Consider the following 128,315-nt stretch of genomic DNA (forward strand, 5'->3'; position numbering starts at 1 on the left):
CTGGCTGCACATTTGATAGGCGGTCTACTAGTGGATATTGTGTATTTCTTGGTTCTAATCTCATCAGTTGGAGTGCAAAGAAACAAAGCACTGTTGCTCGTTCCTCTACCGAAGCTGAGTATCGTTCCTTAGCACATACTGCTGCAGAACTAACTTGGGTCTGCAAAATCCTCAAAGATCTTAAGTTCTCTCTACCTAAACTGCCTCATCTATGGTGTGATAATATTTCAGCAATCTCTTTGGCATCTAATCCTATTTTTCATGCTCGAACTAAGCATGTTGAGATTGATTACCACTACATCAGGGAGTTGGTTCTTGCCAAGCTTATCAAAGTCAGCTATGTTCGCAGTGATGACCAAGTGGCTGATCTTCACACCAAATCCTTGTCTAAAAGCAGATTCTCTTATTTGTGTTCCAAGCTTCCAATCGGAATCCTATCTGATTCCTCCTTTAGCTTGAGGGGTGTATTAGGGAGAATGATAAATCATCCAATATAGTTACTGTTAAATAGTTGTTAAAGATAAATGTAATTGTTTTTGTTAGTAACTGTGATTAGTTTAGGTAGTTGAGGGTACTTTTGTAATTAGCCTAAGGCAGCTAAGGCTATATATATTGACACCTGTGTAACTGAATTATTCATTCAATACAATCAGGAAAACTTACTGTTGAAGTTTTCTGTTTCTATAGACCCTTCCTTTACAAGTAGTTTAAGACGTAACTGGGGTTGACCTTTTATAGATTAACGAGAGTGTACCCGAAATACGGAGTAACACCACTTGTTATTATATAAGTAGTGAGATATTTGTGTCAAAAAATTAACAACTTAAAAATTAAAACATCTTCCATTAATATAATGACATACATTGTACCACCCGTATTCCAAACATAATGAAAAATTTCTCATGGATTAACATGTTAATTGCATATCTTAGGGTGGTTTGAGAGCTTTAAACAGGTAGTGTGGATGCAAATTTCTTCCTCCTCGATCTTGGACGATTTTGCACCTACAAAACAATTAACACCTTAGGTTAAGGCAAAGAGCCTCACGCGCCCACGATGAATGGGGGGGCTTTGGCCGAAGAACCTCCGATGTCAAAGTTAGAATTTAGAGAGAAAGAGTGTTTAGAGAATTTTGGGATTTTTGCCAAAGTGTTGGAATTAGCTTTTTGGTGAGAATGGGAGTATATTTATAGGGATAGGAGGTGGCTAGGGTTTTTAGGTTTAATTTAGGTTTAATTAGCCAATTTATTTGGCTATTAAACATAAGATGAATGTTTTGGTGATTTTTAAATTTATTGGGTAATAAAATTAAAAAGGAAGAAATGGTGAAAAAGGTAGAAAAAAGTGATGGATTAGGTTTTGAAATAGGGATAGCCGGCCATGTGGTGTTTTAGGGTTGAATTGGATGTATTTTGTAGTTATTTGGATATAATGGATGGTTTAATTGACAATTAATGGGTTAATTAGGCAATAAACCCATTAATTAGCCAATTAACATAATTTAAAAGGAATGTGTTTGGGAATTACCTTGTAGAAAGGATTTGATGAGATGGACTTTGAATTGTTACCTATTTTGGGCACTTTTGTCTTGGTTGAAAGAGGGTTGCCCGCTGCTTGCGCGTAGGAACCTCGTTGTACTGCAAGGGTATTTTTGTCATTTTTGTCCAAAAATCCACGTGTCGCCCTGTGAATATTTTTGGCTCCACAGGTAGCACCATGCTTTATCGGGTTAGGTTACTTGGCTGTTACACCGAAGTTTGTATGGTCTGTTTTTGGAGAGATTTTTTTCAAGTTCTGGGTACTAAGCAGTATTACATAGTGGTGGGCACGAGTCGCAAGAAAGCGTTGAAGAAGGTCAGGAAGAAATTGAAGAAGTGACAGAAGCTGATAACAAAGATGGGGGAGGAGTTTCAAAAGAAAATGACTGCAGTATAGATTACAGTTGAGAAATGAAGCGTCTCTTCTTACTTCTCCAGTTACTTGTTCATAGGTTCTTACGTTTCGGGTCCGATAACACGGTTGTTTTGTGCACACAGGAAGTGCTACAAGTAGTGGATATATATTTGTCCGTCGTAGGAATCACTGATGACTTGTAACTAGTTTTGCAGCACTGACATTGGCATCGTGTTCTTCTGAGTTTTATATATATATATATATATATATATATATATTATTATATATAGTTGCAGTGGTTGGAGTTTATGATGTTATGCAAAATTTCAAATTCATTATCCTTTTGATTGACTGTCGTTTGATTCTCTTTTAGTTCATAGGATACTGAAAAACCATAATATTTCGATTTATCTTATAGGAGAGAAACTTTAGAAAAGAGATTCCGCTCTACTGTTTATGTTGAAGTGGGAGACTTGATAGGTTGTAGTATGTCATCCATACAACTGCTACAGTATCGTTGTGTGCGGATATGAGATATTGATATCAATGTCAAATTGTCAATAATGCTTCAATATGGATGTCAACATGTTATTGATATGTAAAAAAATGTATTAATATATTGTTGATAGACTTGCAGCGGTTTATTGTAACATCCCACATCGTCTAGGAGAGTGGATTATGTAAACCTTATATGTATATTCCTATATTTACCTAGTACGAGGTCTTTTGGGAATTCACTGACTTCGGATTCCATCGGAATTCCAAAGTTAAGCGAGTTCGCGCGAGAGCATTCCCATGATTGGTGAACCACTAGGAAATTCTTGTTTGAGTTCCCAGAAACAAAGCTGTGAGGGCGTGGTCGGGGTCCAAAGCGGACAATATCGTACTACGGTGGAGTTGAGCCTGGGATGCGGTGGGGGTCCGGGCCGGAATGTGACAATTTGGTATCAAAGCCAATCCCTGGCTGGAAGTGTGCCGACGAGGACGTCTGGCCCCTAAGGGGGTGGATTGTAACATCCCACATCGCCTAATATAGTAGATCATGTAAGTCTTATATATATATATATATATATATATATATATATATATATATATATATATATATATATATTATCATCTCTACCCAACACGAGGCATTTTGGGAACTCACTAGCTTTAGATTCCATCGAAACTTCGAAGTTAAGCGAGTTCGCACGAGAGCATTCCCATGATTGGTACATCGCCCAGGGGAGTGGAGCCTTATATGTATATTCTCATCTCTACCTAGCACGAGACCTTTTAGGAACTCACTGGTTTCAGATTCTATCGGAACTTCGAAGTTAAGCGAGTTCACGCGAGAGCATTTCCATGATTTGTGACCCACTGGGAAGTTCTCGTGTGAGTTCCTAGAAATAAAACTGTGAAAGCTTGGTCGGGGTCCAAAACGGACAATATCGTACTATGGTAGAGTCGAGCCCGGAATGTGATGGATGTCTGGGCCGGGATGTGACATTTATGATGTACCGCAACTTATGTGTAATAAGTCAAACAACGTTTTTGTTTTTTTGTTTTTCAAAATTGTTCTCCACATCAACATAATATGTCGTCCAACACCCTTGCCTAAAGTATGGAGTTCAATATATCCTTTGATTTTTGAAAAAAAAAAAAAAATACATCCCTTGATTTACTGTCTTCCAACATCACTAAAAATAAATTTTCAATTATTTAAATTAGTGAATAAAAACTAATTTTCGCTCCAACTAACTGAATTAAGATCAATACTCGTTACTAAAATTTATTTTGATTGACATTTTTTTTTAAATCACAAAATGTTGATTATATTAATATTAATATGAAATTTTTTTTGTGACTTCAAATAAATTAAATTTCGATAGCATTGACATGAAAAGGATTTTATATTTTGAATTAATGTTTTTCTTTTTCAAAATTGCTTCTACTATGTCTTCTTGAGAATAAACAACTGTGAAAAGAGCAGTTAAATATTTAGTAAACTATAGTACTAAAAGTGTTTTTATCAAAAAAAAAAAATTATCAATATAAAAATTTCATTACTTGGTATTATTTGCCTGCCCTGGATGAAAAAAATACGTTTTTTTTAGAAACATGTGAAGAATTGTTTTTGCTTTCTGTCGTTTTTGTTTTGGACCTATTAAAAAAAATCTATTTTGCAACACAATTAAGGTCTCAACTTTTCTAACAAACTGCTTTTAAAAAAATTTAAACAACCCTAAACCAGCCTATAAACAATTAAAAAAGCTATAGAATTCCACTTTATTCGTAAGTGATCAAGTTACGGCCCTTGGATCATATGGGCCCAACTATACCGGTGGATCCAATTTGATCCAACGGTCCTCGATTCCGCCGCGGAGAATAAGGCCCAACTTTATAACTCAGAAAATCACAGAGACAGTGGCAGTTGGAGAGAGAGGGAGTGACTCGGTGAGCGAGAGCCACCGGCGAGAACACTGAGTCAACTCGGAAGATGTTCCAACCCAGCAACCAGGTGAGAACCCTGTAAATTTTCATTCTCCGCCCTCTGTTTGGAAGCCGAGAAAATGCAAGAAAACAACTGGGTACCTCTCTTAGGTTGTAAAGTTTCCAAATTTACTAGCTTGTCAAACGCCCAGCACAGAATTAACTGTGTTAATTCAAATGCATGTCGTTATTCTCTTCGCCATTGATTTTTCCTGCTTCGAATGCCAAAAAATAAAACCTCAATTCGGTGCTCAATGCAATTCTTTGATTTTTAAGAGCTTTTTGGTAACTGAGTTTAGTTAATTTTCTCAAATTTTTAGCTTTAGAATTAAATTTTCCGGTACTGTAAGTTTCCACGAGGAAGAAGAAAGAAGGGAAGATCAGCATGCATCTTTTCATTTTCGGCATTGGCAGTTTTATGGGGAATGTGGTGCTTGTAATTGCTTGAATCAAGTTTTCGAATTGACCCTTTTGGAGGCGTTTGCGATTTGTAGTCCGAAACTGCGGTCTTGAATTGTGTGAATTCTTTCGTGGCGTGAGGTGGTAGTGTTCTAAAACGATTTTCGGGTTGATTTAGTTTTTTCTGTAGACACTGCCGTTAATTTAAGAACTTGAGGCATAGAAATGTGTATGTGCCTTGCTGCAGTGGGGAGTGGTGACCGGATATTGTATGCAGGCTTTTCTTGTTGGTAAAGAAACATATTGAGCATTTAGAAAACCCTGTGCTAGTAGATGCTAGTTTGTACTTCCACGAACTTATTAGCGAGCGGAGATCACTTCTAGGTTGTGCTCATTTTTTTCGTGCCCAACGTCAAACTTAATGAACAGTCTGCATAGTCTGTGTACATGCATTTTGGTTTCTGTCTGTACTATTGATGCTATTTAATCATTCTTTTGCAGGTTCCAGGTCAGCCGACGCCATTGTCTGTTCAAGATCCTGCAGCTTTGATGCAAGTAGATAAAAAAGAAACTAGTGTAGTTGTGCAGGATGAAGTCAAAACTGGAGGCTTCTCGCAAGCAGAATCCATCATCTATTACACTAAGGTTGTACAAGAACCTGTTCTCAAGACCCTTTATATTATGATTTTCCATGCATTTTGGTAATATATAGTTGATATTTCACCTTGCATTTCCGTTCAAGGTAATTAATTAATCATGACAAAATTGTAGCATTTCGATGTTTTTGTTATTCATGATTAATGAAATTATCGTGGAGGATCCTTTTTGGAGCAAGGATGGATCAAACTAACTGACTTTCAAAGAGCTAATCTACGCAGAAACTTCAAGACGATTTACAAATGATGGGAATGAAAATTAAACAACATGAGGACAACATAAAACTGCTGAAGTCTCAGAAGCACAAACTAGATGACTCTATTCTCGATTTGCAAGGTATAATATCTTCTTTTTCTTCTTCCTCCACTATCTACATTTCATTGGTGATGTAATAAATCTAGTTCAAACAAGTGAACTAAAATTGTTAATAAATATGTAAGTACACAGTTCGCAATACTTTGTTGGGCACTTTTTCTTTGTTTCCATAGTTTCTCTACTGAAGCATTTCCTTTCAGTTATTCTAGGCAAGTATCACACCTCAACCACTCCTAAAATCGAAGATGATGGCCATTCCTGCCGTAAAAGTGAGGAGGAAACTACTGAAAAGATTCTTCAGCATGAGAATTCTGCCGCAGGCATTTTATGGCAGTTGAAAACTCGTCATGGTACTCAGGCTGCCCTTCTTTCCCCGATCAAGGATGTCGTGGGTATCGTTGGTATGCTTGGCAAAGTAGAGGATGATAATCTTAGCAGGTCAAAGTTCCCATATTGTTTGTTGTTACTTATTTCTCAAGTTGTGAAATTGTGCTTTAGTCATATGACCACATTAGTAGTTGTGTCTGTGCTTTTCCGTGCATTTCACTACTAGTCCTTTGATTTTGGATAGTGAGGGGTGAGTTTAGGCACCATAGTACTGCAATAGATATGTTTGTTGTAATAGAGATGGAATTTTACTGACCAGGTGTAAACGGACCCATTAGTTTAGGGGCAGTGTAGAATGAGCACATTGATAACACCTGGCCATGAAAATGTTTCTAATTGACCCCCTCTCCAGCTCTCCCCTTCCCACCCTATCTATCTAGGCCTATAACTATACCGGACCTAGTTTTCATTCGGCTTATTTGGAATGTGCAGGATTTTTTCAGAGTACTTAGGGATCGAGACTATGTTGGCAATTGTCTGTAAAACTTATGAGGGTGTTAAAGCTCTAGAAGTGTATGAGAATGAAGGCTGCATAAAGAAATCTGCTGGTCTTCATGGACTTGGTTCATCCATTGGTAGGACATTGGACGGCCGATTTCAGGTCATTTGTCTTGAAAATTTAAGGTATGTGTCCTATATACTGTCACACCTCAAGCAATATGAACAAATATTGATTTGTAAACTTCACTATATCGACTATGAAATCAAATTTTTTTTTTCTTCTTCTTCTGCAGACCATATGCTGGTGCATCTGTGCCCAATGACCCACAGATGAGGCTTGATATTATAAAGCCTAGGTTAGCCAATGGGGAGTGTCCACCTGGATTTCTTGGTTATGCTGTAAATATGATTAATGTGGATAGCGCTAACTTATATTGTCTCACAGCCACTGGGCATGGCCTAAGAGCGACTTTATTTTATAGCCTCTTTGGTCACTTGCAAGTATATAAAACAAGGGCAGATATGGTTCCTGCTCTTCCTTGTATTAGTGATGGAGCCATTTCTTTAGATGGCGGGATGATTAGGTCAACTGGTGTGTTTTCTCTTGGCAACCGGTAAGAAGCTCTGCCAATAAATGAAATCAAAAACTAATTTTAACCCCATATTATGTTGAAGTAGTTCTGTCTTTTGAAACCATCTTTTGTAAATCTTAACGTGCAAACAATTTAAGATATATATAACTTTTGAATTGTTTAGATATTGTTGTCATTTGTTAATGCTAACATGGATTTTGTTTGCTGCTAACGTCTTAGTTTTTAAACATATCTGATGTCAGGGAAGATGTAGATGTGAGATTCCCCATACTGTCAGCAACATCAGGCCTACCCGAAAACTATTTCGAGTCTGAAAGACAAATCAATGAGTTGAAGTGGAAAAAAGACAAACTGCAGGAAGATATGAAGAGTGAACAATCATTATTGGACAACGCAAAGTTCAATTTTGACAGAAAGAAGCAAGATTTTCTCAAGTTCCTGGCGGATAGCTCATCATATGTAACTCAGGTAACACCCGTAACATATCTTAACTAACAATAAGGTGCAGTATAGGCGTAAAAGTAACCTGCCATGTGCCTTCAGTTGCAGGCACCAACCCGATAAAACGAAATTATTAGACTAGTGCTGGATTCTAGGACCCTTTTTCATTCCGTCCTTGGGCAGTGTTAAATACGTGTTCATCACATTGTTGTGGGACATTAGGGAATGTGAATAGTTATATAAATCGTGGATACTGAATAAATCATTTCAAACTTGCTATTGCACCAGACGGTAGCCCGTGTTGAGTAGTTTATCATCTGTGTAGTTTTGCTTTATTTTCCTTCCTTCGTCATTGAGTTTTAATTGCGGCCTTTATCGTTGCAGCATCAACTTTATGCACCGCAAGGCAGAATGACCCCGAGGTGACAACTGACGAGTACATTGAAGGAACGAGGCACCTTCGAACCAAACAGAAGGGAGAGCCTTCAGAGCTTTGTCTGGTTGAGAGTCCGGCAGAGGATCACGTTTTCATCTATGTTTTAGAAAGCCACGAAAGCGTAGTGGGAAAATGCATATTCTTTGAGTCTAGTGAGGGGGCTCGTTTGTTGAAGTTTAGGGCCTCGTAGAACCAGAATTAGGTTGAGGAATTTTTCTGTTTGTTCGTCCTCTCAAATGCTTGTGACTTTGTGATAAAAGTGTATGCACCATTTTTCCATACGAAGACGACCTATCTACTAGGATAGAAACTTAACACCCTGTCTGCTAGAATATCGGGATAGAAACTTAACACCCTATCTGCTAGAATATCGAGCTAAAGTTCGAAGGGAAGTTCTCCTTGCAGGAGAGGACTGGCCATATGACCCGGCGAGGAAAGAAATGAAAACCAAGAGGAAAGGGCACACGGTTGACCGGATGGCCAAGGAGAAACGGGAGAACACTGAGAGGCTAATGGCGAAGATGCCGCAAATACTGACATCTCATTCTGTTGGCTATTGTTTTTCTTTAAGGACCTCATTGATCAAAAGTGTGCATTGCAAAGCAAGAGTAAGGCTGCGTACGCTAGACGTTGCCCGACCTTCCAAAAGCGAGAAACCTTGTTGGCTTGGTGTCGCCCTTTTTATTAATAAGAAGAAAGTGTAACATTTGTTTTGAAACTTTTTTTCCCAAATTTAGTTGAAGCTTATAAATCACCAGTTGGATCAAGCCTGTGTTAGAACTGAGGTACAATTTTGAGGTACGTAAATCCGATCTCCAACCAAAGGGAGGAATCCGTTTTCTTCCACTGTTGCAATGGTCACGATCGGGTTTATCCTTTTTGGATGTTTTGTGTTTATGTTAACTCACAAGTTGATCGACACTAAAAAAGTTAAAGAGTGTTAATCATGTACGCATGGCGTTACGGGTCGTGTTCAAAATATGGCGAGACCGGATCCATTGGTTGCCAAATCTAAAAAATGAAAAAAAAAACAAAACAAAAAAAGGGTTGCGTGAAAGGATCTACCAAGACTTGAACCCGGGTTATGGGATCCGGGGTCCAGTGTCCTGACCAATAGACCAATAAACCTTGCTGTTAAAATCGCCTGGTAGTTTGATATTTAACTGTTTCAATTCAAGGGACTGCTGAATGGTAACGACAGGTCGTATGAAGTCAAAGATTCCAGTCCGAGGAAATCACGACGAATAAAAATCTGGCTTGTCAGACCCAAAAAAATAATAAAAAAATGAAACTCTTATCAGATGTGGCCGCCCCAGTGGAATGAGGGAAATAATCATCTTCATTTTCCTTCCTCATAATTCATCAAATTCGGGGATTCATGTCATTAAAATTTGATTTAATAGCTATAAACAGTAACTTTAGCAGTTGAATCAAATTTCAATGGCCAATATCCCCGAACTTGATGGATTAGGTGGAAGGGATCCAGAGAGGATCCTTTCCTGGAATGAGGATCCTCTTTATGAGGATGTGGATCTTCAAATCATGTCCGTTCATCTTATATCGTGTGATTAAAAATTACTTTAAATACTTTTATTTTAAATTAAATATGAATAGCATCTGACGAAAACTAATCATATTATATAAAATGAACAAACACGATTTAATGATCCTCGATTCTAATCAATAGAATCGGAAGGGTATCCTCCTGGACCCTAGTGTAACATGAGATCACATAGATTTTAGTTGTGTCAGCTCACTTCCGGTTATGCCACTATTGTCTTGTCAAAATAGTCACGTTTTATTTGAAAAAATAAAAAATATAAATGACGTTTTAATTTTTTTTCACGCCCGTAATTGTGTAAGTGTTCCAAATTTTAAATATTTTAACTTATTCATATTGATTTCTGTAGAACAATCAAAGAGACGGGCCATACGGCCCACTTCCAACAACATTGATATTGTCCCCAACTTGGTAATTATCACCTGCACAATCCGTCAGGTGTGGGGTTTTATCACAAAAGGCCTCAGTATTAGTTAGAGTGGAGTTAGGATATTTAAACTCTTCTTTTATCATTGATACGGTCGATGTGGGACATTTCAACATGCCCCCTCACGTGGGACCCAAATAGTAGGTCACACGTGGGAGATCCACACATCGACAACCACGTGGAGCCAAGGGGGCTCACCCTACACGCGGGGCCAAGGGACCCACCATCATCGCGCGGGGCCAAGGGGACCCACCCATCACGTGGCAGTACGGTACGGGCCCGCTCACTGGCTCTGATACCATGTAGAATTATCAGAGAAACGGGCCATACGGCCCACTTCCAACAACACCGATATTGTCCCCAACTTGGTAATTACCACCTGCACAATCCGTCAGGTGTGGGGTTTTATCACAAAAGGCCTCGGTATTAGTTAGAGTGGAGTTAGGATATTTAAACTCTTCTTTTGTCATTGATACGGTCGATGTGAGACATTTCAACAATTTCAACGTTAATTCATTTCTATTTAATTTTAAGTAAGAGTTTTATCGATCCTTAAAATAAAAAATTAGAAATCAAATTATTACTTACATCATTTTCCCAAGTCATTTTCCTCCACCTTTTGCCAACAAAATAAGATCACATGGACGGTTCAACGGAGAAATTTTTTTTAATACGTCGAGAACATGATATGGTATTTAAGTGTCATAAATTTCGGTGTAACAAAATGTGTTAGCGGCACACTAAAAAATCTCTGGTCCACCACCCATCCATGAAAATGACGTCGCCCAAAGTCACACATGGGTGTTGTCTGTCCCTTCCAACTGAAAAAAAAAAGCCAGAAACGATGGTTCGAAAGCCGATGGACTTCTCGGTGTCTGTTCGGCCCAACAACATTTAATGTCCCAAAACAATAGTAATTACGAGTGACAGAAACACAAACAGTAGGCAGTTTCGTTTCTTTTTCCAAGGTGGTTTTTTGGATGTTTGATCATTTTCCTGTTGTAAGAACTTGGAATTCTGTGAGCTGAAGCGGTATGTCTGGTTGCAGCTGAGGAGTGAGCGGTCAAAGGAGGATGGAGAAGGTGGTGGAAGAAGGGGAGAGGAAGAGGAAAGCTCAGGAGGAGGTTGGGAATGGTGGAAATGGCGGGGGAGCTGAAGGGGGTGAACAGAGGCAGAAGAGAATTAGGCAGGAAAGTGGTGAAATTTTGGGAAATGGGGATCTGGGAATTGCTGGGGAGGTGGCTGAAGGGTGGTTTGGCGGTGGAAACGGCGGAGGGCTGAGTGTTGGGGATGAAATTGCGCGCCTTTTTGGTGAAGTGAGTGGCGGCGGCCTTGGGATTGATGGTGAAGGTGTGAGCTTTTGGGGTGGTGGTGGTGGAGATGTATGTAAATTTGGCGGTCAAGGTTTTGGAATTGAAGAATTTCGAGGTGGCTTCGGCGGAGCTGGTTCTGGAAATGGAGGTAAAATTTTGGGTTGCGAGAATTTTGGATTTGGGTTTGTTGGAAATAAGGACCCCGTTGGCGGTTTGGGTCTTGACGGCGGCGGTGGAGGCATTGGGTTTTGGGGTGGTGAGCATTCTTGTGGCGGTCTTGGCGGTGGTGTGGGAAATCAAGTTGTTGGGTGTGATCTATATGCTTGTGAAAATGCCGGTGAGGGAATTCAAGGCCTGTTTGGTGGTGGAGTCAGAGGCGGAGCCGCCGGGCTTTTAGGCGCTGAGAGTGGTTCGATATGGGGTGGTGAAAGAGATCAGGGCTGTTTGAGTGGAAATGCGTCTGGAAATGGAGGTGGAATGGTGGAGAGACGAGGTGAATGTGGCGAAGATAAACTTGGAAAAAATGCTAAAGAAGAGGGGGTTGGGTCAAAAGGGAGGCGTGGGAGGCCGAAAGGATCAAAGAACAAGAAGAAAGTTGTTGGTGCTGAAGAGGGTGTTGTGCAATCGAGTGGAATTGCTGGAGAAAATGTGGGTGAAGGTGAGATTGTGAGGCCAAAGAGCAGGCAAGGTCGACCGAAGGGGTCCAAGAACAAGAAAAAGAATAACCTTGCAGATGATGAAAATGAGGGTATGCCTGGTGAAAATGTGGGTGGAGAAGGGACTGTGAAGCCACAGAGTAAGCAAGCTCGACGAAAGGGTTTCAAAATTAGAAAGAAGGCTATTGTGAATGATAAAATTGAGGCCTTGGCGCCAGTTGTGGGTGACGAAACTAAGGAATTGATTGCCATAGCCACCACCAGCAATGGAGTTGGGAATGAGATCGTTCAGCCAAAGAAAAAGGTTCGTCTACCAAGGGGTTCAAAGACCAAGAAAAATCTTATAGGAGAGGAAAATCATGGCATGTCAATATTAGGGGCCGAGGGCATTGACATATCTGCTCCGCCTATCGGTTTGAAGAAAGAAATGCTTGATCTCATGGGTGAACAAAGCGAGAAAATGGAAGTTAAAGTGTGCAGTGGTTATGAAGTTGGAGATGGGATTGTGCGGTTGAAGGCAAAGCGTGGTCGGCCTAAGGGTTCAAAGAATAAGAAGAAAAATGTTGGTAATGATAGTAAGATTGAGGTTGTCTGTTCGGCAGGGCTGGAGGATGAGATCATTATTGGAGAAGAAATGGGGAGATTGCCAAGTGGAGCCACTTCTGAGGATGTTCAGATGAAGAAGAAGCGTGGTCGGCCAAAGGGTTCAAAGACTAGGAAGAAAAATATTGTAGGTGAGCCAATTCAGGAAATGCCTGGTGATATAGTAGTTGGCAATCACGGTAATGGTGAAGATGCTTCCGTGAAGGGTTTGGAGAATGAGATGCCTATTCTTTTGGGTGAGAAAGATAAGCGAATGCCTGTGGAAGCCTCTGGTAATAATGGAGGAGGAAATGTGGACTCCCAACAAAAAGATAGGCATGGTCGATCGAAGGGTACAAAAACCAAGAGACTAAATGCTGCTGTTAGAAAACACCGAAGGCAGGAAGGGGAAAACGTTGAAAAAGTTGATGGTGGAGATGAGAGATCAGAGAAAAAGCGTGGCCGACCTAAGGGTTCAAAGAAAAAGAGACAAATTCTTATTGCTGAAGCTTGGAGTAAGATTGCAGCACTGCAGCATCAAAGTTCAACATCAGTATTGGAGGTAGAACATCAGAAAGAAAAGGATTTGAAGGAGGACTTTGGTTTTCCGATGGAGCAATTGAAAAACTCTCATATGGAAAAACATTATCATAAGAGGCCTAGAGGGAGACCCCGGAAGAACTTTGGTTTCCCTGTGGAGCAATTGAAAAACTCTGATGATATAGAAAACAATTGCCATAAGAGGCCTAGAGGGAGACCCCGGAAGTTCAACAACCAGCATCCGATTACCAGTGAGTTTAACAGGGGAAAATCTACTGATATGTCGGTGAGTTGTCCTACATTCAATATTTCCTAACTTGATTAACTATCTGAACAAGCTTATCAGCATGTTTACTCATTTGAACAAGCCACTTCTCTTTGCACAAACATCCTATGTGTCTTTTCCCTGCATATAGAATATATATCTCTACAAGTAATAATTCAAATAGTCTATTGCAATGCATTCTAACAGTTTTTTTTTTCATTTAGGATGATAAAAAGGAGAGTTTAATGTGCCACCAGTGCTTGAAGAATGGCAGAAAAGGTGTCGTCGTTTGTTTAAACTGCAGAAGGAAACGCTATTGCTACGCATGCCTTGCAAAGTGGTAATTCCAATTCAATGATCATTTGGTTGTCACAACGTAAACTTTTCTGTTAATTGTCGATTAATATGAATGTTTTTATAGCGCTGATATGAATGAGTCTCATCAAATGTTTATGATGGTGTGCTCATTTAAATGAATAGGTACCCAGACAAGACAAAACAGGACATAGAGATTGCATGTCCATATTGTCGTGGTAACTGCAACTGCCGAATATGCCTCAAGGAGGATTTAGTTGTGGTGGTGTGAGCCTTACCTTGATTTTCTTCTTCTTTTCGTTTCTTCCTGCCCTAGGAAAGTAATTTTTCCTTTTTATACCAAACAAAGTACTTGTTTTACAGGCTGGGAATGAAGAAACAAATGCAAATGTTAAGTTGCAAAAGTTGCTTTACTTGCTATGCAAGACACTTCCTCTCCTTCGGCATATCCAACAGGAGCAGAAGTCTGAATTAGATGTGGAATGCTGTTTGCAGGGTATTGTAATATGAATTTTTTTTTTCTTTCTTTAAATCTCATTTTATACGCTGGGTTGATGGTTCAGAAATCTTTTAAGGATGGGTTTTCCCTACTTGTTTTTATAGGTGTCCAGATGACAGAGGAGGACCTCACGAGATCCATACTAGAGGATGATGATCGAGTGTATTGGTATCATCTCATTCGCCCTTATGATTGAAGTTGAAATACTGGTTATCTATGAAGTTACTTTTTCAGCAATTTCATAAATGTGTATATTAATATAATCGGTTATGTTGATAAATAAAATGGTTACTCTGTTACCATCTTACTAGGTAGGTTTGGACTTGACTGATCACATAGTTTTCTGGGGGGTTACTTACCAATAAGTACTGGTGTTCATGAATATCCTACGATTTGAGTCAAATGTGTTTTAGTTTCATTCATATGGTACAAGTTTGTGACCGTGAACAAATTCTACAGTGACAATTGCAACACATCCATTGTCAATTTCCACAGAAGCTGCCCCAATCCTGATTGTTCTTACGACCTCTGTCTCACTTGTTGCTCGGAACTAAGGGAAGGATGCCAGCCTGGAGGTGGTGAAGCAGAATCATCTTGTCGGCAGTCTTTTCAAAGAGTATATGGTAAAGGCACAGTCACAAATGGCCAGATTCCTGCTAATGGGAATGTATCGCAGAGCGAAATGGCTGTACCATTAAATGGGTGCACAAGTGATATGTCATCTGATTTTCCTGATTGGATAGCGGAGGCTGATGGTAGGATTCCTTGTCCTCCGAAAGCACGGGGAGGTTGTGGTGCCCAGTTACTTGAACTGAGACGTATCTTTGAAGCTAATTGGGTTGAAAAACTAATTTTGAGTTCCGAGTACCTCACTATCAATTATCAGGCACCAGATATTGATTTTTCTCGAGGATGTTCTTTGTGCCATTCTATCAGTTCTGCTGGAGATGGAGTAAAAGCTTCTGACGTAAGGCAGGCGGCTTATAGGGAGCACTCCCATGATAACTTTCTCTACTGCCCAAATTCTGTTCATCTGGGGGACAATGATATTGAGCATTTCCAGTTACACTGGACGAGAGGCGAACCTGTTGTAGTTAGGAATGTACTAAAAAAGGCTGCTGGCCTGAGCTGGGAACCAATGGTTATGTGGAGGGCTTTTATTGGGGCGAAAAAAGTATTGAAAGAGGAGGCTGTCAGGGTCAAAGCCATTGATTGCCTTGATTGGTGTGAGGTACGCGGTGAACTTTCAACATGTTGAATGCGGATTTCATCTCCCCTATATTTGTTTAACTGTCTTTCAATTTGGCACTGCAGGTTGAGATTAATATTTTTCAGTTCTTTAAGGGCTATATAGAGGGCCGTAAGTATAGTACTGGGTGGCCAGAGATGTTGAAGCTGAAGGATTGGCCCGCATCAAATTCCTTTGACGAGTGTTTACCAAGGCATTTTGCTGAATGTATTGCCATGCTTCCATTTTGTGACTATACCCATCCCAAATCGGGTGTTCTAAATCTTGCGACTAAGCTTCCTGTTGCCTTAAAGCCAGACTTGGGACCAAAAACGTACATCGCTTATGGAACAATGGAGGAGCTTGGTAGAGGTGATTCAGTAACAAAACTGCACTGTGACATTTCTGATGCGGTACACAATTAATCAATTTTGGATTTATTCTTTATTAGCTATTGTTGCGTACCGTTCTCATTTTTCTATGCAATTCCACTGCTACATCAACCGTTTTCACAATTTCTGTTTAGGTTAATGTGCTGACACACACAACGGAAGTAAAGATTCCTCCACGACAGCGGAAAATCATCAACCAATTACAGAAGCAATATGAAGCTGAAAATGAAATAATTGAAAGGAATTCATGTAACGAATATCTTGAGCCTTCTAATTTGACAGAAGACATGAAGTTTGTCAATGCCCTGGAGTCCAGTTCAATTCCAACTAGAAATGCTCGAAGTAATGATACTTCAGAGGTTGTATATGGAGGTGCTGTGTGGGACATTTTCCGTCGCCAAGATGTACCCAAGTTAAAAGAGTACCTACAGAAGCATCACAAAGAATTCTACCACATCAGTAATTCCCCCGTGAATTCTGTACGTATCATGGCTTATCCCATTTGCAAATATTACTTTGAATTAAGTCGTTTCTAAGTTGATGTGCTGCACTTGAATTTGCTTCAGGTTATTCATCCAATTCACGACCAGACTCTTTATCTTAATGAGAAGCATAAAAAGAAGTTGAAGGAAGAGTTTGGTAAGGAGTTGCGTGCATTTAGGTAGTCATTCTTGTTAACCGAGTAATTCTTGCTTGACGAGTTATTAACCATGAATGTGAATTACTTTCAGATGTTGAGCCTTGGACATTTGAGCAACACCTCGGCGAGGCTGTTTTCATTCCTGCTGGATGCCCACATCAAGTGAGAAATAGGAAGGTGAGATTTCCTCCCATTGATATGCCAATTTATCACGACTTACTTTCTTTAGCAGCGCTAGATTATCAGTATTCGTGTAATGTATCAAGTTTGACACAGTCTTCATTTTCTCTTCTCTCAGTCATGCATTAAAGTGGCCCTCGATTTTGTTTCCCCCGAAAATATTCAAGAATGCATCCGACTAACAGAGGAGTTTCGCTTGCTTCCGGAAAAACATAGATCCAAGGAAGATAAATTGGAGGTAGTGTTAATTTGGATTGGTCCTGGAGCTCATCGTTAGTTGGTTTTGCATCCCGAATAATCTGATCATAATAGGTTGAACTATTAGTTTTGCATGCAGGCAGCACTACGATTATATGATTTTCGTATCTATATTTCTATACGTTAGCAAAGAATTATACCTGCACAGTGAAAATGCTACAGGCTTAATCTTATATTGTCTCCGTAGAATGTATACGATACAATGCCAGAATGCGGCATGCCTGGAGTTGTCTCTTGCGCTTAACGATTTTGCTGTTTTCAGGTGAAGAAGATGGCGCTATTCGCGGCGAGCGATGCTATAAATGAAGCCAAAAATCTGATGTCGAAAAATGAGTGAGTGATCTTTCTCCGAATCTCATCATCCAATGCCGAAAAATAACAATCTCATGATGAAAGTTCTTGTTTTCTGTTCACGGATTCTGATTGTTTTCGGGGACCCTGCAGTTCATTAAACGGAGCGTGGGAGCTTAGGAGGAGCAGCCATTCCGATTGAAAGTGCCGGTCGGAGATATCAGTTTAACCCTGCGGTTCATTAAACGGAGCGTGGGAGCTTAGGAGGAGCAGCCATTCCGATTGAAAGTGCCGGTCGGAGATGTCGGTTTAACGTTGTAGAGTTGAGGATTATGAAAGCCTTGCTCGTAGAGAAGTGATCTTTCGCCTTCATAGCTTGCATTGTGACTATTTCATGTAAAGATGTAAATGATAATGTTTAGATTTCTTCGTAAATAAGCCCCTTTTTTCAAAAAAGGGGAGTAGCTCGCGTCACGGCAGTCCACCCTTCTTTCGCAAATAAGCCTCTATTTTGATGTGTTCATTTGTCACTTTCTTGATAATTCACAAGTTTAGGCAATCTTGAAGAGGGTCAAAGGTCTAAAAGCTAAAAAATCGTCTGCGTTATCCAAAAATTCCTCTCTAATTGGTGGCTGGTTAAAAGCCTATAATTATTATTTGTCTAAAGGGCGTCCGTTTGGTCAAATGTAGCCTCTCCTTTGGCCTTTTTGGAGTCCAGTTGAATGATTAGGTTTGAAAACGTCCAATGGTACATTAATTAAATTAGTTAATAAATTTAAAGTTAAAATTAATAAATTGTTGTTGGAGCTACATTCAACCCTTCGGTTGAAGATAGTATATGAGGATGAGTTGACGTTGTTCATTTCTAAATAGTTTCTTGGAAAATGAGTAAATGAGTTGTTCTATGATTTTTTATGGCAGTGACATAAAGTAATCATGTTAATGCATTACAGTAGAAATTCGATTTTTATTGATTTTCTTTCCCCTAACAATTAACTATTTAATCCAGTCAAAAAAAAAAAAAGATGAGTACTGAGTTGCTCTAAGTCCGGACTCATCTCAAAACACATAAGATTAAATAGCGATATAATTTTGATCAAGTTAAATGACATTTTTATCCTTGCAGATGGCTACAAACGAGACGTGGTGAAATAGAAAATCGATCAAACCTCAAGCCCTGTTATGTAAATTCATATATTTCCATTGTCTTTCTTGCAAGTTATTGCAACAATCGAGCTCAAATATCTCTGCTTTCCTTTGTACTCTTCTTCCGAATTTCAATTTTCAACTCCACCATCAAAATTCCAGCACCATACACACATTTCCCAAAATCTTAGATAAACCCAGTTGAATTCAACCCCAAATTTCCCAAACCCCTCACCAAGTTTTCGTTTTTCACCCAAAAATCCATGTTTCGATCCTAATTTTCCCTCGTTTTCCTTCATTTTCCCGGAAAATTCCTCACGCCCCCAATGGCCGCGGCGCTCAGATCCAAGTCCTCCAGAGACACGGCGTCGTCCGCCGTCTCACAATTCAGGTACTTTGTCTTCAACTACATGCACGCCGGCAGGGTGGCCAGCTCTCAGCATGCACACCGCACCAAAAGCGACGACTTGTTCATGAACACTCCCTACCACTTCACTTCCTTCAAGCCGGTGTTGCCCGGCGGCAACTTTGTTGAAAAGGGTTCGCAGATTTTCAATCACCCGCGAGCTTCCCAGAGAGTTAGTAAGAATAGTGATAAGAATTGGGGACGGAAATTGAGCAGCAGCAGGTGTAACACTGTTGTGTCGTCTCAGGGGGACCCGCCGGAGGTGTGGTCCGGTGATGGAATTGTGGTTCGGACTGCTCCCGGCTCGAACTTGGTTCGTGGAGGAGGCGGTGGAGGCGGTCCGAGCCCTGGTTCCGGAGGTGGTTTCGATTCGAATTCGAAGGATGAGAATTGGGGTGGTTCCAATTTGGGGAATAATTTTCCTACTCCGAAGGAAATTTGTCAGGGGCTTGACAAGTTTGTAATTGGGCAAGAGAAGGCCAAGAAGGTGAGTTTTTGCTTTGGTTTTTTTGTTTGCCTTTTGGAGTTCCATATAGGAGAAGTTTATGTTTCTGCAATTCTTATAAAATTTATATATATTTTATGCAGGTGCTATCTGTTGCTGTTTACAATCACTATAAGAGGATATATCAGGAGTCCCTGCAGAAGTGGTCAGCTCCATATCCATATACATATCTTGTTTGAGTCTATGTTTTATGTGAAGAAGAATCATTTCGAGGCTCGCATCGTAGATTGAAGGCATTTGTACTAATTATATCTCATAGCTTTAACTATAAGTTATGAAAAGTGAAATTCAGTTTAGTTTTGGTGTCTACTCAAAACCCGACTGGATTGACTGAAGCTAACTCCTACCTTCTAAAATGCTGCTTCTTTGGAAATTAGGTCCACAGGAGATTCAAGTAACGGGAAAGTAGATGCAATGGATGACGATAGAGTGGAGCTTGAAAAAAGTAACATTCTTTTAATGGGGCCAACAGGCTCAGGTAATTTAGAATTATCCTTGAAAACTTCGAAGTACATTTTCATTATGTGTTAAACTGTTCAATTGCTGCTTGGATTTGACGGGCGTCTTAGTGTCATGGATGTTGCATGTATTTGCATTATAGCTGGAAATTTGTGTCTTTAATGCTTTCTTGTTTGGATGTCTTTTAATGGTTTGCTATTGAAGTCTTCATTAGTATGTTGCTTTGGTTACTGGTCTCATTTGTTCTCTTTGATGCTCTTTCAAGGACAGGGAAGACACTACTCGCCAAAACCTTGGCACGGTTTGTGAATGTTCCATTTGTTATTGCAGATGCGACAACATTAACTCAGGTAAGTTTTGTTATTCTTCGTTGTTGTTTTGTAATTGGAGTCCATTTGTAATAGAAAGTGGTTTTTCCTTTACCATTAAATTTGGAGTCACTATGCTCTAGGCAAGGATCAACCTTGGATGTTTTTTTAAAACACTGGCCATCATGGCCCCCAGAATATTCATCGTACATGCATGGTTTATTATTTAGGTTCTTTTCCAAATTTCTATTGCTATGTAATGAGAACTGTAAGAGATTAATATGGATTGCAATGGCATTGTTCTTGTCATTGTGGTAGTCATGACACAATGTTGTTACTTGCAGGCAGGATATGTAGGGGAAGATGTGGAATCAATTTTATACAAACTCCTTACGGTAAATTTTCTTGAACATATTTTATTTTTGTCCGTCTGAATTCGTGTGTTGATAGTCAATGCTCAATAGCAAGGGCTCCCTTTGGTGCTACATGTGCATCGCATTGTTAATTGTTTTCTGCTTCTTGTGATTAATTTTGGAATTGGCAACAAGAATCCTTTTATTGAAACATCTTTTATGCTTATGGTTTCATTCTTATCTTATATTTAAGTCTATAAGAAGAGCAAACCTGTTTTAATTGCTTTATGCCATAATTCTGCGGGGAAATTTGAAAGTTGTATTTTTGCCATAAACCTTTGTTATCATTACTTACCGAGTTCCCACTTATCGTGAAAATTTTCTTGAAACGTGCACTTATATGCTTATAGTGCTTAGTAATCCCAAGTTCATCTATGTGCTTCTGTATTCAATGCCAGGTTGCCGATTATAATGTAACAGCTGCACAGCAGGGAATTGTTTATATTGATGAAGTTGACAAGATTACCAAAAAGGTGTGTTTTTATGTTCATCTTTCTCTCTTTGTGGAAGAAGCTTTCAACTCTTTTATGTGTACCGACCTCTGCTCCTATTTTGCAGGCTGAGAGCCTAAATATTAGTAGGGATGTATCTGGAGAGGGTGTTCAACAGGCTTTACTTAAGATGCTGGAAGGGACCGTAAGTGCACATTTTACATACTTTGTTAGTACTAATGCTAGCGGGCATTGTGGAGATGGCATGTTGGTTAAGGCTGTGTCAAGGGCCTCAAGGCCCATCTCAGGATATTCTTGTACGCTGTCATAGATGTCTCATTTATGACTTGGATTCATATCAACGATTTTAACCTATATGGGTTTAATTCGTTGTATTCTGATCTGTGGATTTCTTATGATCTAGGTTGTCAATGTTCCTGAGAAGGGAGCTCGAAAGCACCCTAGAGGTGAAAACATTCAGGTATATCGGTAGCTGAAGATATATGTCGAGTTATCTACACATTATATTAAACTGGATTATCTTATGGATACAATTACATATTGATCATAATCATAAAATAAGCCTATTCTTCTATTCTTTATGATTTAACTAGTGCTTAGCCTAGAAAATATCTTGGTGTATTATGGTTGACTGATTTTCGGTTGGGTAGATCATTGAAAATCAGTTTGTAATTTTACTCTTTTTCCCCCATGTTTCTTCACAGATTGACACAAAGGATATTCTCTTCATATGTGGGGGTGCCTTTATTGACTTAGAGAAGACAATCTCAGAAAGGTACTTCTATACCCCAACACTGAAATTATATAATCTTCTGGTTTTGTCCCTCTCTCTCTCTCTCTCTCTCTCTCTAATGTACTTCTTCGGCTTTTTCTGGTCCTACAGACGCCAAGATTCCTCTATTGGGTTTGGTGCCCCTGTTAGGGCAAATATGAGGACCGGCGGGGTTACAGATGCTGCTGTTACATCATCCTTATTGGAGATTGTAAGTTCCCATCAGTTTTGAATCAACAAGTAGCAGTTTATATAACCTTCCTTCTATTTTTATCTCTTCCTTAGAAATTTATAAATATGTGAGAACTGTTTTTGTTGTCAGGTTGAAAGTAGTGATCTTATACGATATGGGTTGATACCAGAATTTGTTGGCCGGTTTCCCATCCTTGTCAGCTTGTCAGCACTAACCGAAAATCAATTGGTTGAGGTAATACATTGCATTCTTTTTGTTTCTGTAGAAACAGCTCAGGCATCTATGTCATTTACTCGACCATTTTTAATATCAGAAAGTCTTTATGGATTGATGGCTAATTATTCATTACTAAGCTTTTGAATAAGTCCTTACTGATCCGTCCAGCAATTTGAAATTTTTTTTCCCCTTTGAGAGGAAATATGTTAATTTTAATCGACATGGTGGTCTACTTATTCTTGTCGTGCTCAAAGCTTTTACAAGTATAGTTTTTCTTGTTTGGGTTTTTTTTTTAACGTTATTTGTTAAATGTACTGTCCCATGCGTTTCTTACCAGCAAATATGTTTTGTAGGTCTTGACAGAACCAAAAAATGCCCTCGGGAAGCAATACAAGAAGATGTTCCGAATGAATGGAGTAAGTAATTCTTATCCATCAACGTGCTGGTTTTGTGCACTTCTATTGAAATCTTTGCTTGTTATGTCTGACTTACATAGTCCGTTGTTGCAATTCTCTCACTTCCATGGTTCGAGACACAATTGGTTCTTAGCTAAATCGTTTATGCTTCACTTCTCTCAGGTCAAACTGCATTTCACAGAAAGTGCCTTGAGATTAATTGCTAGAAAGGCAATATCAAAAAACACCGGGGCTCGTGGCCTACGAGCAATTTTAGAAAATATATTGATGGACGCCATGTATGAGGTACTCCCACTTCTCCTTGAATCTTTTGCATCTTTGCGAGTCATCTGATATGTCAGAGATGATTTAATTCTCTAGGTATCTTTTGCAGATTCCTGAAGTTAGAACAGGCGATGACATAATAGACGCAGTTGTAATTGATGAAGAAGCCGTTGGATTGGACGGCAAGGGTTGTGGAGCTAAAATCCTTTATGGCAAGGGTGCATTGGATCGCTATCATTCGCAGAATAAGGCGAAGGATGCAGAGGTGCGTATTTCTCGTATTCGTCAATAAAATCCTGCTTTCAGTTTACCACCCTCATGTTTTTATCTGCTAACGCCGTATTCTCGTCTAGCAGATTGCAACCACGGAGGGTTCCGATGGAGAGCCGGAGGCGGAAACAGAGCTTTCTTCCGTTGTTGCTAGCATGTAAACTTGGCTTTTGTTGGACCTTATTTGTGTCCCCAAATCCCAATCTTGTACATAATAAACATTAATTTAATAAATCAGATAAGCGTAATGTATAATTTTTTTTAATGATACAAAGCATTATGTAGCCGATCCCACTTAGCGGGATAAGGCTTGGTTGTTGTTGTTGTTTTGATACAACACGTTGTATATTTCTCACAAGGGTTTTGGTTCAGCCCTGTTCCGCAGCAGGATGCTTTGCTTCTCGGTAGAAATTTGTGAGCTTGACTTTCTGCTTTACCCAGAACCTTGGAAATATGCAAATAACTTTTAATCAGAAATAGAACTTGAGGATGCTAAACAGACAATGATAAAAAATTTATGTTATTTTCGGATTTAAATTAGAGGAGTGATATGAATCTTTTCGTTCTATATTTAGATTATTTTTCACATAATTGGTTTTGAAAGATCAATATCGAGAGACTCATCCATCCACCGAAGACTTTATCGCACCTTTATATCTCCATCTCTTGAGTCGAGCTCAATCTTTGGTGCGTATTGTTTTTTTTTTTTTTGGGTAAGTGGGATCCAAAAGGATCGCCAACGAGGAACTTTTATTATAACAAACACACACTTACAAACCAAACAAAGGTCCAAATTATTCCTAGAAACAAACAAAGAACGGGCTTAAAAACAAAGAAAACAAAGAAAACACAGAAAAAGAGCCCAACAATAGTGAAGCCCAAACAAAAATGAACTGCCAAGAACCACCCGCTGTGTTCTCCACCGCTGATCCGAGAATTAGCCAACCGTCTGATCTGCCTTCCACCACAGATCATCACCTCCACAGGCACCACTTGCACATAGCCATCAACAAGAGATAGTTGGCGAGAGAGAAGCCAACCATCGGAAAAAAGCTCTGGGAAATTCCCGAGCAACATTGCCGGAAACGATGGACAACAAGGAGACCCTGGTGGTGTGGGAGACACCCGAATCGGATACAACACCGGAACTCTACACACGAACTCAACATAAAACATGGAAAAACGAAGCAAGGAAGCAGGGCCGCCTCAGGCTTAGTGAGGGCAGGGCGACTGTCCGAGGCCTAAAAAAGTTGGGGGCACCAAAATTATTAGGGTGATATATTTATATATGTTTTTATAAGAGTATAAAATTATAAAATTTGGTTTAGCGACTAAGAAATTTAACCAAAATGGGTGGTTTTGTTGTTTAAAATTAATGAAATGAGAAGGTATTAGGTTCAAAACACCATGGGTGCTTATTTACATTCCAATTTTTACAAATTTCTTTTCATAATTGTATAAATTTATAAAATTTGGCTAAATGATCAAGAAGTTTAATTAAAAGCAATGATTTTTATTGTTTAAAATTAACGAGAGGTCATAAGTTCGAAATGCTATGTGCATGTCTATTTTTTTCAATTTTTACAAATTTTTGTTTGGTTGTTAATTTATTTACTAGCTCGTAGTTATATGAGTTGCTATTTTTAAACATCTGTTCCAATTCAAGTCTAATCTTCAACAAAGAATAACGTGTAGACTAAATTTTTTGACCAAATTTGCAAATAATATTACATGTCATCAAAAGGTTTAACTTAGTGGTCATTCATTACTTATACATATCCTTAGGGACTCGAAAACATTATTATTTTTTTAGTCTTATATTGACGAGATTAGTAAATAAGAAAAAATACCTCAAGATTTATATAAACACTTTAAAAGTTCAGATAGAAAACGAAACTCATAATCTATCTACTTGTAGGCTCGAAGTTTCTTGGTTTCCCTCTCTCGATACAAAATAAATTAGTTATTATGTGTTTCTAAATTATTGAGTTTGAAGTGTTTTTTCTAAATATAATTTTATCGATGTCTTACGTGTGAAAACAAATAATTTTTTTATATGAAGAGGGCCATGAAAATAATAATCTCTGGACCGGCCTTGCAAGGAAGGGCCATGAAAAGGGATACCCACCGGGGTTGAGGAATTGGAAAGGCCAGAGAGGAAAATTAGAAGAACCATAAGCAAATGGAAGGGGAGAAGAAAGAAAAAACAAAAACAAAAAACCACCCACCGATCCCAACTGCAGCTAGGATCGGCGGCACCAAACAAAAACACGATCGGGAAATCACTCACACCAGATGGTGAGAAGCACCCTCAAACAAAGGGAATGACTCTCACAAGGAGAGAAAAGAGGAAAGTATTCTTACTTCACTTTCCTTTGGCTGGTATTGTTTGGTCTGGAGTGCGGTGCATCTTTTTGGATGATGAATCCATGTTTGAAGATAAGTGGAACGATAATCTAGTCTAGAAAAGAAAACGTCTAGAAAAGAAAACGCCTAGAACTAGAAAATAAGCGATTTGGATCGTTATACAACATCAATAAGAATAAGAAAAAAATGGAAAAGAAAAAAAATTCCACGTTTTACGTGTGTGGTATAAAGCGTAGAACCAAACCGGTAATGACGTATGTGCGGCACTACGACGTTCTCTAATCAAATCGTAAACGAATTGTCCTGAAACTTTTTGGCTTAGGACAATAAACCGGATTAAATAATTAACTCAATCCACAATAGCCGTCCGATTTCAATCCCACTCTCAATTACTTTTCGAATCAACGGCCACCCTTGTCCCTCTCTTTTTCTCTTTCCTCACTCACAGACGAAGAGAGAGAGAGAGAGAGGGAGCGGAGAAGGAAAGAAAGAACCTTTTTTTCACAGAAGAGGGGGTTGGAATCCCATCAATCCATCTTCCCCTCCTTCGCTCCCTCCTTTTTCTTCCACTCTCTGAAAATTTCCCGGAAAATAATAGGGAAGAAGGAAGGTCCGAGAGAAACCCAGCAGCTTCGAGCAATCGGTTCTTCGATTTATGGGTTCGCTTCGGGATTTTGATTAGTGGGTTTTGGATAAGTTTCCATTTTTTCAATTGGGTTTGGTGAAAAATTCGATCTTTTGGGGGTGTTCGAGGGGAAGAGCGATGGACTTGGAAAGCATCGAGTGTGTGTCGTCCTCAGATGGACTCGATGAGGACGAGATCCATCCCCACCACAACACTCTGCACCCGCATCCTCATCCTCATCAGCACCACCATGAATTTTCCAAGCCCAGAAGCAATGTCACCACCAACGCCACCATCAACGGGCCCACCGCCATTGCTCCCGCCACCAGCGTCCACGAGCTGCTCGAATGCCCCGTCTGCACCAATTCCATGTACCCGCCAATCCATCAGGTCATTTTTCTCTCTATTTTTCCTGCATTTGGTTTTAATTTTATTGAATTGGGGTTTTGTTTGGGTATTGGTAATTTTGTTGCTTGCATTTCTGTTTATTGAGTGCAAATGGAAACTTGGGCTTTTGAATGAATTGATTAATTTGATGTATTTGTGGTTTTCTTCTGTTGGAAATTGGTCTTTTTGATTCGATTTGTGGAACTAGGCTTTGGGTAGAGTTTGGCTTTAGGATTTTGGATAGATGATATATGGTTCTACTGAAAGCCGACTGGGGTTTGATTGTATGAACTAGCGATGATAACTAGATTACGGATCTTTCGGGTCCGCGGATGATTCAGATAGATGATCCAGGTAGATGATCCAGGTGCTGCTGATTTAGTATTTGGAGTCATGGAATGTTCTTACTAAGAATGTAAAAGTTAGTCAACTTTGTCAAATACAAGCTCATGACTCTGCAAGAAGGGCGTGTTCCGGGCACCATTGAAACTTTCAATCACTTCTGGTTGTAGTTTCAATCACTTCTGGTTGTTCTTGTGAAAACTATAGTACATTAACTGTTGTTGCGGTCCAATGAAACACGGGTTCCTTACTGAGGATGCACAATTTACCATTTTAAGTAGCTGGAACTTTTTTTTCCCAAGACCTCCTTGGCATGCATATGCTTATTTCCGTTGGTCTGAACCGTAGTTTAGCATTGACGTGAGTTTGGTGCGTCGTGCAGAAAGTTTTCTTGTTATTGAAAGATGGATACTGTATTGATTTCTCTAATATCATGATGGTTATTGTAATTCTTATGAACTAATCTCCTTTTCTGTAATAAAATTTGCTTATCTGCAGTGCCACAATGGCCACACACTCTGTTCCACTTGTAAATCGAGGGTACACAATCGCTGCCCCACTTGTAGACAGGAGCTTGGAGATATTAGGTGTTTAGCGCTGGAGAAGGTGGCCGAGTCACTTGAGTTACCCTGCAAGTATTACGCCTTGGGATGCCCAGAGATATTCCCGTACTACAGCAAACTAAAGCATGAATCGGTGTGCAACTTCAGACCGTACAATTGCCCTTATGCTGGATCGGAGTGCTCTGTTGTTGGAGACATCCCTTTCCTGGTTGCCCATCTAAGGGATGATCACAAGGTGGACATGCACACAGGATGCACATTCAACCATCGTTATGTGAAGTCAAATCCGCGGGAAGTAGAGAACGCCACATGGATGCTAACAGTAAGTGGCATGGAATTTAACCATAATGCAAATTTCTGTGGTTTGTCTATTGTTTGTCCCTCTAACGCCTATGGCGATGATTACTGCTCTATCGCGAATGGGTCGGAAGATTGTTATCGTATATTCTGTCCAAATTTGTTATTTTGGTTGAAGAACAATCAAGTTAAATTTGCTCCTAATGTTAAGGGTTGCATGCAGTTGATCGCGTTTTCTGTTTTCTGTAAGTAGCATGTTAGAGGACGTGGTTAAATCAACCGTGTTCCATCCCGCCAATCGGGACTGCCTGCAAGCTAGGCTTCATTCTCAATGTGCTTATACCTGAATTGTCTGCTTTTCCTGTCAGGTCTTCCATTGTTTTGGTCAATACTTCTGCCTACATTTTGAAGCCTTCCAGCTCGGCATGGCTCCTGTTTATATGGCATTCCTACGTTTTATGGGCGACGAGAATGAGGCCCGGAATTACAGCTACAGCTTAGAGGTTGGAGCGAATGGCCGGAAACTCATATGGGAGGGGACACCACGAAGTGTCCGTGATAGCCACCGGAAGGTCAGGGATAGCCACGATGGTCTCATTATCCAACGAAACATGGCTCTGTTCTTCTCCGGAGGCGACAGGAAGGAGCTGAAGCTGAGAGTTACCGGGAGGATATGGAAGGAACAGCAAAATCAAGATTCTGGGGTGTGCATACCAAACCTGTGTAGCTAAGACAAATGATTTTGAAAGCTTTAATGTTTGTTACTTGAGACACTGTCGTGTGTTGTTGTACCTGTGCCAGCTTCTTCCTGGTACGTTGTAACGAACCCGGTTTCTTGAGTTTGGGAAGTTTTCAGCTTTAATAAAATTGTATAATAAGCAGGCGTTTTCTTCATTTTCAATTTGCTTGGTAACAATACAACTAGCATGCTTTTGAATCAAGACAATTCCAATAAGCCTCAATGCCATAAACCCACTAATTCCAACTGAGAAAAGCGATCTATCACAAATTTTCACCAGTTACCCAAATTCAAACCGATACCTGCTCAGTTGCGCCGTCACTTTTGGACTCTATCTCAGCTGAGCCTTGGCCTTCTTCTCCGCTACGTTCCTCCTGACCAGTCTGTGCAGCTTCACTCGCTGAGGCAGCTTCACTCGCATTTTCAGTGCCCTCTGTAGAGCCTGCCTCGGGTTCTTTATTCCCGAACAACTTGGATGGAAGTAAGGAGGAGACAGCCGCTCTTGCACTTCTCTTTGCCGCTTCTGCTGCCTCGAGCTCCTTAGCCTTAGCTTCAGCCTTCTGCCTTTCTTTCTCCTCCATAAGCTTCCCCACTTCGTCCTCTCTCCCATCCATTCTCAGCAACCCTTTAACAAACTCCTGCACCTCCTCATCGAATTCAACCCCATCGTCATCCAGCATTGTATCTACCACATTAAGCACCTCATCGAGTTTACCAGCATCACTCAACGTCTTCATTATAAACTGATAGCTTGGAATGTCCATCTTGAGCTTCTTCACCATCAAATCGAAAAACGATTTAGCCTCGTCAATTTTTCCTACCTTAACCAATCCATCAGCCAACTTATTATAAACCGCCAAATTTGGCCTCAGCTTGGCATCAACCATTTTTCTGAAGTACTCAGCTGCATCAGCGGGCCTATTCTCCTCGAAACAAGTATCCATCAACAAAACGTATGTAAACTCATCTGGATTCACTCCCTTGTCGGGCATTTCTCCATAAAGCTCCTCAGCTTCACTCAGCATCCCATTCTTACACAATTGCTCAATCAAATTATTGAATGACAATGCGTCCGGACTACACCTATAGTCTCCCATCTTCCTGAAAACCTCAATGGCATCCTTAAACCTCCCCTCTGCACAATACCCGTTCGCCATCACATTGAAGCTTCCCAAATTCACAGCCAAACGCTTCGGCGGGTTATGCTCCTGGATCATCCTATCAAACAATCTCAATGCCTCGTCAAACTTGCCATTCTTGCTCAAGGCATCCAAAACCGAATTATAAGCCACGGCGCTCATCTTCACCTTAGAACTCTCTCCCACAGCCTCCTCATAACAATCCATGGCCTCCTTCTCCATCTCCCTCATGAAATACCCCTTCATCAAGTTCCCATACACAACCCCATCTTCCACAGCCCGTCCCAGCTTCTCCTTCAACTCCTCATAAAGCTTGAAAACCCCATCCGAATCCGAATTCTTCACACATCCCTGCATCAAGTAATGGTAAACAACCGGGTCCGGCGCGAAACCCTTGACATCAATTTCATCCTTGAGCTCCATAGCCCTGTCCAATTTGTTGTTATCCACCAACCCTTTGATCAAAACCCGATAAGTAGTGGGGGAAGGGTTGAAGGGGGCGTCATTGATCAGCTGCTTGTAGTGTTCCATGGCGGTATCGGGCTTGCGACAATCCATATAAGTCTGGAAGATGAGATTGTGAGTGATGATATTAGGGGCAACGCCGGCCTGAGTGATGAAACGGTGGAGGGTGAGGAGGTCGGAGTACTTGGACTGACGGAGCTGAGCGGTGAGCACGGCGTTGACGGTGAAAATGGTGGGTCGGCAGTTGGAGTAGATGGAGTGGCGGGTGTAGAGAGCGGCCTCCTCGAGATCATTCTGGCGGACGAGGGTGAGAATGCGGTTGTGGAGGTTGAGGCGGTTGCCGGAGAGGGCCGAAACGGGTTCGGGGAGCTTGGGGGCGTTAGGGTTTACTTGGGGTTTTGGGGACTGTTGCTGTTGTTGCTGCTGGTTGCGGTGGAGGGAGGAGAGAGGGGGTTCGAGGCGGAGGCGGCGCTTGCGCTGGCGTCGTTCGGCGGCGGCTTCTTCAGGGGTGGCGAAGGAGAGAAAACGGAGGGAGATGAAAGAGGGTGGCGCTAAACGGCGGCGAATTGGGGGCTTTGCTAGGGCTTTGAGGTGGGTAAGGAAGGTGGGTTTGGAGAGAGCCATTGATTTGGTTCAGAGTTTCAGAGATTTGGGGTTCTGAGGGGGTTTAGAAAACCTGAAATGGAACAAAGGGATTTCACTGAATTTTGATCAACTCGATTTTGTGGTAAAAATTGGGCCTTCAACTTTGAGTTTGTCATAGGCCCATTATGCTCTATGCTCTCATTTTTTATTAGCAGGCCCATTCATTTAACCTCCACCGCTAAGAGAAGAGATCCAATGTCATCGGATCAAGTGATCCGGGCCTTTGAAATTTCATCCAACGGCAAAAAATTATTATAGCTTTTAAGAGGTTAAAATAGGTGGGCCGTTGGATGAAATTTCAAAGGCCCGGATCATTTGATCCGATGACCTTGGTGGAAGAGATCCTCCTCCGGATCTTTTCTCCACCGCTAACTAGTTAGTAAGTTTTTTGTCAAATCAAATAGTATGTCAATACGACCTTAATTATTATTATTTTTTTAATTTCTCCAATAATTTGACCTAATTTTAGGTCAGAACTGAAAGATGATAATTGTAACAGGATGATTGGAAGTGGAGGATTAATTATAGATTGGCATGGTAACTAGATCATTGGTTTATTGTTAAAAAAGAAGTTGGAGAAGTTTTCATGCTGAGATTTGGGTTTTGTTTTATGGGTTGAGATAGCTAAAGCTAGAAATTTCTCTCATCTTATTATGGAGTTTGATTCTGCTTTGGTGATCTTTCTCATTCATAGTTCTCCTAGCTGTAATCATCCTCTCTATGGTCTTGTCTCAGAGTGCAGAAGTTTGATCAAAGAGAACTAGAGTTGCAATTTGCAGCATATGTTCATAGAAAACGTAATTTTGTAGCTAACGGGTTAGTCAAGTTGGCTTTAAATAACGACATGGATTCGTACTTTTTGTTTTGTGACTCACTAATGAAAATTTAAGTAAGGTACACATTAAGATTAGCTATATCAAGTCTAATTTCAATATCGTTATTAAGAGAACAACTTAAATAAGCTTTTACTTTTTAGATGGGTTTCGATCCGGACTTGGATTGTCTGCCCTCTCCATCTCATACCCTTTCCATGCGCTCCTAATTCTGTAGTCACGGTTAAGTTACATCAATATTTTATATTCCCATTACTTTTTGTCTTATTATTTCTATAAAAAAATCAATATAAAATGTTGACGTAGCTTAACCGTGATCACAGAATATAGGAGGGCATGGAAAGAGCATGGAATAGGGAGGACAAACAATCCAAGTCCTTTGGATCCCCCACCCCCGGGCTGTATAAATTATTACTTTCTAACCAACTTCTATGGAAATGGAATGCCTAGCCAGCTAACGTGCACTCAATTGTAACATATATTTTATTGGTCACATCTCCTTAAACAAGATTTTGACTGCGTTGCAATATTGTTAATGGAGGTCACTTGATCAATGAATGGCTTCACAATAAAACTATCGGACACGCAATATTAGCTAACACACTTTCTAATAGAGTTGAGCTGTATTATTATGCGCGAGTTGATAGGCTAAGCCCGCCAAATCAAATTTCAAATAGTTCACTCATCACATCCAGTCCACTATCACTTGATGCTTCCACTCAGTTTGAATCATTCAAAGACCTTAGGGGTTTGAATTTTTGAATCTATGAGTTATTTTTTAGAAGAGTTTGATCTTATTTCAAACTCACTCTTGTAAAACTATATATAAGTGACGTGAGATATGCAGAAAGCTAAATTATCTAGCCAAACTACAATCAAAGTTTCTTATACAAGTATCAAAAGTCAAAAATGTATTAACAAATGCATATACTATTAGTTTTTGTGTGTCCAAATAACATACCCATAACTTAAAGCAACTATTGCAAATACGGTAAGCGAAAGAGATTTTGCATTTATCAAATGGAAATTTCATTAACAATTTAAGCCGAAATGGTTTAGGGCAGTGCTATCCACAAACTCATTTACTATCCACAAACTTCTCTTAATTTCCGTCCGTTAAATCGAATGAATTGAAGAACATAAAATGACATAAGGTATATAGGAGGTAAAAAGAAGTATGTGGATAGCACCATCCAAAATTAATACATACTTCAAGAAGGGACTTGATGAATGAAATAAATTAAACGTATGGTTGTTGACAAGTATGTGGCGGACGTGTGTTTATGCTAATAGGGATTAGTAAGTTTGATTATATGTTAAGGGATGTTAATCCCATTGATGTTGTTCCTCATTGAAGGGTGCGTGTGTGTGAATTGTTAACCGTGAATTAGGCATCTTTTTGTACTCATATTAGGACAAGGATTGTTTGCCCTCCCACTTCCCGTGCCTTCCTCTTTGTGTGGTTACTGTTAAGTCATGTCAACATTTTATATTACTATTCATTTTTGTTTTATTATCTCTATAAAAAAATAATATAAAATGTTGACGTGGCTTAATCATGACCACATAAAACAGGAGGGCACGGGAAGTGGGAGGGCAGACAATCCTTGTCCCTCATATTATTATATCAATATGTGTTGATATTTTTCTCTGTCTATTTCTTTTGGTTGGAAAACGATCCTCGCCAGATCCTTTTTCTGGGGATTTTGTAATCGTGATTGTTCAATATATATCATGCGATCAGAAATTATTTTCCGTTTAAAATTTAAAATTAAATATAAATAGTACCTAATGAAAACTGACCGCACGATATACAATGAACAGTCACGATTACGGGATCCCCAGGAAAAGAATCCGATGAGGATCCTTTTCCTTATTAGTTTGTTGATCTTCCCAAGTGCTCTCGCACGTGAGAGACATTTTTTTTCATTCACGCATTTATCTACTGTGGACAATTTATGTTATACCATTTCCCATTCGTAATGTATTTTAACGATTCAAATCGTCTATCTTTTGGAACATCATTCATAGATAATCCTTGCAAAAAATTAGACAAGTCCAAAACCATTAAGACATTCATATGTAAAGAAAATAAACAAATACGGTTCTGCAAAGAAGCCAGAATCCTTTAATCCAACAGTCATATGGTTTCAGAATGGGGTGATTTTTAGTAAATATAATCTTTAAAGGAAGACCTAAAAGATAGAAAGTTATGATCATTAAAATATATTATGAAGTTAGTTCTACCAAAAAAAAACAAAAAACGTGTCAAAAGTTATGTAATAACCAACAACATCATCTCCAGATCCTTTTGGTGAGGATCCTAAGGATCCGTAAATCGTGTTCGTTCATCGTACATCGTGCGATTAGTTTTTGTCAAGTATTGTTTGTATTTAATTTTAAATAAAAATATTTAAAATGATTTCTGACTGCATGATATACGATGAACGGATATAATTCATGAATCTCCGGATCCTCACAAAAAGGATCCGGCAAGAATCCAAATTCGTGTTATAATGTTGATAGCTAAATGAATGTGACCCCTATCTACAACACCAATGTTTTTTGTTTTTCTTATTTGGATTTTGGAGCAATCTAGCTTAATGAATGTGACTCGTATCTACACACTAGTACCAAAAACACTTTGCATGACATAGGTCATTCATCGCGGAAAAATTTGCGCGACGAACCTTCGTCACGTGCCAAGCCTGTGAAAGCAGGGTTTGCGCGACAAAGAAATGATGTACGTCGCGCAAAGTGTCTTTGCGTGACGCACAATCCTACGTCGCGCAAACCCACTTTGCGTGACGTAGGATTTTGCGTGACTTATGCAATTCTTCGTCACGCAAACTTTTTTTTTTGGGCAAAAAAATTGCGCGACGTAGGATTGTGCGTCACGCAAAGTGACTTTGCATGACCTATGCAACTTCTTCGTCACACAAACTTGCTTTTTTGGGACAAAAAAATTGCACGACGTAGGATTGTGCATCACGCAAAGACACTTTGTGTGACCTATGCAACTTCTTTGTCACGCAAACAATTTTTTTCTTTTGGGACAAAAAAAAATTTGATTTAATTTTTAATAAATATTGTAATTCAATTCTAAAAAATAAATAATAAACCAATAAAAAGTATTTTATTATAAACTATATGAAAATTTACATACAAGATGTCCGAACAAAAAAAAAAATACAATAAGTAGTCTTCTAGATTTGATACATCAAACTACTAGGTATCAACTGGACGAAGTGACTGGGAGGTCGAAAGTGGAGCAAGATCAGGTGATGGCAGCTAGATTTGAAGACCGGACATAGCTAAGGCCTGTAGAATCATACTCATCTGGTCGCCCTGGGTCCCAACCTGGACCCTTATCTGCTCATTCTGGAGTGACATTGCTATTTAGACAATTACAAATAAAAGAGAGTATATACAGACAAGAGAGGGAATGAGATAAGGAAATGAATAAAGTGAAGACATAAGGATTTAGTAACTATTTTCTATCGAAATTGGATCCCATCCGGATCCCCCACATCTTAGCCATTCATCGTATATCATGCGATCAGAAATCTTTTGACTTTTTTATTTAAAATTAACACAAATAGTATCCGATGAAAACTGGCTGCATGATGTACAATGAACGGTTAGGATGTCGGGATCAGTTAGGATGTGGGATCCCTAGGATCCCCACAAAATGGATCTAGAGACGATCATTTTTCATTTTCTATCTAGCTTAAACTCATATGGCATGCTCCATTAACCTATGTTGATGCACAAAATCCAGAGGATCTTGGACCAACGTAAATCCGGCCATGAATCACACAAACGCACAAGAACACAAAGATATATTGTGGTTCACCCCAATGTTTGGGTTACGTCCACACTGATGCTGATTCCATTTCACTGTATGTATGTATGGATTACAATAGATCGGCAATGAAGCTCTCTATGGATGCAGCATTTGCCATTTTACTCTCTGTTTGGCTGAGAGGGTATTGCCCTCTGTTGTTGTGAGGGATGTGAGACTCTCTGGTTCCTCTCCCTTAGTGAAGGTGAGACCCTGTTTATGAGGGTGAGGGAAAGTCCCTTTTATAGAATAAGGGCTCCATCCCCTTTTACATAAATCATGGGCTTAAGGATGAGGCCCAAAGACGAGACCCAATATATGGTACCAACATGAGTCCCCAAAGTTTTCAGTCAAGAGAGTTTTTTGGCACTGTCAGAGAATCCTTAACAGCCAACTCATCAGACAGTTTGGAAAGTAGTCTGTTATCTTTAAGAGTGAGAAGGTTCCTGGCCACCACCGCAGCGGTCATATCATTTTTCATCACAGAGTCCCCAACGGTAAGAGGACCAGTAGGGGATAAGAATGATGGACGCCATATGTTGTCTTGAGGAAGCATGGCTGCCTCTTCACCAAAGTTCAAGTCAAAACGACGGTCGGATGGGCCATACATTTTCAGAAATGATGAAGGAGAAATGAGGTCCAATAAATCTCTGAAGTACGAAAATAAAGGGAAAATTCCTACAAGCAATAACTCTCTGAACGTACTTTTTGCACACAGTTGGTGCCTTTATAAAAGAAAGGGCAGCATGGTTGTTTGTTCAAAAATCGAAGAAGCACCGCTCTCCGAATCTCGAAAGCCAGACTCCCAACAGGATTGATTTCTCAAAAATCAAAGAGGCACCGTTATCCGAATCTTGAGAGCCAGATCATCGACATGATTGCTTGTTTGAAAACCGAAGAGGCATCGCTTTCCGAATTTCGAGAGCCATATTTCATTGGATAAAGCTTATCTGCAATCTTCACACGCAACATCAGTTTTCCAGATACCACATACCACTTTTTCAAAATGCTCTGGCAAAGTTAAAACATGTGAATCTTGAAGCTCCCATTACATTGCTATGACCAAGAAGGGTAAAGGAACAACGTTACTACTCGTTGTTGGGACAGTTCCTATATATGTTTACCTTCATCCTCCACAGCCATGCAAACCTGCAAATAAAAAAAAATGCTCAACTTTTCTCCACATCCGAGAGGGCACTTTCAGCAGAGTCTCTCGAAATACTCAGCTTATTTCCCCCCCCCCCGATAATATCTCTGCAAACAAGCCACACCAGAGTAAGAGTATCTCATATCATCAGGTTAAAAACAAGAGTATCCCGTATCATGCTTTTTTCCCGTCTTTTCCTTTGGCCTTGTTCTTACCTGCAAGATAAGGAGAAAGAGAGCAATTAGTCAGCACCTGGAATCAAGCTTCCAGTCAGGAAATGGCTACCTGGAACTCCTTGCCTGATTACTTACCTGACATTGCTTTCGAGTACTCTTCTTCAATATCTTATGCTTCCAGAAAAGATACCAAATCTGCCTGATGAACATATACCAAATCTGCCTGAGCAGGATACCAAATCTGCCTGAGCAGGATACAAGGAAACATGTGGAGACAAGCGCAACAGAACACGTGTCGATTAATCTATTACTTTGTCAACAACAAAAGTATCCCATATCATCAAGGTCGAACGCACTCTTGATTTGATGGACTTGTTTTGACCCTCAAATTCTTAAGTCGACCTTATACTCTGAAGGAAACCAGAAAACCCTCCAGCCCAGTTCAAGAATAAGTATGTGGAAAGTTACTTCTTCAAAAGCAAAAGTATCTCATATAATATCTTCTCATTTTTCTTCTATTTATCCTTCCTGCTACCTGTAAGATAGGGAGAATGAGAACAATCAGCCGGAACTCGAAATCAAACTTCTGATCTGGGACTGATTGCTGGGAGCTCTGATTGCTTACCTTGTCTGTCACCTCTTTCGGCGCATCTCCTAGCTCGGTGACTTGGGGGACTCCTACTACATGGTTTGTATCGCGTTTGACCAAGCCTGAAACTACAAGTAAGCTTCAAGTGAAATTGATACATTACCTTGTGCATCTCCACCGGTTAAGGATGCCACCCCTGGATGAAGGAAAGGTAATTCCAGAGAAGATGCCACATCTACCTTTGAGACAAATAAGGCAAGTGAAAACGATACCACACTTCGGTACTTAGAAGTTTTGTGATTACTTAGCGGCTTGGATCTTGCAAGTCCCCAACTGAGGAGCTTCCTTCACTCGGGAACTTAGGGGAGCATTGTTTGTACCATACTTGACCAATCCCGAAACTACTGAGTACTGATCAACGTTATACCGTCAAGGACCCAAAAGAGTTTCTCTTCAACCAGGAGGCCAATCACAGTGCGACACGTGTCGACATCATAAGCCAATCACAACGCAACACGTGTCAACATCAAAAGCCAATCACAACACGACACGTGTCAATGTCAGAACAAAGCTAGAAACTCTTCTATAAAAGGAGATCATTATCCCACAATATTTCCTAATGTCATTTGTACTAAATCATTCACTAGTACTCACTAAAGGAGAGCTTGAACCTATGTACTTGTGTAAAACCTTCACAGTTAATGAGAACTCCTCTACTTCGTGGACGTAGCCAATCTGGGTGAACCACGTACATCTTGTGTTTGCTTCCCTGTCTCTATCCATTTGCATACGTATCCACACTAGTGACCGGAGCAATCTAGCGAATGTCACAAACTTAACACTTTCTGTTGTACCAAAGTCCTCATTGATTTTATGCATCAACAATATATATATATATTTTTTTTTCAGAAATTCAAAAATTCGAAAAGAAAAAAAAATATCGAGAAAAAAAAAATTGCCTAGACCTCATCTTCTTTGGGCCTAACAACTTTCATAACAAATATATATGACGGATGAGTTTTGGGCTACCACTTAGAAAGGAAATGCCTCATTCGTCAACTCCCTCGACCGGAGACTTGGGGGACTCCTACCATATGCTACTGCACCATGATACTCGGAAGTCTCACGACCACTCAGTGACTTGGATTTTTCAAGTCTCCAACCGAGAAGTTTTCCTCACTCGGGAAATTAAGGGAGTACTACCTCAACATACATGCTTCCAAGGTTCTAAAAAACGCTAGACGCTAGTCGGGCGGTGGCCTAGCGCCTAGCGCCTAGGTGGCTAGGCGGGGTCTAGGCGAATATAGGTAAATTTCTTGTATATCTTGTAAATAAGTGCATATTGACACTTACAAAAAATTATACTTATATGAAATAGATAAATAAGATAATAAAATAATGATAAAATTCAAACAAAATATCTAGCAAGTCCAGAATTTAAAAACATATTAACCATGTATACCATATAATTTAAAATATTTTAAATGACTATATCTAATTTTTAAAGATTAACAGTAAAAATAGGGTTAGGTGGTTCATAATAAAAAGAATTTTGAAAAGGTGCATGTGCATCCTTTCCCATTCCACGTGTGTGGTGTGTGTGACCCTTCCCTCTAACCCTAGTTCCCATGCAGCGCCTCACATCAACCAAGACGGTTAGAGACTTCAAACCAAGGAGCCCATTTTGATGCCTTGAAAACAGGAATCTTCTATTTTTTTATTCTATCCATTTCCTCATCCTATTCGTCTTCTTTTAGTTCCCTCTTCTTCTTATTTTTTCCATTTTCCCTCCGTAAAATCTCCATTTTTTCTTCAATTGCTCCGCCCGATTCCCTATCTTCTCCACCTAATTAAGTTTCTCGTTTCCTCTCCCTTCATTCTTCTTCGATTGCTCCGCCTGATTCCCCATCTCTCCGCCTTATTTCCATCTTCTTGCTCTGTATAATTTTCTAAAATCTAATCATGAGTCCAGTCAATTTCCTCAAGCACAGCGAAGAAGTCTTCTTTGGCGAAGAAATCTGGGCTTCCAGGTCAAAGTTCTTTTTTTTTTCTTGCAAATGCACTGTTATTCTGATTCCTTCTACATATCTCTCTCACGTTTACTCTTCCCTCACGCTCTCTCGATTTCTCTTTCGTCACCATTGCGGTGTAGTGAGACGAAAAATTTTAACAGAACCACCGTGGAGGCCGCTTAGCCCGGCGTCTAGGCCTCCTAGCCCGCCTAGGCACCGCCTAATACCCATGCTGATTTCCTGAACATTTTTGAAATAATCGCGGCCGCGGCCCGAGGCCTAGTGCTTAGGCGTCCGCCCAGACCGCGTTTTAGAACACTGCATGCTTCACTCACAAAGCTTCAACATACAAGCTTCAACAAAAGAAAAAATTCAAAGAACTTAGTGAAGAAGGCTTTGATGTATTTAACACAATACGTTGAAATGAAGCAAAGCTTATTTATTGATATCTCCGATAAGTTATAAATATGTACATATACATGAATCAAAATAAACAAACAAGAGGGAGCCTTCACAAAGGTTGCTCAGGAGAAGTCTCAACAGTCGGCAAAACCCCAGAAAGAGAAGGCACTGGAGAGTGATCATTCGTAGCCTCAGTACTGGACAAAACCCCAGAAGGAGGAGGCATCGGAGGTTGATCATTTGGAGCTTTATTACGCGGTACAGCCCCAGAAGACGAAGGCAATAAATGCCTTTGGAACAAACCCACAAACCTCTGATGATCAAGTAAAATTTGACCATCAGATTCCTGTATCTGGTCAAGCTTCCTCTTTATGTTTGTAGCATAGTCATGTGCGAGCCTGTGCAACTGTTTATTCTCATGCTTGAGCCCTCTAATCTCTTGTTTGAGACTTATCACTTCAGTAGCCAATGATTCAACTTGGCAGGTTTGAGCAAATAGGCGTTGGGCCATATTAGACATAGAACCTGCACACTGAACACTAAAAGCCAGAGAATCCTTAACAGTCAACTCATCAGACTGTTTGGAAAGTAGTTTGTTAACTTTGGGAGTGAAAAGGTTCCTGGCCACCACCACAGCGGTCATATCATTCTTCATCACAGAGTCCCCAACGGTAAGAGGACCAGTAGGGGATAAGAAAGATGGGTGTCATATGTTGTCTTAAGGAGCCATAGCTGCCTTTTCACCAAAGTTCAAGTCAAAATGACGGTCGGATGAGCCAGACATTTTCAGAAATGATGAAGGAGAAATGAGGTCCAATAAATCTCTGAAGTACAAAAATAAGGGGAAAATTCCTACAAACAATAACTCTCTGAATGTACTTCTTGCACACAATTGGTGCCCCTATAAAAGAAAGGGCAACATGGTTGTTGGTTCAAAATTTGAAGAGGCACCACTCTCTGGATTTTGAGAAACGGATTTTCCTGAGTAAAATATGTCGACAATCTCCACACGCAACATCAGCTCATCAGGTATCACATATAACTTTGCCAAAGATCTCTGACAAAGTTTAGACACATAAATTTTGAAGGTCCAGCTACCCTACTATTACCCACAAGGGTAAATGAACAACACCACTGCTTGATAACTAGAAAGTCCTTATGTGTGTCAACCTCCATGCTCCGTGGTAAGGCAGACTGGCAAAAATGCCCAACCTTTACTCACATTCAAGAAAACACTTCCAACAAGATTGCTTGCTCAAAAATCGAAGAGGCACCGCTCTCCGAATCTTGAGAGCTAGACTCCCAACATAATTACTTGTTTAAAAATCGAAGAGGCATCGCCCTCCGAATCTCGAGAGCCAGACTTCTAAAAGGATTACTTTCTCAAAAATCAAAGAGGCACTCCTCTTCGAATCTCAAGAGCCAGACTCCCAACAAGATTGTTTTCTCAAAAATCGAAGAGGCACCGTTCTCCGAATCTCGAGAGCCAGATCCCCGACAGGATTGCTTGTTCGAAAACTGAAGAGGCGCCACTCTCTGAACTTCGAGAGTCAGATTTCCTTGGATAAAGCTTGTCTGCAATCTTCACACGCAACATCAACTTTCTAGGTACCACATACCACTTTTTCAAAGTGCTCTCACAAAGTTAAAACACGTGAATTTTGCAGCTCCCACTACATTGCTATGACCGAGAAGGGTAAAGGAACAACGTTACCACTCGCTGTTGGGACAATTCCTATATATGTCGACCTTCATCCTCCACAGCCAGACAGACTTGCAAATAAAAAAAATGCTCAACTTTTCTTCACATCTGAGAGGGCACTCTCATCAGAGTTTCTCGAAATACTCAGCTTCTTTTCCCCCGATAATACCTCTGCAAACAAGCCGCACCAGAGCAAGAGTATCTTATATCATCAGGGGTTAAAAGTAAGAGTATCCCATATCATGATTTTTCCCTGTCTTTTCCTTGGCTTTGATCTTACCTGCAAGACAAGGAGAAAGAGAGCAATCAGTCAGCACTTGAAATCAAGCTTCCAGTCAGGAACTGACTGCTTGGAACTCCTTGCCTGATTACTTACATGGCATTGCTCTCGAGTGCTCATCTTCAACATCTTATGTTTCCAGAAAAGATACTACATCTGCCTGAGGAACAGATATGGCAAGTGAGAAGGATACAAGGAAGTATGTGGAGACAAGCGCAACAGAACACGTGCCGATTCATCTATTACTTTGTCAGCAGCAAACGTATCCCATATCATCAAGGTCGAACGCACTCTTGATTTAATGGACTTGTTTTGACCCTCAAATTCTTGAGTCGGCCTTATACTCTGGAGGAAACCAGAAAACCCTCCAGCTCAGTTTAAGAATAAGTATGTGGAAAGTTACTTTTTCAAAAGCATAAGTATCTCATATCATCTATTCTCCTTTTTCTTCTCTTTATCCTTCCTATTGCCTGCAAGATATGGAGAATGAGAACAATCAGCCGGAACTCGAAATCAAACTTCTGATCTGGGGCTGATTGCTTGGAGCTCTGATTGCTTACCTTGTCTGTCACCTCTTTCGGCAGATCTCCTAGCTCGGCGACTTGGGGGACTCCTACTACATGGTTTTTATCGCGCTTGACCAAGGCTGAAACTACAAGTAAGTTTCAAGTGAAATTGATATATTACCTTGTGCATATCCACTGGTTAAAGATACCACCCCTAGATGAAGGAATAGTACTTCTAGAGAAGATGCCACATTTACCTATGAGACAGGTAAGGCAAGTGAAAACGATACCACACTTTGGTACTTAGAAGTTTCATGATTACTCAACGGCTTGGATCTTGCAAGTCCCCAACCGAGGAGCGTCCTTCACTGGGGAACTTAGGGGAGCACTATTTGTACCATACTTAACCAATCCCGAAACTACCGAGCACCGGTCAACGTTATACCATCAAAGACCCAAAAGAGTTTCTCTCTAACCATGAGGCTAATCACATCGCGACACGTGTCGACATCAGAAGTCAATCATAGCGCGACACATGTCAACATCAGAAGCCAATCACAACACGACACATGTCAATGTCAGAACAAAGCTAGAAACTCTCTTCTATAAAAGGAGATCATTCTCCCACAATATTTCCTAATGTCATTTGTACTAAATCATTCACTTGTACTCACTAAAGGAGAGCTTGAACCTATGTACTTGTGTAAACCCTTCACAATTAATGAGAACTCCTCTACTTCGTGGACGTAGCCAATCTGGGTGAACCACATACATCTTGTGTTTGCTTCCCTGTCTCTATCCATTTACATACTTATTCACACTAGTGACCGGAGCAATCTAGCGAAGGTCACAAACTTGAACACTTTCTGTTGTACCAAAGTCTTCACTGATTTTGTGCATCAACACATATAATCTCTACTAATTAATGAAACCCTATTTGTGAACCAAAAAAAGGTGAAAAGATAACTTAGTCTTCTATCACACAAAAAAAAAAATGATGGATAATAATGTAATTTCATAGGTCCAAAATTTATTGTTTTTTTATTGAAACCTCACCTATATGTGATGTTAAAATATCTCCAACATTAAAATAAATAAATAAACAAAAACAAAACCTCCCACTCCCCCACGTTCTCTCTCTCCCTCTCTCCTTCTCATTTTCTAAAAAAATATGTTCATATACACAAAGTGTGTAGGCAAATGCTAGTAAGTATTATAGAAAATTAGATTTTAAACCTTAAATAAGATGAAGTTTAGAAAAATGTCTTATACAAGATTAAAATTGATTTTAGTCCCTAAACTCTATTTAATGCCAACATATGTATGCAATTTCTCTCTTTTTATTTATAATTTTATGGTGTTCATATATTAAATTTTATGAAAATATTATAAATTTTAATTCTCATTATGGTAAGTATCTTATATAAGAAAATATTTTCGTAGAGATTTTTTGGTACACTTATGTTTGTGCATATTTTCTTATGTGCCACTAAATTATTACAATATATTTAGGTACAAACATTTTGGTACACCACATTAGTATAATATGTTTAGGTACGGACATTTCGGTACACTAGTTTAGTACAACATATTTAGGTACCGACATTTCAGTACACTAGTTTAATATCATATATTTAGGTACGGAATTTTTTGTACACTTATGTTTTTACATATTTTCTTATGTGCCACTAATTTACTACAATATATTTAGGTATGGGCATTTCGGTACACTAATTTAGTAAAATATATTATGATAGGTATGTTTAGGTACACTAATTGAGGAAGTTAAATAAAATTAATGAATTAAAATGTGTATAATAATAAATTTTAAATTTAATGTAATGACATTAAATAAAATATCTATTTTTATTTTATAATATGAATTTGAATTAAGCACACATTAAATGACTAAAATCAATATTCAATCTAACACATAATATGAATTTGAATTAAACACACATTTTTTATTTTTATTAAATTTTAATCTTCTTCAAGGTTAAAGTTGAAAACCCCCTATATATTACCACTTAGCACACACCATCTCTTCCACCCTCAGTCCTCCTCCTCCTTCTCTCTCTCCCCCTTCCCCCCCATCTCTCTCCCCCTTCCCCCCCCCCCCCACCCCCACCCACACACCAACACCAACACCATCAGCAACACCAAATCCAAAAAATGGGTTCGACCCCAGAGACTCAGATGACTCCAACCCAAGTCTCCGACGAAGAAGCCAACCTCTTCGCCATGCAGCTAGCCACCGGCTCCATCCTCCACACACCCACACACCAACACCAACACCATCAGCAACACCAAATCCAAAAAATGGGTTCGACCCCAGAGACTCAGATGACTCCAACCCAAGTCTCCGACGAAGAAGCCAACCTCTTCGCCATGCAGCTAGCCACCGGCTCCATCCTCCACATGGTGCTCAAGGCAGCCATCGAGCTCGACCTCCTCGAGATCATGACAAAAGCCGGGCCTGGCGCTTTTATTTCTCCGGCTGACTTATCTTCGCAGCTGCCGACCAAGAACCCTGACTCCCCCGTCATGCTGGACCGCATGCTGCGCCTCCTGGCCAGCTACTCCATCCTCACTTACTCCCTCCGCACACTTCCCGACGGCAAAGTCGAGCGGCTGTACGGCCTCGGCCCCGTCTGCAAGTTCTTGACAAAGAACGAGGATGGTGCTTCCATTGGTTCTCTCTGCCTCCTGAATCAGGACAAGGTCCTTATGGAGAGCTGGTAATTACCATTCTTCTTCTTTATTTATCATCTTAATTTGATCGTTAACAAACATTAATTAATGGGGTTCAAATAGGTTGATCATAATACAATATTCATAAAATGTTACGTACTAACTGTGAGTAATGGCTTTAATGTGTGTTTGTTCTCTATTTTTTCCTAGCGTGTTCTTCGTTGTTCATATTACTTTTGGCCCATTAGGCGGTTGGGGACGGACATGATTCCAAATTGACTTCTTGTCAGAGTTATAAACAAAGCAAAACTAATGAAAAATGTTGGAAATTTTGAATTTTAACGATAAGGACAAAATAAAAGGTAAAGTGAATAGTACAAGAATTGATTTTTTAGTGTAAAAATGTGATTTTTCGTTAAAGTGAACAATACCAGGAGTTTTTCGTTAAAGTTTCCTATAAAGAAACCAAATTTTTAAACAAAATTTACAAACTAAATTATATATCACCAATAAAAATAGGGAAAACTAATGAAAAAGGTTTGAAAACTTTGAGTTTTAACGAAAATGGCAAAATAAAGGGTAAAGTGAATAGTACCAAAATTTACTTTTTAGTGTAAAAATGTGGTTTTTCCGTTAAAGTGAACTGTATGAGGAGTTTTTTGTTTTTATCAACGTCTAAGTAATAATTCAATCATCAACTTTTATATCAATTATTTTGTAAATTTTAATTATAAATTTAATTTTCCTAGTATTACGCTACATGATGATTGGTCACTTGTTTAACAATTACCACTTAATCAAATTAGGAGTGGAAAGTTGGTACCATCACTTCGCCAACCACACCATAGTGTTTCGATGTTACACATTTATTTCTTATCAATCTTTTTCCTTAGGACAACGGTATGTTTTAACTATTTTATTCTTAGCGTAAGTTCCGTCAATTAGCTAGAGGTGAAATTTAAACTAACTTCCTCCTTCATTTTTAGCAAAACGACAGAAATGATAATTTGTACTTGAAGCTAAGAGGATACTATTTTACTAACTGACGTAATCCATGTCAATAAAAGACCAACAGGATCCCTTTCGGATTATATTTGTGAGGATTCTAAGAATCCGTAAATCGTGTCCATTCATCATGTATCGTGCGGTCAGATTTCGTCAAGTACTGTTTGTGTTTAATTTTAAATAAAAAAATTAAAATAATTTATGACCGCACGATGTACAATGAACGAACACAATTTACGAATCTTTATGATTTTCACAAAAAAGATCCGGATTCAATAAAAGAACTGGGAGTTGTTTTTACAAACCCATAAATTATTTGATTATTGTGAGTTATGCGGGCCTTGAAACACGTGGTAATTGGGTTGGCCTAGTTTACAAGATTGCTTGTACTTTGGTATTGTAGATTAAGCTTTAAACACAAATGAGTCATGCATGCTTGTTTTGGGTTTGTGCAGGTACCACTTGAAAGATGCAGTCCCTGAAGGAGGTATCCCATTCAACAAGGCCTATGGAATGACTGCTTTTGAGTACCATGGCACTGACCCCAGATTCAACAAGGTATTCAACAAGGGAATGGCTGACCACTCTACCATTACCATGAAGAAACTTCTTGAGAACTACAATGGCTTTGAGGGCCTCACATCCATCGTTGATGTTGGTGGTGGCACCGGCGCTGTCCTTAACATGATCGTCTCTAAATACCCTTCGATTAAGGGCATTAACTTCGACTTGCCTCATGTCATCGAAGATGCTCCCCAATATCTTGGTATGTTATTCATTTCTGATAATGTTCATAGTTCAATTACTTAAAAGCATTCATCTTTACATTCGATCTCTCAAGTTCAATTTCTCTTCCCCAAATATTATTGCATATAAAAATAATATTTGTACTATTTATCATTTTTCCTAATGAATATGAGGTCAATGGATGTTGAATATAGGTGTGGAGCATGTTGGAGGAGACATGTTTGTAAGTGTTCCAAAGGGAGATGCAATTTTCATGAAGGTGAGTTATTATTTATCAAAAAAGAACTGATGATTATTTTGTAATGCTAATATTCATTTCTCATAGGAGCTTAGTTGCTCAATATATTTGGAACTAATATCAAATCCTGTATGCAATCTTACAGTGGATATGCCACGACTGGAGTGACGAGCATTGCTTGAAAATTTTGAAGAACTGCTATGCTGCGCTCCCAGACAATGGGAAGGTAATTGTTGTTGAGTACATTCTTCCGATAGCTCCGGACAGTAGCCTTGCCACCAAGGGAGTTTTCCATAGCGACGCGATCATGTTAGCTCACAACCCCGGCGGAAAAGAGAGGACGGAGAATGAGTTCGAGGCCTTGGCTAAGGGATCTGGATTCCAAGGCTTTCGAGTCGTGTGCTCTGCTTTCAACACCTATGCCATTGAATTTCTTAAGAAGAATTGAGTATAATTTGCCCTTGGTATGCTGCCATCTGCATTTATATTGCTTTGGTTTTTTATATGGTGATCGTGTATCCGTACGTGGACCTTACACATAAGTAGGTTTTCATATGTTAGAAAAAAATAATAAGAAAGTGATTTTGTTGCTTTGATAACATGTAGAATTATGACTCTTTGTATTGTTATGTGAAAAATATTACAATATACATACAAGGTTACATTAGTCCCTATTGAAATAGGAATGTTACACTAATTACAATTAAATATTACATTCCTATAATACATGTGACAACTACGACGGACAAATTACATGTCTATATTGCCACAAACACAAAATCAAAACCTCATGGATTTTCTTATCACCCGAACTTACCCGTCAATTGATTTCGACATACGACCTGTTTGGTGCCTAAATCCGCCATAGGCCTTACGGGCAAGCCGGGGATTTACTTCACATACGAGATTGGTGGGTGCGGGCGTGCCACTACTAGATGCCACTAGTAGACGGGATTTGAATGATTGAGGTTGCGCCTTTTGACTTCAAATCAAGAGATTATGCCATTTGAGTGGGAGTTGCTCAAATCAAGGTTCTTTCTTTGCCTTAAAAATAAGAACTTTACTTATATGGAGAGATAGAACAATATGTAAATGATAAGGTTGCTCGGAAATGTAAATGACAGAGGAAAGTGATTAATATTGCAGATTGCTTGTAATTTAAATGACTGAAATGAGTTGTACATGAAAACTATAAAGGAGATCGATACTACAAGTGAGCAGCAGAGCTAATAATCTAGACAAAAGATGGCTTTTGTGAGGGCTGATCCTAAAAAGGATGAAGGTTTGGGGGCTGACTACAGCTTCGTGAAGGCAAATCTGGTTTGAGCAGAGTTTATGCTTGTATTTGTTTGTTTGATTGAGTGTCCATAATCCTTCTCCATCTGCTTCTTTATATAGAGGTCTGGAAGAGCCCCCTTGTTGAGATCTTTGTACTTGCCCGAAAGAAGCTTGGGCAGTTTGCATTTCATTGCTTGGGCATCTTGCATTGCATTTGCCAACTTGCATGTAGAAACAATATTAAAAGGGAAACTTGCATCTCCACCACATGTTTTTAGCACATGTCTCCCCACTTGAAATAAACTAACAATTAAAACAAAAGCAAGTTGCATCTCCACCACATGCCTTTTCCCACTCGCAATAAAATAATTAAAAGAAGCAAACTAGCTTCCTTCACTACACATTCTTGCCCGAAAGCATGCATGGTATCTTTCCATCCACATGCATGAAAAAGCATGCACTTATCTTGATTAAACAACTCTCTTGACAAACCTCCACCACCCAAACAAATGGGAAAAACAATATTATAGTGTCAAATCCATCCACTTGCAGCCAAATATCTTTCCAAGTTAGCTTTTTTGCATATTAATCCTTCAAATACCATATTTTACTCCAATGGCCCAAATAAGTAAAAATGGGCACATTTTGGGTGCAAACACGACCGCTCATACACAAGAACTCTCCTAAAACAGAAAAAATGGCAAGAAGGGAATAATAAAATGACATTCATATTATTTTCATGACGTACCTATCAAATTATTATCCATGATGTTCATTCAAACTGGTATTATGTTATAGGCTTTCCCGTTATTCATGTTGTCATTATATTTGTTCAGTTTAGAACACAATAAGAAACAAAATTAAAAGCCAGTAAAATCATAAAAAAATAACCCATTGATTAATTGAGTATAACACTAGCAAAAACGCCCGCGCTCCGTTGCAGGGAATGACACAAATATAATCTTATACGATCTAATTGTTTTTGTTATTCCTAGTTCTTTTTGGCATTGTGTGCAAAAAAACGTAGACTCCAAGCAACAAATTGATAGCTGAGAAGAAACGAATGACCACAAACATTTTCATTAAACATTTCTATTCCATTTGCAATGTCAGAAGTATGATCTTCTTGTATCCCCTGATTTCTTTTGCTATTTCTAGTTCTTTTCCTCTCTGACTACGGTCCAAGAGACCCAGAAAACTGCAGCGATGCAAATTGCTACCGGAATCATGAAAATTAAAATTAATAAGACTCGTTCGAATCATATTACAATGCATGCCAAACCACAACATCTGATAATCCATAAATTAAACGAAATTGAAAATGAAGTTCAGCAGCTGGGACAAAAATAAAAACACAAAATACTAACTCAAGCGCCTGCACATATAAACACCACATAAAAATCACACAAAAAAACGAAAACAACAGCTGAGACACACTTATGTAAAAATCCAACATGCATAGTTCTTTTAATTCCAACACAGAAACAACAAAAATTTCTGAAAAAATACCCATACGAATTCAACTTAAATCCCAAAATCCAATCCCCCAAAAAAACCATAATTTCAAATACCACAAACATGCAAAGGCCAAATCAAAGCTGCAAGTCGTTTTAGATTTTTTCGAATAATAGGAACAATTTAATTCCCTAATTATGAGGGAATAATCCGAAAATCTGGAAGAATAAAGAGGTCTAAAACCCTGGGCCGAGATCGACCTGGAAGAACACACAAGTCAGATTGGGTCTCCACAACAGATAAAAACAGACAGAGAATCTTCGTTTCTTGAATTTCTGAGAGAAAATTTATGATTTTTGATAGGATTTATACCACCTACAAAAGTAGGGATAAAAACACTTAAAAATAATTGCAAGAGTACAAGTGACACGTCCCAACCGAGGCTAAGGCATGCTGACCATCACGTGAGAGTGACGTAGTCATGTGCACAGTACGGAAGCGATAAAGATAGCAAACATACGAATAATTAAAAACCATATTAATAGAGTGCACTACTAGCAGGGAGTGATAGGAGTTAGTTACAACCGTAAACTTTCCTAATCAGAGCATAATAAGTCTAGGTGCAGTCCAGTAGGACAAGTACTAGTTACACAGTACCAGGAATGTCCTACTATAATATAGAATAGTCAGAACAGCCAACGTCCTCGAGCCACCAACAACGACTTACTTAAAACCTAGAGGGGCGCAAAACAGAAAACGTGAGTGGGTAAAAACAAATGTTTTACAAAATCGTTTCTTTATCAACATATCTAACCCCTCGCTATAAAACATGTATAATTTTTCCCAGAATCAGAATATAAGCATATGCATAATATATAAATATATATGAAATCATAACAATTCAATTCATGCTTCACATAATCATATTCAAATATATGCCATGTTAATATATAACAAAGTAAGCAATTCAGGTAAGAATAAATTCATAGAATATGATATGTTAGCTGGAACCCATATGATAGTCTGTACGGCTGAATTCATAGCTCAAACTCAATCTAGCCGGAGTCGCTACTATGACCTATACGGCAATATACTGCACATAAGTCAGAACCACTGAAAAGGGTCTATACGACAAAGTTGGGTGAAATATAATTATGCTCAATGCTACGCCCTCATGCTAGCTGTGCGATAAATAGTTAGTCACCTACGAGTCAGAACTACTTATAGTTGTATGTACGACAAGACTGTGTACCTAAATTGGATCCAATGTGAGCATATGGTGAGGGAGGTGACATAATATACAGGCATGTGCCAACTCTCTCTGGCAAAATCGCAATCACCCGGGGTGTAGGTTTATGAGCTCATCGTTTTCAATCATAACTCATATAGAAAATCAACATGTTCATCTCATTTATTGAATAGCTACATCTAACCTCTCGTTAGACTGCCTACGTACCCTAAACAGGGATCAAGCTGTTCGTAGTTCACCTAATCAAACATAACTTACCTGAACTTACATGTGCCTCCACGGCACCACATTTATATATATATATACAACCATGAAATGCATATTCAGAATATAAAGGCATTTGACATATTATTTCAAAGCATATTTTCATTTAAAACACATTTATGGGAAATATATCAAGTATATAATTATATACTGAAAGCAAAAGCCCACTCACTGATATGTTGAAGGGTCGTAACCCCCGAGTCGCCCATGGATACGTTCGTCCTCGGGATAAGCCTCACCTATATGCGAATTAACTATAAAAACGTTATTTTAAAGCACATATACAAAACTAGCTAATAACTTCTCATACATTGCTCAAAATGGGCATATGAATATACCATAGTGATCTACACAACCTCATGAACATCATGATATTTTTAGATAAATTTTTAGGTGGCTCACGCGCCCCCCAATATTCTCCTTCATTTCTCAACCATTTTCTACGAAATTTTCACCCAAATGTCACAAATTTCAAGAGGAAAAAGGTTATACCTCTTTGGAGCCTCAAATCCTTCGGAAACACGTCGGAAAAATCTCGTCAAAATCGACCACTTTCGAACCTTGTAATCCCGATGTCCAAAACCTTCAAACGAAGCACTCCGAGCTTCCTTGTGACCTCACTAAGCTCGCTATAAGCTTGGATTGTCCTAAAACACAACCATTTAAAAGTTCATGAATAGTGCTCAACTCGGAGCTTGAATTTTCAACGTGATATTGAACGAGTTCTTACCTGAAATGGGTACCCTTGAATTCGTATGATCCTCACGAACACAATGGTGCCATTTTCTTCCTCGATCAATGAAGATTTGGCTTGGTTTGACCTTGTCCGTACGGAGGAGAGGGAAAAGAGAGTGAGTCAAAGAGAGAGAGAGTGCACGGGAATGAGAGAGAGAATGGAGGTGATGTGGATGTGTGTGTGTGGTCCAACCTACACACCAATCAAAACTAACTAAGGTTAAGTTCTCATTGGCCCCAAAAACTTAGGAAAATAACCACATTGGTCCATTTCTAAAACTATCACATACGACTCACAATGCCACAAACGCTCAAGGGCATTTTAGTCTTTTCACATCCACGATAACAAAATAATGTACATTTTCGGGACGGGTTGTGACAACAAGATTGTCGTAGAATAGCAGCTCAAGCAATATCATTTTCCCCAGGAATTGAATGAATAATTTGTATTTAAACTAATTCTTAGCTAATTATTTAGAACAAAGTTTTGAAAAGGTTGATTTTGGAATTTAAAATAATAAAAATAATTAAATATTTGACAAAGTAAAGAAAGCAAAAGAAAAACGTTTTGAAAATCAAACTGTAAAAGCCTAGGATTCCGCCATCCCCTTAATAATCCTGTGCAATTTTACCAATTACTTATGAATTTCTACATACATGCTTTGAAGGTTAGGTTTTCCTAATGCATATTTTCCTCGTGATGTTCAAGCGAAAACGTATATCTAACATGCAACTCGTCTATGATATTCATATCAAATATAAACATGCAAGACTCATTAAGCTTTGTGAAAACCCTTTGAAAAATCATGCAACCCTTAAAAACGTGATGTTTGCCTTAAGTGAACTTACAATTACTAATCACAAGAAGCCCTCCTCAATTTCAAGGTGATGTTCCAATAGAAATTGCATCAAATTATTTGTCTAAAAACCCTGTGATTAATAATTCCAAGCAAGCATGCATTCATTCATAAGCTAATTAATAAAATCACATATTCATGCTAGGGCTTGTGGCTTCGCCTTTAGCAAAAGAAACTACCTACTAACAATCATAAAACAAAATATTATTAAGAATAAGGATAGAAAACACCTAAAAAATAAACTTGAAAAACTCTCTAAAGTATGCGTGCGTTTCCTCCTCTCCTTCCCTTCTAACCCTAACGGCTAAAAAGTCTTATTTATACTACTACAAAATAAAACCCTAAAAAGTCTTAGAATAAAACTAGGAAACATAATAAAATAATAAAACTGAAAATAAAAGGTTTCTATTTAAACTTAAATTCAGACTTATCAAAAAATCAGACTTTTGACCGACCAAATCAACTTCGATTTGGTCCTAAAATGTCTCTTTTGAAAGCTAGAGACGTCCCCCACAAATCCTTGGAAGGAATCTTCCTCAAAATATGTCATATGTACTAATTAAGTTTACATAATCTAATTTTTCAACCAATTCTTTTTCAATAGCCTATGATATTATTTTTTGATATTTTTATTGAATTTTAATTGTAAAATTTATATTTATATATTTTTGAAAAATCTGGGGCCCCTCCGAAGTGGAAGCCTTAGGCGGGCACCTACTTCGGCTACCCTCAAGGCCGGCCTTGAGATTCCTACAAAGAGGATCCGGATTCAATAAAAGAAGGGGGATTTGTTTTAACAAACCCATAAATTATCTTATTATTGTGAGTTACGCGGCCCTTGAAACACGCGGTAGGTGGGTTGGCCTAGTTTACAAGATTGCTTGTACTTTGGTATTGTAGATTGGAAATGGATTATATCCGGATCCCTTCTACCAAGTCTACTAAGTCCACCTATCTGGACTATTGAAATTTGATTCAATGATTAAAGTTATTATAATTTTTGAAGGGGCTCTCTTATTTGTAGCCGTTGGATCAAATTTCAAGGGTCCGGATGGATGAACTTGGTGGAAGGGATCTGGAGAGGATCCCTTTCCTTCTAGATTAAGCTTTAAACACAAATGAGTCATGCATGCTTGTTTTGGGTTTGTGCAAGTACAACTTGAAAGATGCAGTCCTTGAAGGAGGTATCACATTCAACAAGGCCTACGGAATGACTGCTTTTGAGTACCATGGCATTGACCCCAGATTCAACAAGGTCTTCAACAAGGGAATGGCTAACCACTCTACCATTACCATGAATAAACTTCTTGAGAACTACAATGGCTTTGAAGGCCTCACATCCATTGTTGATGTTCGTGGTGGCACCGGCTCTGTCTTTAACATGATCGTCTCTACCCTTCGATTAAGGGCATTAACCTCGACCTGCCTCATGTCATCGAAGATGCTCCCCAATATCCTGGTATGTTCTTCATTTCTAATAATGTCCGTAGTTCAATTACTTAAAAGCATTCACTTTTACATTCGATCTCTCAAGTTCAATTTCTCTTCCCCTAACATTATTGCATATAAAAATAATATTGGTACTATTTATCATTTTTCCTAATGAATATGAGGTCAATGGATGTTGAATATAGGTGTGGAGCATGTTGGAGGAGACATGTTTGTGAGTGTTCCAAAGGGAGATGCAATTTTCATGAAGGTGAGTTATTATTTATCAAAACCCCGGGAAGGTAATTGTTCCAAAGGGAGACATGTTTCTGCGCTCCCAGACAAGACAATGGGAAGGTAATTGTTGCTGAGTGCATCCTTCCGGTAGCTCCAGACAGTAGCCTTGCCACCAAGGGAGTTGTCCATATCGACGCGATCATGTTAGCTCACAACCCCGGCGGAAAAGAGAGGACGGAGAAGGAGTTCGAGGCCTTGGCTAAGGGATCTGGATTCCAAGGCTTTCGAGTTGTGTGCTCTGCTTTCAACACCTATGCCATTGAATTTCTTAAGAAGAATTGAGTATAATTACCTTTGGTATGCTGCCATCTGCATTTATATTGCCTTGGTTTTTTATATGGTGATTGTGTATCCATACGTGGATGTTACACGATAAGTAGGTTTTCGTATGTTAGAAAAAAATAATAAGAAAGTGATTTTGTTGCTTTGATAACATGTAGAATTATGACTCTTTGTATTGTTGTGTGAAAAATATTACAATATATATACAAGGTTACATTAGTCCCTATTGAAATAGGATCCTACGCTAATTACAATTAAATATTACATTCCTATAATACATGTGACAACTACGAATAAAATTCTGGATTAATTAATTCTATTCTAACATGCTTGTGTGTTATAAATTTGGAATCATACCCATGCAATAGGGTCTAAAAAAATATGAGAGCATCTAGTGTACAACGGACAAATTACATGTCTGTATTGCCACAAACACAAAATCGGACCTCATGGATTTTCTTATCACTCGAACTTACCCGTCAATAGATTTCGACACATGACCGCTCATACACAAGAACTCTCCTAAAACAGAGAAATGGCAAGAAGGGAATAATAAAATGACATTCATATTATTTTCATGACGTAGCTATCAAATTATTATCCATGATGTTTATTCAAACTGGTATTATGATCAAGAAATTAAATCAACCAAATTACAGAAGCATTCCTACCTGCCATGAGAAGCCATAATCAGATAGGCAATAAATAAATAACAAGTTATACTATTTAGACTCCCAAAATTAATCGCATTGTTATAGATTCTTTAGCACATGTATGTTTTGCGTGTATTTGTGGAGTCCACCGCTATTTTAGAGTGTCTCAGAAATGGGATTAGTTTTGTACCTTTAAATAGCATTATTGATTAAACAAACGCATATATATGAGCATATGATGATCGATCCTGTCTAATATAAACTAAACTATGAGTATATATATGAGTATAGAAAGTGATATGGAAGAAAATGAAGAAATAGAAAATGAAAAAAAAATATAAACTCAAATGTTGACTATTTTGTATATATTGGTGGAAATGCAGAGATCGGTGCTCTTTGCTGTTGTCCTTGTGGTGAGGAATTCGAAGAATATGCGCTTTCGAGCAATCCATTATAGGCATTGCTTATTCCTGAGATACTTCTTCTAGCAGCTATTCATTGGGGTAGGTATAAAAGCCATCATCAACTCAATACTTTGTCTGTTCTTCCGTTTAAGAGATCTCTTAGGAAATTTACGTAGCTTTCTATTATTGGATGCATTTGGTTAAATGTTGATGCACAAAATTAGTGAGGATTTTGGTACAACAGAAAATATTAAGTTTGTGACCTTCGCTAGATTGCTTCGGTCACTAGTGTGGATAAGTATGTAAATGGATAGAGACAGGGAAGCATAGCCAACTAACGTGCACTCAATTGTAACATATATTTTATTGGTCACATCTCCTTCAACAAGATTTTGTCTGCGTTCCAATATTGTTAATGGAGGTGACTTGATCAATGAATGGCTTCACAATAAAACTATCGGACACGCAACATTAGCTAACACACTTTCTAATAGAGCTGAGCTGTATTATTATGCGCGAGTTGATAGGCTAAGCCCGCCAAATCAAATTTCAAATAGTTCTCTCATCACATCCAGTCCATTATCACTTGATGCTTCTACTCAGTTTGAATCATTCAAAGACCTTAGGGGTTTGAATTTTTGAATTTATGAGTTATTTTTTAGAAGAGTTTGATCTTATTTCAAACTCACTCTTGTAAACCATATATAAGCCACGTGAGATATGCAGAAAGCTAAATTATCTAGCCAAACTACAATCAAAGTTTCTTATACAAGTATCAAAAGTCAAAAATGTATTAACAAATGCATATGCTATTAGTTTTTGTGTGTCCAAATAACATACCCATAACTTAACGCAACTATCGCAAATACGGTAAGCGAAAGAGATTTTGCATTTATCAAATGAAAATTTCATTAACAATTTAAGCCGAAATGGTTTAGAGTAGTGATATCCACAAACTCATTTACTATCCACATACTTCTCTCAATTTCCGTCAGTCAGATCGAATGAATTGAAGAACATAAAATAACATAAAGTATATAGGAAGTAAAAAGAAGTACGTGGATAACATCATCCAAAATTAATACATACTTCAAGAAGGGACTTGATGAATGGAATAAATTAAACGTATGGTTGTTGACAAGTATGTGGCGGACATGTGTTTATGCTAATAGGGATTAGTAAGTTTAATTATATGTTAATCCCATTGACGTTGTTCCTCATTGAAGGGTGCGTGTGTGTGAATTGTCAACCGTGAATTAGGCATCTTTTTGTACTCATATTATTATATCAATATGTGTTGATCTTTTTCTCTGTCTATTTCTATTGGTTGGAAAACGATCCTCGCCAGATACTTTTTTTGGAGATTCCGTAATCATGATCGTTCATTGTATATCATGCGATCAGAAATCATTTTCTGTTTAAAATTTAAAATTAAATATAAATAGTACTTAACGAAAACTGACCGCACGATATACAATGAACAGTCACGATCACGGGATCCCCAGAAAAAAGAATCCGGTGAGGATCCTTTTCCCTATTAGTTTGTTGCTCTTCACAAGTGCTCTCGCACGAGAGACATTTTTTTTTCATTCACGCATTTATCTACGGAAGACAATTTATGTTATACCATTTTGTGCATCCCCTTCGTAATGTATTTTAACGATTCGAATCCATCTATCTTTTAGAACATCATTCGTAGATCATTCTTGCAAAAAAATAGACAATTCTAAAACCACTAAGACATTCATCTGTAAAGAAAATAGACAAATACGGTTCTGCAAAGAAGCCATAATCATTTAATCCAACAGTCATATGGTTTCAAATTGGGGTGATTTTTAGTAAACATAATCTTTAAAGGAAGACCTAAAAGATAGAAAGTTATGATCATTAAAATATATTATGAAGTGAGTTCTACAAAAAAAAAAAAAAAAAAGTGTCAAAAGTTATGTAATAACCAACCAGATCCTTTTGACGAGGATCCTAGGGATCCGTAAATCGTGTTCGTTTATCGTACATCGTGTAATCAGTTTTTGTCAGGTACTGTTTGTATTTAATTTTAAATAAAAATATTTAAAATGATTTATGACTGCACGATATCTACGATGAACAGATATAATTCACGGATCTCCGGATCCTCACAAAGAGGATCCGGCAAGAATCCAAATTCGTGTTATAATGTTGATAGCTAAATGAATGTGAGCCGTATCTGCAACACCAATGTTTTTTGTTTTTCTTATTTGGATTCTGGAGCAATCTAGCTTAATGAATGTGACTCGTATCTACAAGACGAGTGGTTTTATTTTTTTATAAGCTAGACGATAGTTGTTTTATTGATATTTAAGCGTGACAATCTTTATTAATACATCACAAATAATATCCGGAGGACGATTAAGGAAAAGAAAACTCTCAGCATGTTTTCAAGTAGATTAGCTATTAATCAATCTTTATCACTCCTTTTTTTTTTTCAATAGTCAAAGATCACAATGTTGGTAGATTTTCCCTCTCAACACAATCTTGTCTTGAAAATCCAGTAAAAATTATAAACAGTTGACTAATTATTATTATAAACACAGATTGTGGCCTTGAAATAAAAAAACATACAATTTCAATAGTACATATACATATACATATACACATACATATTTTGACGGTAGCATATTGACTAAAGTCATGGGAAGGGGAGGCTACTCCATTCCAAGTTCAAGGCATATCACAAGTCTCTTTGAGAACTTTAATTTTGTTTTTTTTTTATTTTTACAGATCGCCTACTAAAAAAATTATAAACAGTGAGATTCAAATCTATGCCTTGTCTAGCAAAAAGAACGATTATTATTAAATCAACCGATCATCGTTGTCTCACAACCATCAGGTTTCGATTAGATCATTTGATACCATTTACACTCCAATGTAGTCGCTCTCTTCCTAATTTTTTTTTAAATTACTTATTAATCGATAGGAATGTAAAAACTACAGTTCAAATTACCAAAAAGATGGAGAATATTATAGAGCTCAGACAGTGGGCCAAGAAAATATTTTTCTTTTTCTTTCTTCTGAAAAATTGTCAATAAATAATTGTGCGACAGGCTGTTTTGTCCACAAATTGCAACCTTTTCTTTTGGTCGGCAAATTGCCATCACGAACACCATTTCTGCATGGTGTTCTTTCACGTGTACTGTCGCCATTGCCTAGTCCATATCCATAAAGTTCTGTGTAACTTTAGGGTACTTTCTTGATTTTCAAATGTCATTCAAGCTCACTGTTGGATATTACTGGAATATTTTATGGATCTTTTTTCTTCTTCAACGGCGGATAAGGTATTACGTCTTCCTCTGCTGTTGGCTGTGAAGGATGACAAGCTAATTTAGGAGCCCTCGTCTCATGGCAGTTTTCCTTTCCTTCTAGCTATGAGCTTCTTCACACTAAACATAACGTTTGTGATTGGACAAAGGTTATGAAGGTCGTTGCCATCATATGAGAAAAGACAAATAATGTTTTTTAAGAATCTACTTAGATAGTTTTAAAAACATTTTCATAAAAAAAAAATTCAGCCATTTTAAAAAATACTTCTTAACGTGCCCTATATTTTTTTCCAATACAGCTTGCAAGTTGCAAACATAATAGAATGTATTTTAGCAGAAATTAAAACATGTCCTTATCATAAAATGTTAAAATAAAAAATAAAAAGTATTGTGTCACATTGAAGGGAATGACTTACATGAAATAGATTCACCGTCATCGTCACACTTTATTTAAATAAAACATAACATGTGTAAGTGTAAGTTTTTAATATATATAATTGATTAATTATACAATATCACATGATGGTAAACATATTTCATATAAATTGGTCTCATGAGAAGAATAAAGATTATAGATAATGATGCAATGTCATGATAACATGCAAAAATAAAAGGTAGTGATACAAAAAGTACCATCAAATAATTGGTAGGATGCACAAATTGACCCACATTATTACAATTATTAGTAGGTGTGATTTGTTTAAAGTCGTGTTACTGAATGAGGATCCTCTCTTTTTTATGAGGATTCTGAAGATTCTCAAATCGTGTTTGTTCATCGTACATCGTATATCGTGAGACTAGTTTTCGTCAGATATTATTCATGTTTAATTATAATAATTTTTTGTCACAAGATGTACGATGACAGATATGATTCGAGAATCTCTAGGATCCTCACAATGAGGCCGAAGAGAATCCTCATTCACCAAGCATCTCCCATCAAATAGTTTTCTACCATAATTAAATAGAGCCCACTTCTTTTCTTTTTAAGCAAAGAGTGGTACTTGTTTAGGGAGTATGAGAACTCAGGCTAGGCCTGGCAATTCCTGACACGACTCGATAACCCGACACGACACGACACGAAATTAACCGGTGTTCGGGTCGACACGATAACGAAACGGGTCGTTATCGGGTAACTCAATAAGCACCTGTTAAGATAACGGGTTGGTTCGGGTATACACGTGGGTAACACGATACACGATACACGATAAGCAGAATATTAATTTAATAATTTTATAACCCTAAAAAAAATACTATAATAATGATATATATATTAATTTAACAATTTTATACCCCTAAAAACTATAATAATTATATATATATATATATTAAATTAACTATAATAATTATAATAATTATATATACTATAATAATTATACCCCCAAAATATTAACTATAATAGTTATATATATATATATATATATTATATTTTAAATTGAATTTTATACCCCTAAAAACTATAATAATTATACATACAAAATAAATAGATTTAAATCTACTTAATAAATAAATAAATATATATATACACACACACACACACACCATTGAACTTCATGGGATACGAATTATACGAAACTAATTTCAACGATCCAACCGTCAAACTTGTTTGTATATGCTTCGAGATCGCATCAGCAAAAAATTACAAAAAAAAAACATTCACAGATCAAGTAACGAGACAAAACTTTGCGATGGTTATAAACGAAAAATCACGATTTAACAGTTATTTTAACTCCGATTTTGATGATTTTTTACAACTACACTCATTGACCCTATATGAATACAATGAATGAATTCGATCTTTAATTTAAAATATTTACACTAGGGGATACTACAAAATCTTATGTTATACTTGATGAAAGTATGAATAAACTCTCAAGTATTAGTGAATCTATTGTTTTGATGGGATACGCATTCTACGAAACTAGTTTCAACGATCCAACCGTCAAACATGTTTGTATATACTTCGAGATCGCATACGCCAAAAATTGCAAAAAACAAACATTCAGAGATCAAGTAACGGGACAAAACTTTTCGACGGTTATAGACGAAAAATCACGATTTAACGGTTATTTTAACTCCGATTTTGATGATTTTTTACATCTACACTCCTTGACCCTATATGAATACAATGAATGAATTCGATCTTTAATTTAAAATATTTACACTAGTGGATACCACAAAATCTTATGTTATACTTGATGAAAGTATGAATAAACTCTTAAGTATTAGTGAATCTATTGTTTTGATGGGATACGCATTATACAAAAATAGTTTCAACGATCCAACCGTCAAACATGGTTGTATATACTTCGAGATCGCATATGCCAAAAATTGCAGAAAACAAACATTCAGAGATCAAGTAACAGGACAAAACTTTTCGACAGTTATAAACGAAAAATCATGATTTAACGATTATTTTAACTCCGATTTTGATAATTTTTTACAGCTACACTCCTTGACCTTATATGAATACAATGAATGAATTCGATCTTCAATTTAAAATATTTACACTAGTGGATACCACAAAATCTTATGTTATACTTAATGAAAATATTAATAAACTCTTGAGTGTTAGTGAATATATTGTTTTGATGAGATACACATTTTTCGAAACTAGTTTCAACGATCCAACCGTCAAACTTGTTTGTATATGCTTCGAGATCGCATATGCCAAAAATTGCAAAAAACAAACATTCAGAGATCAAGTAACGGGACAAAACTTTTCGACTGTTATAAACGAAAAATCACGATTTAACGGTTATTTTAACTTCGATTTTGATGATTTTTTACAGTTACACTCCTTGACCCTATATAAATACAATGAATGAATTCAATCTTCAATTTAAAATATTTACACTAGTGGATACCACAAAATCTTATGTTATACTTGATGAAAGTATGAATAAACTCTGAGTGAATCTATTGTTTTGATGGGATACGCATTCTACAAAACTAGTTTCAACGATCCAACCGTCAAACTTGTTTGTATATACTTCGAGATTGCATATGCCAAAAATTGAAAAAAATAAACATTCAGAAATCAAGTAACGAGACAAAACTTTTCGACGGTTATAAACGAAAAATCACGATTTAACGGTTATTTTAACTCCGATTTTGATGATTTTTTACAACTACACTCCTTGACCCTATATGAATACAATGAATGAATTCGATCTTCAATTTAAAATATTTACACTAGTGGATACCACAAAATCTTATGTTATACTTAATGAAAGTAAGAATAAACTCTTAAGTGTTAGTGAATCTATTGTTTTGATGGGATACGCATTCTACGAAACTAGTTTTAATGATCCAACCGTCAAACTTGTTTGTATATGCTTCGAGATCGCATACGCCATAAATTGAAAAAAACAAACATTTAAAGATTAAGTAATGGGACAAAACTTTTCGACGGTTATAAACGAAAAATCACAATTTAATGGTTATTTTAACTCCGATTTTGATGATTTCTTACAACTACACTCCTTGATCCTATATGAATACAATGAATGAATTCGATCTTCAATTTAAAATATTTACACTAGTGGATACCACAAAATCTTATGTTATACTTAATGAAAGTACGAATAAACACACTAGTGGGTCACTTTCATTAAGCTTTGAGTTCCATTGGCAAGGTTTAAACTTTTGAGAAAGGCTTCACAACCTTGAAAACAAAAACGCTTTCATTTTGCATATCCTTGCACATTTAATATTTGTAATAGATTAGTAGTGTATGGATGTATTTTTTTATGAGGCTCTTATTTTCGAGTGTAGATGTAGTACTTAAACGACAAATGTGTTTTAATGTTTTGAAGTAATATTTATGTGACAATGTGTGGTATGTGCAAATTTAAGAAAAAAAAAATATTTTTCTTAACGGGTCATAACGGGTCGGGTCACTTTACCCGTTAGGTAAAGTGACCCAACCTGTTAATGACCTGTTAAGATAACAGGTGTGACACGACACGACCCATTAAGATAACAGGTGTTACACGAAAACGACACAAACACGACTGACACGACCCGTTTGCCAGGCCTAACTCAGGCCATCTCCAACCGAATGAGGGCCAGATGGCTAGCCCTATAACCCTCCAAGAAATTATATTGTAATGAACAGTGTCATGTCATATTTCATACCATCTCCAACCGAAAGGGTCAAAGGGTCATAGGCCAAATATAGCCCTATGACAAAAAATCATCTCTAACCGAGGGGGCCAAAGGGTAATAGACCAAACATAATTTATTATTTTAATTCAATTAATATAGTTAATTAAATTAAATTACCATATTAAAATAAGATTTTTGGACATAGCAAGATTATTAAAAATGAGGTAAGATAATATGGAATAGTGAAAAGTATATGAGAAATAATGTAGGAAAAAAATTAGGAATTTTTAAAAAATAACAAAAAAAAGTGGGCTGGCTAGCTGGAGATGGCCGGCCAGCTAGTCTGATTTGGTGCTTTTGGCCCGATGGGGCCCATAAGCCCTTTAGTCTAGCCCTCGGTTGGAGACAATTTTAGTGTCATTTCGGGCTATTTTCGGCCCTATAGCTTTCTGGCCGAATCAGTTGGAGATGACCTCATATACAAAGAGTGCTACTTTTTTAAAGCAATGACTATTATTATTACCTCTTTTGCAATTCTGTCACCAACACCAGTTTACCATAACCACTATTTTACCTCCATAATAACCAGTGTCACCACCGTCACTCCTATGAGCATCACCATCAACCCTATTATGACTACCACCATCACTATGACCGCTACCTTTACCATTGTCATCACCACCCCATCACCACTGCCCTTATCCCTTCTCCACCACCCCAACAACCCTTCACCACCACAATCACTACTCCTATTATTTTCGTCAACATTAAAGACATAATTTTATTACCATCATCTTGCTGACAATCACCATGCGACCTCTAAGACTACTTTGTCATGGTCATGATCACCAATCCAATAGTAAAAACTTAAGAATATAAGCTTATTAGTAAATTGCTCGTTAAAAATCTATGACAATCCATTGAATTCTATGGAATTCTAACATTGAACTCTCTAAAATTTTGCAAAAATCTATCATTTAACTCATTTTATTTTTCACGAAAATATATTATCAAAAGTCTATGAAATTTTATAAAATTTATAATAGTTAGCAAAAATTTACTTAAATATGTGAAAATCCACTAGCAAAACTCCATAAAAATCTTGATACACTAAGTGACTTGTATATGATGAAGGTGGCAAGGCAAAAGTATCATATCCATATCTTATCATTTAACAAAAAATAAAAATAAAAAAAACTCACACACATCACAAACGTTATTGTGACAGTTGCCTACTCGCACATGGAAGACCATCTCTAAAAAAGTGCTAACATTGAAGACCACAAATTAATGTCCCCCAACTCCAAAATAGTTGAGAAGCTAGGATAGCCACACCTCTCTAATTTGGTACTGATCATATCACACCATCTCACCAAGGATGGTGCATCGGTGCTAAATTTCCATCCACTTCGAAATGGGACATTTAAGGAAGACACATCTAAAGTTCATGTTATTCACGTCGGCCTCGATAGTTTTTATTTGCTAATTATTATATATTAATTCGAGCTATTTTGTATAAATCAATAAAAATTATAACATTAATAATATTTATGTTAATTATAAAGAGTAAACTGTCATTTAACCCCCTGAACTATCACGTGAGTTTCAATTTCCCCCCTGAACTATTTTTTCAGCCAATTGACCCCCTAAACTATGTTAAAGTGGCCAATTAACCCCCTACCGTTAAGTATCTTTAACTCCATCCAATTTTCTGTTAGAAAGTGTCATGTGCTTGGCACATGACCACCTTTTTACATTTTATGTCTAAATCTTTACAAAGAAAACATATAAAACAAATATTAAAAAAAAAAAACATACAAACCCTAAACTTAATCATTCAAAATAATAGAAAAGGTAAGGCTTTTTATATTAACATCCCATAAAATGTTGAATGCACCCCATATTAAAATTTAATATTAAATGACTTATTTATGTAATGACAATTTTGACCTTATTAGGTTTAAAAAAAAATTATAAATACACCCCAAATCACTTTTAGCGTATTATTTATCTTCTCAACTATCAAAACCCTCTCATCCTCCATTGTTGAACAAAACCCTAACCAATGAAATTACAAACATGTTGATTGAGAAAAATTGTTTTTGACGAATGAAACACGAAATCGATGTTTTTGAAGCTTCACATGAGGTAAGACTTCACATTTTTCATTGTTTTAGTGATTTCGATGACATCGATAATTATTTAATCTTGCGTTTGCTGCATTATTTAAACTTATATATTCATATTCATATTCATCTTTTAGGGTTCATATTGAAAAATAATGCAGCAAACGCAAGATTAAATAATTATCGATGTCATCGAAATCACTAAAACAATGAAAAATGTGAAGTCTTATCTCATGTGAAGCTTCAGAAACATCGATTTCGTGTTTCATTCGTCAAAAACAATTTTTCTCAATCAACATGTTTGTAGTTTCATTGGTTAGGATTTTGTTCAACAATGGAGGATGAGAGGGTTTTGATAGTTAAGAAGATAAATAATACGCTAAAAGTGATTTGGGGTGTATTTATAATTTTTTTTTTTTAAACCTAATAAGGTCAAAATTGTCATTGCATAGTGGAGTAAATAAGTCATTTAATATTAAATTTTAATATGGGGTGCATTCAACATTTTGTGGGGTGTTAATATAAAAAGCCTTACCTTTTCTATTATTTTAAATGATTAAGTTTAGGGTTTGTAAGTTTTTTTTTTTAATATTTGTTATATATGTTTTCTTTGTAAAGATTTAGACATAAAATGTAAAAAGGTGGTCATGTGCCAAGCACATGACACTTTCTAACAGCAAATTGGATGGAGTTAAAGATACTTAACGGTAGGGGGTTAATTGGCCACTTTAACATAGTTTAGGGGGTCAATTGGCTAAAAAAATAGTTCAGGGGGGAAATTGAAACTCACGTGATAGTTCAGGGGGTTAAATGACAGTTTACTCAAAATAGGCCAATTATGTATTATATTTGTGATACTTAAATGCATTTTTTAAAAAAAAATTACAAAATTTGCTACTACATCTAGGACCCACTTCAAACACATTCTTTCTCATATTTTTTTTTCTTTTATAGTTTAGAACAAGTCAATACATATTCAGATATTGTTCATTTCTTGGTTCTGTTTTTTACATTTGGAGTCAAACACTGGTTTGCAATGCTCGTTTCATCATTATGTTTTTCCATCAATAACACACTTCCTAAGCTTCACACTTCGCAATCGCATGACCCTTTTTTTTTTTTCTTTTCTTTTTTTTACATTAAGAAATTGCAACACAATGTCCATTTTTTGGCTATGTTTTTTACATTTGTTGTGTTGGAGTGTTTGTTTCTTGGTTCTTCAACAGTTGATGTACGCGTGCCATCACTCATTCCCGAACCCTGCAGCCACTATCCGCTTCATAATCTCATGGAGCCATAGAGGTCATTGATGGTTCTGGAAGTAATTGTTTCAATCACGATGTAGTAGTCGTTGATCGCCTGAGCCATTGGGAACTGGTGCTCCTCGTTGTCACCAATTATCTCTTTTTCTTCATCAGAGAGAAAAATGGAGAAAAAGAAAGAGAGAAGGACAGGAGAGTATGAAGAGAGAGAATGAAGAGAAAATCGTGATAAAAGAGATTATATACAGACAAGAGAGGGAATGAGATAAGGAAATGAATAAAGTGAAGACATAAGGATTTAGTAACTATTTTCTATCGGAATTGGATCCTATCCGGATCTCCCACATTTTAGCCATTCATCGTATATTGTAGATCAGAAATCTTTTGACTTTTTTTATTTAAAATTAACACAAATAGTATCTGATGAAAACTGACTGCATGATGTACAATGAACGGTTAGGATGTGGAGATCCCTAGGATCCCCACAAAATGGATATGGAGATGATCATTTTTCATTTTCTATCTAGCTTAAACTCATATGGCATGCTCCATTAACCTATGTACAATTATTATAAATATTTCATTGATTATGTCAAAAAGATTAACCATTAACATATGAATTATTATAGATTTTATTAACCTTTTGCTAAACAATCTCATTACTTTTAATGATTCGTTGAATTATTGGTTCTTTTTAACCTCATTGTACAGTACATGTTTCATTTATTTCTAGGAGTATGCTATCCACATACCTCATTTTACTTTTTACACATTCTTGTTAATTTTTATCCGTTGATTTTCTTCAATTCATTCAATCCGACAGTCAAAAATTAAAATAATGTGTGGAAAGTAAAATGGAGTGTGAATATTACACTCCTATTTGTATAACACTTTTTTTCCAATAATGCATATAATAATTCAAATATTTATACATAATAAAGCAGCAGCACACTAACACGTGTCCATTAGACACTGCTTGAGCCTCCAATAAAATCATCACTATTATTAAGTCCACTTAGCCGACTGAAAGTCCTCTTTCAATGTTGGACTTTCGGCCATCAAAGCTCGAAGATGGCGATCGCCAAGTTTGAATTGGAGAAAGGAAAAACTTTGAACTAAAATATTTTATTTAAAAACTTCTTCATTTGACACGATATATTCTTATAATAGAATTATATTTCCTTAAAAATAACTAGAAATAAATTGCATGAATGTGATGAAGAAAGAAGAAAGCAAGAAATGTAGAAACAAATTTCTGAAATTGTGTGTGAAACATTATGCCATAATAAATGTTTATAGGCATTAAAGCACCCGTTCATCGAGTCATTTCATTTTAGTTGAAGATATACAACTCTTTTTAATAGTGTTGATCCAAAAGACATGTCTTCTATTTATAATTTTTAATTTGACTAATTATATCTTTTAATTATACTCATACAATTTAAGTAAGCATCATGTCTTTTAATTAAAAGTTGTAACCATTCAACAAAATATACAAAAGGTTGAATGAAACGCAACCTTTTGTAAAGGTTGCCGACGGTAACTTGTTGCACGCTGAACCACCAAATCATATATATTATATTCATATAATATAGATTACACATATATATATATTCTTGAAATATTTAACAAAAAAACCAGTTAGTCGTCTATATGCATGACTAATGTCCATAGGGATTTGAGCCTATGAGTTTTTTTAAAGATCACTTACACTATGTTTGGATGAGGAAAATAAATTTGGAATTTGGATAAAAATCAGAATTTATAAATTGAAATGCACCAATTTCCTTATTTGGATTAATAAACATATAAATTTAGAATTTCCACGTGGAAAAGAAATTTGGAATTTGGGACCTTCAATTCATAAGTTTAAATTCTATGTAAACATGTGTCATTTCCCAATTTCTATTATTGAGAGTTTAAAAATAACAAATTTCATATCAAATTCATTATTCTTTTAAATTAACCAAACAAGAAAATTCACAAATTCTATAAAATAAAATTCCGTCATTCTAATTCCTATAGTAATCTTAAATTTTTTCATTCAAACACAATGTTAGTCACCTAATATGCATGAGTACTTTTTATAGAGTTTATTTAGCATGAAATATGTTAAGAGAACTTCTTTAAAAGTGAGACTTTCATTAATTCTCCTTCATCTCATAGTTTAACGTTAATTTTCGTTCAATATTATAAAATATTAAGCAAAAAACATGAGGTAACTGAGAGTTTAGAGTTCCAATTTTGAGAGATTCCTCATGGTATTTATCTTTCAGCATATGAGATTTTTTTATTAAAGAAGTGAACCAAACCATTAAAAGTGCCGAGTCATTGTTACCGCTGCATGCAGTATAAAGGAGAAGTTTTTTAATGAAAAATCAAAGTGAACCAAACTAGTGATGGAGTCGGAATTTTTAAATAATAGGATCACAATTTCGACAAAAAAATTATATGTTGACAACTACTATGATCATTAGAGGCTTGTCGAGACTCGAGAGCAATTGTAGAAAACTATCGAAGACTACCAAGACTTGTCAACTAAGGCATATTATCGAGCACTTAGTTCGCACAATAGAATCGCATACAAGAAGAAAGGAAAAGTAGACATGGATAATAAAAGAAAACAAAATAAGAAGGAGGAACTTATGATTTAGTTTGCCATAATTTTTTTATAGGAGTCAAATACAAATACACAACTAAATATACCTAGGAATTTTGATAATGTTAGGATCATAGGCAAACAATAGTCTTATGTTGGCTCCACCACGGCCGGCTTGAAATTTTGGAGGCTATGTGGCTATGTGACACACCCCGACACGAAATGTCCACTAGGACTTCAAATCAAGCTGTGATGGCCGACACCTGGAATGTGACGAAGTCATAAAGTGTGATGGTGTGGAAAATTGTGAATAAATGTAAACCTAAGAGTGCCTAAATACCAGAGTGCACTGGTGAGCGGGAATGAACCCACTTCACACGTGATGTTAGAGTATAAGCAAGTACAGAAAAATGATATAAGAATCGTATCCTCAAAATAGTCTCCGATACTAAGAATCGCCGCGAGTCTTTGGTGATAATAAAACTCAACTAATAATACCTGAAGGGTGAAGACAAGACAAGGGTGAGTGGCCATGTAAGTAAAATACTAATAGAAAACATATAACACATGTAATCCCTCGTTATAACACCTGTATAATTTCCAGAGAAATCATAATGTACCACAACACAGCATCTCATCAATAATATCAAATAATCATGCGATTAATAACTCATAATAGTACGCAAGTCGGAGTCACCTCTAGTGACCTATACGACATATTCATATCTCATCACATATCTCATCAATCATGGCTAGCATATAAGTCGAAGTCACCTCTAGTGACCTATACGACATATTCATATCTCATTACATATCTCATCAATCATGGCTAGCATGTAAGTCGGAGTCACTTCTAGTGACCTATACGACATATCCATAACTCATCACATATCTCATCAATCATGGCTAGCATGTAAGTCAGAGTCACCTCTAGTGACCTATACGACATATTCATATCTCATTACATATCTCATCAATCATGGCTAGCATGTAAGTCGGAGTCACTTCTAGTGACCTATACGACATATCCATAACTCATCACATATCTCATCAATCATGGCTAGCATGTAAGTCGGAGTCACCTCTAGTGACCTATACGACATATTCATATCCCATCAGTCATGGCTAGCATATAAGTCGGAGTCACCTCTAGTAACCTATACGACATATTCATATCTCATCAGTCATGGCTAGCATATAAGTCGGAGTCATATATAGTGACCTATACAACATATTCATATCTCATCACATATCTCGTCAATTCAACTAATACTGTATATTTACTTGAATTTACTTATACTTACCTGAACTTACCTGAATGTCCTATGTTCACCTTTGCACTTCAGAGTGCACACAGCAACATAATTATATATAATGCATCATATACCAATTCATATACGAATTATAAACTTATATGCATGGCATTCAAGGCATAATCTCATTTAAACATATTTCTGAGATAATATCAAGTATATAAATATATACTGAAAACCAAAAGCCCACACACATTGCTCAATTCCTTAAACAAGGTTATGGTCTCGATTATTTAATCTCATTTCTTATATGGCTGCATCTAACGTCTCGTTAGACTGCCTACATACCATAAACAGGGATCAAGTCATTCGTAGTTCACAATAATCATTCATAGTAATACGCATATGGATAGATCACGATGAAATCTAACTCAACCATCTCATAGTATTTTATAACATATAAATAAATAAATAAATATATATATATGTCATGGCATAAGTTTCTCAGTTTTATTTAAAAGCATTTATAGAATTATCAATCATGAAACATAAGATGAGTAAGGAAAGATCCACTCATCTGGAGTCCGCGCTACAATTTCCTAGCACGAATATCGAGGCGTCACAAACGATCGACGCCTATGACCAAAGTCAATTCGACCGAGAAAAGCCTCAAATCCTCCAAAACCGTGCGGAAACCCTTGTTTTGAGTGTGATCGATCCGACTCCAAAATGACTCCGTCGTCCCAACCATTGCTTGGGCTTTGTTCTAGGCCTCAAGAAAATGCCAGGGGTGGTGGCAATTGAAAGAAATTGCTTCGAAATTAGGTGATTCGAAGCCAAAGTCATCGCACCCCTCCTTTCGTGTTCCTCCATTTTCAAGGCCAAATATCTCCAAATTTGAGATGGAATGGATAGAAGGAAGGTTGTGGAGGAGTTCCCAAGTAGTTTCTTGCAGCAATTCGCCGGAAAAATGGGTGAAAATCGTCGAAAAGTGAGGTGTTTGCCGACCAGGTCGAAAACGGGTTGCGGGTCAAGGGGATCCGGCCGATCCCTTCCTCTTTTCCTCTCCTTTCCCTCATTTCCTCGAATTCTGATTGGTCCTTCACTTCTCCGATTAGTCCATCTCCTCCTTCCTCGGTTGGGCAGCCAATTCCCTCTTCTTCTTTCTTTTAATTCTGATTGGACATTTCATCTCTCCCCCCCACCTTCTCTAACTGGGCAACCTTTAATTCCCCTTTCCAAAACTGAAATCCTACCACAAATAATCAAATTACTAAAATGTCCCAAACTTTAAACATCAATATCTTCTGCGGTATAGCTCGAAATCACGAACCGTCTGCACCCACGCGTCCGTAGTGACGAGTACTACGAGGATATGCTAAAAGAATAAGTCATACACCACTCTAACCGATGATCAACGAAAGTCAAAGTCCTTGCCTCTAGAGCATTTTCGTAAATTTACGCTTCTAAAATTAATAAAAATGTAAAATTTGGGACGGGCTGTCACACTATGTGTAAGACTCACAGAGGCCCTTATAAAATCTAAAATTGTGATTGCATATTTTTAATTTTTTTTTAATTTTTTGTTTGTGTATAAATTGGTATACGCAAAAGAAAATAAATAAAAATGATGCATTGTGTGGTGGCTAGGTATGTGAGCTATAGATAAGAAGCGAGACTATGAGAGAACACTTACACTAAAAGCTTAATTTTGTTATTGCCCTTAAATATATATACTTTATATACAGGTAAAATAAAATTATAATTGACGATCATTTTGAACTAAGGATCTTGTGCAGTGGCATCACTTACCCACCCTTAAAGCTAGCCCTGCGCTCCGCCCCTGAATTAAACCATCTAACTGCTTCTATAAAAGCGTTGATTACTACCGCATGCAGTAAAAAGGGAAAGCTTTTTTGTAAAAATCAAAGTGAATCAAACAATCTAACTACTTTTATTAAAGTGCTGAATCATTACTACTGCTGCATGCAGTCCTGAGATTGTATGAGAAAAGAGATATGGACAATCAATAATCTCATGTTGGATTCGCAATTGAATCAAACCATCTAACTACTTTTATAAAAAAAAAAACTAATAAAAAAAGCTTAAATTTTTTGAATTTTAACGATAAGAACTAAATAAAGGGTAAAGTGAATAGTATCAAGTTTGACTTTTTAGTGTAAAAATATTATTTTTCATTAAAGTGAGTAGTACAACGGGACTTTTCGTTAAAACTCACTTTATAAAAAGTGATTACTGCTGCAGGCAGGAAAAAAGGAGAAGCTTTTTTGCCAAAAACCAAGGTGAATATAACAATCTAAATACTTTTATAAAAGTGATGAGTCATTGCTACAGATGCATGCAGTATCGAGTATGATGAGAAGGAGTATGATTATATTCCCTCCTAATTTCTCTTTTTTCTTATTTGAATCGTTACAGTTAAATTACGTTAATGTTATGTGTTAATTTTTTAGTAGCTAAAAAAAAGATAAAAAATAATATGTAAGAGACGGGGAGAAAAAGAGATGGAAATAGGAGATGAGAGAATCCTACTCTATATGAGAAAGGAGATTAGTCATGTACATGCACGAGAATGAGATCCAAGTGACTCTAATTAATCTTAATTTAGTATGAGTCAAATCATGAAAGCATAAAGCTAATGAGAGCCGATTATAACTTTATATTTTTCAATTCCCACTTTTAACTAAATAGAAAAAAATATAGGAAATGATAAATAAACAAACCGACGTCGTTTATGGGGAAGAAAGAACAACACAAATCACAAAATATTATTAAATTCCTTTGAAAACATAAAGTAAGGATAAAAATAATAAGGTCAAAAGTTATTTGAAAGAAATAAGGTTTGGACGTGTGCAGTGAGGTGGGCGGGACCGGCGGGTCCTTGCTAAGATGGAAGGAAATTTGGAATTATGTCTCTCTCAAATCGCTTATAAACTCGCAGTCGGCAATTTTGAAAAGTAAAAAACTAAACAAGGAAAGCTATAGGTTGAGAGAGAGAGAGAGAGAGAGAGAGAGAGAGAGACGGGTCACTTGCTCAGCCCCATACCGACAGAAAGCTGAGAAAACTAGAACTCTTTCCAGTTTCCAGACAAAGATTTGTACTTGCAGACGAGCAGAAAGAGTTAAGCTTCAAAAGCATTAATAACAACACCTCACGTTCTTACTGTTTGGAACTGCACTCTCTCCTCACAGGTCAGCTCTCGTTTTTCTCTCCAAAATTTGATATATTTTGCCCTTTTTTTCTTCATGTTCTTGAATCAAGATTGATGCTTTTTTCGACTTTTGGGCCATTTGTTGAGTAAATGGAACTGGGTTCGGCTCGTTTTTAGTTGTTGACTTGTAATTGTTTTGGTTTTCATTGGTTTTTGTTTGATTGCCGAGAAAATCCGGGAAAATTTTAACACCATGTTTGAATTTAGTCACTACTGATGGATATTCCCAGGGATAAGATTTTGTGAATCTTTTTTGTACTTTTAAAGTTAAACTAATCTAAACTGCGAAGAGGGAGATTCGAATTCAGTTGCATAACGAGATTACATCTGCTATGGCCAGAGTGACTATGTCCACGTCTGCATATGAACCTTTTTATGTTTGGTTCACAGAATGCTTGCATAATATCTGCGGTCCCTTGCAACGAAAGCGATGTTTGTGTCATGAGATAAATACAACGCTCATACATTTTCTCAGCAAGAAAAGTGAGATTTAGTGTGTCTTGCCCTTGATCTTCATAAGTTTTTAGTTTCTACTTCTGAGATCAGTTATAGTGTAACAGTAACTAGCACTCAGATTTCAAGGTATTACTGCTAAATTTTCGTAATTACTAAGGTCCTGGAGGAGGCCAGATTTGCTTAGGTAAGCTTCATTGCCATTGAGCCTTTATGCTAAATGGAAAATTCTTGGCATCTTTTGACATAGGTGCCTCAATTTTGAATTTTTTAGATCAAACATCCATATCTTTTAGTGATTTGATTAAATTCTTTTTTGTCATAATTTTGGTGCTATATGCACATTATATTGTAACAAATTTCCTATAATCTAGCTTTTTTATTACACTCTCATCCGTTAGAGATAATTGTAAAAAAAAAAAAAAGTTGGTTAGATTCAATTTATTTTCATAATAATGCTACAATTTAGCACTAATTATCTATGATTGAAGATATTTTCTTTCCAAAATAGTTTAAAATATTTTTAAATCTCCCAAAATCAAACGTACTAAAATGAGTTTTTCTTTTAGTACGTTAAGAGAAAATAGGTTTGAGAATAGTATAAACGTACCAATACACAATGTGTACAAAATAAAACGTACCAAAATAAAAATAATGTACAAATATTAACTATATGTATCAAATAAAACGTACCAAAATTGCAAATAAACGTACAAATTATTGATTTTTGTAAATTCAAACGTACCCGCAGATAATATATACGTAATATATTGTACCTAATAATAATTCGTCAACTCTGTACTTAAAAAAACAGCAAAATATATATGTGTATATATATATATATATATATATATATATAATTTCACAAAAAAATTGAAAAAATTATATGGAGCTTTTATGCTGATCACCAACAATTTGAAAAAGAAAAAACCATTTGGAAAAAGAAATAATATTAAATGTTTGCATAAAAAAAAACATATTTTGAAAAAGAGAAAATATAGTTTAATTACTAAAATCTCCACTAAATAAGGAAAAGTGCATCCTATAGATAGAAGGATAAATTCAAAAATTATTTTAATTTTAAAAAAATAGAGGTGACTATTGGTCAAAGCATTTTAATCAAATTTTAAAAAGGCACAGATATTTAATCTAAATGATATAGAAAAACTGTAGGGGATTCTAATTTTCCCAAAATTTAGTAAATAATATTTTATCACACTCAAAAAATGCACAAATTGTTTGAAAACACACAAATGCGTATTTGAAACGATCAACAACAACAACTAAAACAACAACAAACAAGCATTATCCCACTAAGTGAGGTCGGCTGTTTTTGAAACGATCAACATAAGAAAATAAAATAATGTCTAAATAGCCAAAATGGTCCCTGAAATTTTCATAACACGTCACTTTGGTCCATGAGATCAAAAATCAATAGAAATGGTCCCTGAAATTGTCCACAATCCATCATTTTGGTCATTCCGTTAAAAACTCTTTGGGTAATTTTTAAAACTTCGTAACTCAATCGTTTCTTAACCAAATTCAACCCATAATATATCAAAATGAAGATCGGAAAGTGTAGAACAAGATTATATCATTTAGAAGCCCAATGGTTACCGGAGATGGCCGGAAAATAGCCTCAAATGTGACTGGACCGCGGAAAAACTGGAAAACTAGCCGGAAACTGGGTAAATTTTAAACGTTCATAATTTCTTCAATACTCAACAAAATCGAGTGATTCAAAAATAAAAATCATACTCCTCAATGAGATGAAGAGAATGGTACATTTTTTGACTGCTAATTCACCGTGGTTTGGTCGGAAAACGGCTCGAAAGTGGCTAACCATTTTTTAGTTAGCCACTTTCAAGTCTTTTTCCAGCCAAACCATGGCGAGTTAGCCATCAAGAAAGATACCATTCTCTTTTTCTCTTCGAGAAGTATGATTTCCGTTTTTGAATCACTCGATTTCGTTGATTATTGAAGAAGTTATGAACGTTTAAAGTTTATCCAGTTTTCGGTGAGTTTTCCAGTTTTCCCACGGACCAGTCACCTTTGAGGCTATTATCCAGCCATCTCCGGTAACAATTGGGCTTCTAAATAGGTATAATCGTGTTCTACACTTTCTTATCTTCATCTTGATATATTAAGGGTCGAATTTGGTTAAGAAACGCTTGAGTTACGAAGCTTTGAAAATTGCCCAAAGAGTTTTTAAATGAAGGACCAAAATGATGGATGGTGGACAATCTGAGGGACCATTTATATTGATTTTCAATCTTAGAGACCAAAGTGATGTGTTATGCAAATCTTATGGACAATTTTGGCTATTTAGCCATTATTTTATTTTCTTATGTTGATCGTTTCAAAAACAGCCGACCCCACTTAGTGGGATAACGCTTGTTTGTTGTTGTTTCAGTTGTTGTTGTTGATCGTTTCAAATACGCATTTGTGTGTTTTAAAACGATTTGTGCATTTTTTGAGTGTGATAAAATATTATTGACTGAATGCCATCCTATCTTGATTTGCTGCTAACTGCTAAACTGTTTTATAGCCATTCTGTCTTGCTGATTGTTCAGGAACTCCGAGTGAATTATGTTGGTTTGTTAATGGGCTGCTATTGTTCAAAGGAAGCTAAAACGCCTGGCTATGAGGACCCTGCGGTTCTTGCTGCTGCGACACCTTGTAAGCATGCTTTATCACCCTTCTACTCACTACTCTGCTGCAACTTTTCTCGTTTACATCTTCGTACTTCCACTCATAAACAATCGTACTCATTTTTTCCGTTGAAACTGCTTTTGAAGTGATAACTAATCTTAATCATCCATCACTAGTTCATACTTAACTGATAGTTTGAGATCAACTTGGATGCTGCTAAAGATATTGATCACGTATTTTGTCTCCTGAATCGTGAGAAGTTAGATATTAAGTTACCCAAATGGAGAATTGGAGTTTTGACTTGAATTTTTCTTTGTTGCAGTTACTGTGAACGAAGTAGAAGCCTTGTATGAGCTTTTTAAGAAATTGAGCAGTTCGATATTTGATGATGGACTGATCCACAAGGTAGGTTTGCTAAAACTTTCAAGTAAGATTTACCTTCACGTATATCATCTCGTGCAAATCAAATTCTACAAGTAACTACTCTAAAATTTGGGTTCTTATGTTCAACTGAACGATAATATTCTGTCATCTATCTTTTTGTGCAGGAAGAATTTCAGCTGGCGCTCTTCAGGAACAGAAATCGGAGGAATCTTTTTGCAGACAGGGTGTGTTATGCTGACTTCTCTTCTCTCAGATTATTTTATGTCGTTATTTTCTGAAGGGAGTGTGATGATGAAGCAATACGGGGAGGGTGACTGATGTTCATTTTACGTGTGAAAAATCTTGTGTGTTTATTATTAAGTAAACGCTAGACGCGGTTTTTTAATCTTTGGGTGTTCATGTAGATTTTTGACTTATTTGATATCAAGCGCAATGGGGTTATCGAGTTTGGAGAATTTGTTCGATCGTTAGGTGTCTTTCACCCCAATGCACCTGTCGAAGACAAAATTTCATGTAAGAAGAACATTACCCTTATCCTCTGTATATCAAACTAAAATCTTCTGTGAGAATACCTTCAATTTATATGGAAAAAGAAACAAAATTGGAGACATCTTACTAAAATGTGTTGTAATCTGCTAACTGACGTGGGAATTCTTTTGCAGTTGCTTTTAGACTGTATGATCTGAGACAGACAGGGTACATTGAGCGAGAGGAGGTCAGTTTCTTACAAACTTCGTTCTTACAATCTGATCTCTCTAGATTGAAATCGCTCCTCGTAACTTAAGGTAATAATATTCCATGACAGTTGAAGGAGATGGTACTGGCACTTCTGCACGAATCTGATCTGGTACTCTCGGATGATGTCATCGAAGTGATTGTGGATAGGGTGCGAATTCATATATATATTTATCGCAATTCCTACACTTCCTTGCTCAGTTAGCTGAATGTTCTTACGTTCTTTGCCCTTTTCCGCAGACATACAACGACGCAGATAAGAAAGGTGATGGGCGGATTGATGAAGAAGAGTGGAAGGAATTTGTGTTGAAGCATCCGTCTATGATCAAGAATATGACTCTCCCGTATTTAAAGTAAGCAATGTAATTAACTTGAAGTTTGTTCCTCTTAGAAAATTTTACTTTACTGAAACTGCCCTCTTCGTATTTCTTATTTCCGTTCTATTTCTTCCCATGTTGCAGGGATATATCAGTAGCGTTTCCGAGCTTTGTGATGACTTCTGAAGTTGAAGATTCAGAAATATGAGAGTATGACATGAAAGATGCTCATGTGCCAAGATGGTAATTACTTCGAAAGGCGTTCGAATGAAGCTACTCGCACTTCACGAAGAATAAATTTCTACGGTGACACTTCAGGGGCCGATAGAAATCTCGAGATTAAGATGAAGCCGCGAAGAACTGCTGACGAAGAAGTCGTTCCTGGAGTTGCATTCATGCTGTCCTCAACGTCTCAACTGGTTCTTCAAATCTAGGGCTGGAGGGCTGGCAAAGGTACGTGTATATGTAGTCTGTCCATATATGTGCAAATCACGTTGTCTTTCCACTTTTTTTTCTCCCTTTGGGATGCTGCTTCAACATCGGATGTTATGTGATAAGATTTTTCGTAGAGTTATGTATGCAAGCCGATCCTTCGATGCGAAATTGCTTGTTCTCAATGCCGAGAGCCAGATGCGCACAAGAGCGATTATTCTTTAACGTCGTGCACACAAAAATTTGTGTGAACTTTGAATTAAGCGGATGCAGGTTAAGTAAATTAGTCAGAACAGTGCGTTCAGATTTTATACAAGTTTGAATTCTTTTTCTTGTCAATTTGAGTCTCTGACAGATTAAAAAATTTATCCTTGAAGGATCATCTTGTACAAGCATCCAAAATTTTTCAGATGAAACTACCTTTGAAAATTAAACAATACTAATGTCGTTCATGATTCATACAAAGAAACGTTAGGAATTAGAGGACAGATGAACAATGTTGATCTTGATGAACCAATTATTCGACATGGGTTAGTCCAACACTAATCTTAATTAACCAATTAGTCTATAAACATTTGGTAAATTCAGACTCGTTTGAAAGTACTTGTAATTGAAAACAATTCCAGGCTAAGAAGCACTTCGAGTGTTTCTTGCAGGAAGCACTTCAAGAATTTTTTTTAAGATTTACTTGTATTTTTACTTAAAATTGGTTCCAAAAATATTTCTATTTTGAAATAATTTCATCTTGATTAACCAATTATTCGAGTTGGGTTAGTCCAACACTAATCTTAATTAATCAATTAGTCTAAAAACCGATGGTAAATTCTTTTCGGGCGTAAAATGATGAGATTTACTTTGGAAATTATTATTGGTATTTCAAAAATCTCATTTTGCACTTTAAACTTTCTATAATTAGAAAGAAAAATGTACTTGTGAAGAGTGTAGAATGAGATTTTTGAAGTGCTAATAACACTTCCCTTTACTTTTGGTCGAGAAGAGATCATCTCCGGATCTCTTTCACCAAGGCCACTGCATCAAGTGATCCGGACCTTTGAAATTTCATCTAATGACCCACCTGTTTTGATCCTTTAAAAACTACAATAATTTTTTACCATTAAATGAAATTTCAAAGATTCAGATCACTTAATCTGATGACCTTGGTGGAAGAGATCCGAAAAGAATCTCTTCTCCATTTGGTCAAAGTAAAATGATGAGAATTAAATTAACTATGAGTAATTAATGTGAAAAGACGGGGAGGAATCATGTATCGCGGGCTCCACCGCGTTACTCAATGTATCATTTGGCGCCTGCCCCTTGATCAACCGACAAAATTGCCTGTTGCATGTTAACACGTGGCGTTGGTCAGTTGCGAGGTATTCGGTATCTCAAATGGCCACCGAATAAATGTACATAATTCGGCGGGTGGATGCCGAAGACTACATATTCTGACAAGTGAAATTTTGTCTACAATATTCCTTATAGTGATTTTTTTTACTCTAATGAAAGAAAGTGAAATTTTCACCAAGGAATGTGCTGGCAACGGCCTTCATGAATCGAGTATATCTTCACTGTGACGTTTGATATTGTTTATATATCATGTGCAAATTTATTTTCATAATATTACGTTATTGGCTCAAAATTTTTATACGTACTTGCGCATAAAAATTGCTCTCCACAATAAATACTATGTTTATTCAAAATTTCAAATAAACTTGTGTGAGATAGAAAATAAAACACACGACTTCAGCTAAAAGATTAATAATTTAATACGCACTACTCAAATTTAAGCTACAAGTTGCTTACATTACATTACGATTGAATAAGCATAAACCTAAGACATATTGCGAGATTGGTTGATGAATGCCAAGCCACAAAATCTTCACTGTCACTCCGCCATATAATTTTGATACTCCAAGCATGTTATAAAAATATTTAAACTGATAGTACACGTGACAGTAATATTACGACGGATTTGTTCTTCATTAGCATGGCGCGTGCATCATACCCAAAAAAGCTAAACCAGATATATTTGTTGTTAATTAGTTGTCTAAAACGATTAAGCATGATTAAGCAAAACAAGATAGAAACGTCACACAGCCTTCTTCAACCATCGTTTCCTGGTTAACATTTTCAACGCACGTACTGCTCACATCTTCACTTCTCTCTCTCTCTCTCTCTCTCTCTCTCTAAAGGACAAATCGATTCAGTGATTCCAAAGAATCGAACTTTCTCGGAATTCCAATACGATTCTCTCATTTTTCCCAGGAATCCAAAAACCCCACAACTTTGTATTGCTTCGGAGCTTTCATGGCCGATCGTTTTCACAGGTTCTGCTCCACCAATATTTAAAGTTCTTCGCTTTTTGTTATTTATTCGATTTCATTTTTCATTGATTGATAGTTTTTGTTCTTTTTTGTTTGTTTTTGTTGGGTGGAGGTGCAGTTTGGTAGCATTTGATCGGATCCAGTGGATAGTCTCCTGCAGTGCCCACAAGGAGCTTATTATTGGGATTTCTTAGAAGGTAATAATTTTTAATTAATTACATGTGTTCATCTTAATTTTGCTTTAATTGCTGAGGAAGTTGCGTTGAAGTCAAAAGATTAAATTTTTATTAATGGGTTTTGGATTTTGATTTTTAATTGCTGTTTGTGGGTTTGATTAATGAAGAATTTTGATTTTGTTTGATTTATTTTGTAATTTTTGTTGATTATATGGATATTTATTGATTGCTACTTTTTGTTGGTTAGATTGATCTCCTGTGATCGTTCAATCAATACCAATTCATATTTGTAATGCAATCAGTTGATGAGGATCATAAGAAGAAGAATTTAAAGCGTTCGAGATCATTTACTTTCGACATGCCTGTGACTGACCCGAATTTGACACAAAGTCTTGATGACTGTGTTCTTTTCCCACTCGAAGAGATTGTGCAACACCCGTTGCCGGGATATATTGCTCCGACTTCAATCAGTTTCAGTCCTGATGATACTATTATAACTTATTTGTTCAGTCCCGATCACACTTTGAATCGAAAGGTATTTGCTTTCGATCTCAAAACTGGCAAGCAAGAGTTGTGTTTCAGTCCTCCTGATGGCGGACTTGACGAGAGCAATATATCACCAGAAGAAAAGTTGAGAAGAGAGAGGTCGAGGGAGCGTGGGTTGGGAGTGACACGGTATGAATGGGTGAAGACAAGCTCGAAAAGGAATGCAATCATGGTGCCATTGCCAGCTGGGGTGTGTTCCTCAATCCCTTGGTGCAATCAAACATCCTTATTTACGCATACATGTACATATTTGTATTTTATATTTTTACAGATTGAGTTCTCATTGATGATATGGTCCTTGTTTTATGGACAGATTTATTTCCAGGATCTTTCTAATTCACAAGCCGAGCTCAAGCTTCCGTGCACATCAGGTTCACCAATTATTGATCCCCATCTATCTCCAGATGGTACAATGCTCGGTTATGTAAGAGATTGCGAGTTGCACGTTCTAAATTTGTTATACAATGAATGTATTCAGTTAACATATGGTGCCAAAGGAGATGTTTTGGTAAGTTTTCTATACAGTAACTCTAGGTCTGGACTAACTGAGTCACTTCAATATTATTAGCATTTTTACAGTTTGCAACTATAAAATATTTCTGTCACAATTAGTATGTTTTAGTGATCGGAGCTTAAGATAACATCCTTGTGACTTGGCCTCCGTCGCTTAAGCCAACATAAATTCTTAATCTTTCTGTCACTTAAGCCAACATAAATTCTAAAGGAATTCTAGTGGATTTGTATTTTGGATTTACTTTCAGTGCTAATAGATTAAGATAGTTGAATTTCTGATCTTTTCGTTGATATGAATCTGGTTTTTCTGTGTCGCAGACTCATGGCCTTGCGGAATATATTGCTCAGGTGAGAAGTTCATGTAATAACCTCCTTTCATTTGGATTAAATTGATGCTTTAGAAATTTCTCAGAAGGTTTATTTAAAACTATTCTTAGATTCTCTGAATTTTACTCATTACAGGAAGAAATGGATCGCAAGAATGGGTACTGGTGGTCTCTAGACAGCAAATTCATTGCATTCACAGAAGTTGATTCTTCTGAGATTCCGCTTTTCAGGATCATGCATCAAGGCGAAAGCTCTGTTGGTTCTGAAGCTCAAGAAGATCATGCCTATCCCTTTGCGGGAGCTTCAAATGTCAAAGTTCGCCTAGGTGTGGTTTCTTCTGCTGGAGGTCCTATTACTTGGATGGATCTTCTGTGTGGGGGAGCAGATCAACCAGACAGTGAGGACGAATATCTGGCAAGAGTAAATTGGATGCACGGAAATGCTTTAATAGCTCAGGTTTTGAACAGGTCACACAGCAGACTAAAGATCCTTAAATTCGATATTAAAACTGGGAAGCGAAAAGTTTTATTGGTGGAAGAACAAGAAACATGGGTTAGCTTACATGACTGCCTCACACCTCTGGACAGAGGAGTAACCAAATTTTCAGGGGGATTTATCTGGGCTAGTGAGAAAACAGGATTTAAACATCTTTATCTGCATGATTCCAATGGAACATGTTTAGGGCCTATCACCGAAGGAGACTGGATGGTTGAGCAGATTGCTGGTGTAAATGAAGCTGTGGGACTTGTTTATTTTACTGGAACCTTAGACGGGCCTTTGGAATCACACCTTTATTGTGCTAAGCTTTTCATGGATGGAAACCAACCCTTGCAAGCTCCAGTGAGGTTGACTCGTAGCAAGGGGAAACATGCGGTGGTGCTTGATCATCATATGAGGATCTTTGTTGATATCCACGACTCCCTTGATTCTCCCCCTAAAGTTATACTGTGCTCCTTGCACGATGGAAGCTTGATTATGCCTCTGTATGAGCCGTCATTAACGGTTCCAGGATTCAAAAAGCTTCAACTTGAGCCACCAGAGTTAGTCCATTTGCGGGCTAATGATGGGACAACATTGTATGCAGGTCTATATAAGCCTGACGAAACAAGATTTGGACCTCCTCCTTACAAAACCTTGATCAGTGTGTATGGTGGACCGAGTGTACAGCTCGTCTCTGATTCTTGGATAAATACAGTTGACATGAAAGCACAGTATCTAAGAAGCAAAGGCATCTTAGTATGGAAGGTGAGTATCCTTCTGTGACAAATTTAACCATTCCGGGATTTCTATTTTTTCCAAATTTTATTCTTACCGTCAATTTTTCATGTTTACAGTTAGATAATAGAGGAACTGCTCGACGTGGACTGAAGTTTGAAGGCTCTTTAAAGTACAATTGCGGTCAGGTTGATGCCGACGACCAACTGACTGGAGCTGAGTGGCTTATAGAAAAAGGGTTAGCACGAGCAGGTCACATTGGATTGTATGGTTGGAGCTATGGTGGATATCTTTCAGCTATGACTCTTGCCAGGTTTCCCGATGTCTTCCGGTGTGCAGTGTCCGGCGCCCCTGTTACATCGTGGGATGGGTATGATACATTCTATACCGAGAAATACATGGGACTGCCTTCTGAGAACGAAGAAGGATACGAGTCTAGCTCCGTGATGCACCATGTGCACAAGATGAAAGGAAAGTTGTTGCTCGTCCATGGCATGATCGATGAAAATGTGCATTTCAGGCATACTGCAAGGCTCGTCAATGCTCTTGTTGCGGCTGGAAAGTCTTACGAGCTATTAATTTTTCCAGATGAACGTCACATGCCACGCCGGCATAGGGATCGGATTTACATGGAAGAGAGAATCTGGGAGTTCATAGAAAGAAGTTTGTGAAAAATGAACCACCTGTTTATGTCTTGTAAAATTTTGTTGTTCGTATCCTATAACGTTCTTCCAATTTGGTTGTTCTGTCCTAATTCCATCAGTGATCAATAAATTTCTTTTTCTTCGAGTGCAAGAAACGGAAACTAAAATTCTCTTATTACTGTCAAATAATCAAACACCACAATTTGAAAATTTTCTCTGAAGTTCTTTAAATCTCAAAACAGTTCTTACAGGGGTAAATAAATTCATAAAAACAAGAAAGAAAAGAGCTTGAACTTCAAGTTTTAGGCTTCTTTTGTGTGCCTGAACAGATTCGTGCTTTCTGTCACCGGGAATGGGTGCCCCTTGGAAGTCAGAACTGTTCGACAGTGGCAAATCCGCTCGCTGGATCGCTTGTCTGATCCGAAAGAAAGAGAGAAAAATGAAAACAGAAATATGTACAAGTTGTGGGGAGAAAGGGCAAAAGATTTTCCCGAAAAAATGTGATGGCACCTGCATTAAAATGTCATGTATCACGGTGGAGAATTCCGACAAATAGGGCAAGTAGCATTCATTTGAAGCCATTCATCGATGCAATCAGCATGGAAGCAATGCTGGCATGGGGGGATGGTCTTCACCGTCTCCTTGGGCCGGTACTCGGACAAGCATATTGAGCACATGTTGTCGTCGAGCTTTGGTAAGCGCCGGCTTTCTCCAAGGACTATTTTTGGGTAGGCCTCGAGGCTCGGCCTATCGAGACCCCTGACGATGGTGGGCTGCGGAGCCACTGCGGAATTAAACTCAGGCAGAGTTCTATGGCCCCTTGTTAACGACTTGACCTTGCCAAGGACGCAGCATAAAACCCCCAAAACGCACAAGATTGCTGGCACTCCAACTCCAACAGTAATAGCATAGCGTGCGCCCCTTGGGATTCCTGATCAAATTAGCAATTCAGATTTAAATTAAGATGTAGTAAACGTACGAGAGAAAGGGAAATAGAGACCAAACACATGCATGCAAACACAGGCCCAATCATGTTGGGTTCGAGAAGTATTCAAGCTCGGGGGTATGGAAGTTCTTCTTGTCAATTGAGCTAACTCACGCCATGTATATCGTATATACAATCGTAAAGTTTGTTGATGGGTCATAACTCAGAAGATAAAAAACTTGTGTAGAAGCACCTAGATACATCACCCGCATGGTACTACGGAAGCTTTCCACAAAGTAAACCTTCTTTTTTGGTCCCTCTCAACCCTATATCGACTTTATTGTGTGAGATCTGTTCTAATTAGGCAACTGTTCACGTACAAGTTTCTCCAAAAATAATGCACTAGACAAAGCTTTCATAATTTGACTTTATAAATGTCGAGTTTTGACTACAAGCGATATTACTAAGCTAATCTACACTAAGGGGAGAGGTTTAAACCTGAACCACAACTGTGAGTTGAACATCCACCACTTGCACATAATGTCGAGTTTATACTGCCATTTTCCAACTCTTTGCGCGTATGGAGGTGTTGACGAAGTAGGGTTTGGTAGGTGACTCTAATTAATGGGCAAATGGTCAACTAAACCAAAAGATACGATGTTAACTTATGATTGCAATCTGGAAAGCGTCGAACGCACACTTCCAACAGAGGAAGACCCAAACGCTTACTTTTACTTATCTTCAAGAATCGCCAATCAATCACAATCTTAGGCTTTCCACGGTAGTTTGAGTGAGCGTGATACTTATATATATAAATCAGGCAATTCGAGTTTGATATCTATAATATTATTCATGCACTAGTATAAGTTCAAGATGTTGATATCACACTTATGAGTTCAATATGTTAGAATCACACTCAAATTTTCCGATGCACTGTAAAGTGTAATTCGTATATAAGTTCAATATATTTGTATCACACTCACTTTTCCAACCTGACCTTTATAAAATCAAATTGTTGACCACGCCCATTACAATCCAAAGATAAATGAGTCATGACCTAAAAGTCTATGCAGATAAGTTTCACACACGTATACTAACATTCTTTCAACTCCTTTATGCTTATAATTTATATGGAACTTTAACGAAAGGCTCTCAGTACTGTTCACTTTAACGAAAAACCACATTTTTATACTAAAAAGTCAATCCTGGTACTATTCACTTTACCCTTTATTTTATCCTTATCGTTAAAACTCAAAGTTTTCAAGCTCTTTTCATTAGTTTTCCTTAATTTATAACTTTTACAATATGATGAAGTCACATATGAATGCAACAGAATTAATTCTTAACTTATTAAAAACGAAATTAGCTATGTTATCGTCACTAGACTATATATGCACGTCTGCAACTTTTGATCATTAAGTGTATGACACTCACATCTCATTAACAATTAAAAATCACTCACGCGAGAGCGAAAACAATTGCTTCTACCAAATCTTTAATGTGAACACTTCAAAGTTTGTAAACAAGTACTTTGCATATGAAGTTGGCATAAAACTTTATTTTGGAGGGAATAAATGTTTGGCTTAAATGTCAAAATGGTTCTTACGTTTTATATATGGGTCAATTTGATTTCCGTGTTTTTAATTTGGCCAAATTAGTCGTTGTAAGATCAGATGATCGATACGGCACCTCAAAATATTTTTTGTGCCAAATAACCTTGTGGACATCTATCTGTTGGATTGCAAATCAGATGAAACATAGGTACCATGTTGACATTTAAGCCTAAATGTTTCACCACTAAATTATAAGACGAAACATGAACATGGTTCCTAGTTTGAGAACTTAATTAAAAACAAGAAATAAACAACTAAGTAATCAGGAGTAGAGCAGTAATTAATAGGTTACTAATCAATTACCTCGCTGAGGAAGTCTTGAGCAAACAACTTGATGACTAGAATTACTCTCAAACCCACACCGGCCACCACGTGCGGCACAACGGCCGCACCCTGGCCAGTCCCATGCGAGCCGGAGATGGCCATTCAGGTCCGACGACATAACCTCCGCGTACAACGGAAACTCAACCGGAACAACAAACGTACCGATTCGAGTGCATGTCGATGTAGACGCCAAGAAACTAATCACCCTCGAAGAAGTGGTGGCAAAAACTGTGTACGTAGAGCCGCTCATGCAAGCAATAGGGTGTAATAATCTGTATTTCAAATAATCCAACGAGCAGTTAAAGAACGTAAAGCTTTCGTTTGTCAATCCATAAAATGGAGAGCCTGAGAGATTGAGGGACAAAACTCGTTGTGCGAGGCAGCTGTTTGGATCGTTAATCCATATTTGTTGTTCGGCATAGTCTATACCCTGGACAGCGAACTGCCCGGAATAAGGAAGGGTGAGGATTGTATGGTTGCTGCTGTCACAGGACAGTTCAAAACCGGGATAGGAGCACGACTCTGGCTGGTTTTTTTGTATCCCAAACGGGAATTGGATGGCCGGCTCGCCGTCGCCGCAGATATCATCCAACATGCAATTTTCTAAGCTGCTTGACAAGAAGAAGAAGAAGAAGAGGATGAAGAAGAACAAGATTGGTCTGGGAATATTCATTTTTTTATTGAGAAAAGCTGATGCTTGAAAATGGATAGCTGGGCAGGCACAGTTGCTGTACACTTCCAATATATAAAGCAGTATATCATATTTGACTTTATAAAATAAAGGCCAAGTCTTCAGTCACCCTTCAGTTTTTTTTAATTTTAATTAATTTTTAAACCCTGTAGACTATGATTTAATTAAATATGAAGGCGAGGATGACATGGGAACTTTTCAATTAAGTATATGCCGTAAAAGTGCGATATATGTATGTATCAACACAACGTGACAAATATACAAATATTTAAATTACATAATGTTGTAAATATTATGTGGATGGTCACATGAATAGTTTGTTACTATTTATGCACAGTATTTTCACTATTCATTTGTGGAAAATTTGTAAAGTGAATAGTGCTTTCTTTTGTTTATATAAAGGAAGAATAGATAGATGAATGTGAAGAGTTCACGGGAAGGAAAGAGAGGAAGGAAGGAAGAGGAAGAGAGAGAAGGAAGAGGAAGAGAGAAAATAGAGGAAGATGAGAGGAGATAATAGAGAGAGTTATCTTTGTACTCCTATTATTTCAAATTATAATGAAAGCACCACTGCTGCCCCGAGGACGTACTCCAGTCACACTGACTGTAGAGGAACCTCGTAAATTTTGTGTCTTGTTTCATTTATTCCACTGCACCCACAGTCGATTTTACAACACGTTATCAGCACGAGAAGCTCTCATGTCAGTGGAAAGCACAACGCCACAAATCCTGTTCACCTCCTTCAGCTGGAATCTCACAGATAAGAAACAATTTTCATTTCATCTTCAAATCTCAGTACAATTGATTTACTTGAAGCAACTATATATATTGTTGTATGACTGTATATCATCATTTGCAGAAGCAAAAGAGTACATACTCAAAATTCGTAAAGAATTTGACAGCCATGTAAATAGCTTCGGAACTCTAACTTGCGGACCTCGGATTGAAATACTTTCTTCTTGAAAGTTGTTCGTCTGCTCAGTATCTACAACATATCAAAATTTCAGAAAATGTTAACGGTGCGATCGTGGCAGATGTCTGAAATACCAAACCAGTTTCCAATTTCCGCAGAAAACTGGGCAGCCACCTTATGAGTACCAAAACGCCATTTCGATAGCTCAAATCGAAATTGTTTCTTCACGAAAGTTGTTTGGTATCCTCTTATCCATATCATACTAAATTTTGAATTAAAACTAACGGTTAGATCTTCTCATAAGTTGCAGACACTCTTGACTCCAAAACTTATGGGAACCGTTTCGACTTTTTCGAAACTCACCGGAGGAGGAACACCAATTGGAACTTATTGTTACTATTAGTTACTGAGTAACCAAAATGACTTCGAACTGTGAAATAATAATAAAATAAAAGGGATGAAACAAAAGAAGTGGCAGACCAAGAAAATGAAAAAGCAAAACATGAGGACTTAATCATTGCATTTTCTGTTTTGGCATATTTATGTGCATGGTGTCGGTTTAAAGCCCATGTCACAAGTTCTATTTATTTAAAGCAATTTATTTATAGTGGGTAGAATTATTACCCTTTGCTTTAAAGCTTTGATATTTATGTGAATGGTGCTGAATCAAAGCCCTTGTCACAAGCTTTATTTACTTTAAAGCAATTTATTTACCATGGACGGTTTTACCGCCTATTGCTTTAAGTTTTGATGGTGCTGAATTAAAGCCCTTGTCACAAGCCTTATTTACTTAAATTCAATTTATTCATTATTGCTGGAATTACCGTCTATTGCTTTAATTTATTTATTGTACTTATCTTTTGTTACTATGAGTATATACAGGACCTGAAGTTCCTTGATCAGATCAGAACCTGCAGTTTCTTGATCCTCATCATATAAAATGATTGGACCCGAAGTTCCATCATACAAAAGGATCTGGCATGAAGTCCATTGATCCTGAAGATCAGGACATGATGTTCCTAGATGAGTACCATTAGTTTGAAGTGCCGCAGTGCCTTAACTTAATTGTAATAAAAGCCATAAGAGTCTCAGTTTACAGACTATTAAATAAGGACCAGAAGTTCCTTATGTCCATACTCAAAATGGTTTAGCAGAAGCCTTTATTAAGCGAATGAAATTGATTTCCCGCGCTCTGCTCATGAAAACGAAATTGCCAATTTTCTACATGGGAACATGTAAACTTTACATGATGCATTATTAATTCGGTTGAGACATGTTACCGACCATCAATACTTCTCAGTACAACTCGGGTTTGGGAACCAACTAAACATTATACATTTACGAGTTTTTTGTTGTGTTGTCTATGTGCCTGTAAGACTACCACAACGTACTGAAATGAGGCATCATTGCAGATTAGGCATTGATGTTGAATACCATCTATCATTCAATATTTGGAATTCTTGATTGGGGATATGTTTACCGCATGGTTTGCATACTGTCATTTTGATAAGACAATTTTCCTGCCATTAGGGGGAGAAAATAATATCGTTCCAGAAGAACGATGAGAAAATATCATTCCAAAAGAATGATGAGAAAAGACCGTTCCAGAAGAACGAAGAGAATTTGTCTTATTTTGATTCACGAAGCAATCAATGAGAAAATGAAATATGAATAATTGAATGATGCAACGAAAGTGATGAAATCATATATACTTACTGCAAATGTGCCTACAAGAATTGATGTCTCAGTTGGATAAAATAATGAGACAGTAAATGATTTATCTGTTGCACGCCTGAAGCATGGCAGATTTTTAGACTCAAAAGGTTCAGTTATTCGAAAGAAGAATAATATGGCACTACTGAACTATTGCATTCCCGAAGCATAATTGTTGCATGCCAGAAGCATGACAGTCGCCACATGGATACACGTCCCAGATAGGACAATCCACAGACATGGGAATATTGATGTCTCATACATGAAGCATAATAAACATATAGGTTCCAATGACTCAACTCCCGGAAGTGGAGATTAAAATCCAAGCTCTATAACACTCAAGAGGAGGTTATGATCCACATTCTCTCAATTATGACTATCCTGGAAGAGATAGCGTCATGCCCTTGAAGAGGCAATGGATATCCAAAGAAATGAAAAGCTTTTATGCATGCGCATGCACATGAGAATATGGGATCACGGATTGATGATAACCAATGGTAATTTTGGTTTTTACAAGTAGCTACTAAATTCATCAATGAGCTGTGTTAATATTGAGTCACGTTCTTTTGTTCGTCGACAAAAGAAAAATTATTGGCCAAAATGGAGAAAGGCAATTCCATTACAATTTTGTAAGAACGTGGGCAAATGAATCTATATATATTTGAATACAATACAAATAGCCAAAGGATATTGAACCAAGGAGGTTATATATGGGCATTTGTAATACAGTGTAATACACTTACATGATATGACACAAGGTTGTAAACGAGTTCATATGAATGGAGAATTATATACGAAGGGTTGTGAGTCGCCCACATTATATTTCCATAAGTAAATCCCTCAAGTATACATGGGAGCAAATTGCTCTGTATAAATTCCAAAGAAAAATGTGTCATGAAGTGTAGAAAATCCTTGAAGGATTCAAATTGCTTGAAGTATGCCCCTGAAGGGTAAAGCATAAAATATATACTCAATACCAATGGATGATATAAATTGCCTTAGTGAGTACTATCATTATGATATTGTTGCAACATACTAAAATTTCTTGCAAGAGTCAATAACATTAAATTATAACTCTTGAAGAGTTGATGATATTAAATTGGGACTCCTGAAGAGTCTAGAAAAAATTATAAAGTGTTGAAGGAATTATTGTCTCGAGCTGCAGATCGAACAATCTACCAACACGAATCTTATCCATGATATTTATGATATTAAAAGAACCATATGGTTTGAAGATTATGAGTTGAATACTCATATGATGAAGACACTAAGAATAATCATTTATCTTCGTGAGGGTAAAGATAAATTAATATTTGGTCCAGAAGTACCACATCTTAGTGAAGTATATGCTTTATTGTATTTGGCACAATACATTGAATGAAATAAAGCTTATTTATTAATATCTCCAAGAAATTACAGATATATACATACACATGAGTTAAAACAAACAAACAGGATGGAGCCTTCACAAAGGTTGCTCATGTGAAGCCTCAGTACTCGGAAGTACCCCAGAAGGGGGAGGCACTGGAGATTGATCATGTGGCACCCCAGTACTTAGCAAAACACCAGAAAGGGAAGGCATCAGTTGCTTTCGGAATCTAGCAACGAACCTCTGGTGATCACTTTGAATCCGACTTTCGGATTCCTGCAGTTGGACGAGCTTTCTTTTCATGCTCGTAGAGTAACTATTTGCAAGCACGTGTAACACCCTATTCTCGTGCTTAAGCCCTCTGATCTCTTGTTTAAGACTTGCCACTTCCGCCATCAATGATTCAACTTGGCGAGTTTGAGCAAGTAGGCGTTGGCCCATATTGGACACAGAGCCAGCACACTGAACACTGAGAGCCAATGAGTCTTGAACGGCCGACTCTTCAGACCGTTCTGAAAGGATCTTGTTATCCCTTGGAGTGAGAAGATTTCTAGCTACCACAGTAGCGGTTATGTTATTCTTCATCATAGAGTCCCCAACCGTAAGAGGACCATTAGAAGATAAGAAGGACGGGCGCCATATATTATCCTGACGCTGCTCGTCTGTATCACTCCTAAGACTCAAATCTAAGCAAATGTTAGATGGGCAAGTCATTTTTCAGAAATGATGAAGGAAAAACAGAGGTCAAATAAAATTTCAAAGGTGCAAGATAGGGGAAATTTCTACAAGCAGCAACTTTCTGAGCATACTCTTGAACACAATTGATGTCTCTATAAAAGAAGAGGCAACAGAGCCGCTTGTTCAAAGATCGAAGCGACACGGCTCTCCGAATTTCAAAAAGCCAGATTTTCCTGAATAAAGTTCGTTGGCATTTTTCAGACGTAATCCCAGCTTTTCAGATGTCGCGTGCAATTTTGTCAAAGATCTCTGACAAAGTTGAAAACGCGTAAATCTTACTGTTCTATTTACACCACAGTTGCTGACAAGAGTAAAAGCACAGCACCACCACTTGCTATTGAGAAATCTCTATATATGTCGACATCTGTTCTCCATAACAAGGCAGACTCGCAACACTGCAAGAATACCTAACTCTTCCTCATCTCCGAGAATGCATCTTCAACATAGCATCTCGAAATACTTAGTTTTCTTCCTCTCCGAGAATACCTCTTCAAACATGTCACACCAGAGCAAGATTATCACATATCTTCAGGGACCAGAGCAAGATTATCTCATATCATGCAATCTCCCTGTCCTTTCCTTTGTCCATGTTCTTGCCTGCAAAGACAAGGATAAGGAAAGCAATATGTCGGAACCTCCACTCAAACTCCCGGTAAGGAACCGATTGCCTGGAACCTTTCCTGATTGCTTACCTAGTATTGCTCTCGAGTAGTCATCTTCAACGGTTGGAGTTGGGTCTCCAGTCACCAAGAAGTGATGAACCATCCAAATGCAAGGGTTTGCATTCCACTTCTGCACCAGGGGACAAATCCTACAAGAGAAGATGCCACATATGCATGGGAGAAAAAGCAGTGAAAATACTACTTAAGTAAGGGGAGCAAGTAAGGAAAGTGAAAATGATACATTGGAGCATGTGGAGACAAGCGCAACCAACACGTGCTGATTCATCCCCGACAAAGTCGAAGAAGCTCTTCACGGTACAATTTCATTCAAGATCAAGCCCCGAAGTCCTTGAAGAAATCACAAGTCCGATTCAAGATCAAGTGTCCACCACTTTTGAATCAAATTCCGCTCCAGATAAAAGGAGTAAATTCCGATCTTCGATGCTAGTCTAGCAGAAAGTCCTACAACCCAGTTCAAGAAAAAGGCTGTGGAAAGTTAACAATAAGTAAAGCAACTCTTTTAGCAACTCTTCTTACTAAGAGACTAAAGCAGAACAATCAACGATCAACCTAAATGATTTGAAATCAGGGGGAGATACTCATCAGGGGGAGCATCCAAGACAGATCAAGATTTTAACGAGTCAATCGAATACTTGTGGCCATCCAAGGGGGAGTGTTGTAAATATTATGTGGATGGTCCACATGAATAGTTTGTTACTATTTATGCACAGTATTTTCACTATTCATTTGTGGAAAATTTGTAAAGTGAATAGTGCTTTCTTTTGTTTATATAAAGGAAGAATAGATAGATGAATGTGAAGAGTTCACGGGAAGGAAAGAGAGGAAGGAAGGAAGAGGAAGAGAGAGAAGGAAGAGGAAGAGAGAAAATAGAGGAAGATGAGAGGAGATAATAGAGAGAGTTATCTTTGTACTCCTATTATTTCAAATTATAATGAAAGCACCACTGCTGCCCCGAGGACGTACTCCAGTCACACTGACTGTAGAGGAACCTCGTAAATTTTGTGTCTTGTTTCATTTATTCCACTGCACCCACAGTCGATTTTACAACACATAATTTAATTTTCAATTTTTGGGCGGTGATAGTGGGAGTGGCCATGCACGATCAGGATCAATGGAAAAAGGTAGAGAAATTTGGGGGTTCCTCACTGCATCAATCTTGCTGGTAAAGACCCGTTCAAAAGGTCTGGAGGTGGTCTATTCATGTGGAAAACACACAATGGTTTTTTAATTCAAACCAAAATATAACAGAGCTGCTCTCTTAGGATCCTTTGAGAACATATGAGGTCATTTTCTATATGAGTCCTCAAATTAATCTAATGGTAAATTAAGATATTAACTTAAATAATTTATGTTACACGGATATAAAATACTAACTGATAAAACAAAACAAAAAAACAAAAAAATAAGAAGAGAGAAGAGGGTTTCACGTCATGTCCCTTTCATCTGCAAAACATGATCTCCTCATCAAATATCTAAACTTAGCAAATTCAATTGCATAAAACCCTAATAACTTTACACATCCAGTTTCATCTCATATTCTATCAATAATTATTCAAACTCAGTGAGTTGCAAAGCACCCAAAAAATTGAGATTGGGTGGTTTCAAAAATCGAGATCCCTTCCTTCTTGAACGCATGAACTCTTTTTTATATGAAATTTTTCGCCGACGGTGACAAATTTGAAACAAGTCCCTCTCCCTTTTCATACGCATAAAGGAGAAAACAAAAAACTCAAGATTAGAAAGGGGAGTGAATGTCAAGAGAGATGGAGGAGGAAGGGGATGTGGAGGAGAGAGACAGTAGGGGAAGAAGATGGAGTTTTCTCGTGAGAATTTTCTTTTAATTTAATCATTTTTGCTGAATTATTGTGTTTTGGTGTAAGGAATTATTTAAGTTGATGTATAGCTGAATTTACCATCAGATTAATCCAAGGGCTTATATAGAAAAAAAAGGCCTTACAAGCATGGGCGGAGCCATAAAGGGACCAAAATGGTCCCGGGCCTACCCTAATATTTTTTTCGCACCAAAACAAAAAACAAAAAAACTAGAGTTATCCCTCCTATTTCCAAAGCTTTTTTAGGGTATTAGAACCTCAACTAGAAATTTTCCTTATTTCCTTCACTAGGTTCGATTTGAGGCTGGTGGCTCTTATGCAATTAACCGACATCATTGTGAGTTTTGAGGGACTCAGATGATAAGGAGAGGGAGAGAGAGGAAGTAGGCGAGAGAACTGATTTTTACTTTTATTTTTTCTGGTATATTCCTTGGAGTCTTTTAATACTATTACTTTTGTTTTGAATCTGATCAGTTATGACACTAGGCATGGGGGTTGAGTTGAGGAAGAGGATGATAAGAATGACAACATGCCAAACCCAAATGATGGTGGTCTGTAGTTAGGACATATCAGATCCATATTTTTCTTAAATCAAAAGAGCGTTTTAAGGTGAGACTTTTGGCCCCTCCTAAGCCAAAATTATGGCTCCGCCACTGCTTACAAGTCCCCAAAATGAGAACCTTAGCAAAGCAATTTTGTTTTATAATACCCTTAATATAACCTTCTCTATTTTTCTCTTATCAATTAAACACCTCGTACCATTGAACACAAACATTTTCTTCTAACAATACTACCTGTCAAAAGGACTAACGCTAACATTCTAAATATGTTTTGTTAGATAGACAAAGTTCATATCATCTTCTTGGGGAAAATATATATTTGGGTGTCACTAAGCCTGTATATATCCTCGAGTGAGTATAAATCCTATAAAATCATCACACTGATATTACTCTAGTGACGTATAAGAATCTCCAGTCATCTAAATGGTCTTAAAGATCGATGCAAATAATTACAATGTTGTGAGTTTCATATGGGATCTTCTTTGATGAATGCACAGTTGAGATGTGTTGTATTTTGCGTCATATTGAGGCAAGCACAACTTGAAATGGTCAAGCTATTTATTCAAAGGATTAGATCACATCTAGAGCTATATATAGTGGTTAGGGGCCAAATTGTTATGCAGGTAGCATTAATTAGGTAGTTGAATAACATCAAATAAAATTGTAGATTGATCATCCTGAAATTCAACGGTTGGTGTTTACATATCAGGGACATGGTCCACCCAAGGGCTGCGCAACACCAAGTGTTAGGAATGTCGGTACTATAAGATAGAGAATGCACAAGGTAAAGTAGAAAATAGACACTAAGAATTTATGTGGTTCGGCAATTTATGCCTACGTCCACCAAACAAGGATCAATCTTCACTATATGAAAAAGATGAGTACAACAAGAGTAGTCTTACCAAGCCAAAGACAAGGCTTGATGGATACAATAAAGTATAACACACACTTTCTATCACTCTAAACTTCACTCACATAATGTGTAATGGAACACTCTCACTCTCACTCTTGGAGTGGAACTCTAGCTTTGGACTTGATCCTTTGCTAATCACACTTGGTTCTTGATTGGTTACTTCACTACAACATCACACCCATATTTATAGGTGAGGGTTTGGCATTCTACTAGTTTCTAGTGTATTCTTCAAACCTCTAGCATAGAAAGATCTAGACTAGCCACAAAATTGTAGCTTCTAGATCTTTCCATTTGCAACCAAGGAAGCTAGTACTCTCTAGCTTCTTCCATCAACTTAATAACATGCTAGAATTGTCTAGCATGCTCCAGCCATCTCACTTGCTTACTAGAATAATCTAGAACATTCATCATGTGCTGGACCATATACCAACAATCTCCCCCTCCAGTCCATGAGAGAGGAATTCCGATCATGACTCCAAGTTACCTGGAGTTCATCCCAGCAGCCTTAATGCAGAATTCCAACTTTGATTTTGTGACTACCTTTGTCAACATGTCTGAAGAATTATTATCGGTATGAATCTTCTTCAGCTGTAGCAACTTGTTCTCGATAGCGTCTCTTATCCAGTGATAACGAATTATTATCTTGCCAAATGCCACCAAACTGAATGATGAAATCTCAATACGCACATGCAAACAATGAGATGCAAGCTCGCACGAAAATTGATGTTTAAGTCCTAACTAAAACATGAATGACATGAAGCTCATTTGCCTCGTAAGAACCAACCAAAAACAGAAAGAACAAGCTCCAAAACTATAAAGGCTTAAACATCTGCAGAACTAAAAACAGACACCATACGGGTCGCCAGGACAGTGTGAAATTCATGTTTCCCTAGGTGCATTACCAGTGCTTGTGTCACTTTATTATATACTTTTCTACAGCATTCATGATGATACATTTGATAGTGAACGAAACTACGTAAAAATTTCAAGGGCATTAAGAACATCACTTCAGAAATCAACAACAAGACGAGAAAGGAACAATGATAACATGAAGATGAGAAAGGAACAATGACATGTATTACCAAATATCTCCGATCAAAGCCAGTCAGAATTTATTTTCACGTTAGCATTCTCGAAGGACTAGGGTTCCAAACGCACATAAGCATGTAACCAGTTTCCAACTAATTCCACAGAAAGTGAACCAGGTCAAATTCTAAGACTGAGTTCAGAGAACCGTACAGAACTTAGTAGACTACCCGGAAAAAAATGCTACTGCATAACCGCTACGACAACAGCCAAAATACAAATAATAAGAAACGGAAATTCAAGTGTTTAACTCACGAATAAACATCAAATTCATTGACACTGCATTAAACAAGAGATTATTGCACAATTTTTTTTTTTTTTTTTTTTGAGAAAAGAAATTATTGCACAAATACAAGGGATAAAATTTAGTAATTTACAGATAGCAGGAAACAGAGCAGACCCGAGTCAATTGTAACTCAGTCTGAGTCACACAAAGCACTAGGAAATATATGACCATCAAAGGGCACCAGACACCAAGTGAAGAGAGCCCCATAAGGTATAAATAAGACATGTCACGCCATATTCGACTGATTTCCTTATCTTGCCAAATACAACCAAACTGAACGGAGAATCTCAACAAGCACCTGCAAACAATGAGATGCAAACTCGGACAAAAATTGATGTTTAAGTCCTAAATAAAACAGGGATGGCATGATGAAGCTCATTTGCCTCATAAGAACCAACCGAAAACAGAAATTCAACATTCATGTTTCCCTAGGTGTATTACCAGTGCTTTTATCATTTTAGGAATACCGATACAGTGATGTTATATACTTCGCCTCAGATTAGTGAACAAAAGAAATTAAATAGACGAAACCAGTTACCAATTACAAAGTAAATGAGATGCCAATCTTCATACTATTCGATAAGGAATAACTTGTTGGATCAAACACTTTGAAACTGCATTAACAACAACAACAACAACAACAAAGCCTTTTCCCACTAAGTGGGGTCGGCTATATGAATCCTAGAACGCCATTACGCTCGGTTTTGTGTCATGTCCTCCGTTAGATCCAAGTACTCTAAGTCTTTTCTTAGAGTCTCTTCCAAAGTTTTCCTAGGTCTTCCTCTACCCCTTCGGCCCTGAACCTTTGTCCCGTAGTCACATCTTCGAACCGGAGCGTCATTCGGCCTTCTTTGCACATGTCCAAATCACCGGAGCCGATTTTCTCTCATCTTTCCTACAATTTCGGCTACTCCTACTTTACCTCGGATATCCTCATTCCCAATCTTATCCTTTCTCGTGTGCCCACACATCCCACGAAGCAACTGCATTAACATGCGAATATTTTCCTGTAGTACGTACTTACGGACGAAATTGAAAAGGACTGCGGAATTGGGGCTATTCCCATGACTAATGTGACATTTCCCTCCAACTTGGAGCCAAACACGATGCGACAAGCGGCAACACCACATTAAATACGTTCAAACCCACATTGGCCAAAGTGAAGAAATCTTCTCCAACTTTGCCTCTATACAAAGGTAACTTCTGCTCCATTCAAAGGGTTAATCACATTAAATACGTTCAAACCCACATTGTCGACGGACGCCGTCTCAGCCTTTAAAGGGCCACCAATTGGTCCGGTGAGGTCCCTGAACCCTAATCAAAACCTCACCGGCATCATCGTCGTCTCCACGCCCACTGACTGAGCTCGAACTTCTACGAGATTCACTCTTTGCTGCACCCATTCCTTTGAAGTCAAATCAGAACCGCTTGTTTACTGTTAAAAGAACGGAAGGTTGGATTTGATTCAAGTCGATCGTCTGCAGGAGGCAAATCTTAACGAGTGGCTTAGTAGTAAGGGCGCGGATTGCGATTATCCAATAAACTAAAAATGTGAGAGATATTGGGGTCGATGCTCTGAGCTTGTGAGTTGCTTAACTGTGGGCACGAGTAACGTGAAATTCCCTATAGCCTCACCGAGCACAGAATGGAAGGATGACCTTGGCTTGCCACCAATTGTCTCCCTTTAAAAAGAAAAAAACAACTTGGTATTCTCTCTAATAGAGATGGAAACCCACGTATGTGGATGAACTCTACCTCTATTAGAAAAATGACAAAAATAACGATACAAATAGAAAGTAAGTATAGCATTATTCTTTCTAAACGGCACAAAATCCGCCCATGACCCATGACTAAGTCTAAAGTTGTTTCGGGCTCACAAGTATTAATTGTACATGTATAAGACTAAAGCCCAATCAAAACCCATAATATCATCAGGCCCAACTCAGTGAAGGTCGAAACGTTTCGCCTTCCAAGTTTCTTCGTTCTGGTTTTCGTCTGGTGCCGTTTCGAGTTAATTTTAGCAAATTTATACAAACAAATAACCAGAGATTACGATCACCATTTTTATTTCATTCATCCAATTCCAAGCTAAAATTTCACACAAAATTACATAACATTATTACCACGATGTGGTCAAATCTGGAAGAAAAAAAAAACTCAAAAATCAGAGCACCGACCGTTTCGCTCCCAATCGCCGTAACGCGTGGGCTCCGGCCCTCTGGGGCCACCGATCTCGCCGGTCTCTTTATTCACCAAGCCATCGTCGTCGTCGTCGTGTTCTTCTTCTTCAGCTTGATTTTCGTGTTTTTCTACGATGGGTTCACTTTGCTCTTTGCTGGGTTTTTCGTGCTGGGGCTGCGATTGCGAGGCTGACGAGCACAGGAGCCGACTCACTGAGTTGAAGGCGGTGCGAGTTAGAGGCTCGGTGGTGGAGGTTGAGAGGATGGTCGTTGATGAAAATAGACGGCCCAGATTGATCGCCATCTTTGCTGATTTCTGTCCTCCTTCTTTTCCTTTTCCTTGCCTGCGAAGGAGGGATGAAATAGAATAGGAAGGAGGCAGGAGGGGAAGCAATGTGGCTGTTGATACGGCGTCGTGTCGTGGATTTGCGGAGCCACGTGGTGGTTGTCTAAGTTTTATTGGGCCGCCTATATTGGGCCTAAATAGGGAAAATTTCTTCCGTACGCCCGGCGCACCACATCATGTGTCACAAACAAGTGAATCTCTTTTTGAAATAATTTTTGTGTCCGACAGTCAAATTAGGTGCACTATCATATCGGAAAAGAATCCTCGTCGGATTCTTTTCTTAAGGATCCTAGAAATTTCGTGATCGTGATCGTGATCGTTTATCGTACATTGTGCGAATCCATTTTCCTATCATATTCACTGTACTGCTTGACTGCATGTAGGTACAACTGTAATACAAGGATCAATACTCCTTCCTTAAGTGGGTCGAGTAGTCCATTTGATTTCGACTGTAAGACATGAAAACTTCTCTTACATTCTCTTTGAGCAAAAGTTAGCCTAATATTCCGTTTATTTGTGTCTGACGGATGGCGTGGTTGGACAACGTACATAAGGAATATGGATTTCTCCCACAGTGGGCTTGTTTGGACAAGTTGTCCAAAAGACAATTAAATTGTTGATGAATAAATACCAACCAAGAATTCCCAACATGTGGATAACCCGGAACAGAAAAGGTGAGAGAGAGAGAGAGAGAGAGATGGGAGGAGAAGGGCATTTTTTGAAGAGGATTGCACGCATAAAATTCCCACAAAGGCACCCGAAATCCTCAAAGCCAGGTAAGTATCACTTTCTATGCAAATCTGTTTCAAGTTCAGTTTCACATTTTTTCTCACTCTGTTTTTACTTTTTTGTGTTTCTTTTGGGTGGAAATTACATGATTATTTAGTCAATGTTAAAAAATACGAAGTCGGAGAGACATGTGCTCTACGGATGACGTGATCAGACATATCTGCTCAAGTTTTTTTTTTCCGAAACTTGGATGAAAGCCTAATGATTCTCTTTTGTTTTATCTGTTTAGGTTCTGCTTCAAAAACTCAACATGAATCGGCGCTTGGGTCAGATGTCCCCGCACGGTCGAAAAACACGGCGGTCGGAGGCAAAGCTTCTCTTCAGCCGGAACGTACACCGGTCACAGCCAACGAAATAGATGCCATACTTGTGAGCAAAATATTACTTTTCTATAACAACATATTTGGATGTAGCATCTTTCCGGTGCGATGATTTTGTTCATTTTGCAGTTGGGCGGATGCATTTGAAGGAGAATGTACGAAACAAAAACTTACAAGGTCGGATGCAATGAAGAAGATCAAACCATCGAATGATGTTTGTTATTATGTTTTTAACTGAATGATTAAGGAGCCAAATGTACGTTTTTTGTACAGAATATTTATTTCTTGGCCTTGAGCATTAATTTCATAATTCAGCTTTTAATTTCATTATCTGCTCTTAAACATAATATTTTTTAAATAATTGGTAAAGAACCAAAACTGTACATTTATTTTTTTAATAATAACCACGCAAAGAGACCCGGGAAAAACTATAAACAAATTAATATATTTTAAAACCCCTACACCCAGCTCCCGCAGCAAACTAGTTTGATTTTTTTCGCCACCACCTCCTGCTTCTGCTGCTACCTCCGGCCTCAGCTTCATCGCAGTGGTGAATCCATGAATCGATTGCGAAAAATCCTTCCGAAACCGAAACATGTCGATCTGCGTATGATGTTTGCTGCTGCTGTTTAGGTTCTTTAATAATAATAATCTTGGATGATGGTCGAGTCGTCTATGTCATCACTGTGTGTTTACTGCTACCGGTTGGGTTTCTCTTGCTGAGGTCTTGATGCCTCTTGCTAAGATCTGGGTGGCTCCCGTTGCTGATGGTGCGGTCCTCTTCCTCGTTCGAGAGGTATTTGTCAACCTGTGCAGCGGCTTGCCTTCCCTCCGAGATTGCCCACACCACAAGGGATTGACCACGCCGGCAATCCCCAGCGGCAAATACCCCATCCACATTGGTTGAGAACCGACCATAGTCCGCCTTGTAGTTTGAGCGTGGGTCACGTTCCAAACCCAACTTCTCTGCTACCGTCTGGAACAGAACACAGAAAAGCCTAGTGAGCAAAACATGTATTCGAATTTCCAAGAAAGCCTGAATGTCAGTGGATAGGAATTAAAATACTAACCGCCTCCGGTCCAAGGAACCCCATTGCGAGTAGGACGAGGTCAGCCTCGAGGATCTCCTCAGATCCCTCGATTTCCTTGAATTGGAACCGCCCAGTTTCATCCTTCTCCCATTTGACACGTACCACCTCGAGTCCTTTCACGGCCCCATTCTCATCTCCCACAAATCTCTTTGTCAGCACCTCATAAGTTCTTGGATCTTTGCCAAACTTAGCTGCAACTTCTTGGTGCCCATAATCCACACGGAATACACGAGGCCACTGCAAACACAAGGTAAAGAAAATAAATACGCAAGACATGTAATAATATGCATTCAACTCACAAAAAACTTGGTTAATCAGCGCATCCAATCAAGAGTGAGTTAAAAACGAAAAACACGAGATTTTACAATATCCAACCTGTGGCCAAGGGTTTCCTGGAGCCCTTGTTCGTGGTGGCTCAGGGAGAAGCTCCAGATTTATGATGCTAGTGCAGCCATGGCGAACAGATGTTCCAATGCAATCCGTGCCAGTGTCACCTCCGCCAATTACCACAACTTTCTTCCCCTTGGCAGAAATGTAGTTACCGTCCTCGAGATTGCTATCTAATAAGCTCTTGGTGTTTGCACGTAGAAATTCCATTGCAAAATGTACTCCGGACAGCTCTCTCCCTGGTACAGGAAGATCCCTGCACAAAAAAAAAAAAAAAAAATTTAAATAAATAAAACTTATGAAACGAAAGAATCATTGCTATAAACCATATTCAGCATTTAGAATTACAAGTTACCTTGGTTTCGTTGCTCCTACAGCTAAAACAATGGCATTGTTCTCCTCTCGAAGCCTTTCAAGTGAGTACAAAGGATCATTTCCAATATTAGCGTTAACCACAAAGTTGACACCTTCCTCAGTCATAAGGTTAACCCGCCGTTGAACTATCTCCACTTTATCAGTCTTCATATTAGGAACTCCATACATCATGAGCCCTCCGATTCTATCAGCACGCTCATACACAGTCACTGTGTGGCCTATTCTGTTTAGCTGATCAGCAGCAGCTAGACCAGCTGGCCCACTTCCTACAATGGCAACCCTTTTCCTGCAATTACAAAAAATATCAAACTAATGATTCATGCACAGAAAACTTGCGAAATGAAATATTTATTCTGACAATACAAGATAGCATCACTCTTAGGATGAGAAGAAAACCATACCCAGTTCTCTTTACGGGAGGTCGTGGCACCATCCACCCTTCCTCAAAAGCCTTGTCTATGATGGCACATTCTATGCTTTTGATAGATACGGGATTCTCAATAATACCCAGAACACAAGAACCTTCACATGGTGCCGGACAAACCCGACCAGTAAACTCGGGGAAGTTATTGGTCTCAAGAAGTCTCTCTAATGCTTCATGCCACCTATTCTGGTACACCAACTCATTGAACTCTGGTATTTTGTTACCAAGAGGGCATCCAGTGTTCTCCTGCAAATTTTTTAAAATAACATGTTCAGTAATTGGTAGAGATAGTCTGTCCATAGCTAGATAATTCTCGATAACAGGTAAAAGAGCCAACAAAAATATACAAGTTCTTACCTGATGGCAGAAAGGAGTCCCGCAATCCATGCAACGGGCTGACTGAGTCTTCACAAGTGGTCCAGGTTTAGTTTCCTCCATAACTTCCTTCCAGTCATTCATCCGAACATTAGGATCCCTATATTGAACGCCCTCACGCTCATAAGAAATAAAACCGCGATGTTTAACAGCATCAGTGACCTGAGAAGGCCTCTTCAATGCTTCAGCATCTTCTACCTTCAGCAAAATTCAACTCTCATATAAGATTACAGAATCCATTGAGATTACCGGGATGCAAATTCAAAATAATCATATCTCTGTATATAAATTTTAAACCAATTACACTTGTAATGATATGAACACTTTAAGACAAAACCGATGTGAATGCTGCTAAGATCAGAGATGTTCCACACATAACTGACATTATACTCATGAAAACAAATCAGAAGGGAGATCCCCACAAAACAAAAGTTCTTTTGTTTGTCTAACAAAAAGGAGAGAGGGAGAAAGTCAAAGGGAGATGCGTATTCATGCTTATATAAGGGTAAATAATTCAATTACCTGATTGGATTTCCCATTTAAAGATGCAGCCGCCAACTTCTTAAGTTCTTCAAAAGCATCTTTCTCTTCAAGCTCTGGCTCATCTTCCTCCTCGTGCTCTATAACCTGTTTGCTTTCCTCTTTCATATCTGCAAGAACACGCTTGTACTCTCTTGGAATAACCTTGATAAACTTAGGCAAAAGATTTTCAAAATCAGCCAGTACTTCAACGGCCAGCAGGCTGTTAGTGTGCCGTTGATGTTGTTGTATCATCATTTGAAGAGTCAGAATATCTTCTTCTTCAAGTTTATCAAGATCTACAAGCTCAGGATTACATCGAGACCGAAATTGTCCATCCACATCATAAACATAGGCAATGCCACCACTCATCCCAGCAGCAAAGTTCCTGCCAGTTTTCCCGAGCACAACAACAGTGCCACCTGTCATATATTCACAGCCATGATCACCAACACCCTCGACAACTGCCTTAGCCCCTGAATTGCGAACACAAAATCTTTCTGCTGCCATTCCATTGAAGTATGCCTCACCACTAGTGGCACCATATAAAGCTACATTACCGATGACAATATTTTCTTTTGGGTCAAACTTGCTTCCCTTGGGAGGATAAACTACAATCTTTCCACCAGACAAACCTTTACCAACATAATCATTACTGTCACCCTCAAGCTCAAGCATGATTCCAGGGCACAAAAATGCTCCAAGACTCTGCCCTGCACTTCCACTAAATTTGATATGAATGGTGTCAGCAGGAAGCCCTGCCCTGTTGTAACGCTTTGTCACCTCGTGGCTAAGCATTGTTCCAACAGCACGGTTCACATTGCAAATTGGTGTCTCAAAATATACAGGAAGAGCCTTTTCCAAAGCAGCTTTAGACATAGCAATTAACTTGTGATCAAGAGCCATATCCAAGCCATGGTCTTGTTTCTCAACACAATATTGTGCAGCTCCAGGCCGAAGGTCTGCTGCAGGTCGAAGTAACAAAGATAGATCAATATTGTCAAGCTTCTCATTGTTTTTAGTCACTTCTCTATCAACTTCAAGCATATCTGAACGTCCAACCATCTCATTTATAGTACGGAAACCAAGCTGTGCCATAATCTCTCTGAGTTCCTCAGCTACCATAAAGAAAAAATTAATAACATGTTCAGGTTCTCCAGCAAACTTCTCACGAAGTACAGGATCTTGAGTTGCGATGCCAACAGGACATGTGTTCTTGTGGCACTTCCGCATCATAATGCAGCCAAGGGTTATGAGAGGTGCAGTGCTGAAGCCAAACTCTTCCGCACCAAGAAGTGCAGCTATGGCAACATCTCTTCCAGTTTTTAGTTGGCCATCAGTCTGGAGAGTTGTCCGGCCACGAAGATCATTAGCAACCAAGGTTTGATGGGTCTCAGCCAAACCAAGTTCCCATGGAAGCCCTGCATTCTTAATTCCTGTCCATCTAGAGGCCCCCGTGCCTCCATCATGTCCAGAGATCAAAACATGGTCTGCGTGCCCCTTCACAACTCCACTAGCAACTACTCCAACACCTGCCTCCGATACCAACTTGACACTAATTCGAGCTGCTGGGTTAGCATTCTGCAGATCATTAGAACAGAATTAAGATTCAAATTAAAAATGCATTGCTCCACAAGCAGTAGAAGCAATATCACAGCAGGAGAAGCAGTTTATAGGATTCATTATTGAAACGGAATGTACCTTAAGATCATGAATTAATTGTGCAAGGTCTTCAATTGAGTAGATATCATGATGGGGAGGTGGACTGATAAGACCCACACCGGCAGTAGAATTCCTCGTAACTGCAATGTCTCCAATAACCTTGTGTCCAGGAAGCTCACCTCCTTCACCAGGCTTGGCACCCTGTGGAAGACAAATAAGTTCAGTTTATGTTAACTCCAAGAAACAATTAATGTAGGAACATAGGAAAAAATAGATGAAAAATCCAAGGTCCAGTGTATATATAATTATATACCTGAGCCATTTTTATCTGCAGTTCATCAGCATTCGTCAGATAGTAACTTGAAACTCCAAATCTCCCACTAGCAACCTGCTTAATTGCACTCCTCTTTGGATTCCGTGAACCATCTGAAAGAGGCTCCATACGAGATGGTTGCTCGCCTCCCTCACCTTTAGGAAGGGAAAAAAAACTCATTAGCAATATAAAGAAGCAACAGTTGATGTATTAGAAAAGTTCCAAGTAAAGATTTGAAAAACAAACCTGTATTTGACTTTCCTCCAATTCTGTTCATAGCAATGGCCAGTGTACTATGCGCCTCCAATGATATTGATCCATAACTCATAGCACCGGTACAGAACCGTTTAACAATCTCACTAGCAGGTTCCACTTCATCCAAGTGAATCTGCTGCTCTGTGTTTTTAAATTTCAAAAGACCCCGAAGATTGCAGGCTTTATTTAATTCATGAATGAACTTGGAGTATTCTTTATATGCAGCAACACTGTTAGTTCTGGCAGCCTCTTGAAGCTTCGCTATAGCAAAAGGATCATTTAGGTGAACCTCACCACCTTTTCTCCAATGGTAATCCCCAGGATTTGGCAGTGCCACTGCTTCGGCACTTCCTGGAGGATAGCTTCGAGAGGGAAATGCCAACTCGTGCATATGAAGTTCGTCGCGAGCTAGCATCTCGAATGTTGCACCCTCAACTCTACTAGGGGTTCCTGCAAAGCACCTCTCAACTACTTCTGATGAAAGACCCAACGCTTCAAAAATCTGTGCACCCTTGTAAGAGGCCAAAGTAGATATCCCCATCTTGGCAAGAACCTTCATCATTCCATAGTTGCTTGCTTTGAAATACTTTTTAACCAGTTCATCCTTGGAGTATATTGCCCCATTAGCTTTTGGTGGGATCTTTCCGTCCACCTGCAGTCTCCAAATGGCCTCTATAGCCAAGTACGGGCAGATAGCATCTGCACCGAAGCCAACCAGTGTACAGAAATGATGAACTTCACGTGGCTCAGCAGATTCAATTATCAACCCCACTTGTGTGCGTTCAAGGTTTTTGACTAGATGTTGATGAACAGCGCCAACAGCCAAGAGGGAGCTTACTGCAACACGCTTTGGGGAGAAGGCTGCACATTGAAACAGCAACAAGTAAATAAAACATAGTTGTAAATCAAGTACTTAAAAGTTTTCAACTCAATGGTAATATAAATAAACAGGCCATACCTCTGTCTGAAAGAACAAGTGTGGTATATCCCTTCTTTATTGCTTCACGCGCTTCAGCACAAATCCTGTCCAAGGTTTCCTCCAATCCTTCCCTACCACGTTTCTTGGAATAAGTTATATCAAGAACTTTGCAGCGCCAACCTCTATAGTTCATTTGCTTGATTGCTTCCATTTCGTCAATGGTCAAAAGAGGACCTTTGAGTGAGAGACGGTGACATTGCTCTTCGGTGGTTTCTGTCAGATCACCCTCTGGACCAATCATGCATTCCATAGAAGTTACTACCTTCTCTCGGATGGGGTCAATTGGAGGGTTTGTTACTTGAGCAAACATTTGCTTGAAATACTCAAATGTAAGCTTTTCTCTATTAGACATAACAGCCAACGGGGTATCGTTTCCCATCGACCCAAGAGCCTCTACACCATCTTTTGCCATGGGAAGCAACAACATTTCCAAGGATTCAACTGTATAACTGCAGAGTGGGTAAATATTTCAGTTACATGAAAGTCCCAAAGGCCATAACAATAGGTAAGACAAGCAAGAACCACATACCCAAAAGCTTTCAGTGGTGCCAATAAACCGTGGATTCCCATGGTTTCCATGGTTTCATCATCAGTAGATGCCTAGAAGACAAATGATATATAAAAGTCAGAATCGACCACATAACAAAATCTAAGAAAAAACAACAAAGGCGACTTGCATATATAGTTAAGTCAACTTACAGGAATAGCTCCAGCTATGGACGGAGGGACCCTGTCAGATTCATGAACAGAATCTACAATGTCCTTGAGCTCAATCTTTTGCCTTTGAAGCCACTCCCCATACGGCCTTGCCAAGGAATATTGCTGCTTCAAGGCTTCGTCGTCCACAACAACGTGGTTCTCAAAGTCCACCAAAAGCATCATTCCAGGGTTAAGTCTTCCTTTCCTGCTGACATCTTCCGGTGGAATGTCCACTACGCCAACTTCACTGGCCATAATAACGCGTCCACTGTGGGTGACATAAAATCGACCAGGTCGGAGTCCATTACGATCCAGTGTAGCTCCCAAATAGCGTCCATCAGTAACTGAAACAATTATTTGTTAGAACATATGTACACAAAAGTAGTAACTGATGTAAATGTATTACCAAGTCAAAAACATTTTAGAGCATATATTACATGATATAAGAGCTGGCCCATCCCATGGCTCCATGAGAGATGAGAAATACTCATACAGTGCTTTCCTATCTGGGTCCATGTTCTTGTCATTTTGCCATGCTTCAGGAATCAACATCATAATAGCTTCAGGGAGACTTCTTCCAGCTTGAACCAGAAGCTCCAGAACACCATCAAAAGCACCTGCATTATGGACCAGTGATTGTACAATCAGACACGCAAAATGGAACCAATAACCAAACAGGCTCTTGTCGCTTTAAAAGAATGTAGACGTGCATGCACATGCTAACTCAAGTTTTATAAACTCACCTGAATCCGAAGAACTGGCATCCACAATGGGTAACAGCTTCTTTAAATCACTTTCTGATAGACCAAGTTCCTTACACTTAAGCAGTCCCTCACGTGCCTTCATCCTGAGTACATTTTACAAGAATGTCAGGAAATTACAACATCCAATATTGACAAGGGTATGAGGCACATAAGACATCAAATGAATGAGCAGGAATGTATACAGAACCCACTAACGGCAAAAAAAAACAAACCAGTTAACATTTCCTCTGAGGGTGTTGATTTCACCATTGTGGCCAATAATACGCATAGGCTGAGCGCGATCCCAGCTGGGAAAGGTATTTGTTGAGAATCGAGAGTGAACCTGCACAAATAATCAAAAGAACAAATATTATCATGTACAATTCCATATTCTTTATTCATAATATGGAAACCCGATGCTAAAAGCCTAAAACAACACACACAAAATTGTGTTCAGGCAGCTCCAGTCAAAAGCATACTGCAGGGCAAGTACAATTTGAAACCCTAAGCTATACTTCGACCAAACACAATTTCCTTTTCACCACTCATTCGTAATTTTCATCCTCAACAACTGATCATAGAGAGCACTGCACCAAGTTTCTGCAAACATGATTTACTTGATAATGAGGTTTCTTACCAACTCACCCAATGCATCCAATCCAGCATCCAATTTCAATTAGTAATCAAGGGAGTGGAAGAACTTAAGAGATCATTCAAACCTCAATGCCTCAGAAGTCATTCCTCAACCTTGCACCTCTTCAGTTACTGGTTGTTCCCACGCTGTTTGTGGAGCATGGAGTTAGTGGAGAAACAAAACAAGTGAATGGATAAAATATTTACCAGGGCCATGTAGCTCGTAAACCTTTCATTGCCAAGATCTGCATAATAGTAATCCTTCAGCTGAATGGGCTTCAGCTGACCCTTGTACACAACAGTTCTACATAAAATCAAGTAACAGATTGAATTAAATGATCGTACAAATTATAAAACTTCGTGAAAAAGAAAGCATGCGAAATATCTAAAGAACAAACCTTGAGGAAAGCGAACATATATAAAAGTCTTTAGCGCCACCAAGTTCAAGGTTTAATGCAGCTCGGATAGCAACCATTGACAGCCTTCTTAATATGTACATCTGGAAGGAAGGAAACGTAAAACAGAATCATATTATTAGGTACATATGAAATTAAACTGCTCATTTTTTTTCTCTAAAACAACCCCACACTAGACCTCCAAAGGTTGATTCACAACATGGAAAAAAATACCTGTCGCTCGAGGTCAAGTTTTGACCTTGGGGTCGCAGTAAGGAACACTTGCTCAATAACAGGTTCTGTCTGCAAAGCAGACTTCCCCAAGTCTGAGTTATCTGTTGGGACAGATCGCCACCCAAGAACAGTGTGTCCAAGGGACTCTGCAACCTGAAAACATATGAAGAATTTTCACATAAATTCCATCGGACAAGAAATGAAGGTCACAATTAGGGATAGTAATTAACAAATTTACACAAAAAAGATCCACCTAACAACAAAATGACACAAACAAATTAAGCATTGTCCTACTGATGCACACCACAAAAAATTCTGAAGGACGCCGTCCAATAAGAAATTATATGAAATTATTCCGTTTTCATTTCCACATTTGTCTAAAGCAACTAAAACAAATGTATTGAGTTCAACAATGTGATAAAGCTCCGCGTCAATGGAATCATAAGATTACCTTTGCAAATACTCTTTTGCTTTCTTCTCTTCGACTCTCAGATGCAGGCAAGAAGAACATTCCAACGGCATATTCGCCTGCCGGGGGAAGATCAAACCCGGCATCTTTGGTAACCTGAAAAAGAGCAACCCGCAACAACTATCAGTGCTGAGCATGCACAACTTGGTGATGAAACCATAACTTCAAGTGGATACATTCAAAAATAATTAAATGTTCTTCAATCCAAAATTCATACTAATTTCTTTTCTTCAAAAAAAAAAATCACAGAAAATTACCATGCACATTTAATATATTTAAATAACTAAAAAAAATAATATCTAAACAGAAACAGAAATTTCAGAAAAAGGTATGATCCATATAGAAGATTTTTCTATTTTTATAACGAAATAATCTACGAGAAAAATGATTTGAATTTCAGTTAAGAGCACATGGTCTTGACCAACTGACTAACCAAAATTAAATATTTAATCTCATTAGAACCCGCCAAAAATAATACCAAAAAAATACTAAATAGATAAATAAAAATTCCGAAAAATTAGAGATAATCCTCACCTCCTTGTAGAAGTCGTGAGGAACACCGACGAGAATCCCAGCTCCATCACCAGTATTCGTTTCGCACCCACACGCTCCTCTGTGCGTCATCCGCTCCAACATTTCAATTGCATCCGTAATCTGAAAAAACACACAAAAAAGTAAATAAATAAAACGACACCATAAACGTGCGTTTAGCAATTTTCATTTCCCACCAGCATAAACAAACACGACGGCGTACCGTTTTGCGGCTGACCTCGCCGGACAATTCGGCGACGAAGCCGACACCACACGAGTCCTTATCAAACGACGGGTCGTATAGCCCGAGGGGCTTCTCTGGAACGGCGGAGAGCATGTTGCGTACGACGACTCGGAGCTTCGGAGAGCGACCTGGACCGTCGGAGCGCCACAAATGGAGCCTCTCGGATCCGGACGCCCTCAATCGGGTCCCGAAGAACTTCTTCGCCAGAGCCTTGCTAGATTTCCGGGAAGCAGAGCAGGTAGTCACCGCCGCCCTGCTCCCGCCGAGCCGAGCTACCGGCGTCGCATTGAGCTGCGACGGCAGAAGTGACGATTTGGCTCGGAGCTGAACGACGGAACCGCCAGTGCTCGCCAACATTATTCAGAAATGGAATCGGATTGGATGCCGATAATTTGCAAATATATAATAATAATTATATAGAAATATTTATAAAATATGTGCTTAGAATCTGAGTCGTTTCAGGAATCTTAATCCCGTTTTCGAAAGCTTGATTAGGAGACTAACACAGGATTAGATCCAGATTAACAAACCGACTGAGGTTTTCCTCTGAGATCTGTAGACGACACCGTTTCGAGATTGGGGAGGTGAACGGCTGTAAGTTGGAAGGGGAGAAAAGGTCAACAAATTTGCCGGTGTTTTCTGTTCCTGATCTCGATTTTCCGGGAAAGCAAGCGAGAAAGTGATTTTCCCGGAAAATAGTGAGAGAAAACTGAGAGGGAGAGGGAGAAGGAGGGGCAGCGCAACCAGGTATCCGAGCGGCCCTTTCAGCTTTTGGGTTCTATGAGGCTCTCAGGGCGGTGTTTTTATAGAAAAAAACAGAGGCAGGTTTTCTAGAGAGAGAGAGAGAGAGAGAGAGACGGAGCGGAGTGTTTTAGTGCTAGAGAGAGAAAAACAGGGGAGTGTGGGGACCACAGGAAAGGGAGAGAGCCGGGCCTAAATTTTACCAAACGCTCACCGTTTCATTTATTTATTTTTTTTAACAAATAATATTATCACGTGTAGTCGGGTTTAATCTCACAATTAACTAATAAAAATATAGTTCAAAATTTCAACTTTGTTTTTTGCAAATATCAAATCTTAAATTTTTTATTTACAAATGAAGAAAAATATCATCAAACGACATCACTGTTTTATTTAAGTGACGGGTACAGCTCAGAATTAGCGAAATGCCACGTGGGCAGTAGCCTATGCGGCACGCGACAGCCGCTGATGGCTGATGACTGATGGCTGGGGCCCGCGTGAAATACTTTGGGTTTGAGATAGAGGAGAGAGAAGTTTATTTTTTTTTTCTTTAAATGGGTAAACTCGTTGCGGGTTTTTGCTTTTTGATGTTTTTCTGTTTGCGTCAGGCCGCCTCACGCTGTATCCGAGCCTGCAGATCTGACTAGGTTCGGATCCGAACCTCCGCGGTAAAAAAAGATGGTAGGTAATTTGTTGATTTGGATAACTACGACGGTTACCGGTAATCAGGTTTTTTTATTTATAAAGAAAATTAAACTCTCCATATTATTCCGGGTTTTCAAGCTTGAATGACCAGTTTGTCCTTGGAAATCAAAATATTTTCTTTTCTTTTATGTTTCAATTACAATCCAGTTTAAATTGCATCGATAATATTTAATTGATTACTTAGTTAGAGATTGGTCATTAATTCAACTTGTACAACCCTCAAGGCGGCCCACAACATCATATTAAAATAAGATTATCGTGTGTCAAACATGAAATTTAATACATATATTTATTTTTCTTATTACATCTATATCAAATAACGATCGACAAATAGTCTTTTTAATAGTGAAAGTAAAAATGATTTAGTTGTTTTAGTACCAATCGTATCCTATCGCATTATCCTTGTGTTAATCTGTGTGTTCTTCCTTATCATATTTGTGCGCTAATTATGTCATTACATAAATAAATGAATTTTCAATCAGATTTTTATTTTTCTCTATATAAATAAAGGCTAATTTGGTAAATTAACCTAATTCTTAGTGATGCCGCAAGTGACGAAATACGCGGCCCGCAGATTTTATACGCGGCCAACAGTAAAAGTTGGTTTTAATTAACTTTGCTCAAAAGTCCTTTTTCTCGATTTGGAAATTTTTTTTTGTGGTTCTAGTAATCTGCTAATTAAATACAAAATTAATGACGATCGATAAGATTAGAAGTGACCCCTCTTTCTGGATTGTTCTATCGACTGAAACTTTTGCCACATTTTGTTTTAATTACTCCACATTTTGAAAAGTCTATCTTGACAAAACACCAAATTTAAGAAGTTTAACAGAAATAAAAGTAACCCGTCATGAATGACAAGTTGGTTTAGCGGTGCTTGATTTCTATTTAGTTGGAAAAGACATTGAGATGGTTAGCATTTTTATTATTATTTTATATTTTCTAATCATGTAAATAATGACGATCGATAAGATTAGAAGTGACCCCCTCTTTCTGGATTGTTCTATCGACTGAAACTTTTGCCACATTTTGTTTTAATTACTCCACATTTTGAAAAGTCTATCTTGACAAAACACCAAATTTAAGAAGTTTAACAGAAATAAAAGTAACCCGTCATGAATGACAAGTTGGTTCAGCAGTGCTTGATTTCTATTTAGTTGGAAAAGACATTGAGATGGTTAGCATTTTTATTATTATTTTATATTTTCTGATCATGTAAATAACTTGTGTTTTCCTCAAGATTAAATGTTCAAGTCAACTCATCTATGTATTTCTCATGAGTGAACGAACAAATGGATAAACGATGACAAAACACCCCGTGAATGCTGGAAAAGAAACGGACGAATGTCTCACTCGGTGCTACTCGATCGCTAGTGTACAATCATGCGGTGCTCAGCAAAATGCTTCGCTCAACAACAGTCGGCAAGGTTTGTCGACTACACTCAACAATTGTCTGTATGTCATCTCGCTCTTAACAACTATCAGCAACAGATGTCAATATACCATATCGCTCAGTAGGTCATGCGTGCAACAAACTTTATTTTTAATGCCCTGAAGAAAAAAAGAACAACGTCATTGTTTACCAACTATGAGTAAAGTTACTATTGCTTAATTTTTCCTTGTTATTTTTTCTTAAAGAGTCGTTTAATAACAATTTTGTTTTTACTTTTCAATTAGTAACCACTTTTAATTTTTAAAATAATAAAAAGTGAAACTTAAACTCAATTTTTGAAAACTCAAATACTTATTTTTTATTTTCTTTGAAAATTGAAAGCTAAAAATGATTAATAAACAAGATTTCGATTCCATTTTAAAAAAAAGGGAATTGTTATTAGCACTTCAAAATTCTTATTCTACACCTCAAATTTTATATATTTAGAAAAAAAATACATTTGGAAGGAGAGTATAATGAAATTTTTGAAATGTCAATAACATTTTCCTTTAAAAAAAAGTTAAAACAAAACTTCATCCAAAAAAATAAAAGTTAAAACAAAATAGTTATCAAATCGCTTTAAGTAAAAATCACGGATCCGCCACTCGCACCATCACTCATGCTAATTACAGCTCACCTTGTAATCTTCTTGTTTAACCTTCTAATAATTAGCTGCAACTCACGTGTCGTCACCTACTCCCACACCCTAATCACTCTACGCAATGATAGGTCTTTGGGAGTTTGGAATGGGACCAGCTATTCAGCTGTCTAAATCAAAGGGACTATATCAGAAAAATATAGAATTAGTTAGGGCACTTTTTGAAAACCAGATTATAAGGACTCCTTTGTATCAAATATACCGAAAAGTACGGATGCCCAACAGACTTTTCAACCTAGTCTCGAAAACGACGTAAATTTTTCCGCAAATTCAAAAAATTGCCCCGTTACTTTTGCAATTTTTATTTCGACTTTTTATTTTTTATTTTTTATTTTTTGGTTTAAGGAGACAGCACGGAAACACACACGTGGTGGGGATTTGGTGGCCACCAACCACTGCGATGTTAGGTGGGATTTTAACAGTAAAAAGTCCAGGCACCACGTGGACTTTGGGTTGTCCCCAATACGATACGCTGTGTACCGAATCAGTGGAGACCCGACGCATGCGGACTCCTTCTTGCGACGACTTGTTTACTTTCACCAACCCAATGGAAATTCCGGTTTTCCCCAAATCCAAGCATGCGTAGTAGGTTGAATTGAATTTTTAAAGGCATTGGAAAGACGGTTAATACATCAAATGTGATAATATGATTGATATAAAACTTAAAAATAAAAAAATTTCAATTTTATATTTGATGTATCAAGTCGTATTTCCAACATACTAAAAAATCTCTCATATAATAAACATATATAGTATATATTGGAAGAAATGAAAATTACGAATGCCAAGTCTTTGCCTATGAGGTAGTTCGGTAACTTACCAAAATACATGTTTTTCACACAGAAAAAAAATGAATACAATGTGCTTTTAGAAGTAAACAAACCGACCAAAACAATCACATTGGTATGCGTTTTATTTTTCACATGACAATGCATATCGGATTGTCATATCACCAAATTGTATTCTTGTTATAAAGAGAGGTAACAGTATGCTCACATGTTGAAAGTTTGATAGTTTGTAAAGTACATTTATGATGTTATACTTTATAGAGGAAACTTTCGTTTTTCGTTTGACCTCCTAAATTATTACCTCAATTGTGATTGACTGTTATAACTTTTTTTTTTGGTAAATTAACCTCTTAAACTATTCAAAATTAGCCAATTAATCCCTCAATGTTAGATTGATGAAATTTCGCCTACTTTGCTATCAAATACTAGCACATGACAATCACGTGATTCACTCTTAATAGTAAAATCGTGTTAGTATTTGATGGCAAAATGGATAAGATTTCATCGAATATGACGGTGATAGGTTAACTGGCTGATTTCAATAGTTTAGACGAATACTTTCAACTAACGACGGTTTACCCAACTTTATATCGTAGTTGATAATGACAAATACACTACGTATAATGGAGAATGATGATGATTAGTTAAATGTGCACACATATGCTTAAATAAACAAGTTTCAAAATTGTTCTTTGTAAGATTAAATTGATTGATACATCGACAAACGATAACTTGAGTTTGTTGTAAAACTTGTTTTATATTTTGCACGTAAACATGCATGAGATGAAATTACACCAATAGATAAAGACCTGTCATACCACACGACTTGCCGCCCACAACCCAAAAGAAATGGATTGGGTTGGAATTGGATGCGATTAAGATTTAATTAGAATCGTGATCGTCATCGTCGTTTTTATCGACGAAGTTGTTTGTGTTGTATTATGCTCATAATTCGTATTCTCACTAATGTTACACGACCGACGACGGTTTGTTTTGTTGGCATACATTAATTTATAGAACGTCTAGGATATATTCCAAATCCATGTAATAGTTTAAGAGGTCAAGTGACAATTTATCTTACTTTATCGTAGGTGATAATGAGAAATACACTACATATAATGGAGAATGATGATTATTAGTTAAAGAGTAATGCTAGGGAGATCAAATTTTAAAATCAAATTAGGTGAACCAAATGATGTGGTTGTTGATAATTGAATTATTATTTAAGTGTTGATTAATATGCTTATTTTATATTGGTGACGCATCATTTGGTTTAAAAATTCGGTCTCCCTAGCATTACCCTTTGGTTAAATGTGCACACAAATGCTTAAGCAACCAAGTCTTTTTTTTTTTTTTTTAAAGAAGGGGGACCAACATGTGGTTTCGTCATGGCAGTCCACCCTTTCGGGGGTCAAAAGACTCATAGAGACATATTTGATGCCAAAGTGGATAAGATTTCATTGAATATGGCAGTGATGGGTTAATTGATTTCAATAGTTTAGACGAATACTTTCAACTAATGACAATTTACCCTACTTTATATCGTAGTTGATAATGAAAAATACACTACGTATAATGGAGAATGATGATGATTAGTTAAATGTGCGCACAAATGCTTAAATAAGCAAGTTTCAAAATTGTTCTTTGTAAGATTCAATTGATTGATACATCGACAAACGATAACTTGAGTTTGTTGTAAAACTTGTTTTAGATTTTGCACGTAAACATGCATGAGATGAAATTACACCAATAGATAAAGACCTGTCATACCACACGAATTGCCGTCTACAACCCAAAAGAAATGGATTGGGTTGGAATTGGATGCGATTAAGATTTAATTAGAATCGTGATCATGATCGTCGTTTTTATCGACGAATTTGTTTGTGTTGTATTATGCTCATAATTCGTATTCTCACTAAAGTTACACGACCGACGACTGTTTGTTTTATTGGCATACATTAATTTATAGAACGTCTAGGATATATTCCATGCAATAGTTCAAGAGGTCAAACAACAATTTATCTTACTTTATATCGTACATGATAATGAGAAATACATTACGTAAAGTGGAGAATGATGAGGATTAGTTAAAGAGTAATGCTAGGGATATCAAATTTTAAAACTAAATTAGGTAAACCAAATGATATGGTTGTTGATGATTGAATTATTATTTAAGTGTTGATTAACGTGTTTATTTTATATTGGTGATGCATCATTTAGTTTAAAATTTTGATATCCCAGTATTACCCTTTAGTTAAATGTGCACACAAATGCTTAAGTAAACAAGTCTAAAATTTATTTATTTATTTTCGTTTTTAAAAAGGGGACTAGCAGGTGGTTTCGTCATGGCATTCTACCATTTCGAGTGTCGAAAGACTCACATAAACATTTCAGCCTCTCCTTGACCACTATCGTGTGATTCACCAGTGCCAAAAATTGAACCCAATATGCGCCATGTTAAAAATTATTATTTGTCATAAAAGTTGCTTTGTATTTTGCATGTAAACATGCATGAGATGACACCTATTGATAAAGACCTCTCATTGTCGTATACAACCCAAAAGAAATGGCTTGGGTTGGAATTGGATGCGATTACGATTTAATTACAGTCGTGATCATCAACGTCGTTTTTATCGACGAATTCGTATTCTTACAAAATTTACGCAAACGACGACGGTTTGTTTTTTTTGTTTGGTGGTACGTTAATTTATAGAACGTCTAAGATAAACATGGTGACTCGGATATGGATAATTACTGGATTTTATTTATAATAAATGGTCATAATCAAACATTAGCTTTAAAAAATTAATATAATTTTAATTAAAAAAGGAAACTTTAACGAAAAGCTTCCAGTACTATTCACTTTAACGAAAAACCATATTTTTACACTAAAAAGTCAATCATGATACTATTCACTTTACCTTTATTTTGTCCTTATCGTTAAAACTAAAAGTTTTCAAACTTTTTTCATTAGTTTTTCTATTAAAATAATCAAACATTAGCTTTAAGAAATTAATATAATGTCTAATTAAAGTAAGAATTTACGACGGACCCAATATATGTGGATCCAATTAGTTTTGCCAAAGCACTGTGCCGGCCCCGTTATGTATGCATTCGTAATTATATCTACGAAATAAACTAATTCGTTGAACTCATTTTGTCCTTAATTTAGAGTAAATAGTTTAGAGTTGTCATCTTCAGAGAAAGTATATTTTGATCAACAATAAAGATGAACGTATTAAACTGTACAATGTACCGGTGCATATTATGTACGATTTACAATTATATCTATAAACTAAGAAATATGTTAATACACCTTTTGTTCTCAAGTTAGAGTTATGAAATGTTACCGTCGTCTTTAGAGGAAGTATTTTTTATGATCAACAAAGATCAACGGCTGAGACTTGATTTGTTTTTAGAAGAATTAACAATCAAACTCAATAATCAAATGAATTAAATCCGAGACATTCTGAGATAAATACCGTTATAATATATGAAGTGGTAATTTGTGGGGAGAAAATTTTTGGTGTGAAAAGGATATAAAAATAGGGGTGAAAATTGATTGGGAAGTTATGGTCCAGAGAGCACAGTTCACACACGGACAAATGAAACACGTGTCATTGATAGCTATCGACTCAACGTTGTTTTGTGACTTGTCATTTCTGTCAGAAAATCCAAAGCCTTTTGTCTTTCCAATTTATTTATTTGTTTTTTTTATTACGAACATTTGAACAAAAAAGTTATCATATATTTAGAAGCACATTTCTTGAATCCGTGATCATAATCGTTCATCGTACATTGTGCAATCAGAAATTATTTAAAATTTAAAATTAAATATGAATAGTATCTAATGCAAACTGATCCACGATGTATGATGAATAACCATGCTTACGGAATCCTCCGGATACCCAAGAAAATGATCCTTTTCCGAAGCACAAGATTTGTATCTGAAGAGTTCAAATGTTAAATTATAAGTTTTCTTGCGTAGAAACAGAACACGAAACATTTAAAAGAAATTTTAGTTTGTTTTAAATGTTGTACACATATAAATAAATATTAACATATGATGAAGTATTTTGATAAGTGATATTTGATATAAAAAATTCAATTGTTGTCAACGCAACTTGTAAAGACATGTTAAATAAGCGTTACATTAAACACTTAACAACACACAAAAAGAACATGTACTAAACAATTGAAAGGTCATAAAAAAACCTTCACAATTATATTTCTTGAATTCCGAGTAATCCTGAGATCACATTGATCCCAATGTACATCCACCATTACATCACTATTTAGTTTATGTGAGAAAATGTTGTTTGAGGAGTGCGAAACGAATTTTGTTGGAGTGTGAAAAACTGGTTTGGCTTAATTGTTACAAGCAAACATCGATGGGACCTAAAGCTTTTAACTCTTTAGGACCTGATTGACCATGACCATGATCATAACGCTACTCCTCAAGTATGGTTCAGATCAATGATCGATGACTAAATCAGGTCCACAGCCACACGTGGTCTTTTCTTATGGTGGCAATTAATTAAATATATTTGGGAATGGGTCCATGTTGGCACCATATTCCACATTCGACTAGCGATGCAAGCGAACAATTATTTTTAAGGGGTCTCTGTCCAGCCGAATGTGAATCTAATTAAGCTTACTGGCTTAACACTTGGATTAGTCTTTAAACACTTGATTAGACATGACTAAGTCTATGAGTCCAAAGGCGATATACATTGGGACTAAGACGGTTCCAGGACCATCCAAAAGTCAAAAAACAAGCATGCGAAGGTCCTTTGTGTTTGGTACGAGTTTTGTTTTGTGCCCACCTAAGGTTCAATGTAATGCATGATAGTCGTATCTCGGAAGCACTTGGCAAGTTGCATCAACAAATGCTCTCAATAGCTAGCACTCATTAGATTGCTTTGGCAAATGTCAATATATGTTGACTAGTGCTGTGAGAAATTATTTTTCAAGGGTCTCTGGCCTGCCGAATGTGAATCTAATGAAGCCTACTGGCGTAACACCTGGATTAGTCTTTAAACACCTGATTAGGCATGGTTATATCTATGAGTTCAAGGGTCATGTACATTGGCATCAAGGTCGTTCTAGGACCATCCGAAAGCTGGAAAAGAAGCATGTGAAGGTCTTTTGAGATTTTTCCAAATGTTTGGTATGAATTTCTTTTGTGGCCATCTAGTGTTTGATGTAATGTATGCTAGACATATCATAACAGTACTCGACAAATTACATCAACAATACTTGACAAATGCTTTCGATAATTAGCATTCATTAGATTGCTTCGTAAAGTATCGATATCTATCAACTATTGTAGTGAGAAATTACTTTTCAATAGTCTCTGCCCTGCCGAACGTGAATCTAATTAAACTTACTGGCTTAACACCTGGATTAGTCTTTAAACACGATTAGACATTACCAGATCTATGAACCTATCAGTAATAAGTTCCTTTCTCTTTTTAATAGTATACGTATATAAACAAATGAAGAACATCTACAACCATGAATCATGACATGACTTAGTCAACTAGCCGCCCTGCATGTGGAGATTCTTCCTTTAAATATTAGGATCCCATCTTTAATCATCAATTCTCTATAACTGAAACCTTAATGAATTTCAGTTTCTGATCATCGTTCTTTAACTTTGTACATATTAGCATTTTACCATTCATATATTTATATTGCCAACTTTTTATTTCGTTTATTAAAAAAATTAATTTATAATTTCACCCTCATTATCACGTCCAGAATATTGGATGAGCAGAGTTTAGTGAATAAATATAAATCTCAAAATTTAAATTTATTTAACAATAATAAATAAGACGATGAACGTTACCACCATTTGAGGATGATAAAAAAAAACTTACCCAAAAAAAAAAGCTATATTCAAGACCACAAAGTTTATTAACACAAATTCTGCACAAAAGAAAGCATGCATAAATCAAAATTGCAATTCAAATAAAAAAACACCAGTTCTTCAGTTAAATTAATTCCCATTGGCAAGACTAGTTTTACTGCAACTCCGAAGCAAGATGAAGGTGAGGGATGGAGTTCGTCCGAACCAGATGACCTGCCAACCTCGCAAGGCAATTGGTTACATGTCTTTCATCGACGAATAAACAAACGGAACAGAAACCCTAAGAGAAGAGAAAAGGTTTTCTCTCTCAGCATATTTCGTAACCGCCGCCCTTAATATAATTAATCATTTCATCATGTTCAAGGAGAGCTATTAGAACAAGAAAAAGTTGGTTCTCTTATTTAAATATTGCAATTGACCATACCTTTTGGCCACAATATTTTAAATCGCTAATCTCAATAAATTATGGTTAAACATTAAAAAAAAGAATTATAAAAATGGTGTGCCTAAGATTATGTGATTTGAAAATTTGAAAGCATTGTTTGACATCTTTCTTGATGAGGGTAGTTGAATAAGAAAAGAAATGAAATCTTAAACAAGTTTATTAGAGTTCGTTTGAAAATACTTTTAAAACGACTGAAACGGTAGTGTTTTTTCATGATTTACTTGTGTATTCATTAAGAATTTGTTCAAAAACAATTTTCATTAAAAATGTTTTCAGTAATTTTAAAAGCAGTTTAAAACGAATCCAGCTGCTTGTCCACTAATGGCATGGGACTACATGGAAAGACAAAATCTATGACAGATTGATTAGCAATGTAATTGTCATTTAGCCCTCCCGTGCAACACAAAAGCACAAGCACGTCATAGACATTGGATATGTAATTAGTAATATAATTAAGTTTGGGCAAGTTGTCCCCTCATAAGATATGTCATTTGAAATTTTTATATTAAGTTGGGCAAGTTGTCCCTTCATAAGATATGTCATTTGAAACTTTCTTCACGTAGGGTTTTTCTTGTTGATCCTCTCCTTTCTTTTTCGAAAAATGAATCGAAATTGTCACGTTGTTAAAAGATGTATGAAACGTTTCTATGAAACCCTAAACCGACTGAAATGAATCAAACACGACCTGATCAGTTATGGATATACACCATTCTTCATGCGTGCCCTCAAAGAGATAGGAAAGCTACTAATTTATACACCTAATAGAGGAAAATGAGAGGCAGAAACTTTTCAGACTTATATACAACATGTGCATTGCTTAAAAAAAGAAGTTTATGCCACCCTATAAAGGGCATTGCCATTAGGGTCCCTTTATAGGAAACCATGTTCATGAACATGAACTGAAAGACTTTTGACTTTGGAGAGAGTTGATTTTATTTTAATTATTTTTGTATAATTAATTAATATGATATTTTAATATAAGGGGAGACATATATATATTTTACTATAAAAAGAGGGAAATTAAGCTAAGTCACATAATAATGTGGCGATTATAACTAATTATCGAATTCAACAAAAATATTATACGCCATTGTCATCTATACATGACTAACATAAGACCCTCTCTTATTAGTTGGTAGAGATATATAGTTCTTTTTTATTTGAGCAATTTTTTTATTAATTTAATTGGTTACAATAATTGAATGAAACCCATAATGTTAGAATGAAAGCCATTCTGATCGTTGTGTCCGAAGTCCGCAAACGAGATATCTTCACCGTTCGAGAGAGAGAGAGAGAGAGAGAGAGAGAGAGAGAGAGAGAGAGAGAGAGAGAGAGAGAGAGAGAGAGAGAGAGAGAGAGAGAGAGAGAGAGAGAGAGCTGTTCAAGTTTGTGGGTTTTTATAAAGTGGGTCAATGGAATAAACTAATAAGAACAATATAATTGGAAATTAAATGGTCTAAATCTCTCAGTCCGTAAGCTATGGACACATAAATCTAGAGTTGATCTCAATCCCATAATGTCATTGTCACCCACTTATCAGCATGCTGTCATATGCGCATGCATAATTATATTTTTATACGAATAAAATTTGGAAACTAACTAACTTACAGTCAATGATGCGGCTCCTCGCAGCCGTTGGCTAATTTGTTTTTGTGTGTATTTTACATGGAATCCAGATTTTGGAGGAGACATGAGAATTTGATTGCAGCGTGCGGCTGTGCGCTGGTTGTGACTGTGTCTCGCTAGGGTTTGGAGACTTTGTAGGTCAAGAAAGGTCCCATGCATTTTGGCGTAGACCCAGCACAGTTGGCAAAGGGGAAAGAACTAGATTAGCAAGATATTTTTTTAGTGTGACGATCACATTGTTATATAAATTTGTTCATCTAAATATATAATGTATAGTATGGGTAAATAACGTAGTTAGAAATTATGGACACACTTTATAGTATTAATAAACAAATCCAACTGTTAACATAAGTGATAAGTGAGATGATAACACCTCATGACACACTACAACAATAACAAAGTCTCATCCCACTAAGTGAGATTGGCTGCATAAGTTTTAGAATGCTATTGTGCTTGGTTTTACGTCAAGTATTCTGTTAGTTCCAAGTACTCGATGTCTTTTCTTAAAGTCTATTTTCAAGTCTTCCTCTACTTTTTTTTTCCTGAGCATCTGTCTCATAATCGTATCTTTCAACCGAACTATTTGTAGGTCTTCAATTCATATATCCAGACCACCTTAGTTGATCCTAAAAAAAATAAATTAAACCATAAGAATGTTTTTATGAATGATAGAGTCCGTGAATACTTTCTTGCTTTAATTATTTACTTTTTGTTCATTTACTTGACGTGCTTTTATTCCTTTGTTATTTAAGAAATGAATTATTTTGGTCAAATATTTAGAAAAATAATGATATTTGGCCGTTTTCGTTGTTTATTCAAATGGTCGTTTCAGTAGTTGAGGAGTCCTTCGATCATCATGCTCATTACTCCTTCGTAGAGCCCAAGAGTCAATGCTTTTCTTGCTAAAATCCAATTTGTTTATGAAATTAAAATTCAATGTTCAAAACAATAATGCTATATGTATTCAATAATATTTTCTTTAATTTTAATTGCCAAAATATGTAGTTATTACCTACGTACTTTTCATACAAAGTATACGGTCAATCCACCCGGTATCCGTTCGGTTTGGAACACACAAGATAAATTTTTTTAATTTGTCGAAAACACAGCCTAATATACTATTACTCAAAAAAAAAAGTCAACCAATTTTATTTTTACACATAATATTCGAATTGTGTTTATAATACATTAAAAAAAAATTATAATACATTAAAAATTTTCTCTAAAACACACACGATTATCATTGGTTCTGACAGGACCAGCTTTCAGATTATGTCCGACACGCGCTGTTGAATTAGAGGTCACGGTTCTGGTGTTCCATGTGCTGTGCCAAATTGATTTACACTCTTGATAAAAAAACGTGGATACAAACAATAATAGAAGAGTCAAGAGACAAAATACAAAGGATTTATTAACATTCAGGTTTGCATTTGAGGCTTCGAGTTTGAATTTTCATCTTGTTAGTACGATTCTTCACACTGGCAAGTTGGCAACTATTCACTCATGTTATTAAATTTTATATACATTATATCACGTGAAGTAGTAATGCAACTATGAGAATTACTAAGGAAATTTTTTTAAAGTTAAACTCTCCATGAACTCTCTATCACCTCACAGTTTAACGTCAATTCTAGTGCCAACATTATAAAATAAGGAAAACTAACGAAAAGTCCAAAAAAACTTCTCTTTTAACGAAAATATTTTTTTAAAGGTATAGTGAATAGTACCAGTTAAAGGTAAAATTGTGGTTTTTTGTTAAAAGTGAACAGTACCGGGAGTGTTTTGTTAAAACTCCCTATAAAATATAGTGCCACAACATATAATGACAGAGAATCTATGAAGAATCCAACTTTTGGAAGACTTCCCTTAACATTTCTCCGCTACAATATGTTTGCCACACTTAAAAACACTCACGAGGGAGGCCAAACACAAAACTAATGAAACAATGACTCGTCAATTGCTTGACTTGCAGTTGCAGGGTCGAGTTTTCTGCATGGTGTCATGGCATGCGTTTCTTTCGACGCTCTTCTCTCTTTTTCTTGTTGTCTGGTCAAATAGTTGGTTGTATTTGTATGTACAATTGTCAAATTGTGTTCCACAAAATGCAAGGAAAGGACAAAGAGCTTAAGACTTTTTCCTTTCGAGATTTGCAGAGTCAAAAGTGAAACTTGTGCGCTAAGAAAGCACATTTGACACCCCAATCCGAGACACTAATCACACTAATTAATCCAACTTTAATTGTCTTTGTTGCAATCACATTAAACTTCTTTAATTATCCTTGACATGCTTAGTACATAATTAATTGGTGAATTTTAAACTTGCTTGAGTCTCTTGCAAAAAGAAAATATGCAAAATACAAAAACAAGAGAAACCAGCATTGTTGCTCTTCTCAAACGAATTGCAAGTGAAACTTGCGAAAGCAAAAAAAAAAAAAAAAAAACAAAGAAAACCCAACTCCCCCTTCTCACCTTTTATCCCTCCTTCTTATGTTTTTTGGGAATATCACAGTGAAGGAAGATGAAGAAGAAATAGAGAGGAAAAGACTATGAAGAAGGAAGAAATGAAAGAAAATACAAGTTCAGAAGGAAGGAGGAGATGGAGGGTGTGTGCGTCTCGAAAGATTTGGAAGTGACAGAAATAAAGGGAAGTGAGTGCATGGGTATTTGAGAATTAGGATTTTGGGAGTTAATATCTTTTTTTTATTATTTATTAGGCTTAAATGTCAACATGGTCCCTGTGTTTTACTTTATCGGCCAATTTAGTCCCTGTGTTTTCAATTTGATCAAATTGGTCCCTTAGCTAGAGAGAGAAGCAGAGAGTTTCATAACAGCAACATTGTAACCGTTTAGAATGGTGCTCCACTTTCATATATTCATTCATTCCTTACATCAATCATCATCACCATTCAATACATAAGCCATTGTGATTATGACACATGGCAATTACAAGGCATCTGAGCCATTAGAATGAAAACTGATCTAAGGCCTACACTTGACATATAAGCTCAAGCTATCTCAACAAAAAACAGTTTCACAAAATGACAAATAAAAAATCTACTAAGTAAACCATTTACTAACAAGTAATTAGTAAGCAATTTACTTTTCAACACTCCCTTCTAAATTGCTAACTGATTTCACACCAAGTAGGCTTCTCAGGTAGTTGAATCTGTTTTTGGGAAGAGCATTTGTAAAGATGTCTGCAATCTGTTCTTCACTCTTGCAGTAAATCAAATCAATCACTCCTTGAATTGCATCTCTAATGAAGTGAAACTTTCTGCCAATGTGTTTGGTTATCTGATGAAACACAAGGTTCTTAGACGTAGTTATAGTTGAGGTGTTATCACAGAATAAGGGAGTTGCAGTGTCTTGCTCTTCTCCAAAGTCTTCAAGCACAAATCTAAGCCAAATGGCATGTGTAGTTGCTTTAGCTACGCTGACATACTCAGCTTCTGCAGTTGAGAGTGCCACATGTGCTGTTTAACTGAGGCATATGAAAATGCCCCACTTCCAAATGAAAAAGCATACCATGAGGTGCTTTTCATGTCCTCATCGAATCCACTTCAGTCACTATCATAGTAGCCAATCAATAGAGCAGACTTTCCAACCACATATTCAATCCCAAAATCAATTGTTCCATAGATATACCTTAGAACCCTTTTAGCAGCTCCATAGTGCTTCTTGGAAGGTTTATGCATGAATCGTGCAAGTAGGCTAGCAGAGAACATAATATCTGGTTTGGTAGCAGACTTCCAACAATTTTCCTGTATAAACTTTCATCTGCAGGTTCACTATCATCATCACTTCTCAATTTGTCAGTTGTAACCAATGGAGTGCTTACTGGCTTGCAATCTTTGAGCCCAAATTTATCCAAGAGTGTTAAAGCATACTTTTTCTGATGTATAAATATACTCACTTTCAGTTTGAGTTACCCCCATTCCAAGAAAATGATGAAGTAAACCCAAATCTGACATCTCATATTTGCACATCATCTCAGCCTTGAATTCTTCCATCATTTATGCACTACTTCCTATGTATACTTTGTCATCTACATAGATTGACAATTAAAGTACCGATACCTTCCTTGCTTCTCACATATAAGGTTGCTTCACTTAAGCTTCTATGAAAGCCACGGTGAATCAAGTATGTGTCTATTTCATTATACTAGGCCCTTAGTGCCTGTTTTAGACCATAAAGGG

At 37.5% G+C, this 128,315-nt stretch overlaps 12 protein-coding genes and 1 long non-coding RNA gene across 19 annotated transcripts; 9 read left to right on the plus strand and 4 right to left on the minus strand.

The window, feature by feature from the left end:
- The first annotated feature begins 4,284 nt into the window (after positions 1-4,284).
- Positions 4,285-8,352, plus strand: LOC126624187 (protein DEFECTIVE IN MERISTEM SILENCING 3-like). Its single transcript, XM_050293230.1, has 8 exons — positions 4,285-4,396; positions 5,269-5,412; positions 5,646-5,760; positions 5,940-6,177; positions 6,559-6,750; positions 6,861-7,181; positions 7,403-7,628; positions 7,986-8,352. The coding sequence occupies exons 1-8, from the start codon at positions 4,376-4,378 to the stop codon at positions 8,025-8,027; spliced, it is 1,299 nt and encodes a 432-aa protein (XP_050149187.1). The 5' UTR covers positions 4,285-4,375; the 3' UTR covers positions 8,028-8,352.
- A 2,499-nt stretch (positions 8,353-10,851) lies between these two features.
- On the plus strand, positions 10,852-17,622 carry LOC126624069 (lysine-specific demethylase JMJ26-like). Its single transcript, XM_050293073.1, has 13 exons — positions 10,852-13,402; positions 13,606-13,721; positions 13,862-13,961; positions 14,060-14,192; positions 14,300-14,363; positions 14,655-15,426; positions 15,510-15,836; positions 15,950-16,294; positions 16,382-16,454; positions 16,547-16,632; positions 16,754-16,873; positions 17,156-17,226; positions 17,338-17,622. Exons 1-13 carry the CDS (start codon positions 11,099-11,101, stop codon positions 17,384-17,386), a joined length of 4,560 nt encoding a protein of 1,519 aa, XP_050149030.1. The 5' UTR covers positions 10,852-11,098; the 3' UTR covers positions 17,387-17,622.
- Positions 17,623-18,417: 795 nt separating this feature from the next.
- On the plus strand, positions 18,418-23,415 carry LOC126624168 (CLP protease regulatory subunit CLPX1, mitochondrial-like). The gene is made up of 15 exons (XM_050293207.1): positions 18,418-19,223; positions 19,325-19,386; positions 19,619-19,719; positions 19,971-20,050; positions 20,353-20,403; positions 20,820-20,894; positions 20,980-21,057; positions 21,277-21,333; positions 21,578-21,648; positions 21,757-21,856; positions 21,968-22,072; positions 22,408-22,470; positions 22,633-22,755; positions 22,844-22,999; positions 23,091-23,415. The coding sequence occupies exons 1-15, from the start codon at positions 18,657-18,659 to the stop codon at positions 23,163-23,165; spliced, it is 1,764 nt and encodes a 587-aa protein (XP_050149164.1). The 5' UTR covers positions 18,418-18,656; the 3' UTR covers positions 23,166-23,415.
- Positions 23,416-25,760: 2,345 nt separating this feature from the next.
- Positions 25,761-28,479, plus strand: LOC126624228 (E3 ubiquitin-protein ligase SINAT5-like). Its single transcript, XM_050293262.1, has 3 exons — positions 25,761-26,386; positions 27,224-27,610; positions 27,954-28,479. The coding sequence occupies exons 1-3, from the start codon at positions 26,135-26,137 to the stop codon at positions 28,314-28,316; spliced, it is 1,002 nt and encodes a 333-aa protein (XP_050149219.1). The 5' UTR covers positions 25,761-26,134; the 3' UTR covers positions 28,317-28,479.
- LOC126624112 (pentatricopeptide repeat-containing protein At3g49240, mitochondrial-like) lies at positions 28,453-30,624 on the minus strand. The gene has a single exon (XM_050293136.1). The coding sequence runs from the start codon at positions 30,550-30,552 to the stop codon at positions 28,615-28,617; it is 1,938 nt and encodes a 645-aa protein (XP_050149093.1). The 5' UTR covers positions 30,553-30,624; the 3' UTR covers positions 28,453-28,614.
- A 13,560-nt stretch (positions 30,625-44,184) lies between these two features.
- Positions 44,185-54,822, plus strand: LOC126624198 (caffeic acid 3-O-methyltransferase-like). The gene is made up of 5 exons (XM_050293238.1): positions 44,185-44,802; positions 46,216-46,526; positions 46,702-46,766; positions 46,891-46,971; positions 54,369-54,822. The coding sequence occupies exons 1-5, from the start codon at positions 44,237-44,239 to the stop codon at positions 54,588-54,590; spliced, it is 1,245 nt and encodes a 414-aa protein (XP_050149195.1). The 5' UTR covers positions 44,185-44,236; the 3' UTR covers positions 54,591-54,822.
- An 18,442-nt stretch (positions 54,823-73,264) lies between these two features.
- On the plus strand, positions 73,265-78,670 carry LOC126624256 (calcineurin B-like protein 4). Of its 3 annotated transcripts, XM_050293296.1 has the most exons (10): positions 73,265-73,506; positions 73,917-74,166; positions 76,553-76,658; positions 76,954-77,036; positions 77,180-77,239; positions 77,420-77,528; positions 77,678-77,730; positions 77,821-77,901; positions 77,991-78,103; positions 78,212-78,670. In XM_050293296.1, the coding sequence occupies exons 3-10, from the start codon at positions 76,583-76,585 to the stop codon at positions 78,273-78,275; spliced, it is 639 nt and encodes a 212-aa protein (XP_050149253.1). In that variant the 5' UTR covers positions 73,265-73,506; positions 73,917-74,166; positions 76,553-76,582; the 3' UTR covers positions 78,276-78,670. The 3 variants fall into 3 exon arrangements, with proteins under 3 accessions (XP_050149253.1, XP_050149262.1, XP_050149245.1); XM_050293305.1 differs by lacking the exon at positions 73,917-74,166 and having other exon boundaries at positions 76,528-76,658; XM_050293288.1 differs by lacking the exon at positions 73,917-74,166.
- Positions 78,671-80,136: 1,466 nt separating this feature from the next.
- Positions 80,137-84,389, plus strand: LOC126624072 (uncharacterized). 2 transcript variants are annotated; one of them, XM_050293092.1, is made up of 7 exons: positions 80,137-80,826; positions 80,936-81,020; positions 81,247-81,735; positions 81,859-82,053; positions 82,377-82,406; positions 82,521-83,630; positions 83,720-84,389. In XM_050293092.1, exons 3-7 carry the CDS (start codon positions 81,292-81,294, stop codon positions 84,269-84,271), a joined length of 2,331 nt encoding a protein of 776 aa, XP_050149049.1. In that variant the 5' UTR covers positions 80,137-80,826; positions 80,936-81,020; positions 81,247-81,291; the 3' UTR covers positions 84,272-84,389. The 2 variants fall into 2 exon arrangements, with proteins under 2 accessions (XP_050149049.1, XP_050149042.1); XM_050293085.1 differs by having other exon boundaries at positions 80,942-81,020.
- A 230-nt stretch (positions 84,390-84,619) lies between these two features.
- LOC126624217 (putative RING-H2 finger protein ATL21B) lies at positions 84,620-87,807 on the minus strand. Its single transcript, XM_050293256.1, has 2 exons — positions 87,086-87,807; positions 84,620-85,175 (listed from the first exon to the last, which is right to left on the minus strand). Exons 1-2 carry the CDS (start codon positions 87,777-87,779, stop codon positions 84,775-84,777), a joined length of 1,095 nt encoding a protein of 364 aa, XP_050149213.1. The 5' UTR covers positions 87,780-87,807; the 3' UTR covers positions 84,620-84,774.
- Positions 87,808-88,108: 301 nt separating this feature from the next.
- On the plus strand, positions 88,109-89,934 carry LOC126624316 (uncharacterized). The gene is made up of 2 exons (XR_007624047.1): positions 88,109-88,950; positions 89,593-89,934. It is a non-coding gene; the product is annotated as an uncharacterized LOC126624316 (long non-coding RNA).
- Positions 89,935-99,939: 10,005 nt separating this feature from the next.
- On the minus strand, positions 99,940-100,445 carry LOC126624304 (uncharacterized). The gene has a single exon (XM_050293345.1). It carries the CDS (start codon positions 100,372-100,374, stop codon positions 100,048-100,050), a length of 327 nt encoding a protein of 108 aa, XP_050149302.1. The 5' UTR covers positions 100,375-100,445; the 3' UTR covers positions 99,940-100,047.
- A 605-nt stretch (positions 100,446-101,050) lies between these two features.
- LOC126624311 (uncharacterized) lies at positions 101,051-101,852 on the plus strand. Its single transcript, XM_050293357.1, has 3 exons — positions 101,051-101,192; positions 101,435-101,574; positions 101,655-101,852. Exons 1-3 carry the CDS (start codon positions 101,066-101,068, stop codon positions 101,670-101,672), a joined length of 285 nt encoding a protein of 94 aa, XP_050149314.1. The 5' UTR covers positions 101,051-101,065; the 3' UTR covers positions 101,673-101,852.
- Positions 101,853-101,868: 16 nt separating this feature from the next.
- On the minus strand, positions 101,869-112,646 carry LOC126624044 (glutamate synthase [NADH], amyloplastic). 4 transcript variants are annotated; one of them, XM_050293040.1, is made up of 22 exons: positions 111,833-112,646; positions 111,613-111,732; positions 111,061-111,174; positions 110,610-110,762; positions 110,379-110,479; positions 110,188-110,284; positions 109,581-109,690; positions 109,348-109,451; positions 109,042-109,221; positions 108,605-108,948; positions 108,435-108,505; positions 107,885-108,354; positions 106,918-107,787; positions 106,672-106,826; positions 106,398-106,559; positions 104,700-106,277; positions 104,160-104,375; positions 103,780-104,048; positions 103,359-103,664; positions 102,992-103,259; positions 102,596-102,853; positions 101,869-102,501 (listed from the first exon to the last, which is right to left on the minus strand). In XM_050293040.1, exons 1-22 carry the CDS (start codon positions 112,208-112,210, stop codon positions 102,199-102,201), a joined length of 6,627 nt encoding a protein of 2,208 aa, XP_050148997.1. In that variant the 5' UTR covers positions 112,211-112,646; the 3' UTR covers positions 101,869-102,198. The 4 variants fall into 4 exon arrangements, with proteins under 4 accessions (XP_050148997.1, XP_050149002.1, XP_050149010.1 ...); XM_050293045.1 differs by lacking the exons at positions 110,379-110,479; positions 110,610-110,762; positions 111,061-111,174; positions 111,613-111,732; positions 111,833-112,646 and adding an exon at positions 109,993-110,127 and having other exon boundaries at positions 110,210-110,284; XM_050293053.1 differs by lacking the exons at positions 110,188-110,284; positions 110,379-110,479; positions 110,610-110,762; ... (1 more) ...; positions 111,613-111,732; positions 111,833-112,646 and adding an exon at positions 109,985-110,126.
- Between the last annotated feature and the right edge of the window lie 15,669 nt (positions 112,647-128,315).

Source organism: Malus sylvestris, chromosome 1 (assembly GCF_916048215.2).
Source record: "Malus sylvestris chromosome 1, drMalSylv7.2, whole genome shotgun sequence".
NCBI lineage: Eukaryota > Viridiplantae > Streptophyta > Magnoliopsida > Rosales > Rosaceae > Malus > Malus sylvestris.

Excerpts from the sequence above, each read along its gene's own strand:
- LOC126624187 (XM_050293230.1), top strand. The coding sequence starts at position 4,376 with ATGTTCCAACCCAGCAACCAG. Across the intron at positions 7,182-7,402 it reads GTGTTTTCTCTTGGCAACCG|GGAAGATGTAGATGTGAGAT; the intron begins GTAAGAAGCTCT and ends ATCTGATGTCAG. Across the intron at positions 7,629-7,985 it reads GCTCATCATATGTAACTCAG|CATCAACTTTATGCACCGCA; the intron begins GTAACACCCGTA and ends TTATCGTTGCAG.
- LOC126624069 (XM_050293073.1), top strand. The coding sequence starts at position 11,099 with ATGGAGAAGGTGGTGGAAGAAGGGGAGAGGAAGAGGAAAGCTCAGGAG. Across the intron at positions 14,364-14,654 it reads GATGATGATCGAGTGTATTG|TGACAATTGCAACACATCCA; the intron begins GTATCATCTCAT and ends CAAATTCTACAG. Across the intron at positions 15,837-15,949 it reads ACTGTGACATTTCTGATGCG|GTTAATGTGCTGACACACAC; the intron begins GTACACAATTAA and ends ATTTCTGTTTAG.
- LOC126624168 (XM_050293207.1), top strand. The coding sequence starts at position 18,657 with ATGGCCGCGGCGCTCAGATCCAAGTCCTCCAGAGACACGGCGTCGTCC. Across the intron at positions 21,058-21,276 it reads TTAAGATGCTGGAAGGGACC|GTTGTCAATGTTCCTGAGAA; the intron begins GTAAGTGCACAT and ends CTTATGATCTAG. Across the intron at positions 22,073-22,407 it reads CCGAAAATCAATTGGTTGAG|GTCTTGACAGAACCAAAAAA; the intron begins GTAATACATTGC and ends TATGTTTTGTAG.
- LOC126624228 (XM_050293262.1), top strand. The coding sequence starts at position 26,135 with ATGGACTTGGAAAGCATCGAGTGTGTGTCGTCCTCAGATGGACTCGAT. Across the intron at positions 26,387-27,223 it reads TGTACCCGCCAATCCATCAG|TGCCACAATGGCCACACACT; the intron begins GTCATTTTTCTC and ends GCTTATCTGCAG. Across the intron at positions 27,611-27,953 it reads ACGCCACATGGATGCTAACA|GTCTTCCATTGTTTTGGTCA; the intron begins GTAAGTGGCATG and ends TTTTCCTGTCAG.
- LOC126624112 (XM_050293136.1), bottom strand. The coding sequence starts at position 30,552 with ATGGCTCTCTCCAAACCCACCTTCCTTACCCACCTCAAAGCCCTAGCA.
- LOC126624198 (XM_050293238.1), top strand. The coding sequence starts at position 44,237 with ATGGGTTCGACCCCAGAGACTCAGATGACTCCAACCCAAGTCTCCGAC. Across the intron at positions 44,803-46,215 it reads AAGGTCCTTATGGAGAGCTG|GTACCACTTGAAAGATGCAG; the intron begins GTAATTACCATT and ends GGGTTTGTGCAG. Across the intron at positions 46,972-54,368 it reads CGCTCCCAGACAATGGGAAG|GTAATTGTTGCTGAGTGCAT; the intron begins GTAATTGTTGTT and ends GACAATGGGAAG.
- LOC126624256 (XM_050293296.1), top strand. The coding sequence starts at position 76,583 with ATGGGCTGCTATTGTTCAAAGGAAGCTAAAACGCCTGGCTATGAGGAC. Across the intron at positions 77,037-77,179 it reads ATGATGGACTGATCCACAAG|GAAGAATTTCAGCTGGCGCT; the intron begins GTAGGTTTGCTA and ends CTTTTTGTGCAG. Across the intron at positions 77,902-77,990 it reads TCGAAGTGATTGTGGATAGG|ACATACAACGACGCAGATAA; the intron begins GTGCGAATTCAT and ends CCTTTTCCGCAG.
- LOC126624072 (XM_050293092.1), top strand. The coding sequence starts at position 81,292 with ATGCAATCAGTTGATGAGGATCATAAGAAGAAGAATTTAAAGCGTTCG. Across the intron at positions 82,054-82,376 it reads GTGCCAAAGGAGATGTTTTG|ACTCATGGCCTTGCGGAATA; the intron begins GTAAGTTTTCTA and ends TCTGTGTCGCAG. Across the intron at positions 83,631-83,719 it reads AAGGCATCTTAGTATGGAAG|TTAGATAATAGAGGAACTGC; the intron begins GTGAGTATCCTT and ends TCATGTTTACAG.
- LOC126624217 (XM_050293256.1), bottom strand. The coding sequence starts at position 87,779 with ATGAATATTCCCAGACCAATCTTGTTCTTCTTCATCCTCTTCTTCTTC. Across the intron at positions 85,176-87,085 it reads CTCAAGACTTCCTCAGCGAG|GAATCCCAAGGGGCGCACGC; the intron begins GTAATTGATTAG and ends TAATTTGATCAG.
- LOC126624304 (XM_050293345.1), bottom strand. The coding sequence starts at position 100,374 with ATGGCGATCAATCTGGGCCGTCTATTTTCATCAACGACCATCCTCTCA.
- LOC126624311 (XM_050293357.1), top strand. The coding sequence starts at position 101,066 with ATGTGGATAACCCGGAACAGAAAAGGTGAGAGAGAGAGAGAGAGAGAG. Across the intron at positions 101,193-101,434 it reads CCCGAAATCCTCAAAGCCAG|GTTCTGCTTCAAAAACTCAA; the intron begins GTAAGTATCACT and ends TTATCTGTTTAG.
- LOC126624044 (XM_050293040.1), bottom strand. The coding sequence starts at position 112,210 with ATGTTGGCGAGCACTGGCGGTTCCGTCGTTCAGCTCCGAGCCAAATCG. Across the intron at positions 110,480-110,609 it reads AACTTGACCTCGAGCGACAG|ATGTACATATTAAGAAGGCT; the intron begins GTATTTTTTTCC and ends CCTTCCTTCCAG. Across the intron at positions 102,502-102,595 it reads GGTTCCTTGGACCGGAGGCG|ACGGTAGCAGAGAAGTTGGG; the intron begins GTTAGTATTTTA and ends GTTCTGTTCCAG.